The 139,703-nt window shown below is 37.8% G+C and overlaps 6 protein-coding genes across 7 annotated transcripts; 3 read left to right on the top strand and 3 right to left on the bottom strand.

The window, feature by feature from the left end:
• Positions 1-460: 460 nt before the first annotated feature.
• Positions 461-6,582, bottom strand: LOC134799499 (uncharacterized). Of its 2 annotated transcripts, XM_063771912.1 has the most exons (5): positions 6,324-6,582; positions 4,761-6,100; positions 4,402-4,579; positions 3,697-3,804; positions 461-2,819 (listed from the first exon to the last, which is right to left on the bottom strand). In XM_063771912.1, exons 1-5 carry the CDS (start codon positions 6,415-6,417, stop codon positions 1,255-1,257), a joined length of 3,285 nt encoding a protein of 1,094 aa, XP_063627982.1. In that variant the 5' UTR covers positions 6,418-6,582; the 3' UTR covers positions 461-1,254. The 2 variants fall into 2 exon arrangements, with proteins under 2 accessions (XP_063627982.1, XP_063627983.1); XM_063771913.1 differs by lacking the exon at positions 3,697-3,804 and having other exon boundaries at positions 6,324-6,579.
• Positions 6,583-6,938: 356 nt separating this feature from the next.
• On the top strand, positions 6,939-40,719 carry LOC134799554 (ribosome-binding protein 1). The gene is made up of 22 exons (XM_063771988.1): positions 6,939-7,118; positions 10,051-10,269; positions 11,187-11,363; positions 11,663-11,842; positions 13,607-13,757; positions 15,737-15,970; positions 16,725-16,873; positions 18,463-18,575; positions 25,747-25,900; positions 26,573-26,653; positions 27,083-27,280; positions 27,663-27,735; positions 28,705-28,802; positions 32,487-32,612; positions 33,551-33,691; positions 34,394-34,495; positions 35,730-35,876; positions 36,252-36,392; positions 36,845-36,961; positions 38,855-38,950; positions 39,122-39,187; positions 40,208-40,719. Exons 2-22 carry the CDS (start codon positions 10,069-10,071, stop codon positions 40,226-40,228), a joined length of 2,766 nt encoding a protein of 921 aa, XP_063628058.1. The 5' UTR covers positions 6,939-7,118; positions 10,051-10,068; the 3' UTR covers positions 40,229-40,719.
• Positions 40,720-51,025: 10,306 nt separating this feature from the next.
• On the top strand, positions 51,026-51,645 carry LOC134799224 (NTF2-related export protein). The gene has a single exon (XM_063771608.1). It carries the CDS (start codon positions 51,090-51,092, stop codon positions 51,501-51,503), a length of 414 nt encoding a protein of 137 aa, XP_063627678.1. The 5' UTR covers positions 51,026-51,089; the 3' UTR covers positions 51,504-51,645.
• Positions 51,646-52,164: 519 nt separating this feature from the next.
• Positions 52,165-56,152, bottom strand: LOC134799498 (uncharacterized). Its single transcript, XM_063771911.1, has 2 exons — positions 53,109-56,152; positions 52,165-52,553 (listed from the first exon to the last, which is right to left on the bottom strand). The coding sequence occupies exons 1-2, from the start codon at positions 53,444-53,446 to the stop codon at positions 52,439-52,441; spliced, it is 453 nt and encodes a 150-aa protein (XP_063627981.1). The 5' UTR covers positions 53,447-56,152; the 3' UTR covers positions 52,165-52,438.
• Positions 56,153-56,293: 141 nt separating this feature from the next.
• On the bottom strand, positions 56,294-58,375 carry LOC134799497 (lipopolysaccharide-induced tumor necrosis factor-alpha factor homolog). Its single transcript, XM_063771910.1, has 2 exons — positions 57,783-58,375; positions 56,294-56,467 (listed from the first exon to the last, which is right to left on the bottom strand). Exons 1-2 carry the CDS (start codon positions 58,154-58,156, stop codon positions 56,353-56,355), a joined length of 489 nt encoding a protein of 162 aa, XP_063627980.1. The 5' UTR covers positions 58,157-58,375; the 3' UTR covers positions 56,294-56,352.
• Positions 58,376-79,816: 21,441 nt separating this feature from the next.
• On the top strand, positions 79,817-126,711 carry LOC134799530 (venom carboxylesterase-6). The gene is made up of 11 exons (XM_063771958.1): positions 79,817-80,040; positions 93,742-93,980; positions 94,444-94,638; positions 96,137-96,332; positions 97,880-98,014; positions 99,413-99,548; positions 99,833-99,960; positions 100,461-100,566; positions 123,061-123,233; positions 125,550-125,833; positions 126,178-126,711. The coding sequence occupies exons 1-11, from the start codon at positions 79,912-79,914 to the stop codon at positions 126,359-126,361; spliced, it is 1,905 nt and encodes a 634-aa protein (XP_063628028.1). The 5' UTR covers positions 79,817-79,911; the 3' UTR covers positions 126,362-126,711.
• The last annotated feature ends 12,992 nt before the right edge of the window (positions 126,712-139,703 follow it).

The raw sequence follows: 139,703 nt of genomic DNA, 5'->3' as shown, positions 1-139,703 counted from the left end.
TATTGCTATCTCATTCTACCGCTTGGCTGCGTCCCTTGGAGTGGCCGGCGTTGGGCCATCGTGTAGATAAGCCATTACAGCAGTGCATTGCATCTACCTAAAGTTTGCAAGTGGGAAGTAGGTACTTCCTTTGACCATCCATATCATAAAATATTACTTACATTATACATTGCTAAAGTCAACGGCTTTTATTTATAACATATATTTGAAAGTAGGACAATTCAGAGTAATTTTTAGCGTATAAATTTGAAACATTGAACGTACATAGGTATTAGGAACCTACTCCAAGTCATTAAATTGGCATTAAATAAATCATATTTAGATTTACTTATTACAAAGGGAATTACTTATTTGTTGTGATACTTTACGAACGAATAACTACCAATTTACATTATTCACAATAAGTGCACTAATGAAATTTTAATTATTGCTGCGCACAATGAAATTAAACAAGAATTGATCAATAAATATAATCTACTTAATAAACTACAATAGGCTAAAATTCACAAATCACGTATTTACATATTAATATAATCACAATTTTATTAATTTGCGATATAAATTAATTCACATCGCTTCCAAATTGGACGGGAACATATGACTATAATAAAATAAATAAAGTATATCAAGTTATATAACACCTCATTAATTTCTAATTAAGTGATGCTTGCAGGGTTGCGTAAGCCGAACAAACTCTTATTTATTTGGCCATGTCAGTAAAAGAATAGAATGAAACTGCCGTTTCGAAAAGATTAGAACCTTAAAATGACTAGCGCTTTCCTCACGAAGTGTATTGGAGCATTGTAATGACGTAAGTGCCAACCGTTTTAAGTTTCCTTTTTATACGGAACAACACACGAACTAGATTATATACCTATAACTTTTCGTAAGCCCGCATATGTATTTCAATCTGGTTCACGAGTTTGAACAGGCCGATATGAGGCCAAAACGTAAAACGGCTCAAACGTCTTCACGACATTTGACTTGACCTAAACAGGCAATGAAGCTGAACCCTCCTTTGCGCTTGATTGGTCACGCCCTTGCTCACTTTGTTTGCGCTTGCCTTTTTTTTAAACTGTTTAGAATAAAATTACAATATGAAGAGCATAATTAAAAAACACTTACACGTATAGCGCCCTTTTTTCAACCAGGCGTTGGGTAAAAGGAATTATATATACTGTATGAAACACCACCACCCTATTTACAAATATTTAAGTACAGTTAAGTAAGTGATGTACAGTTGATTCTGTGTCGTTATAAGTTTTGAAAGTGTCTGTCGTTATACGAACTGTGGTTGCTCGATTTAGGTGTTATGTAATGCGTAATTGGTATCTCAAGTGATTGGTTATTCTGTTTGGTTGGTTTCGTAGATTTCTGAATACTCAAGTTTGTGTGAACGTTTAAACTTATCGTGTTTAATCCGTTCTGGGGTTTAACCGAAGGGCTGGACACAAAATCGGTCCATTCGTCGTCATCGGCGAACGTAGCGGTTTTCTTTGGAAATGACTGTTGTGGTTTAGGTTTGCTGGATACGAATTCGCCCCATATGTCATCTTCGGGTGGCTGGGTTTGTACTGGCGCCTTGTGACTGTGCACGGGCGAGGCGCCTTTGCTGTTGCCACTGACGCTCAAGTCACTTTTCAGCGAATTCAGTGTTTCTACGGGGTTAAATCTTGATAGATCTTGTAAGTTAATTCCAGGATTCGGCCAGTTGATTTGTGAGAAACTCTCTAAAGATAAAGGTTGCAGAATTTGTGCAGAGTTCTGTGGAGTCTGTGACGAATTCATTGTCGGTTGCAACACCGCGCTCAGAGGCGGCGCGAGGGAAGGCGCCGGGGCTTTTGCAACTGTTTCTTTCACTTTCGGCATACTTATTGCTACATTATTCTGATGCATAAAAGGTTCGCTATAATTTAAAATATCGTTTGATTTGGTAAATGATATGGGGTCAGACTTAGTTTCAATTTTTGGAAATACATAATCTAATTCTGGCTCTTGATTTGATGCAACCTGTGTAATATTTTGAATGAAGTCCGCTGCTACAAAATTACTAAAGTTGCTAACAGGTGGTGCCAGAGTTGGCTCATTGGATGGAAGAGCCGACTGGAATGTATCAAAATCATCGTCAAACGAATCGTTAATCTTACTAGGTGGCTCAATGCTTTTAATACTATTATCGTTCACAATACTAGCGCCGTCTTTTGGAGGAGTCTTCTCGGAGTCTATACTGGGAGTTTTAGTTTCTTGGGCATCATTATTCCAAGTGGTGCTGGAAGCGAATTCGGTAAAATCATCAAAAGTTTCTTTCACTTCTCTAGGCGAAGGCCAGTTTAAAGTAGGCATGATGGGTTCTAATTTTATAGGTTGCAGTAAGCCAATGGAATATGGACTTGGTTGGAGCTGGTTCGCATTTGTTGGCGGTTCAACACCATCCAAAGCTGGTCCTGTAGTCGCTGGTTTCACTTCTAATGCATCAACTTTAAAAGAACCTTTAAAATCTTGGAAATCTGAGTAATCTGCGTCATCTAAAACTTTAGCATCAGTTGGAGCTTCAGATTTTTCCTCGGTGGGGTTTTTATCAGTCTCCATAGAAGATTGCGACAAAAATGAGGGTCCGCTGTAGTGAATTGTTTTTGATCGAGGAGTCTCGGAGTCGGTGGGAGTGAAGATGTGAGTATCGGGCAGGTTGATTTGACGTATTGGTTGAACGTCGATAGTGCTCGAGTATATTTTGTCGGATTTCGTTGATAGATCCGTGTCGAATACGTCTAAGTCTGTCGGCCTCTTTGGCGCAGCGACGTTAGTCTCCTTGTTGCAAGCTGAAAAACATAATAAAATAATTAGAAAGACGCCTGTACGGTAGGCCACGAGATACAATAGTCTACTAAGATTAAGGTTCATGTTCGGCGTAATCCGTTTATAGTGACAATGAACAGCATAAGAATGTCAAAGTTCAAACTTGCTTGACGTCACAATACCGATTCTTATGATGAAACCACGCTCAGAAGTTCTAATACTATTAAGTCACTTGTGTGTTTTATGAATTTTATTATGGGTTATTAAATCATAATTATACTCCAACAAACTTTTATTTCTAATGCACCTATTTAGGAATGCTGAGAAGGATTCAGTTAAGGTGCATTTAAGTAATTCCTAATCAAGTTTGAACATCGGGTAATTCCGAAAGTCGCTCATAATTAAATCATATCGTATCGAGTCTGCTCAACAACTGCAGGAAATACTCTTATGATTAGAGCCCGCACTAGTGGATTGCTTTGATACACGAGCATACCAGTTTCTTACTATTATATTCCTAGAACGGAACTCAAATCATGTATAGTCTTACGATTGGTAACTGGCCCCGAGCCGCTAATCCTTTGTCTATACCTGTAAAAAAAGGGTCGGGTAATTCTCTACGGTTACTGACTGATGGCGAGTCGAACCAGTCTAAAATGTGTCATCCTGATGCGTAGCAAATGCGCGTTATCGGAGAGCGCACCTACACTGGTTTTTTGAGGGTTGGACTAGCCCGCGCTCAGGTGCCAATTAGAATAATTAAGACCCCATTTTGGAGGTAAGTAACACGTGCGGTTTTACTTAACAATAGACAAAGGATTAGCAGTTCGGGGCCAGTTACAAATCTACAGACTATATGACTAGTTTAGCCTTTCTTAGCTACAGTTCTGTGTCACTTACCGTGGGATAGCAACTCTGATATCTTGAGGGTGGAATGGTTGTGGGCCATTTGGTCTAGGGTGGCCATGAGGTGTTCTAAATCTAGGAGTAGGGCTTCGGCATAGGTGACTAGGATAAAGGGCAAGCAGAGTACCAGGTGATTGTTAATCCATGTGCAAGACATGCAAAAGAATTTACAGTGATTTAAATAAGCTTATTGTATTAGCAGTCTAGTACATAGCGGTTGTTATTATTTGTTCATTTGTAGGTATTAAAGAGAATTTAGATATCACTGTGTGTTTTTGTGCAATATTTATGATTGTAGCATTTATAGAGCTTACACTTCAAGGTAAAAATATGTGTTGTATACCTTTTTTACAGGTTTTGATCTCATGAAATTGTTAGAATGTTATCAACTAGTACAAACTCTTAACTAGTATATTACTCTAACTTAGTAATTTTGCCAAAATGAATAAAAGGCAAAGCAACACATGTGAATCAAAACAACTAATATTTTTAGTATTAATTTAATCTTAATAACAGCATAATTGGTAATGCTTTAGAAACAACTGCATCATATTTGTGCCCTGAAGTTTCCATGTTTCTGCCTTTCTTGAGTCACACACTCACACATTTTATATTGTAATCGTTGTTAGTTGGACTAGTGAGTTAATGTACATTGTTATTGCAAGTGGTCATGTGACACTATGTGTAGTATGTACTCACATTCTTGGCCATCAGCCGTGAAAGGGTCAGACCAGGTTCCTGATGGCTTGAGATGCTTCTCTGTTGCTTCTGAGGTGGTCTGGCCTGACAGTGTGGCTTGCTTCTGGGGTTGTAGTGGGGCAACACTCAAGTTAGCCGCATATTTAGGCATGTTGTAGCTCCACTTCGGCCCAAATAACTGGAATGTATGCAATTCTTTTTAACTGTTTGTGAAATAACATTTAATATATTTAGCTTATTGATTAAAATTGCTAGTAAATTGTACTTGGGCGGCTATCACATTAACTCTGCAACTAAATGCGGCGAGGGATGAATACATTCATGTTTAACAATATTGTAATAAATTAAAGAAAACTTACAATGTTTCTTGAATCTATACATAAAGCCTTCAAAAGAGTTTTCTGTCCTATTGAACTATTCCAGTTGACTATATATGGCTGCCGCACATCAGTCTCCAGCAGGTGGCCCCAAGTCTCGCACAGCATCCCTTCAAGTTTACCATCGAACACTGTCTCAGGCTCTGGTATTTCCTCTTCAAATATAGAATTCAATATCTTACTTATGTTCTCAAGTAATTGACTTTCACTTTCTGTTGATTGGAAATCTAATACCCTTGTTAGTGGATCCTGTATGTCATTTTCATTGTCCTTGGTTTCCTGTACAGATGATTTAAAATCATCAAAGTCTCCAAAGTCATCATCATCCTCAACAATATTTCGCTGTAATGATTGTCCAACAGGAGCATTTCTTGGTTCCGTTTTTTCTGTATCATCAAAATGAGCTTCGAATGCCCCAAAATCGGAACTTTGAGGCATTTGACTCTGGTCTGTTGGATCAGTTTGATTGGTTTCCCATGGATTTTCACAAGCATCTACAATAGATGTGATTGTTGATGGTTTGATATTTGATGCAGTGTGGAAGTCATTGAAATCTCCAAATTCATCATCAGTTTCATTGTTTACTTCTGTTAATACTTCTTGAAATGTTTCAGGAGCTTGTAGAGGTTCAACCTGATCATTCATATTAAAGCTAGGATCAGTTTCTGTTTCATTTTTAACTTCTATATAATCAGTAACATTTTCATTGTCCATTTTCAGGTCATCTATTGAATTAGGAGGATCATCAATATCATCTAAGCTTGGAGGGGTACTTGTAATCTCGTCTAAAGGTAAAGTCTCATGGAGATCGCTAGTAATAATACTGGTAACATCTGGAATGTGGGGCGATTTCTCTTTATCAGAGCTCTCACTCTTGTCAATATCTGCATTACTATCATACAGTTCATTTTTGACAACTGAATTTAAAGACTCTTCTTCAACAGTTAAATTTAAGTCCTCTATATTTAGTTCTTCCTCATTGTTTGGCTTTTTGTTGGTCTGTGTGTCTTCATAACTTAAATTGTCTACTGTTTTTAGCTCTGCCTCATGGTTTTCATTGTTCATACTATCAATTTCAGTTTCATTATGTAATTTTACTTCAATTTCCTGTTTCTGTTCATGATTTAGTTTGTTTTCTATGTTAGTATTTGTCCAGTTTAATGTGTCATCGTCACAAGCATTTTTAACCGTTTCAGTGTTGTCTCCATTACTTGCATTATTTATATGCACAGGTTCACTCAATGGTTTATTTACTGATATGGCAGATTGGAAATGATTATAGGTAGAAAAACTACCATAATCATAGTCATCCTCTTGAGATACTGAAAATAAAAACATACTCCTTACATAAATAGGAAACAGAGTTAAATAAATTGACTTGCACTGTTTGATAGTCATATTTATATGATTTCTGACAGAATATGAGGAAATAAGACACGTAACAATGAACTCGACCTGTCTGTACGATATACCTAACTAGGTGGAGCTTTATTACATTGGGTTTTGTTTAAGCGTGGTATTTTCAGAGAACTGGAAAGAACTTACGATTATATTGTAAATCAAAGTCCTCGGGGTCTTTGTCGTCCTCACACTGATCAGGTGGAGGAGGAGTACTGCAAACAAGTGGAGGAATCGACATTGTCTTGTATTCTAACGTCGCTGTGTCACTGTACCAACGGGTTCTTCATGCAACCGAGTTCAATTTTAGTAAATGCATTAATAATTTGATAGTCACTACATAACACAATTAACTATATTTAACGTAACGAGGCCAGCTGTTGTTAATTGACAAAATTTTGCTACGACGATTCACGATTGTAGTATTGAACTGACAGAATTACTGTCAAATTAAATACCTATATAGAATGCGTTCAGAACAACTTTTATAGATTTTTAAAACTGAATTATAAATTCCCTTAACTTTGTACAGGAAAGAAACAATTTAAAGCGAGAATTGCATTAATTAATTAATTGTTTTTACAAAGTGTAGAAAAGCGGTGATAAAATTCGTCCAGTACGTGGCAAGTTGGTGGCAAGCAAGTGGCAAGAGTGAGTATTATATTCTTTGGTGGCAAGTCCGTGTTACAAAATTTTCCGAACGAAATACAAGTTTAGAAGAAAAAAAAACTACATAGGTAGTCACAATTTCTGAACGAGTATCTTGCTGTTTGCTGTTGGCTGCTGTTGGCCCGGTCCGGACGGATTGCTTTGCTTGGGCTGCCTATTTTCGTTTTATCTCGGCTTTATAATTATCATCATAAATGACTATTTCTACTTGACACTTAAATATCAGTAATTCGGAGGAGATAATCATCGTTCAGTCAGGACTTCGATTTTTAGGTACGTATTTAACAGTTTCACCTAAGGTTTTTTGTTGGATGAAAGATGATTGTCATAAGATATTTATGGAAATTTATGTAGTACTTGAACTTTAGAAGTAGAGTAGACAGTCAAGACAGTGCAATGCTTTTGGAGTAAATAGCAGCAAGGACTGTTCTTGGAAATAATTGTCCTGGGCGAAAGTACTGTCAATAACCTTTGACATGTGTCATTCCATTCATTGCTTACGTGTCAGCTCATACCTTCATTTTGTGGAGTTGTGTTCGTGATTTTTTAAATTACGCACACAGTTTCTTGTTCGTGTTGGAGCTCATCTTATAAGAAACCTATTGCGTCTAAAATAGGATTGAATAGGTCCGTGCATAATGTTTTAGTTATCGTTAGTCGAATCATTGAATTGTGCGGTAATTGCGATATTAACTAGCAAGCCGTATATTTTGCATATATCAAGAATACTCAGCCCTTTTGCCTAGCTTTGAGTAACTCTCTCTATATGTAACAACCTAGTCCTGCTGTTATAACATGTCACTTATGATAAGTGTGAAATATCTTTACAATAATGTCCTCGTCATCAGTTTTACAAGTGTCGATTCGTCGCGTGCCGGTTATTATCAAATACCTCTATAAAAATTGTAAAACAAGATAACATATAGTATTACTAAAGAAGTACATTCAATTTTTTTTACTTGCATGTTTTTCTATTATTTATAATATTGTAAATATGCTCTTAAATAATCAGAATCTATTTACAAAATTTGTTTAGAATAACTCCTTTTAGCCTATGCATTTTGTAGGACAAATACCAGAAAAAAATGTTTATTTCAATTTAAGGGTAGCAGCACTTTAGCCTGGACCCCGTTACAATCTCTATGTGTATTCCCATTTGTCCTCACCCCATGTGACCCTCGCCATACACAAGGCGGGGACAAATAAGAATGATTCATATGAAAAGTCCTATTCCCATCTGCGCCAGGTGGGGACAAATGGGAATACACCCTAACTAGGGATTGCAATCCGGTCCGGCGGATCCGGTAATCCGGCCGGATCCGGCACATTTTTCACGATACCGGATCCGGCCAAAATTCACCGGATCCGGTCTCGGATCCGGTAAAGTGAATCAAAGCGCTAAAATATAAAATAACAGCTTAAAACACTGCTAAAATTTAAAAGTTCTCGCCAATATTCGAATTTTCTCGCTCGCAAACAGCAAAACAACCACTTGTTTGTTAGTTGACGCCATTCTTCTAGCCGACGAAATATGCGTCGTCGTAGCGTTGAGATTTCCGTGCACCGTAAGTGGGCTTTTTCAGAAATAAATATTGAAAACCTGATTCTTTCACATCTGGACGTTATTGGGCTCATTCTACTCAGAATCGACAGCATTCTCCATCCCACCATTAAAAAAAGATGTCCCAAAATGTCCATTCCATTACGTCACGTTTTAGTATGAAAAAATTTTTCACTTGTATGTGCGTGACGTAGTGGAATGTACTTACAAATTTTTGGGACATTTTATTTTATCATCAGAATTGAATATGCTAGTGATTCTGAGTTGAAAGAACCCAAAACACCGGGATCTGTGAGAATCGGGGTTTCTTTCGTTTTATTTTGTACAAACCATTATAGCCCAGTTATAATAAGTGTTACCTGCATTTAAAATATAATGAATAAATATTTATAAAACTTCATTCAGCATTTCAGCAGTTAAGTTAAATGTTTTGTCGAATTAAAAGTAATTATAGGGAATATATGTTGACTTTTGACGACCGGTCTGGCCTAGTGGGTAGTGACCCTGCCTGTGAAACCGCGATCTTAGGTTCGAATCCCGGTAAGGACATTTATTTGTGTGATGAGCCCATGCATGTATTTGTTCCTGAGTCATGGTTGTTTTCTATGTATTTATGTATTTGTATATTATATATATCGTTGTCTGAGTACCAACAACACAAGCTTTCTTGGGCTTACCGTGGGGCTTAGTCAATTTGTGTAAAATCGTCCTATAATATTAATTTATTATTATTATTATTTGTATGTTATTTTGTTATTATTATGCTACTAAATAAAGCGGGAAAATGTAGTAGTAGTAGTAGTAGTAGTAGTAAACACTTTATTGCACAAATAAGTACATAACACAGAGAGAATACCATAAATGTGTACAAAGGCGAACTTATCCCGTTAAAAATGTGATTTTTTTTGTGTGAATAAATGTTTTAATGTATACTTGTATAGGTATGCACGTTCATTTATTTTGTTTGTTCAAACTAAAATGGTTGAATTGAAAGCACCTTTTTGTGGGAAATGTGGGTTGGGCTATAAATATTTTAAGAGAAAAAGAAGATTTCATTTGTGAGACTGATTATTGTAATAAGACTTATTAAATAAATATTATAAGACATGTACATTTTACACAGATTGACTAAGTCCCACAGTAAGCTCAAGAAGGCTTGTGTTGTGGGTACTTAGACAACGATATATATAATATACAAATACTTAAATAAATAGAAAACAACCAAGACTCGGGAACAAATATCTGATTCATCAGCATCACACAAATAAATGCACTTAGTGGGATTCGAACCCAGGACCATCGGCTTCACAGGCAGGGTCACCCACTAGGCCAGACCGGTCGTAAAAACTTAGTGGTAAAGTAACAAAAACGTTGATTTTGGAAACCTAATACAGCCGTTTTATTAATCCATTAAAAAATATCCTTAACTTCGCATAATATAACGCTAAAAAACATAATAAAATACGTGACTTGATGAATTTTTTATCCGCAATACCAATCCGGCCGGATCCGGCCGGATCCGCCGGATTGAGGCCAAAATCCGTCCGGATCCGGCCGGATTAAAAACCAGACCGGATTGCAATCCCTAACCCTAACACAAGCATTGATCAAATATGTCAGAGATAACATTTTGTTTTGTTGTAGGTGCATGCAGCAGATCCGATGGAGCTGCAGGCATTGCTAGTGCTATGTGGTGTGGGGGTGGTAGTAGTGGCTGTGCTGCTGCTGATGGGGCTGTTCTCAGCCTCGGGCACCAGCTATGAGGAGGCCATTGCTCAGCAGCGCCGGGCCACCACTGAGCTGCTGGCTCTAGCTGAAAACAAAAACAAACCTAAGAAAAGCAACAAGAAAGCCATTAAAAAGGTAATATTTTTTATTTTAACTTTTCATATTGAATTAATTTTAATGCTATACCTAAATACATTCCATTGCATGCATATATGATTGGGCCTTATTATCTTATTGGAAACCTATTATTATTAAAAATCACATTAGTGTTTTGCTTCAATGGTATTTAGTTGTTTTCCTTCTGCTATTAGCAGGATAATTTAACTTAATTGAACAGATAAGTCTGCAATAATATTGGAATAAAATAACAATATTATTTAGTGGAGATTTATATGTATAGAAAAATCTTTGATACATAAATTTAATAGTTTAAAAATGTAAATAAAACTACCAAATTAATGAAAAAGCTCATGGAAATCTGTTCAGACTGAGAAAGCAGCAATATGACAATAAATATATCACAATATTAGAATTTCAATGAATTATTCTAACTCTGAATTAGAATCTTATTAGACATGTTAAATTGCATGCATTAAATTTTCTGTCTTAGGGGTTGTGCACAAATCACGCGAGGTGTTTTCGGCTACTTTTTGACCCCCTCCTCCCCCCTGGTGATATTTGGTGAGGTTTTTGGCTACCCCACACAACCTCACGTGTATTATTTTGAAATTTTTTCATTCGACCTAATTTTAAGAAAAATTGTACTGTATATAGAAAATCTTGTTTATTTTTCTATTTTCGTTAAATAGAGTCGCTATTTTGAAGTGCAGAGTGAAGATTTATGTTTAACGAAACCGAGAAAAAGTATTTACTCATGTGGTAGGTGTTTTTTTCATAGTTTCGTTCACTGTAGAAAAATACACGTGAGGTTTCCTTATACCCCCCCTCCCCCAACGTGATGTATCGTGATTTTTTCGTGACCCCCCCGCCCCCTATCGAACCTCGCGTGATTTGTGCACAAGCCCTTATTTTAAATGTAAATATCCCTGCAGCTAGCACGGAAGGAGAAGAATAAGGATAATGCTGTGACTACTGGCAGTGAGGTGGAGAGTGAGGCTCCGGCAGAGAGTGGTGTAGATGAAGACACTGTGCCTCCGGCTAAGCCTCATGTTGAGTTCTGTCCCCCTGTTGTTGTAGATGTTCCTAGGGATACTCCACCCAATGTGAAGGTATGTTTCACTCTAAATACTTAGGTACTATATAGATCACATTTGGTTATCACCACAGTATTCTGGGGCTGGATGCTTTATAGAGTGATTTATAAAAGTATTTTATTAACATCCTCAATTTTTTGACACTTCAAATATTTTAGCTAGTTTCACTTTTGCGTTCTGGAAAAAATCTATACTACATGTTTTGTCTTCCAACTATTGACTCTACTAAGTGGGAAATATAGCAAATTAGTAAGACTTCCAATTTTGACAACAATGCCAATGGGTATTATACAATTAGCGCTACCTTTATGCAGATTCGCAAACGCGGCAAAGATCCTAAAGTAAAGCCGATACTGATAAACAAAGAGGATCCGAGCTGCATTAGTGATCCGAGCACGCCGCCCTCCCCTACTGGCTCCGTCTCCAACCACTTTGAGGAGATCCATCCCAAGGATGAGTTTGAGCTATTGCAATCCTCTCTAGCCGCCGAAAAAGTGAGTGCGCGATCTCAATCCGCCCTAGTCCCGTGTGTGTCCTACATAACATAGCACATTTTATTAGCTTTTTGGTGATGGTTTTAATTAGTGCTGTAGAGTAGACAATTAACTTCTTTGTTTAGAGCCTGGCAAATGAAAGTTGAAACTATTAATAACGCTATTAATGCTATTAATTTTCGTTAGCTAGACTATGACAAGCCGACTTTAACACATGCAGAATTCAATGAAACAATTTTTATATGTTGTTTTTAACTTCTAAGTGATTGAAGTCGGATGTTATAATTTTGTTATCATTATCAATTTTATGCTTTTATGATACTAATGTTTGGTAAAATGGTGGCTTATTTTTCATTCTTGTATCTTAATCTCCTGTTTGTTAATAAATGAGAAGTTTGTTGTACGAAATGTTAACACAGTATATTTTGTTAGCGTTACTTTATTCTCCACTTGAATGGAGTGGTCGCGTTGCACAAATTTACTGTCGTCTTTGTGCGCGATTGTGGCCATTGTACAAATATGAGCATGATTTAGTTACATCCCTATATGTAGGTATGTTCATATACATAAGAGGGCAAGGATGGCTAAATTACATTTTAAGCAGTTGCATGATGTCACTGCAGGTGTTGTGTATCTATTATTTGTACAGGTTGTATTGGAGGTAGTAAATTAAATATTCGTTCAAGTTGTCATGGTCATGGCAATTAAATTTTCATGTCTTGAAATGAGCAATTGCAAAAAAGTTTTAAGGTGGAAATTGCAACTATTGTTAAAGATATGTCACCTGACACGAAATTGGAATTTAATATTTACATTATTTTAGTTATACATCATGTACAACATTTCTTATAACTAAATTTCGTATCATCTGTCATGATTACCTTAACGAATTTAACAAATGAAAATTTCCATGGCTAATATTGTAAGGATTTGTATATTTTAAATACATAAATCTAACTGTTTGTACAGTAATCACCAACATTTGGTGATTATTTGTCAACATTTACTGTGCATTTCAGACGATGCAGACATCAATTGATAAAATTATAGATATGTTTGACCTTTAGATAACATATTTGTCACACATTAAATACATTTCATATTATATTTAGTTGCATCTTATTGTATTGTGAGTAGAGGTATTGTTACTCTGTAGTTGCAGTTAGCATATATGTAGTATAATTATAACACAATTAACTATTGTAGTAAAATACCTAGTTGACATTTCATAGCCAATAACAGTTTTCACATAGTGTGGTGAAAATTGATAGATTTTGTTTTGAAAATGGGTATCAAGACTAGTAATTTTAAAAGCAGGCAGTTAATAGACCTTTATTATTGCCCCTTTAAAATAGAGTCCTTATATTTAAATTTAATCTAAATGTTTCCTTTCTTCCTTGTTCTTGTAATTTATATGTTTAACAAGTTCTGGATAGTTATGTAAGTATTTATTCCCTACAGGCCCCCATTATTTATATAACAATGGTCTATTATAAGCAGTTACTTTAAGATATTGCTTAGAAAATATATTATATTTAATCTGCTCTCCAATCACTGCATCTTATTACTAAATCAGCGACAATAATTATCACTTACACACACATGACACACAACACACATACAACATCATGGTAATGTCAAATGGATCACACAATAATGCATGAAAATAGAAAACGAGATGCACTCTGACAATAAATAGTTGGAGCCTTTGACTCCATTTGTATGGTTTCGTTTAGCATTCTTAATTATAAAATAAACTTTTAGACTCCCGAGAAGAGAGAAGAAGTGGTTGAGAAGAAGGAGAAGCCCGCGAAGGCAGCAAAGGCCGGTAAAGGCAAGCAGCCGGCGCCCGAGCCCGCCAAGGAGGAGCGCGAGCGCCACAACAGCGGCGAGGCGCCCAAGGAACAACGCAAGGGTATGTCTGTCTAGTCTAGTCCGTAAACGGCAGCGAACCCTGCTAAACGCAGGAACTCATCAAACAATAGCAGCGACACGCTCAAGGAGCAACGCAAAGGATTTGTCTATCTACTCTAGTCTAGTCATTGTAGGCGAAGATGTGGTACGGAAACTCCACGCTCAAGGAGCAACGGAAAGGGTTTGTCTATCTACTCTAGTCACTGTAGGAACTGTGGTACAGAAACTCAGAAGTCTGTATTATTAGAGATAGGTAAGTCTGCTAAGAAACAACGCAACCATAGGGTATGCTTGTCTAATGTAATCTCTAGAAAGATGTGGTTTAGGAAAAGTTCGCCAAGGCAGTGAAGCAGCCATCGTCCGAATCGTTGGTTAATTCGTTATTTTAGAAATGCGTGAGTGCAATTTTATGGATATTCTGCGCCTTACTCTTTGTTTTTTCTTCTACATTAATTGTTATAAATCGCCATGTGTTTAAATTTAGTGAGGTCGCAATGATAAATGAGCCTTAATTGATCATGGACTCATCATAAGTTTTCTCGGGTATTCAGCTCCTTTTTAAATGGCATATTTGATCGTTATAAACAACCGAAATCTTTATATTGTATTTGTATATAAAATACAACACTTAAATAGTGTGTATTAAAGCACGAACTGTAGTAATATTACAAAATGTCTCGTACAATTAGTACATAGTAGTACTTAGCATGTGTAAAAAAACTAGGTACACATGTATATAGTTTCGAATGATATACCTACGTTTGAATGTGATGACATTCTCAGAAAAAGGTGTCACCTTATTGATTGTCAATAAGGACGACTTTCATTTTCATCTTTAAGCACTAGCACTATTGGCGACCGACGAAGTGGGACCTTTTGTCTGAGATGGACACGGGAAACGTATTGACACAAGTGCAAGCTATCTTTTGTTTCAGTTATGACCTAAACTACCTAAAGTAAACATACGTCAATAATGACTACACATATAACACACGATTCCATACTTTGTAAGTAGATAGGTACCTACAATGTTCGTATCGGTTTTATAGTGTAAACATTAAATGGCTCTAATCTAGCAAGCAAATGACACCATACCACTATAAGGATGCGTCTCAATAATTCGATTTATAGTAGAACTATCTATTAACATCAACGAATTTTTATCACAAAATGTTGAACATACACTAGGTATATTTGCAACTTATTAATAAATAATCTTAGTTTCTGATCGAAATAATTAATTGCAGGGACTTAGACTTTCGCTAGAATTAGTATATTTTTAGTTTTTTATACTGATAGTTTTACAAGTGCAGCAACGGCTAATAACATTGTTCAATATTTTTACTAAGTTGTTACTGGATTCAATACATCCTACAATATAATTCAAAGATAGCAAAATACCCAACGTTATTAACCAGGTTAGTTACTATAACAACCTAAAAATAGTTATTTGTTTTACAAGGGGGCAAAGTTGTTTAACCGCTCATGCTAATATTGATACCCGAGCAAGCGAAAGATGCCAAAATTTAACCACAAACATAGCGAGTGGTTCGAAAAATGGAATCTTGAGCGTTGCGAGTGTTTCAAAGCACGAGGGTTAAACAAAATTTGCCCCCTAGTGAAACACAAAATTTTTCACCACACCAACCCGAGAAATCAGAAATCAGAAATATTTATTGTGCATCCGAAGCAAATATTAAATGTAAAATATCGAACAAAATCAAACCAAATCAAATTCAAATGAATATTATTAAATATTTAGCATCCAAAATCATAATTTAAAAGTCAACCAGCCAACATAAGAAAACAACTCAAAATTTGCATTTGATTACTTTGCCTCACATGTGAATTACTGTTAGCAAAGTGCAACTTTGCTATCCGTTTTTGAAGTGCAAAGTAAGCCTTTCCGAGCTGGTGTGGTGAAAATATAATTTACTCCTTACATTCTGTCCATTTCTAAAAAATGTATCAAATTCACAGGTAAAAAGGCGGACAAAAAACAAGTGGAAGATGAGGCTCGAGCGGAGGTGATCCCCCCGCTGAACGTGCCGCAGCCCAGCGAGCTCACCACCGACAAGCTGCTCAAGCAGGCGCTGGGCGCCGCGCCCGCCTCCACCCCCGCCTCCACCACCGCGCCCGCCCCGGCCGCCGCCACCGCTCCCACCGGCAAGAACAAGAAGAAGAAGCCCGAGCCTAATGTGCTTTCGCTTATGGGTAATTTACATTTACATGGACTTATCATTTATTCAAAGGTTTTTAGGGTTCCGTCCCTATTACTAAGACTCCGCTGTCCGTCTGACTGTCTGTCTGTCACCAGGCTGTATCTCATGAACCGTGATAGATGATGTATTTCTGTTGCCGCGATAACTAAGCTACGCTATATATAGTGGGGTTTCCATACAACAAACGTGTTTTTTTTGCTGTTTATTGTAATAGTACGGAACCCTTCGTGCGCGAGTCCGACTCGCACTTGGCCGGTTTTTTGTTAATGCCACAAATATGTACCAAGTTACGTGGAGGTTATTTCACCTGAAAATTCGATTTAGGTACTCGTTAATAGTACAGTCTCGGCCGCGATCATGATACGGCATTTGGTTATATAATTACGCGTGATCGACACGTCGAAATATGCCGTGTTATATTAAATTGGGAATTCATTACTTTTATTGTTCAGTTTTGTTAAGGGAATTTTATGAAAACACTATTGTATAAATAAATGTGATATGTGACCACCGCTCTGGCCTAGTGTCGTGTGTAGTGTCCCTGCCTGTGAAGCCGATGGTCCTGGGTTCGAATTCGGGTAAGGGCATTATTTGTGTGATGTGCACAGATATTTGTTCCTAAGTCATGGGTGTTTTCTATGTATATGTGTTCGTCGCCTAGCACCCATAGTGCAAGATTTGCTTAGTTTGGGGCTAGGTTGATCTGTGTAATATGTCCCCTAACATTTATTTTATTTATGTGACAGCAGCCGGTGACGGCGGCGGCGTGAACGTCGGCGAGCTCGTCCGCGTAGTGCGCGACGCGGCTCTCTCCCGCACCGAGATACAGATCCTCACCGACGCGCTGCTCAACAAGCACCACGACCCGCTGCCGCAGCACTCCGAGTGGACCGAGGTAGGTGTTATAGATAAAAAATTTTGAACTGATCTTGTTCACTTACCTGTACTAACAATGGCATTGTTCTATTACAATCCTATTATCTGCTTTTGTTCTCGTAGGCGCCAACCAATTTACTTACAAAATAAGTTAGAAGTACATTGCATGTATATTGAATTCTAAACCTTATTTCTTGTTGAATGGGGTTAAAATGGTCTAAAAAGATAATATCATATTCAATCTTTTGGAAAGTCACATGCACCTTAGCCACTACAGGGACGTATTCTGGTGTTAAATAAAATATGTAGAAAGATAAAAATGTATAATTATTATACATATTAGTTAATGTCCACTTGCACTCGCATTGACCCACGGTCGCCACATAATTATTATCAAGTCCAGTAAAACGTAGCCAGGGTCGTTAAAATCACAAGTTACAAAATCCAATCGAAAGCAGGGAATGTCCGGTAAAACTTAGACAAGTTGCGTAAAAGATCAGTAGGAATTGAATAAGAACACATGTACTGAACGAGCGAAAGCCAGTTAGACACTAAGATTTAAAACTACAATCATATCATAAAGTGTCCCACAATTTGATAACGGGCAAGTTATTTTTTTTTATTGGTGTCTCGCTCGCTCTTTTATTACAATTGTAGTTAGGTATAGGTCAGAAAAAATTACCACTAAATAACATTCCGACATAAACAGATAAACCACGTGCTTATCAATTGCAACAATGCGAGTACGACCCTGGCGGCACATCTGTTATCTCTAAATGCAAAACGTGTGAAGTGTTATTCTTACCTTCAAAGCATTTTTATCCTTATGATAAGACTATAGAGCCGATAATATAATGAAATTTTATGGAATCTCATAGCTGTTTTTCTACTGGGTGCATTCTTTTTGAGTGTCGATGGTTGTTAAATGCAAAAAAAGTTAGGTTAGCCATTATTTAGTTAGTGTATTTTGTAGTCTATTGTTTAAAGAAATAGAGTCGTTAATATATACTAACATTTTAAGGCGGTTATAATCTGCTTTTACTACGAGGTGATTATCCTAATTTGTGGTTTACCACTCAATGGTATTGTATTCTTGAGACTCTTTGAGTAAACTAGATCAGATCGTTTGATTCACACTATACCCTTAACAGGATGGTGGCAGACAAGCGTTATTGCACTTAAAGGAACGCGCTCACCGTAAGCTCTATGCGTCTTTGTCGCCATTTTAGGGGGATGTTCGGGCTGCCCCATAAGAGATTGAAGTATGTATCATAATCGACTTCGACATAATTGAAGTTACACTCTCATTTTAAAACAAAATTCTGAAAGATCATAAAACTTGGCATGAACATTCAAGTAATACATGTCTAAGTTTGGTATTAGGTAGTTTTCTTTGCTAAAAGTTGTAATACCGTAGACTCGTAGAGTGTAGACAATAAAGCGAGTAGAGGTTAGAGAGTAGAAGTCGTTTTAAAATGTGAGAGTGAATTCGATTTAATGGGGGCGGCTTTTTGGCGGCGGGTTCTCGTGACATAACCAAGAATACTTCCTGACATCTCATTGGTCTCAATGTAATGGGACTGGTGTTCATTATTTATATATTTTTAGGGACCTAACGACCCAATGCAGAAGCTGAAGAAACAACTCGCCGACAAGGAGAAAGCTCTGGCCGACGAAGTCGAGGCTTCGCAAGCTCTGCACGCCAAACTGAAGGAATTGAGGTGAGCGAGATGAACATTATATTAAACTTGATCAACATAAGTGGTATGGATATTTAAATCTCAAAAAATATACCTACAAAGGTACGTGTCTACGTACGTCTACTCATTAAGCAAAATGTGAGACGCAAATACACATTGGACCATGAAATTGGACAGCTGGAATACCACCCGTAAAGGGCCCACTGGTTAACAGTCCGCCGGACGGAATCGGCCTGTCAGTTAGAACAAAAATTTGACAGCTCCGAATAACTGACAGGCCGATATCGTCGGGCGGACTGGTAATCAGTGGGCCCCTTTATATAAATGTGTAAAAATGATTATTCTGTATTAGCGAATAAAAATATTTTTTCTCAAAAATGGACGGCAAAGTCGACTTTGCCGTTTAAAAAATAGGTTGCGAAGCGCGTAGTTTATGGTCAGTCAAAAATTAAAAAGTTAAAAACATTGCAGTCTCGATTTTGGGACTGCAATGTTGCATACAAATTCCATTATTTGTCGAGTTCCAAACTTTTTAAAAGTTGAAATGGCCATATCAAATGAAGGCACAGGCCCATTAAACAGCCAAACAGATGATTAGTACCGCGACTATTTAGCTGTCTCAAATAGGTTGGCGTATTTTCGGCAGAAAAATACACTTCTATTTTTTTATTAAAAAAATAAAAAGGCGGCAAAGCTAATTTTTTCAATTGTTTCTACTTTTTTCTGTGAAAATATATACGTAAGAAAGTTGCTTTTGTAAAATATTTCTATGATATTTATATTTCTTGCACCATTTTTGAGAAAAGCACTATATATGACTCGGCTGGAAGGCTACTTGCTGGCTTCGGATTCAATTAAACGGACTCCCAAGGTCGTCCGTTTAAAACGAATCCTCAGCCTGCAAGTAGCTACTTCCGAGCCTCGACAATAATGTACTATTAAGGTCCTCTTGCCTTTAGAGTCTACTTCACAGTCATAACCCTCCCAATGACTGCTGCGCAGTAGACGTGCGCGCCGGTCGAAAAAAATCGGGCGGCGGCGCGCCACGAAAAAATCCACGGCGGCGGCGTGGGATTTCCAACTTTTCAATATACGTATAATGAGAAACCAAGATTAACTCTTAAATCAACAAGGGAAAAAATCTCAAAAAAACTGTGTTACATCGTTTTTTGGTTTATTGTAGAAAAATCATGAAAAATCTTATAATAATTTTGAAAAAAAAAACATAAGTATGTCAGTATGTTGGACGTTGCCAGGATCGGTGTAAATAACCGAGTAATGAAAAGACGTTGCCGAGTATAGACCACCTACTTTATGTGCATAAGGTTTTTTAGTCCAATTCATGTTTTTTAAAATAAATATAGAATAATTGCATTTTTTTATTAGAAATACACTTACTGATATTGAACTATACTTGAACTTACTGATAATGTCAACTTATGTAATGAGTTAAAGTAAAACCTATTATTTTTATATTTGTGGAATAACTTTATAGCTCGTAGGTGGTAAAATTTTACCAGTCATTGACGTCTTTTATTTAAAATTAAATCAAACTTAGCGGGGTATTCTAGTACGGCTACCACCAGTTTTGACATTGACATAACGCTCACGTTTACGTAACTTACTTTCTATGCATCTCGTTCGTACTCGCATATGCGAGCAATAGTGGAAGCGAGATGTACAGAAAGTAAATTACGTAGACGTGAGCGTTATGTCAATGTTAAAACTGATGGTAGAGGCTTAGGAAGCAGTAACATTTAAGCAATGGTTTTTACAATAATGCATGCACTTTTATCAAAATTTTCCTAACATATTTCTCTAAAAAATGAAATCTGGTCTATCTCTTGATGAAAACAAATCCACACACAAACAGGAAACAAACACACACACACACACACCACATCCACAGGAATAAAATCCATAAAAATATTTTTATATCTATTTGGTTCATTACGTTGTAATACGGCAAGTAATGACTTTTTAAAATGTTTTGAAACACCTAACATCCCTCTATTTAATTTATTTACCACAAAAACTACCAGAAAATTTAATAATTTTACTCTTCGCATACTTGGCAACGTCTAACATATTGGACTTAGCAAAAGTGCCGTGTAATCGACAACGGGCAAAATACTGGACATTACACTTTTTACACTTGTTTTACCCATAAACACAAAACATTTTTATGTAAATCATATTGCCACGTAATAAACAGACCAGTTAGTAACTTATTGCACGTTTTATTTTAACGCTGCTTAATACTGTCATAAAAAAAAAAATGAAATATGGGTAAAATGTCAGTCTGTCGGATGCTTCCTTGCAAGTTCTGCGGTCTGTAGGACTTTGACAAAAATATTATGTTCAGACTGGTTCCCAATATTTTGTTTATTTTTATTTATTTATTTATTACTATTCGGAGATCCAACAGCTGTTAACATGTTATAAATAACATATCATTCAAGTAGTATTAGTAGTAGTAGTAGTAGTTATCTGGTAGTGTAAGTACGCTACCAGGGGAAAATAACGCTATGCTTAAATCAAAGACATATGTAACTTCGTATAAGACGAATAAAGTCTAAGGAAAAAATGTGCCTCGGGATCAAAGAATATAATACTCACTAGGAGAAGAACGATAACTCCATACAAAAAAATGTCCCTTTCAAAAGTTCGTTTATACTACTAGCGCTGTGGTAGGATACCATTGTAATTAGAATCAGGGTTGGGCAGTATTTCAATTACATGTATTTGAAATACGTATTTGAAATACATTTTTGTATTTTGTATTTGTATTTCAAATACTACCTGGAAAAGTATTTTGTATTTGGTATTTCAAATACTGAACTCACATGTATTTTGTATTTTGTATTTCAAATACTTCAAGCATCAAAATACATTTCTACAAAATACATTTAATTAAATTCTATAATCCTAAAATGGAACGTTTATTTAAATATAATGTACGACTTGTACGGCAAATACAATGCGCGAGCTATTCTGCGCGGAACTTTTCGTCAACAGCCAGGGTATAGGGTCATTGCAGTAGTTTCCGTCCATGCTCTAGTTTTAGACTACTTGACGGATTAGCAAATAATATATTTCATTTTTAATTTACTACTTGCGAAATATAATTTTGATATCATCATCATCGTAGTCATGGCAAAGTCGATGGAGGAACTCAGCATGATGCTCGATGACCTCAACCGAGTTTCACAACGGGTGGGCTTGAAAATGAACATGGACAAGACGAAACTTATGTCAAATGCCAATGTTGTGCCCATCCCAGTCTCTGTACTCGAAGTTGTTGACTCGTACATCTACCTAGGACAAGTAGTCCAATTAGGTAGGTCCAACTTAGAGAAAGAGGTCAACCGCCGAATCCAACTCGGTTGGGCAGCGTTCGGGAAACTACGTAATGTCTTTTCGTCCGACATACCTCAGTGCCTCAAGACGAAAGTCTTTAATCAATGTGTGTTACCAGTGATGACTTACGGCTCCGAAACGTGGTCTTTCACTATCGGCCTCATCTCAAAACTCAAAGTCGCTCAACGAGCTATGGAGAGGGCTATGCTCGGAGTTTCTCTACGTGATCGAATCAGAAATGAGGAGATCCGTAGACGAACTAAAGTAACCGACATAGCCCACCGGATTAGCAAGCTGAAGTGGCAATGGGCAGGCCACATTGCACGCAGAGAAGATGGCCGATGGGGTCGAAAAGTGCTCGAGTGGAGACCACGGACTAGCAAGCGCAGCGTAGGACGTCCACCCACAAGATGGACAGACGATCTTGTTAAGGTCGCCGGAAGACGCTGGATGCGGGTCGCTTCCAACCGGCACGTATGGAGGTCCAAGGGGAAAGGCCTATGTTCAGCAGTGGACGTCTTATGGCTGAGATGATGATGATGATGATGATCATCATCATCATCATCATCAGCCTGCTCTCGTCCACTGCTGGACATAGGCCTCTCCTATTGCACGCCATTGAGCACGATTTGCGGCAACTCTGAACCAGCTCTTGCCAGCCGCCTTGCGAAGGTCATCGCTCCATCTAGTCTTAGGGCGTCCTACGCTACGTTTGCCGATGCGCGGTCTCCACTCGAGAACTCGTCTACCCCAACGGTTATCGGTTCTACGGCTAATATGACCGGCCCACTGCCACTTCAGCTTGCTAATCCGGTGGGCTATATCGACGACTTTAGTTCTCTGACGGATAACTTCATTTCGAATACGATCCCTCAGAGAGACTCCGAGCATAGCCCTTTCCATAGCTCGCTGAGCGACTTTGAATTTATGGACCAGTCCTGGTCTATCCATAATTTTGATATGTAGACAGATATATATATTGTTTCGACATTAAGGATTGAAATCAGTCCAAATTTGTGCAGCAATGTAGGTTTATATTCAAATTTCGTCAAGTGGACGAAAACTAGCGAAATGACCCTATAAGTTTTTAGGAAAGGATATTCGTTAAAAAAAACTAAATGATTAAACAAAAAAATTGAAAGGTATTTTGTATTTTGTATTTGAAATACATTATTTTAAACACTGTAATTTGTATTTTGTATTTCAAATACCCGTCACCAAAGTAATTTGTATTTGGTATTTCAAATACTTTTAAAAATGTATTTTGTATTTGAAATACGTGGAAGCCAGTATTTTGCCCAACCCTGATTAGAATTGACAACCCGTTTAGCCTAGCGGGTATTGGCAGTAATCCAGTTCAGGAAGCTAATGGTCCTGGGTTCGAATCCCAGAGAGGGAATTTCTTTTTGTATTTTTTTCTTTTTTGTTGGGATCAGGTTTTTAAGAGCCCATCAACGTGCACACTAGCGCCACTGCTGAATACATTGAACTAGTTTTTATGTTATTGGATTCGTCAATCTACCCGTCCAAAGTTAAAACGGCCGTTTTTGTTTTGAGCTCATAGATCGACGAATCCAGCAACATAAAATCTAGTTTGATGTATTCAAAAGGTACCTAAATACACAATACAGTCCGTAGCGGCCCCTTTTTTAAATACATGTCGTTAAATTTAAATAATCACGATTATTTAGCAGTGGCGCTAGTGTGCACGTTGTTGGGCTCTTAAATTAGCATTTCACAAATAAGTAAAAAAATACGTTAAAAGATAATGATTAGGTATTATATTCAGAAATTCGTGAAATATAAAAGGTAACAAAAAGTTACGTATTATTAAGATATAAATATTTTCATAATACATATGAATACATACACTGATATGGCAAATGGTTACAAGTTGTTATTACATCTATCCGGTTATCGGACATTTTCTGCTTCACAGCTCCGCGCAGCGTTCTTGGTCACCGGGAAACTAGCTTGGATATGCGGCAGATACGTGCCCTTCTGAGCTTTTTCCAAGAAATCATATGACGGCCCAGGATTATATTATTATCTCACGCTCAAGCCATCTGCTGATTCACTTTCTAAAACAAAATAGTCAAAAAATTAAACAATATAATCTATCTTCCTAATTACTAACGTCGCTAATTCCTAGGGTTACCAGCTTAAACAATGCGGGGTTTTACATCTATGTTGAATTTTGATTATAATTTCGGACTCGATATAGCGTCCGCGGGACTTACGGGGATAGTAAGATTAAATTATTATATTTGAATTTGGTAATTAGCACGCTCATTTTTATTTAAAGATTAATATATATCTTACCTTGAAATTAACGCTGTTTCTGATTTACTACAACGGTTTTCACACACACATTAGGGCTTTCCATAATCCGGATAAGAATTGTTGATAAAGTCGCCATTGCCGGATACATACAGCAAGGAAGGAAGAGAGACAACGGTTTAAATTTAACTAAGTCTGTGCGAAGACGCATTTAGATATGTTGCTCGTACATATGAATAGTTTTTATTTTTAAAATTAATAGGTAAATAAATATATTTCAAGTGAATAAATCGTTTTATATGAAAATTGATATTTTTGCATTAAATGACTTAAATGACAGCATTGACATTACAGACTTTTATCATTGTCTATGTTCTTACCGGCCAGACCCAAATCAAGGCCTATCAAAGAGGCCAATTGACAAAGATTTTTTTTTTATTTTATCAAGGAGAGTAGAGGCACGTCTACCCTTCGTAGATTTTATGAACATAGACAAAGACAAACTGAAATATAATAGATAATAATATACATATATCAAAAAATAAATAATAATTTACATATGACTACTTCATAAAATACAAGTCAAAATATATTTGATAAAATAATTTGATTTGTTCCTAGAAATCGTATCTATAGACAAAGCCAGTTCTAGCAATGTTGCTGTAGTAAAATATTTTGATGTTAATTACTGGCAATCTCGTCTGGGAACGGACAACACATGTACAATTTTGAAGGGTCACATCGTTTCAAGGAAGTCAATAGGCCTTGCTCGGGATTCAAGTAAAAGTCATTCTCGAATAGGTGGCGCACACACCTTTAGCCTATCCTCGGCTAGATGGCGTGACGACACCGTTTCATATTTAACAATTTTAACACATAGATATCAGTGAATGAACATGGATCAAAGTGATATAAAAATTATAAAATCATTTATCCATATATATACATTTTTTGATAACTTTATACGTTTTCATTTTGAGTTTTAGTCGTGTGTCGATAGATGGCAGTAAATTTACAGTGACTACAAAATTTACAATGACAGGACCCCTCTATACTATCTATTCTTTTTGGCTTAAATATTTGGTGCAGAATTTTTTTCTTGGGATGTCCAGTATAGTGGACGTTATCGATTTAAGGGTTAAAATAAATCAAGCAATGGATTAAAAAAAACGGGACAGTCGGAACGTTAAAGCTAGGCACGTCGCACGCGCTTTATGTCCATTGACTTTAAATGTGTACTCTCTTGCGGGTTTTGTCTCGGCGCGAATTTTAAACTACCGGCGGCGGCGGCGGCGCGCTGACTCCTTATGGCGGCGGCGCGCCGCGGCGGCGCGCACGTCTACTGCGCAGCACTGTCGCCGAGCAGAATTCTGGATCAGAGTCGAATTAAAATACAATAAACCTTTTTCGGCTTAGTTTCCGCGCAGTCGAAGTGAAAAACGAAGTGTATAACTTGAGGATAATTATAAATTAAAAATCATCAACTTACTTTTTAAAATAAAACCCCGGGTAAAATAGTAGTATCTTTGTACAATCTACGATTCCGATGCAGGGCAACACTGAACGCCGAGCGCGGCCGCGTAACCGCGACGGCGCGCGCGCACGAGCAGGCGGCCGAGGCGGCGCGCGCCGAGATACACACGCACCAGACGCGCGTCAAGCGCCTCGCCGAGGACAACCACCAGCTGCAGCAGGAGAACAGGCTCGTGAGTAACTACACTTGACTCCGTACAGGGCCACACTGAACGCCGAGCGCGGCCGTGTGACGGCGGCGACGCGCCCGCACGAGCAGGCGGCCGAGGCGGCGCGCGCCGAGATACACACGCACCAGACGCGCGTCAAGCGCCTCGCCGAGGGCAACCACCAGCTGCAGCAGGAGAACAGGCTCGTGAGTAACTACTGACTTAACTAACCATCGGTGGATCTTGTGTCTTTGCTATAAGGTTTCTCTATCTGTTGACTTTAATGGTTTAAATTAAGACTTCGTATACCAAACTGTAATCGCATACTATTCACTACGGGCTCTCGACTCAACTACGTATAAAATGACTTCTTTCGAAATGCTTTAGTTCGGCCAATCACGTGTCGCCGCGGTCAAGTGGAAAAGACATCAACGCGCTACTATTTCATGAATGAGAAGAGCGTTGATGTCTTTTGTACTATCTTTTTGTTTAATTATTATAGGAAATGTATTACGTAATTTAGTTGACTCTTAGAAAAATTATTGTATAAAATAGTTATATAATCAAGCTTTAAAGCTAATCAAGCCATGTAAACGCGGTGCTCGACTGAAAAGCTCTCTAATATATCACGATTGTATACAATAATATAGCTTGTCGCTGATAATTAAAAGTTTAAATTTGTAATTATATTTGCAGCTTCAATCTAAACTCGCCGCGGAGGGTGAATTCCAACAACAGAGAGCACAGATGGAGATGCACATACAGCAACTTTCTGAGGTGAGTTCTCAAATAGGAATATTAAGATTTACCACCCTTTCGATCCCAATTTCATTGTTAAACCGTTACCCCTTATTCATACAATTTTACAAGCCTCAATTAATTTTATGTTTTAGCCCTTTCATACAATTACAATACATAAGTCAAATCGACGGATTAAGGTCCAGTTGCACCAACCACACCTAACAGACTGATTAACATCACTCAACAGAGTATTATGAAAATTCCAATCCAATAAAATTTAGCGACCGCTTTAACGGTGACAGACGGTTTGGTGCAACCGACCCTAAGACAAACGATGAATAGCTAATTGAGGCTCGTAACGGGTTTTTAAATATTTGCGATAAGTCATTCGGTGTGTAGCCGTAGTGTTGATCCGATCAAACAATTTTTGAATATTTCGGGCTAACGTATGTGTTGTGTGTGGAGGCGGAGGCGGCGCTGGTGGCGCAGCTGCAGACGCTGCAGTCGGAGCTGGCGGCGCGCGCGCTGGAGGTGGCGGGCGCGCGCTGCGAGGCGGGCGCGGCGCGCGACGCCGCCATCATGGCGCAGCAGCACGCCGCCGAGCTCGCGCAGCAGCTCGACCAGCTCTCCCGGGACCACGCCCGAGCCATGCAGGAGCGACAAGCCGGTATGTGTTGTGTGTGGAGGCGGAGGCGGCGCTGGTGGCGCAGCTGCAGACGCTGCAGTCGGAGCTGGCGGCGCGCGCGCTGGAGGTGGCGGGCGCGCGCTGCGAGGCGGGCGCGGCGCGCGACGCCGCCATCATGGCGCAGCAGCACGCCGCCGAGCTCGCGCAGCAGCTCGACCAGCTCTCCCGGGACCACGCCCGAGCCATGCAGGAGCAACAAGCAGGTATGTGTTGTGTGTGGAGGCGGAGGCGGCGCTGGTGGCGCTGCTGCAGACGCTGCAGTCGGAGCTGGCGGCGCGCGCGCTGGAGGTGGCGGGCGCGCGCTGCGAGGCGGGCGCGGCGCGCTACGGCGCCATCATGGCGCAGCAGCACGCCGCCGAGCTCGCGCAGCAGCTCGACCAGCTCTCCCGGGACCACGCCCGAGCCATGCAGGAGCGACAAGCCGGTATGTGTTGTGTGTGGAGGCGGAGGCGGCGCTGGTGGCGCAGCTGCAGACGCTGCAGTCGGAGCTGGCGGCGCGCGCGCTGGAGGTGGCGGGCGCGCGCTGCGAGGCGGGCGCGGCGCGCGACGCCGCCATCATGGCGCAGCAGCACGCCGCCGAGCTCGCGCAGCAGCTCGACCAGCTCTCCCGGGACCACGCCCGAGCCATGCAGGAGCGACAAGCCGGTATGTGTTGTGTGTGGAGGCGGAGGCGGCGCTGGTGGCGCAGCTGCAGACGCTGCAGTCGGAGCTGGCGGCGCGCGCGCTGGAGGTGGCGGGCGCGCGCTGCGAGGCGGGCGCGGCGCGCGACGCCGCCATCATGGCGCAGCAGCACGCCGCCGAGCTCGCGCAGCAGCTCGACCAGCTCTCCCGGGACCACGCCCGAGCCATGCAGGAGCGACAAGCCGGTATGTGTTGTGTGTGGAGGCGGAGGCGGCGCTGGTGGCGCTGCTGCAGACGCTGCAGTCGGAGCTGGCGGCGCGCGACGCCGCCATCATGGCGCAGCAGCACGCCGCCGAGCTCGCGCAGCAGCTCGACCAGCTCTCCCGGGACCACGCCCGAGCCATGCAGGAGCGACAAGCCGGTAACACATGCAACACAGACCTAAATATCTCAATTCGCTCGAACAATGTCAAATTGCATTTGGTTCATGCTCCTTCAGCTATAGTTAATAGAGTCGTACATACTTACTTGGTCGTCATAAGACTATTTTCGGGGTTATAATAGGTATTTCAAGAGAAAGTGATGTATATGGGGTTTTTTTAAAAGTACTCACGCAGTCATGACTTTCTCATCTTGCGCCTAAAACCCTGGATGCCACTATTATATTTAATTTGTTTTCTACCTGGACCACCACTGTTTTTAACGGGTGATCACACGACACGACACGAAGGGTGACCTAAGACGTAATACATCACAATCACGTTTGTTACAGCCATCGTAGATCTCCAGAACAACGTGCAAAGGGTCATGAGTCGCGCACAGTTCGCCGAGGGCAACTTGGACAAGCAGAAGGAGGAGACAGACGCACAAATCAAACAGGTTATAAGTCTACCATAAATCTTTGTTTCTCATATTCTGCAGGCCATGTGCTAATGTGCTAGGTAGGGCAATTACATTGTAATGGTCGATTTAGAAGGAGACTATTTTGAGACGCCTAAATTACGGGGCCAGTTCTACCTAAAGCACATTCAGACCGTGTAGACAATGACTATTTACAGCCGCCTAAATCTCGCCGCCAGTGACCAGCAAACCGACACTAGTCGTTTACACGGTGCCTTTTCAGTACGAGTCATTAGCACGCCGCCACAGCCGACGGTTCTAGTTTTTGCGCATCTCCTAGATCTCCTGAGTTATCTCCGATCCAGGATCTCAGGATATCAGGAGATCTGTAGTCTATCTCAGGGTTCCATCATTTAAAATTAGCTCCTGAGCTCTGAAGTTGAAAAAGCAAAGCAAAAGCAAGAGGCGTGCTAGCGACTGGCAGCGACGCGTTTAAAGAGTCCGAAAAATAGGCGCGGGGGCAGCGAGAGACGCGGGCGGGGGTCACTGGCGCCAAAAAATAGACGCGTGTTCTATTCCGTGCCAGCGCTGGCATGCCGCGAAAAAACGGCACCGAAAGTGTTTATACGGTGCCTTTTTTAGGCGCCTTAATTTAGGCGTCTATAAATAGTCTCCATCTAAATCGACCTCGCAGTAGGCGGAGATAGAAAGAGGAAAGCTGAAGATGAAACACAAGTCAATATCATATCTCTTCGAGAAGTTGTCATGAACCAGGACCACCCGTAAGTCACTTGGGGGCACGTAATTGCAGTGTATACTTAGTGACACCTCGACATGTTTCCGGTTCCGGTAAATGACAACCAGGCTCCAATTTCACCACGGTGACAGGTGCGACAATTGTAAAACATCACTGTTGCTGACGTCACAGGCATCCATGGGCTACGGTTACCGCTTACCATCGGGCGGGCCGTATTCCTGTTTGCCACCATCATTGTTTTATTAAAAAAAACTTTATTATATCGGAAAAAAACAGATATTTCTCTTGCTAAGTTTATGACAATTGTCACAAGAAACACTACAATTGTCACGAAATTCCGACATATAACTCATTACCTGTCAAGAATTACCTACAATTCTTCTAAATCTTGACAATTGTCAGGAACTTCGCAAAAGAAATATCTGTTTTTTTCCGATATAATAAAGTTTTTTTGAAATAATACAATGATGGTGGCGAACAGGAATACGGCCCGCCCGATGGTAAGTGGTAACCGTAGCCCATGGATGCCTGTGACGTCAGCAACAGTGATTTTACAATTGTCGCACCTGTCACCGTGGTGAAATTGGGGCCAGGTGCTGGAATGGAATGGAATAACATCCCACCACCCCTCGGGAACCTACAAAGCATAATAAGTTTTAACGGCAAACTTGAACTAGGTACATTATAACACCAGCGGCAACAGGAGGGAGACATGACACTAGTTTCTTTTAATTCATACAGTCTGATATGTACGTAAGAATCAAATATCTCTTGATTTAGATTATCTATAGTTTTAGGAAAACTTAACTATTTCCTATTTTATATTGCGTATGCTAACTGTAAGATATCTAAAATGTCGGCAAATATTGAAACCCAAAGTAGGCATGGCTCACTCCGCGATTTTGTCGCGTCGCTACAAGTACACGCGGCCCACACCAATTTTCGTGTTTAGCAGTAGAAGTTGCCGCGCATCGCTAAGGAACGGACGCCTGCTCGCGCTTGCGCCACCTTGCGGTCATATCTGTCGTAATAGACGCGTTTTGTTAAAGAGTGAACCTTCTGTACCTAGTACAGTGGAACCTGGATAATTGCAATCTCAAGGGACCGGCCATTTTTTGTCAATTAACCAGGTTTTTCATTTATGCAGGTCGTGTCAATTATCGAGGTTAAAAAAATCGTTGTGTCAATTATAGAGGTTTTCATTAATAGAGGTTGCGTTCTGACAAATTTCTTTTATAGAGGTGCAAATAACCATTGAAAGTAGATTTACACGCTTACGTTCTGGGTTTCTAGTCTATATATATATAGCTTCTGTCAATACTTGCACTTTTACACTACATTAATTACTACTTTATTTTCTGATTAATAATTTGGGTTTAAAAAATTCCATTGAATTGTAGAAGAAAGTTTTATTAGAATGTAAAAAACATACTTTGTTTTTAACAATAAAACTATTTCACTTACTACAGGCTGTGATAGATACCCAATAAATAAATTGAATTGTGGATGAAGATATAAATAAAATGATAATTGCTATTAAAATATTGTTTCTGCTGTCTACAACTACATTTCAATTACAGAGGTAATAAGTAAGACTCGTTTCAATAATAGAGGTAAAAAAAAGAGCAAAAATAACGGATTTTTTTAACACAGTGTCAATTATAGAGGTCTTACTTGCGATGTGGTCAATTACAGAGGCAAAATTACGAAAAGCACTAAAATCTAAATTGCAGTTATAGAGGCCTTTTGGTCTCAAGGGACCGGGACCGGACTTGGTTGCAATTATTGAGGTTTTCCATTTATCCAGATGCCAATAGGCATGTTGACAATTTTTTAGAACTGTATTCATTTTATAGATAGACACGTAATTATTACAAAAAATCGTATTTAAAATTTTTATTCATTAATTTTAAACACTAAATAGAGCTTAATTAGTTTAGTGTTTAAAGTTTGAGCCTAAACGCTCCAAGATGGCACGTGACGTCACGAACAGATAAATAAACAAACTGCTGCCAAAATGTCAGTCCTAGCGTAGACCAAAAACTGTAGTATTTAATTTATCTCTCTTTCTAAAAGATAAGTATTACGTAAATATATAAGCTAAACTAATGAATAACAAATTTTACATGTCTTATGCAGTGCCTATGTGTAAAAGAACAACAATCAAGACCCTAGAGTATAAAACAAATATTTGTTACATGATACTTACGTTGCAGTTACGAATTTTGACTTGAATGATATTGTTAATTGCGCACTATATGTATACATATTACGTTCAGCGATGATAAAACATTTCAAAAATGAATCACAATAACTGATTACACAAACAAAAACACTTACAGTTACAATTTAAGATGAATTATTATGATACAACTAAAATTTTTAATGCAAATGTAGCGGGCGCAGATATAACTTTTTTAAATTTTATTTTTTTTTGTTTCCGACAGCCAACGTGACAATGATAGTTCCATTCAGCCAAATTATTAAAAAGATTTTGGTGAAATATCGTATTATATAACATTTTATTTATTTAATAACAAATAAATATATACTTTATATCATGTAATAATATTTTTTGTACGTAATAAAAGTCAATTGTCGAAATAATAAATACATACAGTTTCTGAACATCCAAACTCTTTGGTGGTGTCGTATGGATTACGGTCAGGTTTGACGTCTTGTCTGTGGTGTTTCTTATGTCATGACGTCACGCGCTCAGATTGGCGTTTACAGTCACGTGATACTGGGCATTATTTTAAATACTTTTGATTATTTATAATTAATTTATTACGCATATTTACACTGGCAAAATATGATTTTCAGCATTCTAATATTCCCTGCTATTGTAAAAACATAACATGTTATATATTCGCGATTCATGTCAACATGCCTATTAACCAGGTTTCACTGTACTATTATTTTATTCTGTGCCCAAAGTCAGCGCTATAATGTTAATTTGTTGTCAGCTCTCAAGCGAACTGGTGTCGCTGAGAGAGCAGCTGGCGGCGCGCGAGGCCGAGCTGGCCGAGGCCAAGCAGATGAAGGCCGCGCCCGCGCCCGCGCAGAACGGGCTGCCCAACGACCAGCACAAGGCAAGTGTATATGTTACTTCGTCACACATTACGCTACAGGTATGTCCAGATTTGGCGATTTGGTAAGTCCACACAGGAAGTGTCATCTCGCGAAGAAGTTTTCGCGGTAGAGCTCGGTTTAAGGAGATGTGTTTTGCTCGACGCATGGTGATCAGTCTGATCACTTTCAAACATAGAGGCACAAGGGACGTTCCAACAGACAGAGTTGCTCCCACGGCAGTTGCCTCGTGAACCACTTATGAAAGGATCGCTAAACTGCTGGCGTGCATTCCATAATACGATTTTCAACGTACGTATAATAGTTCGCAAATGTCACGCGAGCGGTGGCATAATTTAATTACATTGCCCATCAGCACTCGTTAACTTTCCTTTCTAGGGCTGGTTGCACCAAACTGTCAGTCACCTTTAAAACATCTACAAATTTTCGTAACGTTTCATATACGGTTTTACCATCTGTCAAATGTCGTTGGTGCAACTGTCTCTTAGGCCCACTTGCACCATTCCACTAACCCGAGGTTAAGCGGTTAAACCGTTAACCTAGTGTCAAATTGTAATGGTAACCATGGTAACGCCAGGTTTAACCGGCTAACCCCGGGTTACTGGAATGGTGCAAGTGTCCTTTAGTGAAATAGTGAGGTTTAGCCTCAACCATAGACTAGGAATCCTCTAGACGGAGTTTAGAGCAATTATTTCATGCAACCGATGCGGGGGTGCGGGGGACGAGGTGAGCGAAATCCCGTACCGTGATTGGTCCGTTCAAACGACGAACGAGTTCACGGACGTCACACAAAGACACTTTCGACTCGACTATGGAGTAAAATTACCGTATGCGTGGCAGAGGGGGTAGCGCGTCTATGCTCAGTCTAGAGGATGTTTTGTCTGTGGCCTCAACATTTTTTCTTAAGGAATAATATATCTTAATATGTGTTTTCCTGCAGTCTGCGGAGCTGGCGAAGGTGGAGAGCATAGTGGAAGCGCTGCGCAGCTCGCTCAACGCGGAGCAGCGTGCCAACAAGGAGCAGAAGGAGGCGCTCATGCAGCTGCAGGAACAGCTGCACACATATCAGGAGAAGAACAATGTGAGCCCTAACTACTACTCTCATGTACGGTTCTCATCAAATAATGGGATCCAACTACAGTTCACATTCCTTAAACTAAAGTCTGTATCTTTATGTATATAAAAGTAAACAAATTGTTTAATTTGTAAATTTTCAGGTAGTTATAAAAATTATTGGTTAACTGATCAAATACCAAACCGCCTGGGTCAGTCACTGAACGACCTGACTTTAACCTACATTATTTGATCGTGTAATGTTTTCATCTACCCTCAACTGGCTTAAGGAGCCATTTGACGGTAGATTTTGTTTACTTTTATTTAAATACCTAAAAATACAGACTATAGTATGCGCCTTGAGCCTAACCATTTGATGTGAATCGTACATTAGTGAAGCTCCTAGTAGCGTAAGAGCGTGACCACACGATTCTAGTCTGATGAGAGATAAATATTTATAATGACCTAACGCCAAACTACAAACGCTCCACCATGTGTCATGTAATGTTGTAACTTCTTTAGGATCTAACTTCTATTCTAACTGATATTCAAGTCAGAAAGAGCTAATGTATGATTAATGCAGCGTGTGTAATCTATTACAGTATACTTTCTTTGTATTAATAATGGCATGTAATATATAATTGAAAAATGCATGTCGTTTGACACGTTTTTCCACTTTTCTTTTAACAAAAGCTAACATTTTGCTTTGTTATTTTGACCGGGCGTATAGGAGTTGCGAACTAAAAACTGGAAAGTAATGGAGGCTTTACAAACTGCCGAAAAGGCTCTACAGGCGAAGTCGGGCAGCGCGTTGCCGGCCCCAGACCCTCGCGTAAGTTTCTCGCTTTATCCGCCATATTCCCTGACCCATCAAATCCGCTTTTCTACGCCCTGTCACTTGATTGATACCAAAACTGATGAACAGGTGTTTTTTTTTACATTTGATTTTCTAACTTATGTCAGTGCGTCTCACTCTCTCATTAAGCAAAATGTGAGACGTAAAGACGTAATACACATTGGACAATGAAATTGGACAGGTGGAATACTACCCTTAAACACGAACAGAATAAACCGGATATTTATATATGAAGTCGTCCAATCATGCGAAGAAATAATGCTGGTGACATTCACGGTATCATGGCACAGGGGATGTTTTAATTTGGATGGATTTCTTAGATCCATCTGAAATATAAATTTCTTTTTGGTTAATGTATCTAAATTATCATATTTGTACGGTTATCATTATAATGTAGCAAATAAATTGTATATAAATCTCCTTTCAATAACAAACTACAGGTAACCAAGTTGTAAAGAATAATGTACGAGTACTATCTTAGAGCCCGTTCCCACTAGCCGGATGTCGGCCGCGGATTTTAATCGGATGTCCCTGTGGCAGAACATTTTATATGAAGCTGTTCAACACTTGCCCGACACCGATTTTCTTTGCCACTGGGACATCCGGTCAAAATCCGGGCCCGATATCCGACAAATGGGAACGGGGTCTTAATTGGCCGGCTTCGCTTGTTATCTAACACTTTTACTGCCTGCGTTGTGCTTATCTTTCATTGTCGTTTGCAATTAACCGATGGCTGGCTCGAGGGGAAAACTAACAAAAAGGATTAAGATATTGATTTAGTTCGGCTATAGGGACCGTGCGCGTTGGAGGGTCTGCCATCTTGTGGCCTGAATCGGAAACATATGTACACATGTACATTACCAAAGAAGTACTACAATCTGCCGTTCTCGTCGGTACGTTTTCTTGTGCATAGTAGGTTCTGCCATCTTGTGGGCTAGATCGGAAGCATAAACGACACATTTACGCCTCGCGCCAAAAATCTGACGGATCCTATGCAGCCCCATATAGTTCATGCACGGGGCCTATAAGGTGGCACACTCCAATCCGGGAGCGAGTGCGAAATGTAGGGGGCAGAACCTGCTTATTAGCTCGAAGTCAATGTCAAGTTTAAGTTTCCGATTTATACAATGAGGTGGAAGAACATCCAACGCTCATGTGTAGGGCAATCGTCTGTGTGTGTATCATTACTGAAAGCGGTGTCCCCCTGCAGGAGGCGACGGTGGCGGCGACGGCGGCGGCCTACGCGGAGGCGGCGAGCGTGCTGCGCGGCGCGCTGCCGGCCGCGGCGCCGTCGGGGCCCGCGGGCAAGGCCTGGGTGCTGCAGTTCACCGATAACCTTAAAAAGGAGCTGCAGAAGGTAATTTTACTCGGCACATTTCTTTATATTCTTATTAATCGTGCCGTATTCCACCGTAGCGACGAAACCGGTATCTATGGAAATTTGAATGAGGTGTTAATAGATTTCTTATTTTAACCCTGATTTCTAAAGGGAAGGACGTTCCACACGTTCCTATAGAAATAGGTTCTGATGACTGTTACTTTTCAGAGTCAATCGGTAGGCAATTTTCCATGGTGTATATTAGGTATAATTATTGTGCCTAATTCACCGTTTCAGTGTGCTACATAATGTTTTTCTGAAACCATGAATTGCATCCATAAAAGTAGTTTAATAATTTCATAGTTGTAACACTTGTAACAAAATTGAAGTCGGTTAAAAATGTGGTTTTGTCAGGCGGCGTCCGCTCCCGCTCCCTCCCCCTTGCCCGCGCCCGCTCCTGCGCCCGCGCCGGACGCGCGCGTGGCCGAGCTGCGCGCGCAGAATGACCAGCTGCAAGGGCTCGTAGACAAATACAAGAAGATCATTGATGACACGGTCAGTATCTTATTATCTATATTCATACTTTCTTTACTTTAAACATAGCACTTTATAAACTCTCCTTCAGTGTTAACCATGAATCACTTCAGATCAGAAACATTACAATTGAATAAAACTATTAGTATAAGTCATTTGTTCGAGAAGAAAAATGCCATATAATCCCTCTCCGTGCCTAGATGCTTGCCCTAACTATAATTTTGCAACACATTCTGGCACACGAAACATAGGCATGTGAGATTGGTTTGGGGCTTTTTTAACTTCGCCATGTCATCAGCCGATAGACGCCCACTATGCGACATGCGCCATTCCCAAGCATCTCTAAAACAACCGGTCGTACGCTGCCCTCACCCAAAGGGTCCCTGCGATCCTAAACCGCAGATTAGCAATCGTCACTCAAGAACCTTTCTACAAATTTTACAATGGGGACTTAAAAAGTAGTTTGTCTACAGGAGGGTGTGCTGAGCCAGCTCCAAGCTAACGTGACGCGAGAGGAAGCGCGCTGGGCGCGTCAGCTCGCCGACAAGCAGCACGAGCTGGACTCGCTGCGGCAGCACACGCTCACCCAGGTACACACACACACACACACACACACGAGACATATCCAGGCCAGCCTGACGCGGGAGGTGGCACTTCCCCAACAAGCAGCACCGGCTACGTCAGGTTTAGGTATAAAATTATACCTATACTCGCCGCCTGCAACAAAATTGAAACATAACCGCGCACGAACCGTGAATCTTCTTTGCGCGCCACAGTTTTATGACCGAGCTGTGAGTTATCACTTGCCAAGTTTTAGTTTAGTTTAAATATGTAGGAATTACTAACGTTGATTCTGTAAAAATATTTTTTTTATCCGGAGATACTATGTCTGATTCTCACGGAAGTAGGTATGCCACAGATGTATTGTATGTCGTTTAGTTCCTAATATTGTTTCTGGGCAACCAATATTCAATAAATTAAGATGTTTATTTTAATTATTACTAAGTAAGTACTTAGATGGAGGTTTCGAAGCCATTGTGTATTTTAAATTTTGCGCGAGCGCCACGTGACACGACTATCGTGCGGTCGAGCGGCAGCCCACTGCCATACGCCGGCCCGGGCGGCGCGCCGGCCAAATGTACCTAAACTGCGTAGTGACACCCTGACTAATAGCGCGGGATGCTCGCGACATGCTGAAACTTCTGGTCCGGCTAAATATGGATGTCGTAGTATTTGTATGGAGCCGGCCGCTATATGACGGCACCGCTATCCTAGGAAACTAGAGCATAAGCGCCATTGCTATTAGCCACGCCATTGTTATATTTAATTTTTAAAGTTTTTTTACACCCCCCCCCCCCCCCCCCCCTTTCTGCCCCATGCTTCGAATGACCCCGTTTCCTCCTACGTCATGCTACCATCATCCGATGTCCAGACCCCTCCCCCCTAATTTGAAATGACTTAATGTATGAATAGCCCCTATGCCGCGTAACACGTTACGTATATTTGACTTATTGACACGGTAAATATATTTGAAATAGTACGAAAAATTAAGCCCAAGACTATTATACATATGTGCCACTCTGATCGTGAATGTTGTTAAATATTTAGTTTCACCTAAGTAATGTTAATGTTAAGTCATATAGTCAGAGAACTTTCTGTATGCATGGTTCACAAATGTTCGATCAACGCTCATTTATTTTTAAACTTAAAATATTATTAGTTTTTGGTAACTGATGGAGTATATAATTTATTTTGAAAATTACACAACATGCATAGAAAATACGATTAACCTAAGGTACAAAACTATAAACTACCTATTTAACACAAGGTAAGACGGGGTAATAAGGTAATTGATGCAAGAACTTTAGATACAAATATGCGTAAATGATTAAATTATTGCATGGAATACGCGCATGAAACTCACTAGTTTATTTTTGTCTTAAACAGATACCCGTAGGAGTTCGTGGTACTGAATGGTATCTTAGAATCAAAACGATCTCCAGACAAATTTGTTTATTATGTTTTTCCACGTAGGAACCATTGGCGTTCGCATATTCCTGTATTGAGAAAACGTTGCCAAGCATCATCGAGGAGGTACCAACCTTGGCGTACGCTCTGTGAACGTCCGTGCCACGCACTACATTATTGTTATTTGTATTGTTTGTTTACTGGCCTACCTACACGGAAATATTTCGCACTTGTTTTATACGTGCTTATTCGTATCAGCCTTTATCTATAACGACAATCTTTCTTAAGCATTTGCTCTATTTTCTTTATAAAAACTACTTCGTATTGCAACTCGTACACTATCGTGTTCCTATACTTTTATACTTTCCATTCGGGTATTCGATGTTATTCGTGTCGGTGGTGGTCTTTTAGCGACCAAAAGTATTTATAACTAGAACAAAATGAGGAGGCTCATAATATTTTTGGTCATAAAGCAAGTGGATTGGTAATTGCAAATTTTGCATTAATGTAAACAGATGCAGAAGAAGATAGACAGCCTACAGGCTGAGCTGCAGCAGAAGCAAGCTGCCAACCACAACCACAGTTTCGCGGACTCGGAGCGGCTCACAGAGGTACGTTTACAGTTTCACATCGGATATTATTTTATCGTTCGACTGACAACTATACGCTGTAATTATTTCAGTATGTTGCAAAGAATATTAGAGTGCCCTGTATAATGTCAATTCCTAGCTTATTTTCGCTATTGTTTTTCTAACAGTTAGTGATTGTTTTTTTCTTTGCAGGAGAGATTACTGACTGCTGGTTTGTCAGAAAAATACAAAACGGACGTGTGCAATGGCCCCTTGCAGGTGAGTGACCGTTCTTCTGTCTCTCTTTGTCACTTAAAAGTTTTTTCACGCCACTGTTCGGAAATGTGGCAATAGATGGTCTAAAACCAAGCTGGAAAGTAGGCAATAGCTGTAGCACCTGAACCACCACTACTACAATGTTTCATTGTTATCATCATCTGTCATTAGTGGCGGTTCGCTACAGCAATGAGTATCATTTAAAACATAAAAATCAATAAAAGGTCTTTTTTGGCGCAACTTTTTCCTTCAAAAATAAAATTAGGTTATTTATAGGACCAATTTCTTGTTAAAAAAAAAGAAATGTAAAAACCATTCATTCATTCAGTCAGTTCATTCGATTCACGCATAAGGCGTTTTTTAGGTACTTTTGTAGCTGTTTGTAGTTTTTTTTAGCAAAAACGCTTCTAAGTTTAGAGTCGGTTTGAAGCAAACAACAGAAAAACGCCTCTTAAAAGTGATAAAAAAAGTAAAAAAGGCGGGATCGGAAAATACTCACTGAATTGGATAGTGTAAATTGTGTTTGACTAAAAAATACAAGAAACACGTATCTACGCTCGCTATAAAAATGAGTTCTTCTAGTGAAGAAAATGATATTCTTACGGTGACGCCTATCGAAATTCAAGAGACAGCACATGCAGTGGCTAGTAATTTGCTACCAGAGAAATCACGGGTTAGTCCTTATAGTTATGCAAATGTTTTCTTATTTCCTCGCAGTAGTCGTGAAAAGCACTATGTAATGCCTCGGCCGGAAACGCTAAAGATGGACTCGTATTATTTGAGGCCCTCCACTGACGTGTCGGCCCTCAAACTCACTCGTCCATCTTTTAGCGGTTTTCCGTCCTCTCCTACAATGTACTATTTTTTTTTGATACCGGTATTTGAGTATGTTGAAATTTTATTACATACCTTAATGAGTAATGACGATAAGGTCTCTTAGATTTGTCCGTCCATTAGAATAGATTAATATCAGAGAAAAGTATGCAAAGAATGTCTCAAAAATGAAATTCGTTTATTCCACAGGTGGGCTTAGAAGAAAAATAACATTTAAAAAATACATATTTATATGGAGAAGTGTTGCGGTATCATTCCGGGCGGCGCCGTGCGCGGTAACGGCCCGCGCCTTACATGTTGCGACCGCTGCTGCTGCTGGCGGCCACGGCCCACGGCTGCCGGCTCACACTCCGCGCCCGACCTCAAACTTGCTAGTTGTCCTAGCAATCTCCAAGTACACACCTGGAGACTCATTCATTCATACTTCGAACAATGTCAAATTATTATATGAATGCATCTGTCTTTCGGTTTATCGGTTGCTACGAATCGTTAGTTCGAGCGGAGGACCGACTCGCCAAGTGTACACACTTCCCAGTAAACGCAAGCATGCTCAATTTAGATCATAGGATTGTTTTTCTTTAATCATTCGTAATCGTCCCGAACGGCACAATTGCTTAGGTTTTATTTATTGTAGACAACTCTATGGTCGATGAAGTGTAAAACGATATACTGGCGTTGGGAAGCGGGCGATGAGAATCTGTGTACTATGAAATTGTATAGCGAAAACTCGAGTCCTAATTGTGTTAGTGGGTCGCCTGTTCGGGTTTACAGATCAATATTAAAGTTATTGCAAGGAGTTTGTTTTTAGTAATTCTATGAGCTCTGCTGTCCCGGCTGTTCTATTAAGTTTAAACACTTATTTATCTAGTAATGCGATCGATAAAATTAGTTAACGTGATCTTGCAATTTTAAATTCAAGGTATGATACATATATTTAGCTAGATATTTTTAATTTTTATCTTAATCAATTCTTGAGACAATTATCTATTGATACAAAAGATGATACGTGTATTTTTATGATTGTATAAGAAAAAAATATTATAAACCAGTGTAACATCAATAAATTAATTTCTGTTATTTTTGATATGATTTGCAGCTACCGAATTTAACTTGAGTGGTATTCTTATGATTTTTAAGGAATGTTATCTACTCTTTAGAAATATATTATTTATAAATAACTTTTGTATCTAGAGCATAATCATTTTGTCAGTGCCTTAGTGTAAGGTTTGAATTAGACAAGCTGACCGTAAAATTTTAGTTAATATCTGGCGGAAGAAAGGCAAACATTTGAACTGCGTCGTCACGCGCCCTATCGGCCGAAGCCATGGTACAATTCAAATTGATAAGCCGGAGTTTAGCATACATAGCTTAAACCTGGATAATTTTAGTTTAGTGGAACTTAGAAATGTGATAAAATCTTCGGAATACTCCCGCCTTCTCGGAAACAGTTCAATCTTTTCTTCCGTCCACCGCCTGTAAGTGCTTAGTAGCGTTTTTGATAAGCATATTGTATGTCTGAGGCCCTTCTGAGATGCGAATCTGTGAGCCTCCTCTACTACATTAAGTTACGGAATATTTTGAATACAGATCATATTCTTTGCACTGTCCTAAAAAATAACTCTGTAATAGGAACCTCTTTCTTTATCGAATTTAAACTGTCGTGAGTCATACTAACATTGAACTCCAACCAAGGTTCTCCGAAACGTCGCGCGAGTGACCAAAAATACTCTAAACCGAAAACTAGTTTAATCTATCTCGGTAATGAAAAAAACTCTATAAATCTGTTGCACCTCCATAAGTCGGAATATTGAGTATTGAAATATAAATGAGATCATATAAATAAGTTGATGTGCAATATTTTTGATTAAACTTTTTTATACTCTACTGGTTCTACAGTGCAGAGAAATGATCCTTGAAATTCGTGAACGACGCTTGTTTTTAGACAATTTTAAATTGAAAAGTATGATATTATATTTAATTTTATGAGTTTGTTACAGTCCAATATTTTAATTATAATCAGCGTGTCAAATGTCCTGAATATTGAAATAGCATTATATTATAATGTATTATGGAATCTAATTTGTAAAATAGATAAGCCACTTTGTATAATAATTAATATATTAGTTAAAGACATTACGAAATAAAAAAAATCTTAATCATAATTTGTTTCTTATTTTATACGTTATTATCAGCGGCAGGCTCCTTAATCAACACTCAAGTCTAGTTACGGGCTTTAATGGTGGACTACACGGACCCTGTTGATCGTATAGTCTGCAGCAGAAGTTGACAAAGGGAAAAGGTGTTCAAAATTATATGAGGACATTTTTATTGTTGTAGAGCGTTTGTATGTAATTTCAGAGACCTCGCCCGCTTAGCGACTTCTGGCGGTGACTAAGTACCAGTGCGGGCAGTCACACTGATCACGCGAGTAGTCTGCGTAGGTTCTGAAGTCAGTGGACTCAGCACTGCATTATACCTTGATGTGCCTCATAAGTTATATTCTAGTCTGTTCGGAAAGAGAAGACTCGTGGAATGTATTGGGCCCCATACATTCCACGACTCTTCTCTTTCCGCACAAACTCTAGTGGGTATTGTATTCTTTGCTTATGAAGTCATGAGCACATGAGCAGGGGTGCGAACTGCGATCATATATAACCATCTGCGATCATATATAACCATGGATACCGCCTTTAGGAACATTACCGTTCAAATTCTCGGGCCAAATTAGCACACATACACAATTACGCCTACATTCAAATAAGACGACGCGTTTACAGAGCCTGTAATCAAAGCTCGTAAACAAAATAAGAGTCATCTTTATTACACTAATGGTACATAGCTAAGTGTAGATGAAATGCATATAATGTCAATAACTACCAATCAGCGACATTAATCCGCCAATAACCTTCTTGCTGTACGTACTGGCCGCTGAGAGTTCGCGGTTCATATTTGATTAGAATATGACTTGGACAGGGATAGGTTTATGCCATACAGTGAAGAACCAGTCAAATAATTCACGTATAATAATTTAATGCAGATTAAAAGATAACTAGTTAAAATGTTGTTATGACATGACAGACTAACTCAACATAAGTAAATATATCATTGTTGTATAAATGTATTCCGCTATAATAAGTATTTTGTATATTTTATTATCAATCTGCATGGCAGTGCGAAGTCACGTTCAGGTATAGTCTGTCCGTTTTTCTAAGATCAAGTACGCCATAGTAAATGTATGGCGAACTTGATCTTAGAAATCGGACTGGCTATACAGTCTGCAAAATTTACATGGGTACACGAATCGGGTCAAAAATATTTGAACAGGCGGAGTCACAATAAATCCCCACTTTCAGTTCAGAATATTTTATATGTATATAGCCGGTCAAGCAAGTTTGTCAGTAGAAAAAGGTGCAAAATTAAAATTTTGTATAGGACCACAGCCGTTCGCGCGCTTACATTTTCTAAATTTGCCGCTCTTATAATATTTTAAACTTTCGCTTTTTGAACACATATTAACTCACATTATACGAAACGAAACTGATTTACGTCGGTAAATCAAGGTAATTGAATATAATTCGACCCGTCTATAATGTGAGTTAATATGTTTGCCGCTCTTTTCTACTGAAGGAAATGGCTTGAGAGAGAAAGAGAACCTACATATATGTGACAGTAGAGGGTGGATTCAAATGATCAATATTTTCAGATAATGTGTGTATTTGTTAAATTAATTCAGTGAAAGCATGATAGGAAAAATGTATCTACATATAGGAGACCGGGTATGATTATCTCACGGGTTATATCTCATGAATAGAACATATTCTAGATATCTTGCCAGGCATTCACTCAATTTCATGTCTCTCTAATTGGACAGCTTTTTTCCATAGTTCTCTGCGAATAGCATCTTGTGGGAATCTGAATGGAAAGTAATGTAAAATGACAATACCAAATTTGATTATTAATTTGAAATAACTAGGATAACTAGGATGGAGATGGAGCTATTTTTATAGCTCCATCTCATGAAATAAAAAAGGAAAATACAAATCTGTAAGAAGGAATTTATTACTACATTTATAATTATATAGAAAATGCGTCGACCTGAACAAAGGAGAACTGATAGGGACATTAAGTCTGTCTTTGTCAGGCTTGCGAAAACATCCAACTCGTTGGGGGTAGTTGGAATTAAAATCTTTAACAGCCTGAGCCGTGAGATTAAAGAGGCGGCTTCTTATGACCTGTTTGTTGAGAAGTTGAAAGCATATTTAATTGATAAGGCATTTTTTACGGTTAAGGAATTCTACAGTAAATTTAACATTAAATAATTTCGTAAATAATGACATTTGTGATGTATTTGTTATGTTTAAGCTATTTTCTTCTTCTTTCCTTGATCTGGTTATGTGTTTTTAATTTAGTGTTAGTGTTTTGTAGTTGAGTATTTAGTGTTAGTTGTATATTTCGTAGTTCTATTGTGATTTTGTTGACATGTGTTATTTTGACATTAAAGAAATTGAATTTGAATTTGAATTTGAAATACCTAAACCAAACACAAGTTAATAAAATAGTCTACTTCATTTAGCATAACACCATCCCTATTATCCTCGCAATTTAAAAAGTCGTATGTTGTTATGAAAGTCGTATGCAGTTGTTACGTTTTAGCTTAGCACGGTAGTATTGAAAACAAATCGTCATGTTTTTTCCAAATTCTACTGAAGTTATCTGTTTACTACAAGTGAAAAGTGATTCCACTGTCCTTGGTATGAACTAAAATAACTTCTGCACCACTTCACGACACATGAATATATTTTTAATTACAAAAAAACGTTGTTTTTATAAATCAATTTAGCCATTTGTCACTGACTGTCATCTCGGTGGTACTGAGATTGCCAATCGAGCAGTTTGTAAGTACCGCCTATCGCGGGGTAGTTTGCGTTGGGTCATAATTGAGCGGACAGAATACTTCCATGTATAGCATTTCGCTGATAACCATGGATACCGCCTTTAGGAACATTACCGTTCAAATTCTCGGGCCAAATTAGCACACATACACAATTACGCCCACATTCAAATAAGACGACGCGTTTACAGAGCCTGTAATCAAAGCTCGTAAACAAAATAAGAGTCATCTTTATTACACCAATGGTACATAGCTAAGTGTAGATGAAATGCATATAATGTCAATAACTACCAATCAGCGACATTAATCCGCTAATAACCTTCTTGCTGTACGTACTGGCCGCTGAGAGTTCGCGGTTCATATTTGATTAGAATGTGACTTGGACAGGGATAGGTTTATGCCATACAGTGAAGAACCAGTCAAATAATTCACGTATAATAATTTAATGCAGATTAAAAGATAACTAGTTAAAATGTTGTTATGACATGACAGACTAACTCAACATAAGTAAATATATCATTGTTGTATAAATGTATTCCGCTATAATAAGTATTTTGTATATTTTATTATCAATCTGCATGGCAGTGCGAAGTCACGTTCAGGTATAGTCTGTCCGTTTTTCTAAGATCAAGTACGCCATAGTAAATGTATGGCGAACTTGATCTTAGAAATCGGACTGGCTATACAGTCTGCAAAATTTACATGGGTACACGAATCGGGTCAAAAATATTTGAACAGGCGGAGTCACAATAAATCCCCATTTTCAGTTCAGAATATTTTATATGTATATAGCCGGTCAAGCAAGTTTGTCAGTAGAAAAAGGTGCAAAATTAAAATTTTTGTATAGGACCACAGCCGTTCGCGCGCTTACATTTTCTAAATTTGCCGCTCTTATAATATTTTAAACTTTCGCGTTTTGAACACATATTAACTCACATTATACGAAACGAAACTGATTTACGTCGGTAAATCAAGGTAATTGAATATAATTCGCGTTAGACCCGTCTATAATGTGAGTTAATATGTTTGCCGCTCTTTTCTACTGACGGAAATGGCTTGAGAGAGAACCTACATATATGTGACAGTAGAGGGTGGATTCAAATGATCAATATTTTCAGATAATGTGTGTATTTGTTAAATTAATTCAGTGAAAGCATGATAGGAAAAATGTATCTACATATAGGAGACCGGGTATGATTATCTCACGGGTTATATCTCATGAATAGAACATATTCTAGATATCTTGCCAGGCATCCACTCAATTGGACAGCTTTTTTCCATAGTTCTCTGCGAATAGCATCTTGTGGGAATCTGAATGGAAAGTAATGTAAAATGACTTTACCAAATTTGATTATTAATTTGAAATAACTAGGTAGTTTTTTTATAGCTCCATCTCATGAAATAAAAAAGGAAAATACAAATCTGTAAGAAGGAATTTATTACTATATTTATAATTATATAGAAAATACCTAAACCAAACACAAGTTAATAAAATAGTCTACTTCATTTAGCATAACACCATCCCTATTATCCTCGCAATTTAAAAAGTCGTATGTTGTTATGAAAGTCGTATGCAGTTGTTACGTTTTAGCTTAGCACGGTAGTATTGAAAACAAATCGTCATGTTTTTTCCAAATTCTACTGAAGTTATCTGTTTACTACAAGTGAAAAGTGATTCCACTGTCCTTGGTATGAACTAAAATAACTTCTGCACCACTTCACGATACATGAATATATTTTTAATTACAAAAAAACGTTGTTTTTATAAATCAATTTAGCCATTTGTCACCGACTGTCATCTCGGTGGTACTGAGATTGCCAATCGAGCAGTTTGTAAGTACCGCCTATCGCGGGGTAGTTTGCGTTGGGTCATAATTGAGCGGACAGAATACTTCCATGTATAGCATTTCGCTGGGTGCGAAACTCCTGACTTCGGTCAAACTCGGCTCCGCTCGGCTCAGCATTGCTCCGAGCAATTATTAGGTTTGGCACACTGAAATATGAAACATATGGAAGTGAAACGTCAACGAATAAGGGGCTATTCATAAATTACGTCATTTCAAATTAGGGGGGGGGGGGGTCTGGACATCGGATGATGGTAGCATGACGTAGGAGGAAACGGGGTCATTCGAAGCATGATTTTTGGATGATGTTAGGGGGGGTCGAAAATCGTCAAAAATCGATGACGTAATTTATGGACAGCCCCTAATGCGTGCCACTGTGACGTCATCTTGGAACTAAACATGGCGGTTTTAGTGCTGCCCAGAAGATTTTTACTGTTACTAGGTTTTATCGATACATTGATAACTTTTTAATGTTCTCGGCTCATTTTATTTAAAATACTAAGTATGTATTATTTGTGGAGTTTATGTTTTAATAGGAAGTAAGTAAATAAATAAAAAATCTTTATTAGTATATTGTTATGTGACAAGATACTTTGATTGAGTAAGATGTGTGGAGTCTGGGACAATTTCGTGCTTCAAATTTGACAGGTAAACGAGATGACGCTGTACTACTCAATACATTTGCGATTTTTGCGGTAACTCTGATTTTCAAAAGTTGACGTTTGACAACTTAGTGACCGCAAAACACATGGCGCAGTACAGCGCCATCTGTTTTGGATGTCAGAATAAGTGTACGTGTTTTTCTTGGACTTTACCTCTCTATTACAATCAATTTTGTTGTGTTGCTAACCCTAAAGTCTGTAACACACTACCGCACTGCTCCTCGACCTTGGTGCGCCGTATCTATAAGTGAGAGCGATACAAAATTCAAGCTTATTAAGCGACGGGTGAAAAAAAAACAAAACACCTTCAGAACATTTTTTTTATTACAAAAATAAGGAATGACTTCCGCTCTTCAACTTCTTCAACATTTATTCAGCAAATAGGCCACAAGGGCATTTTTATACGTCAACATTGAATTTACATACAAGCAAAAATAATAACAATAGATTAACCATTTTATAAATTACAACTATGTATATGTAAGTATATGGTCTCTTAATGTCGAATTATATAAAAAAATATAATAATGATATAAAAAAGCCCGCAGGGCAGCTTGTGGAGTAACGACCCCACGGCCCCGAGTTACCCTAGTGCTCCCGAGAGTCGGTCAGGATCTCCATCTCCAGGCACTCTTTCTTTTTATGTTCATTTCTTGGTAACCTATAAAAAATGATTTAATTATTAAATTAAGATAATTTAGTTGGTTTGAAGCGGGGTAGCATGATAAAATAAGAAAATATAAATAGGCAATCATAATATATCGATATCAAAGTCGATAAATAAAGTACAACCCTAGCTGAAATGTTTACATTATTTAAACGTAAAAATATAGTTAAATAAATCCAATCACTTCATGATCTATAACTGCACAGAAGAACCTTGCTATTTATAATGTGAAACATCCTTACATTTCCCAGGAACATTAACAATAACCAATATTTTTCATGTAAATGATAGCGTACCTGTGTAAGGTTAAAGATGACTGATTTGGTGGTTTCCTTATGCCGCACCCTAATACACTACACACTGGCATATTCGCGACATAATTATTCACATTTGGCTTCAATTATTTTCAATCAAAAGCAAAATATTGAAAGATAATTAATAATTTTAATTTTCACCACGACTTTTTGACAGGACAAGTAGCGGCTGAACTGACAGACAATGACATTTGGGGAACTAAACATGGCGGATTTTCGGCCGCATTAGGCCCCGTTCGCACGGCAGCTTTTTCAACGCGCGTTAAAAAAGCGTTTGAATGACGCAAATGGATAACCATGTATGTATTCACACGAAGGCGGTTTTTAAGCGCGGCGCTTTTTTATCGAGCACTGTTCGATTTTCGGCGTTGAGCGTTGGCCTCAAATTGAATAGAGCATACGGAACTCCGTGTATCTGTTCTCACAAGCGTTAAAAAAGCGCCGGCGCTGCTGTCAGTTGGCTGTCAAGTGTCAATTTTTGGTGTCAATCGTCAAGATTATTATTAGTTTCACCTTAAAAATGTCAACTTATGCTTACAAATTCCTGAAATATTCAAGCTATATTCAAATAATACGTCGTAATAGCAAATAAAGTATGGCTTTGCTGAGATGCGTACGTGGCAGTACGACTCACAAGTGATTTTTAAGCGTTCATATGAACACAAATATTGGAAACGGTAAAAAAGCGCCAACGTCGGGTTTTAACGCAACGCTTTTTAAGCTGTCGTGGGAATGGGGCCTTAGGCCCCGTTCGCACGGCAGCTTTTTCAACGCGCGTTAAAAAAGCGTTTGAATGACACAAATGGATAACCATGTATGTATTCACACGAAGGCGGTTTTTAAGCGCGGCGCTTTTTTATCGAGCACTGTTCGATTTTCGGCGTTGAGCGTTGGCGTCAAATTGAATAGACCATACGGAACTCCGTGTATCTGTTCTCACAAGCGTTAAAAAAGCGCCGGCGCTGCTGTCAGTTGGCTGTCAAGTGTCAATTTTTGGTGTCAATCGTCAAGATTATTATTAGTTTCACCTTAAAAATGTCAACTTATGCTTACAAATTCCTGAAATATTCAAGCTATATTCAAATAATACGTCGTAATAGCAAATAAAGTATGGCTTTGCTGAGATGCGTACGTGGCAGTACGACTCACAAGTGATTTTTAAGCGTTCATATGAACACAAATATTGGAAACGGTAAAAAAGCGCCAACGTCGGGTTTTAACGCAACGCTTTTTAAGCTGTCGTGCGAATGGGGCCTTAGGTATTTACCATAGAAGGTAGGATTGTATAGAAGTGGTATATGCGTGCCTCCGTGAGGGACAAAACATACGCAAATGCGACACTGTGATTGGTCGAATTCATTTGTTGCCCACCATTATCCATACTAAAAAAAAGGTGGGGAACAAATAAAATGTGAGACTGTGACAAGGACAAACAATAATAGCTCTTTCGCTGCTACTCCTACTGAAATATACATAAGACTATCCCGTTCTGTCAGTTACCCCCACCACTCTTGCCAGATCCAGGTATATCCTAGATTCATGGTATTTACGTATTTTCATGGAACACTTTATGTACGTACTGAAATACTGTCATCTTTTTTTGCTATGGGTTACAGTGCTGAGTAAAAACGAGACAGATATATATTTATGTGTGTGCCGTCAAAATGGGTGCTATTTCTATAAGCAATGGTACGTATAGAACAATATGTTTTGTCCCTATTATATAGGTCCATGGGTTGGCACCACTTGACTTCGTTTTGCGTGCACGACCACAGATAAGATAATCACTTGATTTTTGACAACCCTAAATAGCCGAAAGGGATAGTGCCATATATTAGAAAGGGACAGCATGATTCGACCCTGAACCGCTGTCAAACTTTGTTTTTGTAGGAAGTTTCCTGTCTGTACCGTAGTACTATTAATTATTCTGTGACATGAGCGAGTTACATGCACCCTGTGCAAGACTTTTGATGTTCTATAGTCCGCTCCACACTCGAGATCGCAGATCTGCGAAATCCACACTTCACACTCGCGTTCGCGGCTTCGCGCCGCGATTGCGCACGAGCACAGAAGAAATAATAGTACTACCGTACAGAAAGGTCACTTCCTACAAACCCGAAGTTTGACAGCGATTCAGGGTCGAATCATGCTATCTCGTTCTAATATATAGCACTATCCCTTTTGGCTATTTAGGGTAGTCAAAATTCAAGTGATTATCTTATCTGTGATCGTGCACGCACAAGCAAGTCAAGTGGTGCCAACCCTAATAATTGGTCGGAGCAATGCTGAGCCGAACGGAGCCGAGTTTGACCGAAGTCAGGAGTGTCTCCCCACTGGCACGAGTGTGGAGTGGGCTTAAGATATATTGATTGAGATAGAGAGAATCATACTGTCTTCGTCTTACGCTAGTATTAATTAGCACCAAAGAATACAATACTCGCTAATTAGCACCCAAACAAATGGGATGAGTAGTTTGTTTTCTTATTTACTGACACATTGGGTTTGCCAGAGTTTCGATATATCGATTCCATATCGACTCACGTTCGATAGCCCGTTGTGAACACACCATTATAATCTGTGGTACTAATTTACTTTTTTGACAGTGACAGAACTGACCGACTTCAGATTCTGTTGGCTTGTTTGTACTTATTTATACCAGATCAATTTACACTGCGAAGTATTTTGAGTTTGAAATGGCTGAAATCTCAGTCAAGAATGTGGAAAATGCTTGCGAAACTGCAGAAGAATTCACCAAAGTATTCTATAAGCAAGTGGACAACAGCAGACACTTAACCTCAAAACTGTACCTGGACACCGGACTTTTAGTTTGGAATGGTAACGGCATAACTGGCAGTGACAGAATTCAGCAGTTTTTGTTAGACTTGCCAGCCAGCAACCATGTGCTGAAAACTCTGGACGCCCAACCGATAGCGGAAGCTCTAGTGAACAATAAGCTGACGTACCTGATCCAAGCGTGTGGAGACGTGACCTACCAGAATGACGAAGTAAAGAAGCCTTTCCAGCAGACTTTCCTGATTGTGGCGGTCGATGGCAAGTGGAAGATTGCGTCAGACTGCTTTAGATTGCAAGTACCATACTCTACATAACATGGTGCAATTGGTAGACAGGAAAATGAATTGTGTGTTAATGTTACGGAATAAAGGATATAAGTGGACAAGTGTTTGATTTGTATGATTGTAGGACTTAATATTTTTAAGAAGAATAAAGCCACCATTGTAAAGAGTCATTTATAATGTTTTGATATAAAATGTTAAAATATATTGTGGGCTTTTCATTTGACTTCTTTGGCCCTTGGTCAAATTGCAGTTTTTATATGCTTAGTAAGTAAGTAAGTAAATACACTTTATTGCACCACAAAGAAAAAAAAAATACAAAAACAGATGCTTAGGATAATTAGGGGTTTTTGCTAGTTTATAAACTGGCTTTTCTTGACATATCAGTGATTAGCAAATAGCAATTTGTGAGAGAACTGTTGCATTTGAGTTGTGACTGGTTCACTAGTTGAACTTCCAGTTTCTTTTTAATTTGTATAATGCTAATGAAAGGGTCCATAAAGGGGTAATGGATGGAGAGGGCAGTAAAAACTACTAAGTAGGTTTAAGGAAAACAAGAAATAAATTAAAAAATAATATTGTTTATTTACAGCTTAAATTTACACAAAGTTATGACAAAGATAATTTATATCTTTTATCTTTGTATTTATTGTATCATACCCGCAGATCACTTTCCTACTAAACAGAGCATTATAAGCTGGCTCTTGGTATTACACATTACTATTTTCATGCAAATTTAGTACTCAAGTGTGTCCATTCATTAAAATTGCATCCTTGTATTCTATCTGTAGGCATGTTAATTACAAATTTCCAGAAAAACATTTCTTCACATAACATCATGGGCTGTGTAGTGTTACAGCATACAACTAGGTGGTGCAGCTTGTGGCGTAATATCTGACAAGTATAACAGCTTCTCATGGTGTTGATAAGCTTTATTAAGAAAAAGTCTTTGGAAGGAAGTGTATACCTTATACCTTAGAATAATCACCTAGGTATGTGTCACACTCGGGACAATAGTGCTTGACCCTTTTAAATGTTGGAATTAAATAAGGTAAACCCGCAAAGCAACACAAACAGCACCAACTGAAAATTAATTATAAATATTTGTCATAAAGAATTTAAGCACAAACCTAACTGAGCTCTGTGGGACTAGGTAGATTTGTGATAATATGTATTATTTGTAAAAAAAAACTTCTGAGGAAAATCCAAGTGAGGATGAGGTGAATGAACCCTATTAAAATGCAAGCAATTTTTCTTCCTGATTGTGAACTATTTCTCTTCATATGACCACATTTCGTCAGGTGACAACCAAAACTCACTAATTACTAAAAAAATACTAAACAGAAATCATCCTTATCTTAGTACTAATATGGTTCACTATGGGTATGAACTTGTGTTGGCAATTAGTGAGTTTAGGTTGTCACCTGAAGAATTTGTTCTTCCAGATACATACGTATTTATTTATTATTGAAAATGGATGTCATTTATCCTAATTACTGTAATGTGTGGTTTCAAATCCCTTTACTGGTTTTCAACCGATTAGGTGGTGAAAATGGCTTACAATATTTCAAGACAATTCTCAAAATAGATGAGTGATTAGAACTATGAATTGTAACCTTTCCATATATCAGTACTTACCATGTAAATCCGAAGATAAAACCAGCCATCATGTGAGTTTTCCTTGTATTTACGTATTTCACTTTAGTCAATACTCTTTTATAGCATTTGCTGCAAGGGAAAAACATAGGAGCATCTTTTAGTGGAGGTTGTATGATTATAGTTTCCCTGATCACTGTGTGAGGCTGCACATCCTGAACAGTGTAAGGCGGAGGTAGGTCTCTATGGTATCCCACTGTTTCCATGTGTACATTGATCTCTGCCCTCGAGGAGTCACTTATTTGTTCACAATTGCCGCTACTGGTAGTATCCATATTCATTTTTGTTGTCTGATGCATAATATTTTCCACATAAGTCATACCTGCTTTTGGATATCATTTATCTACTTATCTTGCCCTGCTATGTTTCTTATCAGTGTTATTACTTATTAGTGTGCGTACTTATCTTGTCAGTTCAGATAACAATAGATATGTAAATCCATTGGTATTTAAGGAATAAAATAGATTCGAAGAAAAACAATGTATTCTTATTTATCTAAACTTTTATTAATATGTATAATTTTCACATGCATTATATAGGTATGTAAAGAAGGATATTTAACATGGTCTACTTAACTCTTTTAACGCCACCCTAATACGCAATAGACCAGGAGCCTGCCGCCAATTAACCTAACGTCTTCGTTGGTTCGTTCACTTATTTGCCTCTATCGCTCTAGCATATTCAAGACGAAAGAAGTGGTTTGCGATTATAGCCCAGACGCCTTACGAGGAAGTAGTGCCAAATTGAACCTTATTTGAGTAAATATAAGTCATTTTTGCGTTTGTCAAGCTGCCGGTCATACATTTTTCGCGACGGTCTACTTATTGCTAGATAAACTTCAAACCACTGTCTACTACAATTGCATTTATTACTTACCCCGGCTACACACGTAACTATAAATCGTAGCGATAATCGACAACGATTTGTCATACACACGGTAGATAAAACTGCGCAGTTCGGACTGCACAGTTTAATCGCTACGATTTATCGTTACGTATGTAGCCGGCATTATAAACAGTGTATCACATGCGAAACTCGTACTTGATTTGTTAGTTAAATAATAATTTAGGTAGGTATTGTATTGCAGTTTTTGCTTTGACATGGTGTACTGAGAATTACTATTATTGATGGCACTCAAAAGGTAAACCAAGGAATAATATTATTTTATAAACAGAAAAATTAGGTACAGTCAAGTTCATAAATTACAATACATTTCTTCACCTTAATCCATTGCAATAATGTGAATAAATGTATACATATTTATGAACTCAACTGTACCTATACTAAATTATAAATTTAATGTACCTAATATGAATTTAAATGTTGTCGTGCCACTATGTACCTGAACACAAAGAGTAGTATGAGATGAGATCACTCACATTTAGGTATACAGGTGATTTGTTATGCCCGTCTCTGAGACGTGAATATGTACGTCATATATTTAACAACATTCCCTACGTACGAAACTGCTTTTACCTCTCAGAGTATGGATACACATTATCAAAATCATCCTGTATATGTAGTAGTCGTGGTAATCTTATGGCCCAGAATCTAAATTGGTTGAGTAAGTATATATCTAATACTAATAACAAAAATTCACCAACAATTTTGGACTTATTTTTGAATCATAAAAACGTTTACGATTGGCACCTCACACCTAATATACATAGGTCATAGGTATATAATAAAAAATAAAGCAACATCTTTTGTAGTCTGTACTCCGTAGTAAAGTGGATTTAAATTTAACATTGGACAAAAATTATATTGTACTAAAATAACTCTTGTGACAAATAATTGCCAGTTAGTATTGGAATGTTTCAAAAAGTAAGTTGCCTTTGATGTACTTATAAGTTTATTTATAAGTTTATTTATAAGTTCATTTATAAGTCTATTTATATGATTATTTTAAGTTTTATATTCCATGTAGTTTAGTTTTATTATTGTTTAGTTTGTATTTTTTGTCTCACTTATCAATGTAACTTATAGAGGTGAGATATCAGGGTTTATAGCATGTCAACCAGGCTTGAAAATAATATTAGCACAATGATATATGAAAAGTAACCACAACAGCAAAATAAACACGTATATATAGTAAACCATATTAATGGTGCTTATTTGGTAATACTACATGGTAAAAAAGCTACTCAGTCGAAAAATGAAAGGTACTTCATTTAACTTATTCATAAGCAGCATTCTACACCCCTCATTCTCAGCCTCAGCCAAAGCTTTTGGAAATTCGTTAAATTTACTAGGATGTTATATTCTATACCTAGGCCATAAAATGCGAATATCATAATTATTTTAATTGAATTCTAATTTATCATCAGTAAAATATGACACATAAACCATTATCACTGGCAAATACTAACAGTTCTGCAAATCTTTAGTGCAACAAAAATAATTATTAATCACAATCAGTAGGTACCTAGGTATGGTTATATTTGTTTTATAATGTATGAAACATTTATGTAGGTATCTGCGTAGTTTCTCAAGATATTGACACAAACATTTCTTTTGCCCTGGGTTGTGCTTAGCACAGTATTTCGCGCGCGAGAAAGACTACCCGTTCTTTCCTAACTGTATTTTTAATTAGAGGGATGGGTAATCTCGCGGGCGAGATACTGTAGTGGCGCTCTTGTGTTAAGCCCGCTAGCAGTACAAAGTATGGTACTTATGGTTGATAACTATATTTAAATCTATCAAATGTAAAAGTTTATTAAATCTACTATATCTAAATTCTGTGGCCCTAGTGAACAAGGGTACAAGTCTCGCGCGGCGCAGATGTAAAAGGAAGTAAGTTCCACATACCACTTATGACCTTATCTTATAAGTACATCTAAGCTGCGCGAGACTTCTACCCTTTTTCACTAGAACCACAGAATTAATATTTCAGCTAATTCATGTCTTACAATGTTCATGAGGCTTAGACTGAATAATATAATAAAATAGTGCTTGATTTCATTATAAAAATAGTACATACTTTACAACATTTGTATATGCGCTAAATGTAAAAAGAATATGAGGCAAAAGTATATAAAATAGATAGGCCATGATATAACTCAAGCAGCACTAGGATGGATGTGGTACTAGTACAATAGTTAAAAACTAATTTGGAAATGTAATTATCTTAATCAAGGGCTTATTGAAGGGCACAATAAGATAGATAATTAGTTAATGAGTCATTGCTATTGTCAACTCGTAAGAGGGTAAAAATTCATAAGAATGTTTAGCATTTGTTGCTCTTTCCGACAAATGTGTTGCAGTTGGGGCAGTAGTGTTCCGCGTCCTTGAATGTGTCGAAGCAATATGGCACCAGCCCGAGGCAGCACAGAGAGCACACCCTGTAAAAATAATTTGAATATTTGTAATATAATAATATTACTAAGAATCAATACCTGTAAATGTCAGTCTGACAATATTTCTACTGTATATATGGCTCTGTGTACATATTGCCCATATTGAAACTATATTATGTCATTCAAACACTTATGTTAAGAGATTGCACAAACATTGCAAAATTATACTCATCAAAGTGAGTCAAGTGAAATCCAAGCTAAGGGGCTGTCCATAAATTACGTCATCGATTTTTGACGATTTTGGACCCCCCCCCCCTATAATCATCCAAAAATCATGCATAAAATGACCCCATTTCCTCCTACTTCATGCTACCGTCATCCGATGTCCAGACCCCCCCCCCCCCTAATTTGAAATGACGTAATTTATGAATAGCCCCTAAGTGCAAAAATAGTTAGGACTTAAAGTAATAATAAATAAAGTAGTGATATTTGATACAAAAGATGGTTATGAGAGACTAAAACATAAGAAACATTTAAGGCTCTGTCACACAGGCGTGTTTTCCGGGCGGGACGTGAGCGTTTTATATGTTAAAGGGGCGCGCCCCGCTCCGCCCGCAAAACGCGCCTGTGTGACGGAGCCTTAATGGTTAAGGGCAAGAACAATTTGTAGCAAACAACTTTAATACTGCTGTAATTATTTTTTCTATATAAATTTACTAATATCTTGTTCTGCATTAATTTAAAATATTAAGAACAAGGTAAAGTAATAAAGGAAAACAGGTTACATCACAAGGAAAATTGCAATAATATGTCTTGAGGTAGTTCAAGATTTCTTGCTTTGTTTGTTTTACCACTAGTCATTGCCCTCAATCTTCAGACATTAGAATTCAAATTATATATGTAGGTATAGGTATAGGTATAGGGTGTAGGTGTAGGTATAGGTATATAGATAGGTTTTACTGCCCATAGTAAATTGGAAGCATCTTCATAGGCAGGGTTACTACCAAATGGGCTAAAGTGGCAGTAAAGTACAGTGAATTAAAGGAAGCTAAACAAACCCATTGGGTCGCCATCCATTAATTCCTTGATACCTATTTCCAAGCTTAATTGATTGAATCTTAACTCTCTAGATTTTGAATTCAAGGTTTAATAATTGGTGGTAGTTAACTGCTATATGTAATTATAGCAAACTTTAGTTTAGTCTGTGATTATAGACATACAAATACATATTTCGCATTTGGTTGTTTGTTATTGTAAGTAATGATGAACAATGAAAAACTTTTTTTATACAAAATATAATGCTTATTAGTTGTATAGAATTTGTATCTATTGTTGCTAATAAACTGATAAGCACACTTACATTGTGATAACACACACTGAACCAGCTACTAAATGGGTATGCCAGGCTGTTGTGTATGTAACTCTGGTGGTGACTACTTTGCCACAGTTGAAGCAGGTGATGGTCGTTGGCTCGCTGCCCACCGCCTGCGGCAGTACGATCCCCACGGGAACGGCGCCCGGCGGTGGCGGCGGCACGCCCGGCTGGGGTTGTGCCGTCGTGGCCCCGCTGGGCGGGTGCGGGTACACCCCCGCTGGGGTAAACGACGGCTTGTACGCAGCGTGAGGATCTGCGAACGAACCCTCTGGAGCCACGAACCCGTACTGCGGATTACCGACGACCTCTGAATACGCGGGTGGAAGGTCGCTTGGAGCGGACGGAGTATTACTAGCCATTGTGACGAACTATAAACACTTCTAATAGACAGCAATAAAATCACAACCCAAGAAACAGTTAATCAATAACAGAACGTAGTGTTTTCTCCGTATTAAAACAAAGACTGTTAGTCACACTGAACTTTGAATTTAAAAACGTATTTAGTCTAAAAGTACAAAATGATAATAAAATATGATTAGGATTTCCCCAATGAGTGAATGAATGAGAACAATGACGTAAAAACATACAACCATACTATGATAAATTAGGAACGTACTTGTTACCAACATTGAGGCATAGAAATAATCTTATCGAATTAAAATGACCGCTGTTGCATTTTGGTAGCACATACCATACTTGCTTTCAACATAGACGTATTATACTTACTTTTCTTTAGGTTGGTATGATCGGTAAAACGTCAACCGTCATTTTAAATTTTCGTGAAAGCGGTAATGTTAAATGATTATTTCTGTGTTTAAGACAATACTTTATCTTTTACTTAAATGGGGGGCAAATCATTAAGAAAATGTGAAGTTTGTGGGGTCAGGCGTGTAAGAAGAGTAACTTCTGATATATTTTTGGCCAGATTTCCGCTTGACCCGAACAGGTCGGTAAACTGATGTTTTATGCGATATTTTCATTTTGAGTGGTTACCAGATACTAATTTAATTAGTTTGGAGTAGTTTTTAGGGTTCCGTACCCAAAGGATAAAACTTCTGATATATTTTTGGACAGATTTCCGCTTGACCCGAACAGGTCGGTAAACTGATGTTTTATGCGATATTTTCATTTTGAGTGGTTACCAGATACTAATTTAATTAGTTTGGAGTAGTTTTTAGGGTTCCGTACCCAAAGGGTAAAACGGGACCCTATTACTAAGACTTCGCTGTCCGTCCGTCCGTCCATCCGTCCGTCCGTCCGTCCGTCCGTCTGTCTGTCACCAGGCTGTATCTCACGAACCGTGATAGCTAGACAGTTGAAATTTTCACAGATGATGTATTTCTGTTGCCGCTATAACAACAAATACTAAAAACAGAATAAAATAAAGATTTAAATGGGGCTCCCATACAACAAACGTGATTTTTGACCAAAGTTAAGCAACGTCGGGAGTGGTCAGTACTTGGATGGGTGACCGTTTTTTTTTTTGCCTTTTTTTTATATATATGGTACGGAACCCTTCATCGCGAGTCCGACTCGCACTTGCCCGATTTTATCGTTTACAATCCTTGATTAAAACGAAAACATTCTGTGAATAGGTTCTTCTTGTAAAAAACTTGGTAAGGGGCTGTCCATAAATTACGTCATCGATTTTTGACGATTTTGGACCCCCCCCCCCCCCTATAATCATCCAAAAATCATGCATCAAATGACCCCATTTCCTCCTACTTCATGCTACCGTCATCCGATGTCCAGACCCCCCCCCCCCTAATTTGAAATGACGTAATTTATGAATAGCCCCTAACACGAATAGTGTGCGAACAACTTATCGATAATCCCTTTATTTCAGATGTCGATTATGGGTAAAATTAACAGGCAATGAAGATTTGGCTTATTTACCAATACAAAGGCTAAACGAAAATAAATTTATTTGTGGAAATCATTTTCCTCCTACTGATTTCAACAAAAATGGAAACAGGCTGAAAAGAAATGCTATACCAAGCCTAAATCTTAATGCGCCCCTCTCGGACGAAACTCTATCGTTATTTCCTATTGTTCCAGAGTTTGAAAATTCAGAAAAAGGTAGGTATTTATTTATTGGTATTTATATTTGTTACTGATTTTTAGGGTTCCGTAGCCAAATGGCAAAAAAACGGAACCCTTATGAATTCGCCATGCCTTTCTGCCTGTCTGTCTGTCTGTCTGTCTGTCTGTCCGACCGTATGTCACAGCCACTTTTCCCCGAAACTATAAGAACTATACTGTTGAAACTTGGTAAGTTGATATATTCTGTGGACCGCATTAAGATTTTCACAAAAAAAAAACAATAAATTTTGGGGGTTCCCCATACTTAGAACTGAAACTCAATTTTTTTTTTCATCAATCCCATACGTGTGGGGTGTCTATGGATAAGTCTTCAAAATTGATATTGAGGTTTCCAATATCATTTTTTTCTAAACTGTATAGTTTGCGCGAGAGACACTTCCAAAGTAGTAAAATGTGCCCCCCCCCCCCCCCCCCCTGTAACTTCTAAAATAAGAGAATGATACATCTAAAAAAATATATGATGTACATTACCATGCAAACTTCCACCGAAAATTGGTTTGAACGAGATCTGGTAAGTAGTTTTTTTAAATACGTTATAAATAGTAAACCGCAATTTTATTATGTTACTACTTACTTGCTGCTACGGAACCCTTCATGGGCGAGTCCGACTCGCACATGGCCGCTTTTCTTTAACTAAATTCAGCCAAGTAAATTAAAATGTTTGATTATGTTACAGTGGTTTCTGCTGGAGGACAAAAACGCAAACTAGAAGGTAAAAGATTAAGATAATACTTTAATTGTTATATCACCTTCATACTGCTACGCGGCCCGGCACGTTGATCAACGACACCTTCTCGTAACTCATGAGGCCCTGGTACTTGCTCCGCGCTAAATTAAATTTTTAGACAGGGATCGGGAACGGTTCCCAAAAACCATTTGATATCGCTCTTAAACCGTTATTAATTTCGTTCGTACGAATACCGGTTTATTACGCGGTAACGTTTTTGTAAAAGAACAAAATCATTTCGGTTATCGTTATTCAAGAAGAACAAAATTATTTGTTCTTTGAAATAACGGTTTATTACAATAACCCATGGTATAATAATATACTCCGCCTGGTACTCCATTCCCGTCTTTTCTAGGTCACCTAACTGACACGGGCCTACGTCATCATGCGACAGCGCTATATGATAATATGCGATAACGCTATATATAGCGGCCATGTTGCTGTGACGTAGGCCCGTGTCACTCTGGGAATGGAAGACCATGTTTTATTAGACTACGCAATAACCTTACAGCTTGGCAAAAAAGAGTAGAAATTAAAAAGTGGCAACACTGTAGTGTCGTCCCTTTCAAACCAATATATATAAGAAAACGGGACGCCACTACAGTGCTGCCACTTTTTAATTTCTACTCTTTTTTGCCAAGCTGTATATGAAGGAACAGAATTATTTCGGTAACCGATATTCCCGAAGAACGGAATTATAACGTTCTTCCCTAAGAACGGAATTATTTCGTTCTCAAAACCATTATTATTCTGTTCTGAGCCGCGCGCCTAAAGTAGCAAGGCATGCTCCGCCGTTTTCCTTTGTAGACGCCGACACAGAGCTGCCGCCTTGTGCTCTCTCTTTCCCACACGAAGATAATTCGTATTTTTGTTTCGTTCGGTTAGCCATTTGACATTGCCACGTGCCACGTGGTCTAGGTGCCGGCCGGCACGGCACTGAGGATTGTTTTGATTACTTGAGTTGCAACTTTCGGGTCGTGTTTAGGCTCGTTTGATTCGTCTCAACAAGATCTTTGACACTAGGTGATAGTCGGGGTCTGATGATGGAGCTGGAAGTTGGTCACCAGTACCAATCACCCATACAACTAAACCACTTCGTGTTTAGGCTCGTTTGATTAGTCACGACAAGATCTTTGACATTAGGTGATACTCAGGGTCTGATGATGAAGCCGGAAGGTGGTCACCGGTACCAGTCAACCATGCAACTAACCACTTCGTGTTTAGGCTCGTTTGATTCGTCTCGACAAGATCTTTGACACAAGATAGTACTCAGGGTCTGATGATGGAGCTGAAAGGTGATCACCAGTACCAATCAACCATGCAACGAAACCACTTTGTGTTTAGGCTCGTTTGATTCGTATCGACAAGATCTTTGACACTAGGTGATACTCAGGGTCTGATGATGAAGCCGGAAGGCGGCCACGGGTACCAGTCAATCATGCAACTAACCACTTCGTGTTTAGGCTCGTTAGATTCGTATCGATAAGATCTTTGACACTAGGTGATACTCAGGTCTGATGATGAAGCCGGAAGGTGGTCACCGGTACCAGTCAACCATGCAACTAACCACTTCGTGTTTAGTTTAGTTTATTTATTTCATAATGATAAATTACAGTATAAATTATTCAATTATAGATGATGAATCAGTCAGTCAGTCAGTCAGTGATACAGTGATACTTGCATTAATCTTATTTAAAGCTGCAACACGATTGACATGATTGTTCTCCCAGAAGGGGGTTCGTGGGGTATTCGACTTTGGTACGGTCGTATAGAGGTCGGTCTCGTGACCTCCAGAAAATTCCGACTTTTGGTCTACCGCTTCCGGTCAGAAAAATGTTCGACGGCCCGGCCAAACGGTGGGAGGTCAGTGGGGGGTGCTCGACCAAATGTCATAGAGGGACCCTGGCAGTTTTTGACGCCGCCATTATTTTTTCAAAATGGCCGACTTTTTTTTTTAATTTTTTCAAGTTTGTCCTAGCGCGCTGAAATTTTAGTCACGGAATCTCGGGGTCTTCTAGATTCGTATGGGGAAAAAAAATTTCGAAAAAATCCAAGATGGCGGAAAAAATGGCCACTTTTATTTTGTATGGCAACTTTTAAACGGTGCGAGATAGGTGGGGGGTGCTCGACCAAATGTCATAGAGGGTCCCGATACAAAACAAACTGCATTTAAAAATTTTCAAAATGGCCGACTTTTTTTTTTTTATTTTTTCTAGTTGGTCCGAGCGCGCTGAGATTTGGCACGGCGAGAGATAGCGGCCTCTAGATTCCTATGAAAAAAATTGTTTTTGGAAAAAACCCAAGATGGCGGAAATAATGGTCATTTTTATTTTGTATGGCAACTTTTAAACGGTGCGAGGTAGGTGGGGGGTGCTCGACCAAATGTCATAGAGGGCCCCGAGACAAATCAAACTGCATTTAAAAATTTTCAAAATGAAATTTCACTTGCACTGCGTGTGTTATCAAAATCGTTGCAGAATTATCTTGGTCTAACTCTAGTAATGTTCTTAAAAAACTGCTTAAGTAACATCAATTTCAAGGACATTGGGTGTTGACAGCCCCATAATATGTGTGTAAAAGCGGTTTTATGAAATTTTTTCAACGATTTTAACAAATCTACAAAAGGTTCGGTTTCGGTTTCGGCCGAAACTAGAGCCAATGCCGAACATTCGGTTTCGGTTTCGGTTTCGGCAAAAAAACATGTTTCGGTCGGACACTAGTTTATATATATATATAGATGAAGATGAAAATCATTTCAAAAGAAAATATGAGATGCAGCGTGGCATCACACGCGGCGACGCACGCCGCTCGGCGGCACCGCGCGCGTTGCCGCGCACCGCTTTGCGGTACCGCCGGGCCGCACCGCTAAATTTTGCGGTACGGCGGGCGTTGCCGCAGATTTCTGCGGTGCCGCGCCGCGCGGCGGCGGCGGCGACGCACCGCTGACATGTGGCCGGGCCCGTTGAAAAAGCTGTCGTGCGAATGGGGGCTTACGTAATTTTAGAGATTTAAGCATACATACAGACAGACAGCGGGAAGCGACTTTGTTTTATACTATGTAGTGATGAACAATTTGTTACTAATCATAATTATTATTAACAAATCATTTTGTTTTAGATGCTGCTTCGACTTCAAGGGTAAAAACGAATAAAACCACAGATTGTATACGAGGAACACCGCCAAAATACGGCTACAGCAACATAGAAATGACTCCACGAGAAAAACAACTTGTAAAAAAGTTGCAGCGAACACAGTGTTTGTTATCATCACTCTCAAAAACATCCGTCGATTTGGACAAATTAGATTCCGATTTTCTGAAAAATGTTGTATCCGACTCTCTGAAAAATCAAGCCCGGAAACCTAGAGGCAAGCGATGGAATTTAAAGAACAAAATTTCTGCTTTACAAATTTTTAAGAGGTCACCCAAGACATACCGTTTTCTGCAGCATATAATGCCTTTGCCCAGTGTTCGAACAATTCAACGCTTACTTAAAGCTGTAGAAATTAATCCTGGTATTAATACCTCAACTCTGAAAATGTTAAAAGAGAAAGCTTCAACTATGTTACCAAATGACAAAATCTGCGCGTTATTGTTTGATGAGATATCATTAAAAAAGCGGCTAATTTACAATGAATGTTCGGATAAAGTTGAGGGATATATTGACTATGGATCTGGAGAATACCGCGGAAGGAAAAACCAGATAGCAGATAAAGCTCTAGTCTTTATGCTTCAAGGAATTCGCAACAAATATAAACAGCCATTGGCGTTTTATTTCGTTAAAGGCACTATTTCCTCAGAAAACTTATTGAGTATTATCAAGGAAATTATTGCCACTGTTGAAGATATTGGTTTCACAGTCATCAGTACGGTTTGTGATCAAGGACCGACAAACTGCGGAGCATTAACATTGCTCAAAAAGTTATCACATTTACCGTCTACTGCTAACTATTTTCTAGTGAATCAGAGAAAAATATATACAGTTTTTGACGTTCCCCACTTATTCAAGTCCATTCGAAATAACTTTTATGAAGCTGGGTCTATGAAATTTGACGGTAAAGTGGCTAAGTGGCAACACTTACGTGACGCAGAAGCCATAAATACTGGAATGTTGTACTTTCATAAAATATCTTCTGTAATACTAGATCCAAAACAAAAACATAAAATGAAAGTGAAATATGCCGCTCAAACTCTTAGTAATACTTTCGCAGCTATTCTAAAGATGATTGCAGAAAAATATAAAGACACAGAGTACGGAAAAGAAGTGGCACAAACATCCGAGGTAGTACGGGACCTTAATAATTTATTTGATTCTACTAATGGCCCATCAAATCCAAAAGATGTAATAAAGGGACGAAGACAAAATGTGTCTCGTAAAACCAATCACATAGAAATCTGGAATAGTTTTTTGAAAAAGCTGAAGTCAATGGAGTTCATGAAATCAGATAGCAGGTTAAGATTAAAAAGAGTCAGATGCGTGGAAGGTTATATTGTAACCATAAATTTGCTTAAAGATATCTGGTGTTATTGTAAGGATCAAGGATTTAACTATTTGAATTTACGCTCACTGAATCAAGACGCTCTTGAAAATCTATTCGGCCTTATACGACAGAATAGCCCTACAAATCGAAATCCGACCTGCACACATTTTGTAAGTGCATTGAAATCAATTCATATTTCTGGAATGAATGCACCACATAACCGAGGATCTAATTGCGAAGAAGATTTGAACAAGTTATTGCTTGTCAATCCATTATGCCAACATGATGCTGATGGTGATGAGAAGCTCCCATCAATGACTGCCAATGAAGAGGAAGAATATCCTGTTTTAATGATACCTGAAAATGAATTAGAGGAGCAAATTGAAACAGATTTAACAGACATAGAAAATCAACCTATTGTATATTTAAGTGGTTACATTGCTTATAGACTGTTAAAGAACATAAGCTGTCAAATGTGTTCTAATTTGCTAAAACTGGAAGATGTTACAGATCACCCAATGTATAAATTTATAAGCTTGCGGGAGTGGTGGCAAGAAAAGAAATCATTGACGTACCCATCTATCCAGCTGTGTCGTACAATTGAGGAAGCGAAAAACTATTTTGAAAAAAAATGTCATTTGTTATATGAAGAAAATGTCGGGCAAATGTTTTGCACACTATTTGCGGCAAACATTAACATAACCTGGTGGACATGTAAGGAACATGAGGATTTCATGAAAAAACAATTATTTTGGCTTGTGACCAAAATCTTAATTAGGAGACAGTGCCAAATATTAAATTCTGATATTATTAAAACAGAAGAAATTTCTGCGAACGCTGCAAAGATAGCTCAACTAAGAAGCGCTGCAAAGTAGGATATGTAATTATGTGTAATGTGACATGACTAATTTCCGTACAATATCAATACTTCCTGTACTAAGTAAAGTTTTTGAAAAGTTAATGTTAAATGATCTACTGGGTCACTTCAACAGACATACTTTACTTACAAGCAATCAGTTTGGTTTCACAAAGGGCCGTTCCACGACCGATGCTGCTTCGGTACTCATTAAACATATTTTATAAATATTTGAGAAAATTCTTGTGATGCAATTGGCACATTTTGTGATCTTTCTAAAGCATTTGATTGTGTGGATCATGGAACGCTCATATTGAAATTAGAACACAATGGTCTGTCAGAAAATGCCCTAAACCCCGACAATTTTGCCCGACATTTTCTTCACACCTCATACAGACTAGTATATTTGTCTTACAAAAGAGAGCCTTTCGTTCTACAGAGAAACCTGGTTCTTTGATCTGGTTAATTAGCACCTGGATAATAGCTCATAGGATCATAGCTCAATAATTGCAACTAAAGGTCCGGTTGAAGGTACCTTTTTTCATATTTTTGCTCATATCTCGAATATCTGTACGAATAGCATTATAATTACTTCGGACAAAAGTTTTAACATAAAATTTACTACAAATTTGGTTATGTTTATTTTTACTCTACAATCAATACTTTAGGAGCTACAGGCTGTTAAAGTTAAATAAGAGATAAAAAATAGACGATTTAAGAAAACGTCGTTTTTTTGTAATTGTTCATAATAAATAAAAATTTTAGTTTAGAGTAAGCAAGCTAAGTGACCTGCTGATAAAATATAAAAAAACAAGCCATGAGCATGTCGGGCCATGCTCAGTATAGGGTTCCGTAGTTACCCGTCAGTCAAAATAGACTATTTGCCAAAACTCAAAAACAGCTATACCGATTAGGTTCGCTATATTTTTCCTATGCTATGTTTTCACGATTTTTTTCATATTTTTTGACCTATGGTTCAAAAGTTAGGGGAACTAAATAGAAAATTACACAACTTTTTTTCTTTCAGTTCGATTATTTCCGAAAATATTAAGTTGATCATACAATGGTTCTTGAAGACACTTATTCATTTTAAAAGACCTATCCAACGACACCCCACACTATAGGGTGGAGGCGAAAAAAAATTGAATCCCCACTTTAATGTAGGACAGCCACCATGAAAAAATATTTTTTCTACTTTTTATGATTATCATACATAAAAAAAAATATACGCGTCGACTTGAGAACCTCCTCCGTTTTTTTCGTCGGTTGGTAATTGACACGAATATATAAATCAGTTACGCTGACAAAGTCGTAAAATATAAACTAGAAAAAATATTTTTTTAGGGTAACTCCCCTACATTAAAGTGGGGATGAAATTTTTTTTGGTTTAGCAGTTTTTGAGTTTTTACAAATAGTCTATTTTGACGGACGGGTAACTACGGAACCCTACACTGAGCATAGCCCGACGTGCTCTTGGCCGGTTTTTATATATTTTATCAGCAGGTCACTTAGCTTGCTTATCCTAAACTAAAATTTTTATTTATGATGAACAATTACGAAAAAACGACGTTTTCTTAAACCGTCTATTTTTTATCTCTTATTTAACATTAACAGTCTGTACCTCCTAAAGTATTGATCGCAGAGTAAAAATAAACATAACCAAATTTGTAGGAAATTTAATGATAAAACTTTTGTCGGAAGTAATTATAATGCTATTCGTACAGATATTCCATTTGTACATTTTTGTATATACTTTGTGCAATAAAGTTTAAATAAATAAATAAATATTCGAGATATGAGCAAAAATATAAAAAAGGTACCTTCATACCCCCCCCATACACCCCCTCAGCACACCCCCTACCCTCGAGGACTTTTAGTATGTTTATCTGAACACCACAAGGTATGCCTGTACCAATTTTCAAAACTACACGAATTATTTCCGCAGATTGCCCATATTCGGCTTAATTTGACGTGGCCTTTGGATTAAAGTGTCTTAAAGGGCCTGTGCGCTGTTGGCTTTGGCCCCACGTACGCCTTCCAAAAGACCGGGACCCCATGGTCCCGAGATGTGGAAAGGACAAACAAATAATAATAAAGTCTTTATTCTCACAAAATATTACACTAACATTTAGGTTTTACACATCATACATTATAGGTGATGTACCCATTTTTGGGCAAAGGCCTCCTCCAAGCCCTTCCAATGATCTCTGTCTTTTGCTTGTCGAAAGGGATAGTGCCATATATTAGAAAGGGACAGCATGATTCGACCCTGAACCACTGTCAACCTTAGGCCTTGTTGGAAGTTTCCTTTCTGTACGGCAGTACTATTATTTATTCTATGCCTGTGCTAAAGAAAACCGTGATTTTAGCTGTGTTCTTGGTCTAACCTATCAAGAAACAGTATAATTAATAAAATAAAATTTTATTCGAAATCTTCATCCAGAATTCAATTTATTTATTGGGTATCGCAGACTGTAGTAGCAGGTGAAATAGTTTTGATTAAATCAAAAACATAGTATTCTTTTTACATTCCAATAAGACAAAGCTATTTTAAATGTTTATTTGCACCTCCACAAAAGAAATTTGTTAGAAGTTTGAACGCAGCTTCTATAATTGACACAATATGTTTTTGAACCTCGTTAATTCGCACGACCTGGTTGAATGAAAAACCTGGTTAATTGACAAATGTATACCTAATATAGGATAAGTACTTACTTTTGCAAAGTCTGTTTGTAATGTGTTATCGCATTAAGTGCTATCTGTGTTTTCTTTGTTTTATTTATTGTTTCCTCTTTGAAACATGGTCTTTTGATCTATTACTGTTATTTAATTTATTGATTAATAATTATAATATAAAACTCCAACCTCTGAACATCTGATCTACAAATGAATGTAAATAAGCCTGACAGTAGTTTTTTCCCCTTTTTGGAAGTTGGAGTTCACAGCTTTCACAGGCAAGGCTCAGTGTTTGCAGGAGTGCTTTAAAAGTAGATTGTAGCTTTATTTACGTTCATAACATAAGCGTATTGTAATAACTAATATGCCTACGTAAATAATAAACTATCTGTATCGTATCTTTAATATGTTAAATAAAATTATTTTTATATTTTGCTTTTATTTTATTAATCCTAGTGATACTCAAAATTTACTGTTACAATAGTGCAGTACAGCAGCATGTATCGCACATTTATCGATATCGATAAATGTATTGCACATTTATCGATATCGATAAACAGTAGGTACGCCAGTAGTGGCAAGCCCTAGCGTTGTTTTTTTTTTGTGTTGGCAATATTGACATGTATTTGGTGTGTTGGCACAATGTACGTTCCTAATTCGGTTTAAGGCTTGTTCCAGAGTGCCGACTCTTAAAACGTAGTGATTATATGCTCTTTGCATACAACCATACGACAACTGTCAAAATGCTAAATGAAAACACCACAGGCAAGGAAAAAGGGACTTCTGGTTCGAGCGCCATCTTGATGGCACGCGTCGAGATCAATTACTTTGTTTTTTGCTCATTAATATTGTTTAAAGTGTAATATCGATAGCCCATTATACAGTAAACTAATGTGGTAGTGTGCAGTGAATGGAGAATTAATCTTGAAGCACGTTTAACCATCATTTTGGAGTCAACGGCCGGTTGTCCAAGTGTTTCTTGTAAAGTTCGCTATCGCTTTACAAGAGCTAAATCACCAATGAGAATGGATGTTTAATGGATATGACCAAGACTACTGAAGACATTACTATCGGAATTGACTTAATATGAATAGTATTTACTGAAGACGTTTACCGGATTGAACTTACTGAAAAGACAAAAAATCTACTTATGACTAGGCAGTATGGCTTAGGGCTTTAGCCTGTCCTGATGGACGAAAAAGAAAAAAAAAAAGCAAGGAAAAAGTACCTACCCAGAAAAAGGCTCAATGTTTATTTTTCTATCGAGTTATCAAACTTGATTACGAAGAATGATGAATAAATTTCTTCAGGAGACATTGTATAATAACTGTTATAAATTAAGAATAAATTGCTACTGCATTGTTATGCATTACTTTCAAACGATATGATGCAATGGTACAAATTGTTATGGTATCTGAACGCACCTCTTACGCAGTTGCAAGCATGAAGTTATAAGATGGAGTGAACTGTCACTTTTTTTGCCATACTAAGTTTAACCTTATCACCGAGTCAGAAAGACGTTCTTACCAGACTAGAGAAAACGGTCCACTTGAGATAGCAAAGGTGGGTCGCGGTGTCTCACTCGCACATGTTGCCAATGTTAAAAATATACCATTGTGGTAGTATTTATATCAATATACTACTGAAATGAAATACCTTTTTATATTATTTAAGTGCTATATTTAGAGTAAGGTTCTGATATCTTTTAAGAAATTTGTAAATAATTATGATGTCAATATTATTAACTGATTTAACCAAGCATGTGCACAACAAAAAAAAACATTAATTTTGATATGGTAGACATTGTAGTAACTTTGAATATTAATTGGTATCCCTAACGTGTGATGACATGTTATCAAAACACGTGAATGAAAAATTTCTTAAAAATGGTGAATAAATGTTGCGTTAAAGGTTGTAGGAGTGAAACAATTTCTAATTGTGGAATAGTGTTTCACAAGGAAGCCACAATTATTACATTTTGCGATAAAAATACAAGTCAACATTGTCAAACTCATTAGGGTGACCATGATGTCGGCACGATGAGAATCAGTGTTACATAATTCTTATTACGTACTTAAAAGTAAGTTTATGTGAATAGGTATGTATTTATTTCGGCATGTTTAAATTGGTGAAATGAGAGCTAATACAGGATACATAATTGCAACGCACCTACTGCCAGAGCTATTGCACTGGTGAATGAGTTTCTTGCACAGATCCAGGACGCTGATGTATTTGCCGATAACATGGCACTATTAAGAACAAAAATAGTCCATTTTGCAAACCTTTTAGTCCGATAATTATGTACTTGCGTTGTTCTATTGACATTTATTTTAATTTAATTATATAATTCAGTTTAATTTGACGTAATTCAATATTTATTCTTCTGTAATTTGACATAATTTAATTCAATTGTAATTTGGTGTAACTTAATTTAATTTAATTTTATATAATTGTGTTATTCAATTTATTTATTAGTTAAGTTGACATTGTTTGTATGGTAATTTTATGTTGTATTATCTTGTGAGCGTTTTGGGGTCACCTGTTAAAGCCCGCAAGAGTTGAACACCAATAAAATAAAATAAAATAAAAAAATAATTGCCAAAATTGAAATCCAAAGTCCTTAAACATTACAGACACATTTATACATTGTTATAATAATAAAAAAACACATTGATAATAAAAGAAAAATAGAACTTTTTGGTAATTTCCTGACTTTTGGGACGATACCAGAAACGTTACTGGGAATTTACCCTTTTGGAAAATTTACTGGGAACGGCACATCACTAGTTTCTTTACATTTCACGACTCTTCTCTTTTCGCACAGATGGCCTACCACCGTGAACACCGAGGTTCGCAAATTGCGGGCATCTTTCTCTTTTACTCCTATAAAGGAGTAATTACAGAGACAGAGAAAGATGCTCGTCAAACGATGCAAACTTCGGTGTCTATGCTCCAGTGACAAGCGTCGTCCTAGTTAAAAACTATAGCAAACGGGCGTAGCGGTCCCACGCGACCCTGTGGCAGTGGCGGATTTGCCCTAAGGCCGAGTAGGCCCGGGCCTAGGGTGGCCAGATATTTTAAGCGGCAGTCTATATGATGGGTGCTGAGAAAGGGGCGGCTAGTGCTTGCTATGAAGGGCCTGGGACCTAACGCGGCAAAGACTGTAAAAAGCTCTCAGGACAGTGGGGGTGTCCTGAGAGCCTACCCCGAGCCGCTTTCGACGTGTTGCCTCTTTGTAGCGCTTTCGTACGTAAGTGTGACAGAGGGGCGACACGTCGAACGCGGTTCGCGGTAGACCCTCTGGTTCTGTCAGCATATCTGTCTCTCTATCTCTCTCACTCATACCTGTATTCTTGACAGACGTTACGGCGGACCACCTTCCTGAGGATCGACCATGTTCGTGGTCTAGCATCTACGCCTATTAATAACAGTTTTTAGAACAACTAAATTAAGTACCTAAGGTTGTGTGAAGCGTTGTACAGAAGAGTAAAAAAAACTGTATCCATCCCTTTTTAGGCCATAATACTAGTACAGCGAAAAGACAGTATGATTTTTTATAACTATGCACGAATAAGAAAAGATCCTGGCCAAACTATATATTCAATGTTATCCTAATATCCCACATACATATGACTTATGGTCACCCTAATTAGAAAGAGATGCAACGGCCCACCTTGACTTCTCATGTGGACACACTTTTTGGCTAATGTACACTATCCGGTTTACTCTCTAGGTCCGTGGTTGCAAGTGCATTATTGGTTGCAATACAGAAAAATCTGTCTACGAATGATGTGAGTGGTTTAATCCCATTGGTCAGAAAATAGATGGAAAGCAGTGCCAGCAGCGCAATGACCAATAAGATAACAATCATGTTATCAACATTGCCAATGACAAAATAAGAATTCGGGAAAGTCCCGATGAAGTTATAGGCTGTCAAGCAATTTCCGTCAGTAGAAAAGAGCGGCAAATTTAAAAAATGTAGGTTATCGTCCCCTAGAAAATTTAAATTTCGCGTCATTTTCTACTGACAAACTTGTTTGACCGGCTATAACTAAATTAAATTTCGTCCCACAGACGCAAGATCGCGCCCAAAATGCCAATCAAAATTCTAAATAATTATCGAACCTACTCACGAGTCGAGAAATGCGACCTGTAGAGCGTATAGTTGCCCAAGCTAAAACGGAGATGCTTCCGTCGCGCTACGCGTTTGCTCGGTCAATAAGTAAGTTATATTAGTTATGCATTTCATTAGTGCAATATAGCTAATAAGGGTGGTATTTCATCTGTCCAATGTCATTGCATCTAACTCTCTCATTAAGCAAAAACTGAGACAAAATGCACATTGGACAGGTGGAATACCACCCTAAGCTAGTTACACAATTGGGCGCCGGATGTTTAACTCGAGCAAAGTTATCTCCGATGCCTGTAGCTTGGCTGTAGGCATTGCTGCATGGTGTATAGTAGTAGGCGTCCGCTTCTGTTAAAGGCTTTTTTCTTTGAAATAATAAGTGGGCAAAGTTGATAAGTGGTAAGTAAGTGGATAATTAAGTTGAATTTAATTTAGGTTGTAAAGTATTTTAATGCATGATTTATTTTCTCTCGTTATTTGGTAGGATGAATAGTGATGGCTAATGACTATGGAATGATAAATATTTCGTCAATTTCGTGGCATTCATTTGCATTAGATTGGTAATGTTTCTTAAAGCTAAAATTCTCCTCAGCCTCACGTTGGTGTAGTGAAAAAATGTGTATTTCACTAGTTAGGAAAGTTTATCCTCTGGTGCCTTGAAACCCTTGCAACACCCAAGATTCCACTTTCAAACCACTTGTTACGCTCGTGTTTTAATTTTGGAATCTTTCACTTGCTTGCGTCTCAATATTAGTACGAGGAGTAAACAATAACTTTGCTCCCTTGACAAAACAAACAACTTGGTATTTTTTTCATACCAGCTCGTAAGAGCTTTCTTTATTCTCCAAAAACTGATTAGAAAGTTGCATTTTACCCACAAGAGTGGGAAAATAATTTGATGCAAATTTTGAGTTGTTTTCTCGTGTTGGCTGGAAGTCAATACTAATTTTATAGTGATGATTCTGATGATCACCGCTCAAGATTCCGCTTTTGGAACAACTATTAGCTACGATCGTGGTTCAATTTTGGAATCTTTCGCTTGTTCGGGTATCATCATTAGCACGAGAGGTTAAACTAACAACTTTGCCCCCTTGTAAAACAAAATAACTAGGTATTGTTTTAGATACAAATTTTCAAGTTTCAACCCAATTTAAAAAACCATTTAAGTAAAAAAAAAAAATATTGCTTTCACATCACCTAATCAGAAAATGGATTTTTCTTCCCTGCTAGGAGGGATCAAAGTGGCACTTTTCTGTTCAAGGACATTTCATTGCCAGTATAAAATATTAATATAATTAACTATGGACATCGTATGTACAGCCTGACATAAAAGAGTAGAAATTAAAAAGTGGCAACACTGTAGTCAACACTAAGATTTTTTTATTTTCCTCATAGTTGATGTGAAAAGCAGTATGTGTCACACGGTATCAAAATTATTTCGTCTTGGGCGTTAACACTTGAATCCCTCATTACGCTCAGGATTATACTTTAGAATCGATCGCTTCATTCAGGATTCAATGTACGCCCTTGACGGAAATATATCATTTTGATCCCTTGTAACACAAACTACTATTTCTAACATAGAGCGTCTTTCTGTGAACATTCAAGTCCGTTATAAAACTTGGATAAGTATCTACTTAATTTAGATACATACTTACAAGTTTTATATTAAGCTAGGAGCTTGTCGGTATCTAATACAAAAGTTCCATCCCCTATTTAATCTAATTTTTAATAATAATAATTTTTCAAAATCGATTCTTAATTTCTTGTACACATTAGGTATACCTAAATATAACTTGATGCGCAAATTTTCTAGCTTGTGTAGTTTCGGCATTGTGTTGATGAGTCACTCGGTCAGGACTTACGCATTTATATAGATATTATGCATTTTCATACAAAGACACAAGCATTGAATAACAGTCCGGTGGTGGTGGTGTATTGGGTAACCGGGCGGAGACGTCGCGCCGGCGCGCACGCGCGGCTAGTGGCGCGAACTGTACGACGCGGCGCGCGCGCTTGTATCCGTGTACACGACACCCGGCCGGTCAAGCATCTCATAACCCGTGAACACCTTTTCAATTACTGTAGGTCCATAAAGAACTTTTTAGTGAGTGTTGTGAAACTGAGAACAGATCATTTCAATTTTAACAGGCGGTTAATAGGTGAAATTATGTAATGTACTTAGTCGAATTCTTTTACTAATAAGGTGCATAATGCCGATGTTGTTCATGTTTCACTGCATCTATTATGAATGTATGTAAAAAATGCAATAGTTTTAGATACAGAATCGGCGTCGGTTTCTACTAGGCGTCGGTTGCCACCGTGCCAAACATAAAAAAGAGACCGTTTATTTTTTAGTTACAAAATAACAAACATATAAACTCGGTAGGTAGCGAGTTGGTAATTAAACTTATTACAGGAATTCCAAATACTTAAGCGCAAGCTGTAGGTACTTAAATATGGAAATTCAACACTATCATTGTACATGAGTGATGTAAATGTTAACCCTTGAACGCGGAAAACCCCGCGTGAGTGTAGTCAGTCGCGCCTTTGACACTTAAAGTAAAGTCTTCCAACTAAACTAACATTGCACCGCTTTGAGCAGAAGAAAGTGAGGGAATAATAAATGGCATATTTTCATAGAAATTTGACATTCATAAATGACACTGTTACACTTTATCATTGCAAATGCCATGCAGAGCTAACTTTTATACCACATCGGTTGCAAACAAGCATACTGCCCGCCTGATGGTAAGCAGTCACCGTAGCCTATGGATGCCTGCAACTCCAGAGGTGTTACATGCGCGTTGCTGACCTCTTAAAATACTGTACACTCCTTTTTTGAAGAACCCCATACTGTAGACCCTCGGGGAAACCTTGGAAGTGGAAACTTGATCTGACTCTAGTTAAAATGAGAACGTACCTATTGGTATAATTCTTAGACGCTGTCAAAGTAACGATCATGGTTTCAAGTGGGTACGAGTAAGTTTATTATATTTGCTAGCTGAATACAAGAACCTATACTAGTTAGGTACTAAGTAAATGTAGGTGCTAGCGTATTGACTGGTATTTTTAATACATTGATATATTAGGGAGTTACGATCATCTAGATTCTAGGTAGATCCCTATAATCTTCCAAAAGTCTCGCGCCTTTATATTCTTTATTTTGCGACTTGATATATGGAGTTGCGCTAGTCGTGGCAAGATGTGCTAGACGTGCTTATATATATAGGTATATCTAGATTTAAACCCAGGGCCGCTAGATTCGTAAGTAGGGTCACTGGGTCATTACCAGCTAAGCAAAGCGCGTCATCTTATCGAAATCTTTTCCAGATCTTTCCAAAACAAATATCACAACACATGCTAAATGTGTATCGTTTATTTATGTAATCGGTATACCTATTTGCATACGGATTACAGCCGCAGTAGGTGAGTCATTGTACCCTTATTATAGGCCTTGTATATGTAACAGAGGTCAAGAGTTACTGTTGACCGAATTTAGAGGAATAGCGATTACCGTACCAACAACATTTTTAGGAGTAGGTACCTTTTTACCTTTAACTATAGGTAAGCTATTTTATTAATTCCGCATTTTTTTTTTAATTTATACATGTGCGTTATTTAAGGCTCCTTATATCTAAGGCAGGCGTGGCTCACTCCGCGATTTCGTCGCTTTGCTACAGGTAGCTAAAAGTACATCCGTTCGGCCCCAATTTTGGGGTTTGCCATAAGCCGCGCGTGGCGCTGTCGCCACCTAGCGGCCATATCTGTGCTGATCGTAACAGACGCGTTTTGTTAGAGAGTGAGTCTTCTGTACCTAGTACTACCTACCTACCTAGTGTACCTAGTATTATTTATTCTGTGTCTACGGTCCGAGGAAGAGCAGTGGGTCATGTATAATTATAAGTACAATGGGGTATCGTGAGTTTACATACTGTATACGGTGTATACCTAAGTATCTGAATATCCTAGCTTAAAAATAAGGGATAGGTAAATCAACTAGAAATCATCGAAGTAAATCTTAATCCTATTTATCGATCGAATCTTATTGTCTTTACGTAACTCTGTTTAGTAATCATGCTATTATTTTAGGCACGTATACACGTAGGAGTTTGAACTTTAGATTATGTAAGTTTTCCAGAAGTTCCGAACCCGGCAGTACCGATAACTATCGCTCTCCACTGCCAGGCGTTCGACCAAGCAATCTCAACCGCCTCTCTTTTGTTTACAAACAATGTTGTATTCAACTGTAGAATCATTCCCAGTATAACTTGATCCCCGGATTTATAACACTTTTGCGTTAGAGGAGTATAGACGAATATTGGTCGTCCTTGCGTCTGTGGTTACAACTACAACACGAACAACTACCAAAGCAACTACTAAGAGTAGGTACCTACTCTCGTAACTAGTCGAGTTCCTTCTTCCGCGCCGGCTACCGACCGACAGCGGTTTCCCGCTAGGTACCTAGATCTGCCTAGATCATCGTCTTTTATTATAGACTAGGTATATTTATAACATAATAGAGTCCGCATTATAAAATGTTTACGAAGCTTGCAGTCACTACACTAGTGCACTCATAAAGTTGTTGAGCCCCCAAACTCTTAAACTCCCTTGTCTACCGGAATCTGCAAATCTTAAGACTTATTGTATTTACCGCAACTTTTTTCTTCAGTTATCGGCATCTATTTTTCTCCAGTCCTATCAATTAAAACTAATCTCAAGATATCGCAAAATACAAACAAAAACAAACTAGAAGTTCAGATAGTATTATCAGCCTAGCATCGATAAGAATTATGAAACTGCAAGTGTTAATGTATACTTACCCACTTACTAAAATTTTTGACTAACTTACCAGCTCAGATAGAACTTGTAGACGTAGAGGAACCCCTCAAGTTCGGGCTTGATAATTGAATTTGATTATTCATTACTGTTTTTTTTTTTTCGGAATTTAATAATAAGTACAAACAAGTAGGTAAATGGACTGCTAGGTATTATTATGGCGCGAACCGGGCACGGCATAACACATGCATTAATTGTGACCCAGCTTCGGATTAAATCGCGTGGAATTTAATCGATGAAATGACACGCGATTTGCCTTGGCTCACGAAATGGGCAAATAAATTCATCTAACTGTACATTAATGCTCTTTGTTCGTTACCTAATTACAACGTATTGATTAAGTAATCCGTCAATTAAATAGGTAGGTATGGTATAGTACCTAATAATGCTAATATATATCGCAAGTAAGGATGGTATAATTTATATATTAGTTACTCTAGAACTATGTTTTCTATTGTGGGCTTAGAGTAGTGTCACAAAAGGAAGGCCACGGGTGCACATCAGTTTATACTGCAGTCACATATATTTAACACTACGATGACTGGAGCTTTAATTGGAGAGTTCGTAGTAGGAACTTATTTTGTGACTCGTAATATATAGGTACGTTACGTGTGGGGTATAGGCCAGTGAAATGTTGTAAGTATACCTATCCACGCGTTTTTATAGCCATTTTAGGACCATATCAAAATTAAATGTGTTACTAGAACATTGTCCGATTCAATATCGGATTTCGGATGACCTTTGGAGAAATTCCGGTCCTAGAAAATGCCCTATGGCGTCAAGTCCTTTTAGTTTTGCTTTAACACTTTCTTTTGAACAAATTTAATGTATAAAAAAATATAAAAATCACTTTTTTATTTTTTGCTTCTTTGTAGTTGTGAAAACGATCTTACGGTGTTCGCCTAGGTTACGTCTAGGCAGGCGCATACATGCTTGTTCTGCCTGTTTGCGACCATATCGTAGTGATTATCGTTACGTGTGTGATTGTCAGAGTATTCATTCCATGAAAAAACCTGCAACACAAGAACCGCATTATACCTATATATTTTCCTTATAGAGTCCGTTAAAATCTAGAGTTTTTATTTAATTAATTTTGAGCCGATGGGAGACAGTAGTAGGAGTCCCGTGTCATCTATATTCTGACTTATTATCTTCGAGCAACACCGGCTTCCGACAAGTCGCTTATTATACTTACGTACGTACGTACTGTCGTAACGATAAATGAAAACGAGTCACTTTGTACGTAATATTCATAAATTAAATAGGTATTTCATATAAGGGTTTCATATTTGTAATAGGTATGGGCCTTGTTGCCTGATTTAAATTTCTAAATAAATAAATAAATAAAAAATATCCCTTTTCATTGTTGGTGAGTGTAGTTAAAGAGTCGTCTCATTTCGTTTAAAGCTTATGGGGACAGACTAATAGCGGGCTCGCAGACCCCTTTCCTAACGAAGGTGAAAGTGCAGTTTTAACAATATCGAGAGCGTTGAACACGGCCTACTGCGCACCCGCCGCAAAAACCGGGCGAACTCGAGTCGTCTGAATAAACAGCTCAATTTGTGTTGCTTGGGAAACAGTTATCGCTGTGTTCAACCACGGGGACAACCTCTGCCATCCGTGACAAGACAAATCTGTTCAAATGTGTCACTTAGCTTCAAACTCGGGTACTTAAATCCATTCGATCCTCTCAGCAAATATCTACCTTTTTTAAATACGTATACCAAAATCGCATAATCTGACAGATGGATTTAACCGAGTGTGAAGTTAAGCGACTCAAATGGTTTTACTTTTGATTGTACATAAGCAATTTATAATATTTAGTGGGTTTGTTACTGAAAAAAAAAACAGTAGACCTCAGGAGCGGCGTGATACACTACTACCAGTCTTTCTCTAAATAGTACCGTTACAAAAGGGTAGACTATCTCGCGGGCGTGACGCTCCTGTGCAACTCCTGTACGAGGATTAGCTTAGGCTTAGCTTAATAGGCATGGTATGGTATGGTATAACAAAAATTAATACATTAACCAATCCAATAAGTGTGAGTTGGCAGTTTTTTTTAAAGAGCATAATATTTAATTTAAGGCCTGTCAATGTCCATTTGCGGTCTACCTGTAAACCGCAAATGTAAAATTGATTCTCAGTTTTGCAACAACAGTGCGTCTAACGAGTTTCATATGCAGGTATAATTTGTGGCATAGAAACTGAGCAAAGTCAGAAAGTGAAAGAGAACATTAAGTTATTAGCTTAAATTTGGGACACCAGAAGTAAAACACAGTTGAGCAGTTGGTGCGGCTAAAGAAAGATGCGCGTGTTTTCGCGCGCGGTACTGTGCGCGTGCGCGCTGGCGCTGGGCGGCGCAGTGGCAGCGCTGCCGCCCGCAACACTTGGCGACGTGGTTGCCAACGCCGCGACCAGCCTCAACAGTATGAAGGTAATATTACAGTAGAGGCGTGAAGCTCAAGATGCGCAAGAGAGCAGAAGATAAGACAGGTTCCTTTTCTCACAGCACACGTTTGTCAATATGTCATTACGAAAAAGCTAGAGATAAATGGGGCATTATCTATGAATTATCGTCGATGGCGCTTACGCCGCACAGCGTCGCGCGGCATTGTATTTATATCGGAGCATCGTTAATCCTGGCTCGTACCAATGAGTTTTTCGGAACTTATGTACGAAATATTATTTGATATTTACCACTAGCTTTTCGGTGAAGGAAAACATCGTGAGGAAACCTGCATACATCTGCGAAGAAATTCAAAGGTGTATGTGAAGCCCCCAATCCGCATTGGGCTAGCGTGGGGACTATAGCCCAAGCCCTCTCGCGCATGAGAGGAGGCCTGTGCCCAGCAGTGGGACGTATATAGGCTGAAATGATGATGATGATGATGATGATGATGATCGTTAATAATGGCGTAAGCGCCATCGACAATAAGGTCCCTTTTCATAGATAACGTCACAAATATATTAAATGGTATTCCTGACATAAAAGGCATCATACAAGTTAAGTTTGGAGTGCGAGAAAGACTAAAGTATAAAGTAGAGTTTACGCTATATTTTACTCTATATACCTTGCACTTCATTGTTTCAGATGTTCTTGGGATTATAATAGCAAAATCAAAATAATAAAGTGCACGCTAAATATGTAGGTACTCAATATTGTTCCATCTTCCATCATTTACTGTCAGATTGTATTAGTATGTCAAATCATTTGTGTGCCCTAAAGAAACGAAATTGAAAACGGTTGGATCGCATTATTCTTTAATTATGTTGCCTTAATGACGTAATTATCGTTAAACAGATAAAACTTCAATAAGTTTGCAAACATAAGAACTACAATACTATTGCAATTAAAAGCTGAAAGACCTCTTTCAATTAAAATAGGACATACGAAAGTGTGACTTGAGTTCAAGACTAATTTCCATAAATAACAAAACTACTAACATAAGACAATGTAGTCGTTACAAAGAAAACTTCACTGCTTAGAAATTGAATAAGCATTTTCGGAGCAAGTAACGTCGCGTATTATTGCGCTATTCCCCTGACAAATATGTTCCAAACAGCAATATCCATTATTACATTATTAGGCAACGAGAACTGTCCCGCATTCTTACCGACCATATTACACTCCCTTACGTAACGGTATTTGTTATAAAGCGAGTGCTTCTTCAAACGATGATCACCATTAATTCTGTTGAATTATTTCATCCAATGACAGGCGAAGTATACTGTGTAACTGTTGTATTGTATTACCTGCTTTGTATTTTGCATTGCGTCTTCAGTGGATTGTGCACCTGCACACGCAGTAGCTATCATGAGGCTGAGTAAATTCTACTGTTAATAGAAAGGAATTAAAAGGAATGAATAAGGAATTATTATTTTCTAATCAAAGCGGTTTTTGGGAGTCTGTCAAAATAAAATCTTATCAACCACTTAAGTATATGTATGTCACCTATTTTTCGAAGTTCAATTAGAGTGCAATATGGTAAAAATAAGTAATTCGCATTATCGTTATACGTGCAGTGCATGAAGATGTATGTGCTGGCCAAAGATAATCACTACATTGTATGTACCATGCACTCGGTTGCTGCCGTTGCTGGGATACTGGGTTGCTGAGGATTTTTAATTTTATTTTATGGCCAGTCCATCTCCACTTTTTATTGGTTTATTCGGGATAGAAGTAGAACATAGGTACCTAACCGAATCAGTACCTACATTTATGTCAATATGCTGAAACCCTGTTATAAGGCAATTTGGGCTCATTCGAATTGGTTCAGTTACGATTTCGATTCCGGTCACAGAAACATTTTTTGCAGAAACTTGTCATCGAATAAGAAAATACCTACGTTAATTGAGCAGTAAAGTCTGGATCCGGTCTTTACTGTGACGGAAACGGTGATCTACTGACAACCTTGTGGCTATATATACTTAGGTAGTAGGTACTTTATTGCGGTATTGCTCGGCGGTCGACTGATGCAACATCTGCTTAGATTAATAGTTATAACCATTGTCAAAAAACGTATTTAACCACTCAAGGTTGTGATGGGCTTGAAATGAAAGAAGTGGGCACTTCTTAGGGCAGTAGCTTGCTGTCGTGTTATTGAAAGGATTATGCAAAGTCTTGCTTAATTGAAATTTACCTCTGCATCCATTAAGATCCACAAAAAGCACCATTGGGTTAACCCTAAGCGTAATTGCAGCCCGCAATAATAGATCCAAATCAAAACTACAAGCTAAGTATATCTTATAAATAAAGGTAGGTACGTATATAAGCGTGCCATGTACATAACATACATATAAGCTTTTTCAGCTCGTCGGTACGTAGGTACATTATTCATTCCCCGTCCCTTGTCAGTTATTTCCCACCAAAGAGTGAACACCCAAGGACATTATTTATTCTTCCTTCGATACTGATCTGCCTACCGTGGGTACCGCTCACTCGCTGAATAGGTGCACATGTTTCACCATAAATTCCCATATTCAACATCTAGGCTAAGTACGTCATTTTAGTCGCAGTATTTTTCGCAAGTCCCATTGGTCCACATCCTACGTGTCTAATCGATTTGGTGATCTCGTTCGATGGACATTTGCAATAACAATAATAACAGGTGTTTCGCGCAACTTCGTCTTGCCTGTACTTAGGGTTGCCAGATGGTCGGGATTTGGCGGGATTCTCCCGATTTTTAGCAGGTGTTCCCGATTCCCGACAAAGTGTAAACTGTCCCGAAAAACAGCTTCACGTTATAAAACAATAATTTCAAGTTCCGAACTGTCGTCGAGCGAGCGAGCTGACGTAGTGCCAATAATGTAAAATATCGTTGTTTTTAATACAAATTACTTTAATTAGAATGTATTTTTTTTAGAGATGCCCCGAATAGTGAATTTGGCCGAATACCGAATATTCGGCATGACATGCGAACATTTTGAGTCACAATTATTATGCAAACTGTTCGCCATCAAATAAAGCACTACGTTTGCTAAGATATATTTTTATGTTGAACAGAATTAATTAATGTAACATATTAGAGTCAATCAAATCAGACCCATGATAAAAATAAAATAGTTTGTAATCTATAAATGCTCAAAAACGTGCCCTCGTATTTAACTACTTTCCAAGAATACATTTTAAATATTAAATATACCTAGTTTTTGGTAATATTTTTTGTAATTTTTCTTTTTAGGTAGATGCAACAGATATTCGGTATTCGGCCGAATAGTAGGCAACATTCGGCCGAATACCGAATATTGGGCAAAGTGTCCCAATAGGCCGAATACCGAATAGTTGCCGAATCATGGCATCGTGGCAATCGTGGCATCTCTAATTTTTTTTTCCCGACTTAAGTCCCAAAATCCCGAAAAATTGATATTGTTTCCCGATAATAGCGCCTTTCGATCTGGCAACCCTACCTGTACTGTAATTATTGTAATAACATATATGATGTGATTTTAGCACATTCATAATCTTTTATGAGAATAACCTAATGAAGTAACAGGGGCTGTTAAAATTACAATGAAAACCTTCACCCTACAGTGTTTTTTGACTATCGAGGAACATAGTCAATATATATGACACCGTAAGATTGTGAACCCGTTAGTTTATAATCTAACGTAGGTTAGGTTAGGTTAGTTTATAATCTCCCTACCGTCAGTTTATAATTTAACTAGCGAGATTATAATCTGACGAGTGTTTACAATTTTACGGTGACATCTATAATAAAAGAAAGTGTACAATGTGCGTGCCGCTAAAACTCGGAAATGAGTCCCGATACGATCAAGGAAGCTATATGGGGTGGTAGCCCTCTATCTCCCGTCCATGAAGAAGTTTTCCGTTTTTACCTTAAGGGTGTGCTTTTGAAGATGTAAGGGCTTAAAGTTTCGCCCTCTGAGACCCAGAAGGAGTTGTTTTTGTTTTTCAATTTTGAACCTTAACTTAATAAAGGAAAGTTCAGAATAGATCGTGAAATATATACCTACAAAAAAATGTACCTGGTGAGGTGTCTCGGGTCTCGAAGGCTAGATATTTCTAGAACAGTCCAGAACATTCGAGAGTATTCGAGAGCACTCCACAGCATATCAGAATATTCTGGAATGTTGGCGAATATTCGAGAACATTCTAGATCATTGTGAACATTCCAGAACACTTTCGAATGTTGTGGAATATTCTGGGACATTCGATCGATGTCGTCTCGGAGGCTAGGCATTTCTGGAACAGTCCAGACCATTCGAGAGTATTCGAGAGCATTCCACAGCATATCAGAACATTCTGGAATGTTGGCGAATATTCGAGAACATTCTAGATCAATGTGAACATTCCAGAACACTTTCGAATGTTGTGAAATATTCTGGAACATTCGAAGCCGTCTCGAGTATCGGAGGCTAGACATTTCTCGAACAGTCCAGACCATTCGAGAATATTAGAAGCATTCGAGAGCATTCCACAGCATTTTAGAACATTCTGGAATGTTGTCGAATATTCGAGAACATTCTAGATCATTGTGGAACATTCCAGGACACTTTCGAATGTTGTGGAATATTCTGGAACATTCGAAGCCGTCTCGGGTATCGGAGGCTAGACTAGACATTTCTAGAACATTCCATACCATTCGAGAGCATTCCACAGCATTTCAGAACATTCTAGAATGTTGTCGAATATTCGAGAACATTCCAGATCATTGTGGAATATTCTGGACCATTCGAAGGTTTTTTGTAGGATTATAGCTACCTATTGTGGTAACGTCGTGAGTTTCAAATGTTAAAGAACATTCAGATACTGGAATGTTGTAGATGGAATGGATGAGATGGATATTCGAGATCATGCTACAACATTTCAGAACTTTCTGAAATTATATCGAATGTTTGAGAACATTCCAGATCATTGTGGAATATTCCAGAACACTCTCGAATGTTGTGGAATATTCTGGAACATTGTGACCCATTCGAAGCCTTTTTGTGTGGGTGAAGCTACAGAACATTCTGGAATGTTGGCGAATATTCGAGAACATTCTAGATCATTGTGAAATATTCCGGAACACTTTCTGGACCATTCGAAGCCTTTTGTATAAGGTTGAAGCTACCTATTGGTAGGGGTAAATATTTAAAGCAAGACAGTTGTGAGGTTCGAATGTTCGAGAACATTCCGGAATATTTTGGAATGTTGTCAAATATTCGTAAATAGCCTAGAATCCAGGATCCTAGATCATTGTGGAGTGTTCCAGAACATTCTCAAATGTTGTGAAATAGTCTAGAACATTGTGGACTATCCCTATTGACTATGCTGGAAATAAATAAGAATGTATATACATAGGTATTGTAGTTAGAAAAGAAAAACCTAAATATATTTTAAAGTTTATCCTTTTATTACAACCACCACACAATTCTCATGTCAGCTCCCTGAGCGAAGCCGGGTACCTCAGCTAGTTAAAACATAAATCAACAACATAAACTTTTTGGGTCTCGGTGAATCATAAGATTCATAAGATACCTATATAACTGCTGGGGACTTGATTGGACATTCTTAGTTGTAATTCTGTATATCTAGAAAGTGGGGCTTTTTAACAAATAATAAGTGCTTAAACCATCGCGCAACGAAGACGCAAACCATACAATAAAGCGGGATGGGCAAGAAATTCGGCTCTCGAGAGCCTTGGCACAAGGCGAATTTGGGACAACCCTGTGCATGTTAATGTGTAACTCGACAAACTGTGACCCTGTTACGGCTATTACAGTGAACACTTGCATTATGAGATAGTGAAAACAAAAGGTCAACGTACACTAGAAACGTAATGGTTTTAAGGCTGTGCATCGCAAAATAACAGGATCTTAGAAAGGTGGCAGTGGCTAGCCCCGGAAATAAACAGATGTGATTTTCGGATATATGTTTTTTGACTATATGATAAGAGATTTCATGCTAGTCGAAACACGAATGCTTAAAATTTTCTCGATAGAAAATAAATCCAAAGTTACCTCTTCATTTTCCTTAAGTACCTCAGTGCAACTAGAAAACACATCCATATCCAGCATAATCCACTTTAAAGTAAAGGTTTTCATCTCGTATTAATATAGCAAAGAATATTTACTTATTATCATTATACCGACGGATTTATCATCGTTTTTGATTTTATGAATTCAACTGAAAACGCCCATTTTACGCAATTCGGCTTCTCATTCTGTCATGCGTCAAAGTCATAAGTGCATCCTTTATGCCAGTAATGTTAGATGGCCGTCGGGCCTCAAAGAGGTAAGACCTATGTCAAATCGCGCAGCGCTCCGGATTACGTAAAATGTACATATCCAATAAACGATGAGTCGTAGCTCCATTGAGTAGTAACGGAATCGGAGGTCTACTACAGGTGGTGACATCTTTACAGGCCTATACGTTACGCATGTGTGCGTGTTTGCTTAGCTAAGTCAAAATATATACTCTTTGAACAATTACAACGGGTTAGGAAATTTCGACAGTTGTTGTAATGTATTGGTGGCTGTGTGATATTAGGCATCAGTGAAAATTGCGGCGCCTATGAGTGACCGATCTTCGGTTCTAACCTGAACCATCCTCAACTTTTTGTATTTTTTTTTCGAAAATATCTATAAAAATATTATTTTTGCTTATCTTATTGTAATATAAAAATAAATCGTAAAATAAAATTTTAAAATAAATCTTGTCTGTTTCATACGCAAATAAATTAAAATTATTGAAATATGTGTATTAATAAAATAATTACTTATGATATTTTAATATTACGAAAAGTTTTATTCGTAAGTATTTATTCATACCTATTTGTTGTATCTTCTAGGACTCTAGGTCACATTATAATTATTTAAGTACCACTAAAAAAAGATCCCTACTTACAAAAACTCACACGGTTCGGGGTTCGAACCCGCGACCATAGGTTCGAAAGCCGCACGCCAGTACAATTTCACATACGTAATTTATAATTTATAATGAATAATGACAGGATACTGTGGAAAAAGTGAAATATGTAATACACTGTACTCTGTTACTATCATTATACAGTTTGTTTTAGCTTGACTAGGAGGAATGAGAAAAACGTGCCGAGCGAGAGGCTTAAATCTATCTGTCCCTTTCTTAAAGTTGCCAATTAAAGAAATGATGATTGGTTTATGACATTTGTTTTGAAATTCATTGTTTCAACATAATTTGTCGGTATTTTTGGCATACATTTAATTACTTTGACAAATTTTGCTTTTTAGTATGTTGCGATGACTCAAAACGTGTCGCCTGGGTTACCAGCGATTTTTATAATAAAACTTTATTGAGTCGAAAGAAATGGTTGTCTACTATACTGGGTGGAAAAAAATAATAGGCTCTGGAGGGAAAGTGCCTTAAAACCTTAAGTTGGCTCATTTTACTTAAATTAAAAACTTATACCTAAACACACTCGATCAATTAATAAATTAACTCTCAAATTAAACATTCTTTTATTTTTTTTAAGAAACATCTATAGTTGGTCAAGCAGATCTTGTCAGTAGAAAAAGGCGGCAAAGGATGATGTTTCGCTCCCATACAAGTTTGGCCCAACACTCGCTAAAACATGGGAGGTATATTATCAGGCTCTAAACATGAAATGGAAGTCCCGACAGTAATTAGAAATTCACGGACACTTCACAGAACATTATAAAAGCGGGATTTCTCTACGATTTTGAGGTTAGAAATTCTGCCGTAATGGGTATCAATAAGGTATCATCGTACGGATATGTTAAATATTATTATGCCTTATTACAAGGAAATAAGGTGCCGTAAATAGTGTAAACATATCCATGATATTAGGCATTTAAAGGCTGTCAAGGAACAAAAATCGAATGAGTTGATATTACGTTAATAGATTTTTTTAAATACCTATGATAATACATACATTCAATACGCGTTCCATAAATTAATAAGCCATAACATGCGAACCGGAATAGAGTATAACAGTTAGAGCTATTTTATAGTAAAAATTGTTATAGCATCAAATGTAAAACCAATCACTTAAGTAATAGTTATTTGTTTTACAAGGGGGCAAAGTTGTTGTTTAACCGCTCGTGCTAATATTGATACCCGAGCAAACGAAAGATCCCAAAGTTGAACCACGAGCGTAGCGAGTGGTTCGAAAATTGAATCTTGAGCGTTGCGAGGGTTTCAAAGCACGAGAGTTAAACAAAATTTGCCTCCGAGTGAAACACAACATTTTTCACCACACCAACCCGAAGCAAATGTTTAATGTAAAATATCAAACAAAATCAAACCAAATAAATCCAAATAAATGTTTTTAAATATTTATCATCCAAAATCATCATTTAAAAGTCAATTCTACCAGCAAACATAAGAAAACAACTCAAAATTTGCATTTGATTACTTTGCCTCACATGTGAATAAAATGCAACTTTGCTATCAGTTTTTGAAGTGCAAAGTAAGCCTTTCCGAGCTGGTGTGGTGAAAACATATTTACTTCAGTTCCAGAGAGAGAAGGGAATATAGTAACCATCACAGGATTGTTATAATAAATTCAATAACTTTTCCAAAAAAGAAAGTTTGTTTATGTTTGCCTAAAAGGCAGTTAATAATAAACTTAAATTATTTCAAATAAATTAGGATTCTTAAGTTGTAGGTTTTTATCATATACGCAATTTATAAATAAGTTAGATATACATTTTCCCTTTACTTTTAGTTTAAGTATTTTAATGTATTTTTAAGTCTATATAGTATAAATATTCGTGTTTTAGTTTAGTTACTTTAAACCTATTTTTGTGTTATTCATACCCTGATATCAAATAACGTTTTATAAAAAAAACAATAATCAATTTTAAAGAAGAAATAAACGACTCCAATGGGGAAAGCCGGTGAAAGTTAATTGTAAATTGGTGCTCAACTAGATTTCATACCATCAAATAAATATGTAATAATTAATATGAAAACACAATCCATAGCGACTCTATTCGTTCTATATTCGTTCGCTATTCACACACTATTCACTTTTGACGTAAGTCATTTGGGCATGTTACAATTAAAGTCATTGGAAAAAAAAGTTTTTACTGTATCGCAGTTCTGTTTGCAATTTTGATACTTAGTGCTTAAAACAGTATGTCGTTAGTGGTATGAATGTTTTTCTTTGAAGAACATTATAAGTAAGCGTTATTAGCATCAACCATCAGGAACATCGTAGAAATGTATTCTGCTGCCATACATTTTTGTTTAGCTCTAGACGTCCATTTATAAACTGTCATTGATTCTATGTAATGGCGCAGGATGTGTTGATTTGGTTTAATTACTCTTTTACTTATTTTTGTTACTAAGAAGTGTCCGTTGGAATCTAATATATGTATGAGATTGTAAGAAATATGATTAAATTTATCATATATATGTCGGCGGCCGATCGTAAGATCAGGCATATCGTGAAATTCCTAGGCATATCGTGAAACGTGAAAATCTTTGACTCGTTCCCTGAGTCGACGGAGCCCCGCGGGCTCCTATTTCTGGGCAGTTCGGGCATCTGAAGCAACCTAACGAACCTATCCTACCTATGTATTGGTTTAATGTGACTATCGTCAAAACATTACACAGGAACATTACGATCTGCCTGATCTTACGATCGGCCTACGACATATGTATGCTTATCGAATGGTAGGCTAAATTCGGCGTGATCCTTTGAAAAATGTAGGCGCGAATAGAAGGATATCGTCTCATAGACCAAAGTATTTAACTATCTATCGGTGTATATACCTATGTACTCAGAAGTCTAAAATATCGTTTATAATAATAATAATAATAATGAGTTGGTGGCAAATAAGCATACGGACCTCCTGATGGTAAGCTTTCGCCGTAGCCTATGGACACCCGCAACCCCAGGGTTGTAGCAATCGCGTTACCGACATACCTTTCTTGAAGAACCCCACACCCACACTGATGGAGCTCCAGGAGAAAACCTCGGCAGGGAGCGTCCGCGGGAGGGGCCTCACACTGCGCGATAATGTGAGGATGAACACCCTACCGACGGCGAGCGGTACGGTGATAGAAAGCGGCCGTTGGCATCATGTCAAACAATTTTTCAAAGCACAGCCCATCATTGTACAAGCGGTAGAACACACATATGGAGATACGATATATTTATACTACGTACATGAATAAAATGTAATTCCATATCAATAAGGTTGTAATTTGCATTTAGTGACCGTAAATCCCAAGTAAATCTATTTTCATCATATTTTAATATTTTACCAAAAATAATCTTCTCTCTTTTCTTGTGTTATTTTCTTATTATCAATACTCTTATAATACTTACAATTAACTATGCTGTTAGCATCTTCCAAAAATCAACAATAAAAACTGGCTACGTAGTCTTAAGTTTATTACAACAATATATGTAATTATTTTATTATTTGCCATTAGTAACAACGCCATCTATTTCTTTTCTGTCCGAATTTAAGTTCCTGGCGGACCGCGTTACGCGTTATGGTAGTTAACTGTTTTGAAGTTAGATGGAGTTCAAGTGCACCGCGAAGCGCTTCCATGTGTGCGTGCTAGCGGGGGGGACGAAGCTAGCGGGTGTGGCTTACGAAACGCTATTCGCGGCTTTGGTAGGGCCTTAACAGCCAAAACAAGTGTAGCAATCCAATCTGTATGGTAGTAGTCTAGGTAGGTAAGGTACTAAAAAAATATTAAACCGAAACACACAGCAATACGGGTGGGCCCTGTAACTGTAGCTCTACCAAATAATTAAAACATATTTTGTATCTACTCGTCCTCAATTTAAAACGATAAAAACTTTTAAGAATTATGAAGGCTTTAGAGTTCCTATTTTTCATACAAATTAATTAGAACTTTCCATAATAAATTCCATATACATTACATTACTATTGAAAATTCCTGGACTGGCCACTTAGAAAAAACAAGTCGTCTCATATATCAGTATCCAGAAACTCTCAGTATGGCCCACGTATCATCATTATAATTGACGTTGCTTGTCACGCTTTTAGCATAATTATATAGGTACTAAAAATCAAAAACAAGATTTTTTAAAAGTCGCTGAACAAACAAATAATATTTATTTGGCGTACCATAAAAAAATCACAGGGGTAGGTCGGTACTTACCCCTGTGATTTATTGTGAATTTGAGAAACGGTTTTCTATGTGGTTACATATGACAATGGCAGACTGTACTTAACATTTTGCACCTTGTTAATTTATTGGTTAATTTAATCAAGTGATAGTTAGGTACCTACAAATGCGCAAATACAATAGGGAAATTCACCTTGACATTTAGAAGTTCAATGAATGGAGTTTTGAAACATTATGTAACTTTTGGAACGGCGCTGATGTTACAATACAAGCGAAAGACCAATAAATTCGATTATCAAATCTCTACATGGCGTATTGAGAAAGTGCAGTATGCTGGCACTTGTTATGTATGCAAGTAGGTAGATAGGTATCTGCGTATTATGAAAAAGCAAGGTTAGGTTAGCATGGAATGGAACCGACGGTAATAGTTATTTTAGACCCTTGGCTCCAAAGCAGCAGCAGAAGATGCAACCGGGATAAACGCTAAGATTCGAGAGAGTTTGTTAAGATGCTTAATACCTAATAATTGTTTGAGCTAAAGGGGAGTTCTAAATCGGCAGCCCATAGGTACATGTACATGCACAGGAACGCCGTTCGTGCCGTTTCTTATGGTTGAACTCCCCAATATTTTTTTTCGAATAATTCGTGTAGATTGCAGATTGCTGGGTTTTTGCGAAAATCGCTATCGTCTAACCTTTCAGATGAGAAACTAGCCCTCATTTGGCATTAGACTGGTCATGTTATCCTACCATACGATATTTTCGGGGTTCGAACCCACCAATTACGTTGAAAGCCTTATCGTTAGACTCCTCTATAGTTCGTTTTTTTTAGCATTAGAAAGAACTTGAAAGAAGGTACGCGATCTTGACACGTCTTTTAATTGAAAAACGCTTTTTAAAAATAAGTAACTATTACTTATGAAAGCAGAAAAATATAAATGATCGTATTAGATTCATAATTGTTACATATTTGCCGTAACTAATTTTTAATATGTGTTTTTCACTTAAAAGACACATCAAGATTGTTTACCTTATTTCTAATGCTAAAAAAACGAACTATAGCGCTTTAAAACATGGGACTTTATAACTAACTAGTTTAAATCATGTAACTTTAAATCAGATTGCCTTTACCTAATTGGTAAGGCGGGGAAGCGACTTAACTTAGACATGGTAGGTACGATGTAAGATCGGCACCTACGATGCAGTGTGAATCATCTTACACTGATTAGTGTAACTGCAAAAATTTACGAAGTGAACATCAAATCCCTGTTTTGGTCGTTAACGAGAGCTCTTCCTCCAGAAAAACGATAATGTTTATTTAGGCAACACAACGCAACCAGCCATCGCATTGCTATCATAGTTTGAACGTTTTGATTCTCACGAACCCTTTATTATATGAATATCTGGCGGCTTAGCACGGTCGCGTTTTTATCCCTTGTCACCGTGCCTGTCACGTTCTAACAAGTATGTAAGTGCGAAAGGGACGCGCATAGTGATAGTCGATAAAAATGGAACCGTGCTGAGTCCGCTGGAGCGTTGCGGTCATGCGGTGGGCCACAACTTCTTGGCTGTGAGATAGGGCCATTTATCTGACCAATACACTTTCGTCACGGTTTTAAGCCTTGCTAATACTTTAATAAATACTTGGGAAATGGATATCAAACTAGATACACCACACCGAAAGCAAGCCATGCCCTCAGTAGGTATGCTATACCGAGCAACCAACACTTTTGCAATTTCACACTGCTTTTGAAAAGTGTGAAAATTTTACTTAAGTGGGTAATAATAATATAAGTGTAAGCGGGTCTGAGTCTGAATGTATGTATATAATTATCTCATCAGCATATGCCAGGTTACACCTAGCGTGTGGGAGGGAAGCTGTTAAAATCGATTTAATGGTGATAAAGACAGTGATTTAAAGATTTTTGACTCGCAAATTACTCCGAATTATTGTACTTAATTCCAAAATAAAATTTACAGTGAAATAAAATTACCTGCAAATGAAATGAATAAGTGTAAACTTGTAATTTACATGGTCCGCGTAACGTAATATTGGTATCAGGTAATAGTTGTGTTACATAATGGACGTGTTTCGAATATATTTTGTTTTGAAGGTTAACCTAAGAAACTAGGTCTACGCCACAACGTGAACGCAACTCAAAAAGGCGTCGGCCCCATCAGCTAAGTTTATGCGTCCACTGTCACATAACCAATATAACCATACATCGGGGTTTTCGGCGCGGGAATGTTTTACACTAGCCAAATAACAGGTAAAAAACGATACTAATTTAACATTTCTAAGCACATTTGGACCTTACTACCTACGTTTAATTCATAGTTTGGTAATTATTTTACAATAAACAAAGTTATAAATACACGAAATCATTCCCGCACCGAAAACCCCGATGTATGCACATAACTGACATAACTTTACTACGTTCGGTAGGCTACGTCAAGTGTTTTAGCTCTTCTAAGCGCCACTTGCACCATCCCACTAACCCGCGGGGCTAACCGTTAACCTAGTGTCAAATTGTACTGGTACTGGTGAAATAGAGAAACTCACAATATAATTTGTTGTCAGGTGACGGGAGCATGGCGTCGCCTGTCGAGCACGGTGAGCGAGTCCGTGGGGCTGAAGCACGCGCTGCGGCGACTGCAGGCGGTGCCGGCGCGCGCGGCGCGGCTGGTGCACGCGCTGGTGGACCGCATGCGCGTGGGCGGCGGCCCGCTCGTGTTCACCCAGCACGGTGCGCTGCGCGGCCGCCGTGTCGTGGCTAGGACCGCGCAGCAGACGCCGTATTATAGCTTCAAAGGCATTAGGTTTGTCCAAGATTGAAGATACCTATTTACTACTTAAGTACCTTTTTTTGAGGCACTGTTACTGAAATCCCTCGTTTTGTACCTAATTCAAACTATAGCACATCCTCCAAATGTGGAATTTACTTTTAAGTGGTGTATTCCCAGTCAGGTCAGGGGTCGTATTTCCATTCTCGGTCAGCCGGTCAGGGGGCGGGCACAGATAGGAATACACCTCTTAAATTTGATTTGTAATGTTTACAGTTACGCGAGTAGTATTTTCCTCGTGTCGGTGTGGTGAAAAGTTTTGTTTTTCACTCGGTGACAAAGTTTGTTAAACCCTCACTACGCTCAAGATTCCTTTTTTCGAACCACTCGCTACGATCGTTCAATTTTGGAGTCTTTCGCTTGTTCGGGTATCAATATAGAACGACAGCTACAACTTTGCCCCCTCGTAAAACAAATAACTATTGTATTGCCCCACCAGATACGCGCAGCCGCCGCAAGGCTCCCTGCGGTTCCGGCCGCCGGCCCCGCTGGAGCCCTGGTCCGGCGTGCGAGACGCCCTGGAGGAGGGCGCCGTCTGCCCGCACCGCTTCATGCTCTTCGACACCTACAAGGGCGAAGAGGACTGCCTGTTCCTTAACGTGTACACGCCTGCTCTGCCGGATAAGCTCACTGGGTAACTACCTAACATTATAATTAAATTTTCACTAGGTACCTACATATTCATTGATAATTTTATGACGCGCTGGATTAAGACGTCATTACGCCGCTTCGATTCTTGCGATTTCAACACCTACAAGGGCGAAGAGAACCGCCTGTTCCTTAATGCCTACTCGCCGGCTCTGCCGCCTCTGCCGGATAAGCTCACTGGGTAACTATCATTAATTTATTTAAGTGTTACTGAGAATGTTTGAGTAGATTTTTGATAAATGCGACCATCACATTGACCATGTTATAGTTGTATAATTGTATCTCGCTTTGTTTAGATTTTAGATGACCGTGTTGATTTGAAGTCTCATTTAGCGGTTTTGTGAAGTGGATCGTAGATTTAACTTCCTTTTCCATAACAGTTTTCCTGCAAAATCATATTAAATATTCATTACATTTACATTTTAGGTAATTTTATCAAATCAAAGATCACTTCCCTTAAGTTTATGTAGCTAGTACGTAAGTATGTAGTGTAGTTGCTTGCTCAACTTATGTCATATGACTGATATGACCTGACAACAATGTAAACTATAAAAACTTTATACCTATTCATTATCCTACTGTACGGGAACTAGGCATTTCATAATGGAAGTGGTAAACCACGAATGTACCTGAATCATAATTACCACAGAGCCTTATCAACATGAGTCATATACCAACATAGGCCTCATACCGGGTCAGTGTTTCATAGCAAATATTTCGAAAGATCCTATTTCTAAAACACATGTGTTTGCGGACTCAAACGTAAATCGAAGACTTTCTAGAAGAGAGATTCGACTTTACCTATGAATTTCAACTATGAGAGTTTTCACATTGTCCGATCCGATATCGGATAGAAGTAAAATGTACGCATAACGTATATATTTTCTGTAATTGTGACGTTCTCAATCAAAAGGTACCACATTGTCACTTGCCATAAGGACGCTGTCATAGGTTATTCGTATAAAGATACAAGCAAATTTGGTCTTTATGGTAAGCGCCAAAAAAAGGTACCTTTTGATTGAGAACGTCACAATTATTTAATAATTTACTGCATGGCAACAAAAATGTTAACCTAAAAAAAGCGAACTTTATGCCAACTTAACAGCTGACATCCTCAGCGGTCATCCGACATCCGATATCGTATTGGAACTTCCGATCATTTCAGCCATGTCGGACCCCTCGTCGTACTGATAATTTTTATTTGTGTGCGTATACCTAATAATACCTATAAATATTACCTATGTGTAAACAAATGTTTCCAGTGAATTATCAAATCCGAAGCGCTGTGGTGGCCTAGCGGTAAGAGCGTGCGACTTTCAATCGGGATGTCGCGGGTTCAAACCCCGGCTCGTACTAATGAGTTTTTCGGGATTTATGTACAAAATATTATTTGATATTTACCAGTCGCTTTTCGGTGAATCTTGGGATTAGTTTTCAAGTGAATTATCAAATCCAGTGTTATTAATGGTTGGATTTTACCAAAGGTACAATCCAAAACTGGCGGTGATGGTGTGGATCCACGGAGGCGCGTTCGCGGTGGGCTCGGGCAACTCGTTCCTGTACGGGCCTGACCACCTCGTGGGCGGCGGTGTGGTTCTCGTCACCTTGAACTACAGGCTTGGAGCGCTAGGCTTCCTGAGCCTGGGGAATGAAGAGGTATCTGGAAACATGGGCCTTAAGGTGAGTTTACTTGTGAGTACTTTACTCGCAGACAACATGTAAAACCTCAGGTTGTAGTTTAGCAAGCGCGGTGCCTAGTTAAGTTTCTGTTTACATTTTGATGCAACCACATTCTGCGGGGTGCACGTATATTCATTTAGTTACTGTAATCACTGTAATCAGACTAGGGTTTCTGGTTTCTCGACCTTTTTTATTTCTCGAGGCACGGGAATTCTCGACCAGGATTTCTCGAGTTTCTCGAGTATCTCGAGAAATTTTGAAAGTTTTCAACAAACACCTTGTTATTTTCAATATTTTGCTTTATTACAAATCAGACTCATATGAGTCGTAGGTGAGATCAATAATCAAACAAATGGAAAGTTTTTAAATTTTTAGTTCCCATAAATTGCACTTAATAATCGAAATTCAACAACAAAAAAACTAATGGTGCATGCTTGAACGCCGGCGTTGTGATGTGCTATAGTGTATTTCTTTAGGTATTTCACAAAATGTAAACAAACCACAATAAGGTATTTTATAAGCCAAGATTATTCAAGTTTTTCTAAGTAATATGAATACTTAGCTACTCAACGTAACAATGAAGCTGCTAATATTGTGCTATTTTGCTAATAGGGATATATCGGGATGATATGATTTATCAATAGTAACTTAGTTTTGTAAAAAAAGATAATCGATCTTGACGTATCTTTTTGATGAAAACTTTTGAAAAATAAGTCACGGCAAATATTTAACAATTATAAATCATATACGATTATTTATGTTATTTTGATTTCATAAGTAACAGTTACTATTTTATTAAGGGTTTTTTTAATAAAAAGACTCGTCAAGATTGTAAACTTTTTTCTAATGCTAAAAAAACTAATCATAGTAATATTAGTAATGAACCTAAAAGGAGACGAATTATTTAGACATTTGAGGGTACCTTAGTTTAAAAGTTTAAAAACATGAAAATCGGTTGAAGATACTCGTAGATCGGCAGATCGATAGGGGACGGATCAAGGCAGTTTTTTATTTGATTGGTTAACTAATACATGTTTTAAGATTATTTAACTACATTTATTTGACAGCTTAAAGAAATACACTATAGTATAGACACATCACGTCTTTATACGTGTGTTTTCTTATTTCTTATCACACGAAATTTATTTCTCGAGTTCTCGAGGCATTGAGATTTTTTTTCCCGTCTCGACGAAGGACAAATTTCTCGAGAATTCTCGAGCAGAAACCCTAAATAAGACTCTAAAAGTTTAGTTACAATAGTTACCTACTGTCTCATTACTCATTAATATCTGGTAGACCGAGCTTTGCTCGGAAAACATATAAAAACTCAAAAATGCTCGTTTTTCCAGAGACAAGACCTAGCTAAATCGATTTATCGCCCCCGAAAACCCCCATATAGCAAATTTCATCGAAATCGTTAGAGCCGTTTCCGAGATCCCCGAAATATATATATAAATAAACAAGAATTGCTCGTTTAAAGGTATTAGATTAGATGTGACTTAGTAAATGTTTGCCGATAGATAAGTAAATTTATGGTTTTTGTTCAGGATCAAGTGATGGCATTGAAGTGGGTGCGCGATAACATCGAGCACTTTGGTGGGGACCCCAATAAGGTTACCATCTTCGGGGAATCCGCTGGCGCCGCCTCCGTGCATCTCCATATGCTGTCGCCAGCGTCAAAGGTAGAATCTTCTGAATGTTCCATGTAAATATAGGTCTCGAAATTTGAAGACACGAATGAAACTACTGATGAAATAATGAAATCACTCACTCAGGTAATAAGTATGAAGATAAGAAATGCAATTTTTAAAAGACGCTGAGAGTTTCATGTCTATTGTTGTGTGTTGGTGTGTGCAGCGTTCCTAGTACAATGTACGAAATTATTAAGTGGCCAACCTTCAGCATCTGAAAGTTCTGTAACAATAAGTTTAGGTAATACTTAGTAAAAATTCAATACAATACTTTGGTGGACATATTAAAAATAAGCTAATGAAACCTTAACTATAGTCTGTTCGGAAAGAGAAAAGTCGTAGAATGTATTGGATCCCATACATTTCACGACTCTTCTCTTTCCGCACAGACTAATATAACAAACCAACTGTTGCAACAGGGATCCATAAAATATAAATATAGTGCAGCAGAAGTATCAATTGTATTTAAATACAGTAGGTATCTATAGATTATATACGCGTGTCGACATGGATTATTTAGCAATAATATAATGCGAAAAAGCCTACAGTGAGTGTACAATTTTCAGTCTTATTCCCTTGGCATTAGTTCCAAATTATTAACTGTAATTGTACTTAAATTAGGCACGTACCTATATTACTAGCGGCGTCACGTCTCATATCAATATAGGTATGAAAAGGTTAATTACTAGGTACTTACTATTGTGGATTGATCACGTAATTGATAGACCAGCTACAGGTACCAAACAGCTGTCAATGTTTAAGGACGTAATAATTAATGAGCTATATAATTAAAGCTAGCTATATTTTATTAGCCAGACGTCTGGGTTTATATCTCTTAGCCCAGTATTTAGTCCATCGCATTCACCCAATAAAATCAAATATTAACAAATAAAATATGATTGCGAATACGTATAATTGCAAATTTGATTAACGACATTATCTAATTGATCCGTCACTTAACAGTTGTTGATATAAGTTGTTGATTTAATGCATTCGTCACAATTAATGATTAAACTAATTAATTTTAAAGCATGTCAGTACCGAAACGAAATACGTCACTGTTGGATTCAAGGCTGATAGGTATAATATGCAATAATTTTAGTTATTGACCTAAACTTAAAAATTACAGATTATTCGTAATTATTACAGAACATATTTATTTTTATTAACCATTTTCTAAATCAAACCGAACTGAGGTATCCTAATCGTATGTTTTAGTAACTACTTATGTACTTACTGACTATTTAGTATAAGATGTGTCTAGCAACTTACTCAAACTGATAAACTAACTCATCGTTTTTGTTCAATGTATGAGCGTATATATTATATTAAAATACTAATTCCTTTAATAAAATAATGTGATGGTAACTTCGTCGTCGTTGGTCGCAGGGTTTATTCCATGGAGCGATAGCGCAAAGCGGGCTGGCGACATCGCCGTGGGCGCTCGCGCACGATCCGCTGGAGCGGGCCTTCGAGCTCGGCCGGGAGCTCGGCATCGTCACCAACAGCACGGCTGAACTGCTCGGTGAGTGAGGATGTTACGCCGGGTCACTCACTAATCGGTATACCTATAGACTAGATAGGACATAAACAGTTTTATAACTTCACGACTAACTTTATTACAGACGCATTTACATATATAGAACTTGGTAATAGAGGCATCTAAGCTTTTGCGAGTGTCCGGTATGCGCACTAAATATTACGGGTAATAATAGTCCCAGCAAAAGTGCGATTCGTTTAGCTTCAGCTTTAAAGACATTTTCAACGGCTGAAAAGAGTTTTATACTTATTTTGTTTATTTACATCCAGGTTACCTCCGAGCGACTCCAAGCGAGCTGCTGGTAAAGGCTGGTGCGCGACTGGCGGGCGCGCCGGGCAAGTCCGCCGACCTGGAAAACACTGTGGCGCTGCCTTTCTTGCCCGCCGTAGAGCCACAGGTAAGAATACTCTTCTTGAGAGGTAATGCTAATGTTACCTTTGTTAGAGCGAGGTGCTGGTGATGACAGACGCGCCTTGCAAGGCCGCTGGGCAAGACTGCCGACCTGGAACACACCGTAGTACTGCCTGTCTTGCCCGTAGTAGAGCCGCAGTTTAGACTTTCGTCCAATCGACACGGTTGCCTCATTATCATCTAGGTCTCCGCTTGAAATAAGTGATTTAATTTCTGTTTGTAGCCCCTTGTACATCAGGGATCCACAAATGTAGACACAGGTACGCGCATGATGTTCATTGTGATATTGTGAAGTTGTGAACTGCTATTTTCCGTTACCTACCTCATGGATTTTAGTAATAACAATCAGTTGTTAGACGGACGTCACGGACGTAATTTAGGGAAAACCAAGGACCCACGAAAATCTGTCAAAGAAAGTTCTTATCTTAAATGCCAAATGTTTTCGGATGTATCCTCTTTAAACTGCGTCCAAACGTTCTCGTGCAGGTGGCCGACGCGTTCCTGACGGAACACCCGCGGACGCTGCTGCCGGGCGCCGACGTGCCCTTCCTCACCGGCTATAACGCGCAGGAGGGCATCATACTTTTCAGGCGTAAGTTGTACTTGCATAACTTAGTAAACAAAGTTGAACCGGTAATACGCTCCGAACAGAGGCCTCGCACAATCAAAATGAATTGATAGTGACATAACAAGTATGTAATATCTTGAAACATTTATGTTTTCGAAGTAAAAGAAGATATATATTAAGTACATATCAACTGCAATTAGAATCGGCTATATTTCCGAAAGTTATACTGTAGATAGACGAAAAGCACTGGTGTCAAAAGATTAGCTTAAGATTAGGAAAGAGCTTAAGAGGCAACGTATGATACCTACCAAATTTTACAAAATCGATATGTATTTAGAAAATAAAAAAATGGTGGGAAAAAACGCTGGGACAAAAAGTTAAGTTGAGTCGTGTCGAGTTGAGTCGTAACATTACAAGTTCGTAACAATTACATTAATTTACAACAATTGCAAAATATAATTGAAAAATAGCTCAATATCTTTCAAGGTAAGAACGATGCAAGGAAAAAAGCTGATAACTAATAATCAAATAATATTATAAAATTCACTCAATCACTTGTTTGTCTGACCTTAGGCGATTTGAAGCACCTTGATATATATGACCTTTAAGCTTTTATTTGCGCACTAAATATGTTGTGAAATCCAAAATTACCACTAAATGACTAAATATAGAATCGTGATTGTCACACAATCACTATTAGTTCAGTGAAATTAGCTAAAATTACGGCATAATTAATAGAAGACTTTTTTTAATTGGGATATGTACGTTGTCGACCGAGGTTATTTTTCATCAACCCTCCCCTCCCCTCCCCCCTCTGCGTCACCCCCCCACACCCCCGCAAAGGGTCCAAAACATAGTTTTTCTCCATTTTTAAGAAAACCGTTCAAGATACAGAAAAAGGGTGTAGGAACGAAGTGATCCTTATTAAATTTTCTATTTATCTCTTATACACACTATATTGCTATCACTTATAGTTTTTGCGCAATACGTCACGGAAGATGCTTGTTTTAGCATTTTCAGTGTATTTTTCTTCTAATGACTTTTCTCAAATAACACTTACGATATCTTTCACGCTTTTAGGGTTCCGTACCTCAAAAGGAAAAACCGGAACCCTTATAAGATCACTCGTGCGTCTGTCTGTCTGTCCGACCCCCCCCCCCCCCCCCCCCCTTTATCTCTGAAACTACTGGGCCAAATATTTTGAAAAAATACACAAAATAGTACTTTACCTATAGATAATAGGAAAACCTATTAGAAATGTGCAGTCAAGCGTGAGTCGGACTTATGTACGGAACCCTTGGAACGCGAGTTCGACTCGCACTTGACCGGTTTTTTTTATTTAAGTAAATAGTTAATATGTTATTTAAAATGGGTATTATTTATTGAAAGAGTTTGTGTATCTGGGAACCTTGTTCACTAAGGACGGTAAGCATGATAAAGACATTGAAAGGAGAGTGAATGCTGGAAAACGTGTGAATGGGGCACTTAACGCTTTTATGAGCAGCCAGAAGGTGTCGCAAAAAGCACGGTTGGCTGTTCATAGAGGAGTGTTGGTGCCTACACATGTATGGTAGCGAAAGTTGGGTATGGCAGAAGAGGCATCAGAGCCAAGTGAATGCAGTGGAAATGAGAGCGTTGAGAAGTGTGTGTGGTGTGAGATTGCAAGATAGAATTAGGAACAGTGTGATAAGGGAAAAGTGTGGACTGAATGTTGATGTAGTGACTAAAATTGAGAAAGGTATTTTGAGATGATATGGACATGTGGAAAGAATGAGTGAAAGAAGGCTAACAAAGAGAGTGTATAAGGGAGAAGTGCAAGTTGGAAGGGGTCGACCTCGGCGGATTTTCTCTGATCAGATCGGGGAAATCCTGAAGAAAGGGTAGGTCAAGAGCACCCTAAACCGGCGAGCGTGTATGAGGAATGTAATGAAAATGAAGGAAGCGAAAGAGGTATGTCAGGATCGTAGCAAGTGGAAAACCGTGGTCTCTGCTTACTCCTCCGGGAAATAGGCGTGATTATATGTATGTATGGATCCGTAGACGAACTAAAGTCACCGACATAGCCCACCGGATTAGCAAGCTGAAGTGGCAATGGGCAGGCCACATTGCACGCAGAGAAGATGGCCGATGGGGTCGAAAAGTGCTCGAGTAGAGACCACGGACTAGCAAGCGCAGCGTGGGACGTCCACCCACAAGATGGACAGACGATCTTGTTAAGGTCGCCGGAAGACGCTGGATGCGGGTCGCTTCCAACCGGCACGTATGGAGGTCCAAGGGGGAGGCCTATGTTCAGCAGTGGACGTCTTATGGCTGCGATGATGATGATGATGATGATATGTATGTATGTGTTATTTATTATTAAACTACTTCATTTGACGATCCTATGCCATTTTTAAAATACATCGCCTTCAAATATTTTCAATGTCAGCTAATATCGTTATTAACCACTTGTCTGTATATGTAACGGATCCTGACCGAAATTTATAGGTACAGCACAACCGAGGGTGAACCCACGATTTTTGATCACCACACACTTTTTGTTTGTTCCCCACCATAAATTTAGTATGGGTTATGGTGGGCAACAAATAAAAATGTTCATTTCATTTCAATAACCCGACCGAATAACGTAGATTATTGTTTTTGGTATATTGTCAGGAATGTTAAAACGTGTTTTTAATATTGTCGCATTGCGTATATTTTGTCCCTCACGGAGGCACGCGCACACCACTTCTATAGGCTACCTTCTATGTGAGGCAAGCTATAAAAACGCGACTGTGCGATCTTGCGATTCACAGTCAAGTGGTTAATAGTAACGATCTTCGGTGAGCTTAAAAATGTTTGAAGACGATGTATGTTCAAAATGGCATAGCATCGTCAAATGAAGGAGTTTAATAATAAATAATACACCATTTTAAAGAACATATTAACTATTTATTTAAATTAAACAACATTTGGCGATATCGTAAGTATATTTTGAGAAAAGTTATCTTACAAAAGAAAAAAAACGTAAATTCTAAAAAAATTGCATACATGGTGACAGAATTCACAAAAACTATAAGTGATAGCACTATAGTGTGTATAAGAGATAAATAGCAAATTTACTAAGGATCACTTCGTTCCTACACACTTTTTCTATATCTTAAACGGTTTTCTTAAAAATTTAGAAAAACCGCGTTTCGGGCCCTTTGCGGGGGTGTGGGGGGGTGACGCAGAGGGGGGAGGGTTGGGGAGGGTTGATGAAAAATAACTTCGGTCCATAACGTACATATCCCAATTGAAAAAAGTCTTCTATTAATTATGCCAAGTTTTCCATATATTTTTTTCCAGAAGCAACGTACTATATACAATCAATGTAAAATTGAATATAAGTATACAATACAACCACATTAAGGTTGGCAATTGGCATTCAATATTAAAGCTACCTAAGTACTTACGTTTAAAGATATAAAATGATCTAGTTACTATTTAAGTACTTATACAAATTGTGTTTAAAAATGTATTTTAACTATACTAACCTTATCGCACGGTGGATGTGTAGGGCTGTCCTGCCGACTAGCCACCAAAAGATGGCGTGATTGTGCACAAATTGCGGATTATCACTATTTCTTTCAAAACCCAAACAATTTTCTAAGATGTGTTAATATTGGCGCAAACAATAAAAAATATTACGTCTAAATCGAAATATATTCCACTCAACAGTGTCTCATTTCATCAAAATCTGACAAAACTGCAAAATATTGCAATTTCATGCATTCACGCACACTACCATATCCCCCAGTGTCAGTCTTGTGACCATTAAGCCAAAACAGACTAGAGGTCGCTAGTACAGAAGATGGCTTTTCTGATTACTCTCATTAGCTAACTAGGGACAAAAGTGTAAATTAGATGGCGCGGTGTAAGAGATGAATTTTTTTGCAAGATTAATTTAAGGTAAAGGCGCATCCAGACGAACTGAATTTAGCACCAGAATGGGCGGATTGTCTATGGTCACGGACGGTATATTCTGTAAGGCCTCGACAGACCTTGCTACAAATACCGGAATGGAACGGAAATCACATGCAATTATCGGTGAGGTATATAGAGGTCCATACAATAAATTCGTGACCGTATGCAGACCTTTATTATTCTTTTTTGCTCGACGCTGCCTTCGACTGCCATACATTTGTTATACTACCTACATAAGCAATACCCACATTATATGCACGTAGCGTACGTTTCGTGGCTCCTGGCCGAGGCGTTAGCTTGGTCCGATTTTAAGCTACCTACATTCCAAATTGTAAATTTCAAAGGTCACGATTACATACTTTCTACAATGTTTGTTTTCACACCGCAATGAATGATGAGTGTTTCCAAATGGTCCAAAAGAGCTTTTTCCAAAAAAAAATAGACCTGAGTCTCACAGACCCTATATATTATAATAATTTGTTTATCTAGTTCTTCCAGCTCAAAATCACTGGCATATTCAATCCTGATAGTAAAAAAATCCTCTAAATATTTGTGGCTTTCCATTACAAATGGGTCCTTATACTTCAAGTGCAATAAGGTCCTTTCCAACTGAAATTCTTATAAAAAGGTTCTTATTGCACATGAAACATAAGGACCATTGCATTGTCTGAATGGAAAGCCACATTTGTATGGAAATTGTAGATTCCACTAAGTAGGTACGTCAAACCATGAAGTTATATTGTTTAAACTGGAGCGAGTTGTCAGTTTTTTTGCCATACTAATTTGAACCTTATCACCGAGACAGAATGTTGTTCGTACCAGACTAGAGAAAACGGTCCACATGAGATAGAAAAACCTGAGCCCTGTGTCTCACTCGCACATGTTGCCAATGTTAAAAAGATACCATTGTGATAGAAATTATATCAATATACTACTGAAATTCATTACCTTCTTATACTATTTTAGTGCTATATTCTAATTACAGTTCTGATATCTTTTAAGTAATTTGTTAATTATTATGATGTTAATATTATTAACTGATTAAGCCAAGCATGTGCGCAACAAAAAAAACAGTAAATTGAATATGGTAGAAATTGTAGTAACTTTGAATATTAATTGGTATCCCCAACTTGATGACGATTAGGGTCACCATGATGTCGGTACGATTTGGATCGGTCTTACAAAATTGTTATTTCCTACTTAATGTAAAAATAACTTTACCTAAATAGTATACTAATAAATAAATAAAGATATACTTATTTTGGCATGTTTAATTATTCGGTTCACGTAATGAGAGCTACATAATTGCCAAAAATTAAATCCGAAGTCCTTACATTACAGATTGGACATTACAGACTCATATTTTTATACATAGTATTTAATTACTGGAACGTTAATTCTAACTATTTATATATATGTAATCGATTCTATATAGGTTGGGCCGACATTTCCGTCAGTATACAAAAGCGGCAAATTTGAAAATGTTGTTTCAATTACAGATCTACGATGACGCTAACGCTTAAAGAATAGCTAAAGTATGCAAAAGGGAAGTCATCACGTATATGAACACACCATGAGTATGATATTGATAGTGATAGGTATTTTGTTAAATTATGAATTATGAAGAGCATAAATAGTGTAGAATGCCGGTTTACACAGTTAAATGTAAGTTTTTATTTCGTCGTGTGCTAATATTTTATCATTTTAGTCAATAATCAAGATAATTTCGTGTAAAAACATAAATTGTTACGCTACGCTAGGGCTTCACAAAATGACTAGTATCGATAACCAGTGGGCATAGTAATAATATAAATTTATTTGCGTTGCAAGTGTTGAAAGTAGGAATTAAATTCGCAACGAGTGGTGATAAATTAAAACACGACCGAAGGCAGCGTTTTTAATCGATACGATTTGCGAATTACCAAGTACAACTACAACGTTTTACCCGACCCTGGATATTTGTCTCGCTCTCTCTTATAGCTGTCTTTGATAGAAATAGAAAATATTTATTTGGCGTACAAAAACATACCTACATTACGGTAAGTACACCATAAAGTTAACAATACAGTAAACATACACCAAATAGGATGCCGCTCAGCATAAGCAGTGTCTGTAAGACACTACGCTGGTTTTCACCCAATACGTACGATGGACGTACGGCGGACCACCTTCCTCACAATAAACCACGATCGCATTGATCGCGATCCAATACGCCCATCCCATCTGTAACAGCTTTTATAACGACTAAAAGCTTTATAACGACTAAATTAAGTAAGGTTGTGTGAAGCGTTTTACAGAAGAGAAAAAAACTATATCCATCTCTTTTCTGGGGCAATTATACTAGCATAGGGTAAATACAGTATGATTCTCTCTGATTATGCACGAATGAGAAAAGATCCTGGCCAAACTATACATTCCATCTTATGCTAATATCCCACATTCATATGACTTATGGTCACCCTAATTAGAAAGAGATGGAGGGCTCAGGTTTGACCTCTCATGTGGACACACTTTTTGGCCAGTGTACACTATCCAGTTTACTCTCTACGTCCGTGCGTCAAACACGTACAAGTGAAGTACTAAAACGTGACGTAATGGAACGGACATCTCGGGACATTTTTTTAAGTGGTAGTACGGAATGCTGACGGTGTAGAATGAGCCCAAAAATGTGCATGGACACAAAGTTAAATTTCAATGCAGAACTGAAATATTCATGTTTTAGTTTAGGGGAAAGTACGTACCTAACCTAATGCAAGCTTTAAAGCTACTACTCGTATTCCATCCGCTTACCGAGCGCGTCGAATGGGATGACCGCTTGGGCTAACCAGTATGGTCGTATTTTCCGATTATTCACAGTTCTTAGATCTCTAGAGGGTTCAGCCAAGATGCCAATCATTTGCGACAGAGAGACGTCAGAGTTTCGTTCGCTATGGCGCAAACGATTGATATCTTGGCTAGGCACTCAGTTCACACTACGTTGGACAGCGGTGAGAGAAACTCAATTCCCTAGTACTCGCCCGATATTTGTTTTACTCTGCCTGCTTATTAATTAACGATTGATCCGACTTTCCTTCTTCAAAGAATAAGTATTTCAAGTTAATTACTAAAGTGATACAAAAAGCTTAATATCACTAATAGATATTAGAAGTACTTATACATGCAGAGTGTAGTCTAGTCGACAAGTTCAAAATGGTGAAAAATAGAGATACTACTAAAAATACGTGTGATACCTGGATTCGGATGATGTATAGAAAAATGTATTCGAAGCGTTTATTAGAAAACAAAAAAAAACAAAAGTTATAGACATAAAAGGCGGAAAAGAGAAGATACCGTCAACCGGGATGAATAGGGATGATAGGGGTGATAGGGAAGGTCTTCTATTAAGACCGCGTTTTCGCGTAGCAGCACGGGATATGGTAGCTGCTCTCACTGACCCAAGAAGAAAATCCACCCTGTATGTATACCTTTTCGTTGCCTGACCTAATATTAAGTAAGTTTCAATAATTGGTCAATGCACAAATTTATAATTCTTACGTGCTATTTAGTAGCTACTTCATAATACCGCATGAGTTTGTGCCGCACCATAACGATAGTACCTTGTAGTCGACCGGGGTACCACATTACGATATTATATAATAATAGTAGACAGTATTAACAGATTCTGCCCCATGTTCCGGCCCTGCCCAACCTTACGTGTAGCAGAGGAAGAAAGTTGGAAAGGGGCAGAATCTGTGAATACTGTCTACTATAATATAATAATGTGATACTCCGCTCGACCGCAATGGTATAATGGTTATATATTTTTTGATTCATATATATTTTATATAATTGTCACAAGATTTAAAAGAATTTTGGGTAATTCTTAACAGGAAATGAGTTCTGTGTCGAAACTTCGTAACAATTGTCATGTTTCTTGTGACAATTGTCATTAGCTTCGCCAAATAAGTACCTACCTACTTATTTATTGTATAATAGTATGCTGACTAGGTATTTTTTTACACTTAAATTTCATAGTTTTTTTAAATATTTACTTATCTTGAAAAAATTAAAAACTTCGTAATGTTGATTGATCAAGTGCGGGCTAAGCGTATTCAGTGCACTCCGCGAGCTCTTGAGATTTGCCTCAAAAATGGCGTGAATGGCCGCTAAGACCGAAATACTTGTTTTTAAATAATTATGTCATGCGTCGCCTGTTTGGGTTTGGATATGTATATGTAGGGCACATACTGACTGATACCATGGACAATATTGTATGTATGGCCATGGGACAAAACGGAAACGTACACATGCATTAGGGTATTTAGAGCCAGTAGACAGTATCATAACAACCGGTGTAGTGGTAGTGGTTACGAAGAAATTAACTAATTACGATTTTTTACTTTGGAGCAGCCTGTATGTGTTAGTAGCTCCTGAGGTAACCTTCTTCGACCTTTCTGATTATCTTTCTTATTTATGACACTAATAAGATTCTGACTTTTAATAAACGTCATTATTGCCGCACATTTTCGAACAAATTGTTAAAAGCACTGCCAAGGATTAATACGATACAGGGTATATTGTTTCAAATAAATAAATCATTCATTATACATACCACATGCTACAAAGTATATTTCAGAGTTTTTCAGGGCGAAACATTATTCCATACTTTATTCATTTTAGGCCCTGGGTAATGTTTAAGTAATCATAACTATTACAACACAGTAAACTAAAGAAAATAAAAGTATTTTCTTATTGTACTATTAAATTAAAAAAAAAACAACATATGATTTTACCAAATTTGAGTATATTTACAAATAGGTACTTATTTTTTTCATTTTCACTGGTTCTGTTGTGGCCAGGTGATATTTAGGAGTTCACTCCCGTAGGCAGGATATCGGTAGCGGATGTTTGTGTTTGATGATCAGCTAAAAATGATCAAAATAGATAATATTAACTAATAAGGAATGAGGATAATAAATTTTAAGAAAATCTAGTTGAGACTGGAATAGTTTTAAAGTTACTTAAAATGAAATTACTATACTTAAGTTTTTATATTATTTACAATTAATAAGCTTATTTATTTATTTAATAACATTTATACAACTTTATAACAAAACACTAAAACTTATATAAAAAAAAAACAATTAATTAAATTTGCCCTGTTACTATGTATGTTAGTTAGTGTATCTAGGTCAAATCTTGAAAGCTAAATTTAGGCTTACGGCTCGATTCGGAAAATGAATTAGATTTCTACTAGACTTCAACAAGTTACAATACGGATAATTTAAAGATATTTGTAAGGTAGATATGTCAAAGGTCATTGGGCGTTTTGTTCGGACATATGACCCACAGCGTACACAAACGAAATAGGGCTAGGTATGTAGGTAAATGTATCTGCTACCCACTGGTATGAGTCGCATTCTTGCAAGACATGGGAGAATTGAGAAAAAAATAAAAATCATTTCTCATCATTATAGCATTTTTGCAATGAATTAAGTCATTGGAATTATTTCAAATATACTTTGAATAGCTGCTGTTAGATTACGTTGCTGTTGTTATATTGTTTAATATCAATAGGAACAAAAATAAAATCCAGTTCTAAAAAAACAATATTTTTATTCTGCTTGATCAAAATCAATTGTTAATTCGTCTAAAAAGGCAGCAGCAGGCGCGTCAATCACTTCTTGATGCCTGGCCCATGATAAAAAATAGACTACGCTTGCAGCATGTGCACAGCTTCCGACGGTTTAGGCGGAGTATGTCACTTTCTTAAGAGGGCACTTTCGAGTTAGGTCACGTTCTAAGGACGTCACTTTCTGAGGACGTCACATTCTGAGTTCGTCACTTTCTGAGGTCGTCACATTCTGAGCACGTCACTTTCTGAGAACGCCACTTTTCGTGGGCGTTACTTTCTGAGTACGTCACTTTTTTATACTAAGATTTAAGCGTATACTTACACGAACAATGGATACCAGCAATCAGCTGTACGGCATACGGCCGCTTTTATGTATGACATATACAGGTTGTTTTTTCAGTCGCCATTGAAGGAAAATATGAATCTATAGAGGATAACGGGCGTCTGAATCCAAACGGCAACGACAGTTTCCTGTTATCGTCTATAGATTCGTATTTCCCTTCAATGGTCACTGAAAAAACATTCTGTATGTCATACATAAAAGTGGCCTTATACCGTACCGCTAATATAATTTCTGGTATCCATTGTTCGTGCAGGCGCACGGTGCACGTGCATGCTAAAAAAGTGACGTACTCAGAAAGTGACGAACTCCGAATGTGACGTCTTCAGAAAGTGGCGTTCTCAGAAAGTGACGTACTCAGAATGTGACGACCACAGAAAGTGACAAACCCAGAATGTGACGTCCTCAGACAGTGACGTCCTCAGAAAGTGACCTAGCTCGAAAGTGACCTCGTAAGAAAGTGACATACTCCGCCTAAACCCTTCCGACGGTAGTGCGATGGCCTTGTATACACGAGCAGTAATAGTTTTGAATACTATTTCTTCCAATAACAACACACAACACTAAGGGCCAGTTGCACCAACCACATTTGACAGACTGATCAACGTCAGCCGGCGCGCCCCGGCGCCTTACTATGAAACTTTCCATACATCAAAAATTAGCGAACTCTTTAACGGTACGAACAGTTTGGTGCAACTGACCCTAACACTATCTCGTACACATACTGTTGAATAACTTTTTTCTGCCGGTTGATACATAAAAAAAATTACATATTTAAAAAAGTGAGATTTAATTCTCTATTTTAAAACTAGTTTGGTCTCTGTACGGGAAAGTTCATAAAGCGGGTCAAAAACGCCCAATGACCTTTGACGTTTCCGCGATTCTGGAGGTCCTCTTGAACGATTTCGACAAGTTATGACTTAGATATCCAAGTCACATCTAGTCGATATCTAATGTAGATCTAGTTGATCTCTAAATCGTTGCAAGATCTTGTGATTATCTCGAAATCCGAATAGGCCTGTTACTTCCCGATTTCCGATTGAGCTGAAATTTTACATTCATATGTAACTTGGAGGTTATTCCCACTAGTTACCACCATGTTGTTACCACCATCGAACTTTCCGTTTTGGTTTCTTGTGAACAATATGATAAATAATTATTAAAGCGGCAGCTGCACGACGACGTACGTCCATGGTCCCTGAGTACAAACTGGTCGATCGTCGGATTGCTTGCCGCGCGCGGCTGCCGCGCTATAATTCAAGATGGTGCCAAAAATGGCTCGCGAGCCAAAATACAGATTTGCCGCGGTCGAACAATGCTTGCGCGGCCGCCGCGCGATATCGAGACGCGGCTTAAGAAAAAGTGACCAAGGCCTCCAGTGCAACGGGGTGGAATCGAACCAGCGTCCTCTGCTAGGTCACGGCGGCAAGGGCGAATTTTTCTATGTACAGTCGACGTCTTTGATATGTTTACATTTTTCGGTTTATTACAAGGGAGTAAGGTGCAAACATGTAAACATATCTTTGACGTCGACTGTATGTACATATTATTATATATTTTAATGTTTGTTATTACCTATTTTAATTTGTTTGACATGCCTAGAATTAATTTGTTATTTTAGAATAAGAATTGCTGTGCCCTTACAGGGTCCATGTCACTGTACTCGAAATTGTATTGTAACACCTTTATGTAGCAACATGGAAATGCAATACACAATAAACAATGATGATCGGCCTAGCCTAGTCAAAAAGAATCTGAAGTAGATATGCATGATGCAGTTTGCAGGACAGGACCAGGTGCAAAAAAATATAAAGAATTAAATACGAATGTCACACATCGTGACAAACCATAAACGTTTATCGATTATATTATATATTCCTATACATATTTATACTCGCGCACGAAGGGTTCCGTACCATTAGGCCGCCGCCCCACTGCTGCGCACGCTATGTACACGACCCACGTTCCTATTAGTAGGAGATCCCACATATATGGTCGACCTTCACCAACCTGTCTGACGGATGAAACTATGAAAATATGAAAGAAAATATGTTCCAGAACATAAATAAGGGGTCATCCATTAATTACATCACACGTTTAGGAGGAGGGAGTGGGTCAAGAAAATGTGACATGTTGTGACAAGGGGGAGGAGTCACAAACTTTGTGACGTCACTTTAACTTCATCAGTAACCGAAAATTTATTTAAATTATTTTATACGCCAATATACATTTAAATAACAAGTCTTAGAAACGATAATCGTTTTTATTCGTTTAATTTTATTTCTTAATCAGTTTTGGGTTATAAAATTACTAATATTTCTTTTGTCAAAAATATTTTGATAAAATATTAAATAAATATTTGCCGATTTCGTTGATGTGACGTCACACCAGGGGGGAGGGGTTTGCCAAATGTGACCAAGTGTGACAAGGAGGGGGGGAGGGGTAAAAAAACCTAGAAATTCGTGTGACGTAATTAATGGATGACCCGTAAATAGGGTTGCCTAAAGAAATATGGTCAAGGCTATTTTTAATAAACTTTTGAAAAAAAATTTTTTTTCGTCAAATTTCACCGATTTGTCTGACGAACGAAATAAGTTTCAATGGAAAGTATACAACTTGTACAACATAAATAAACTAGGTTGCCTATCTTTTTCCGGTCACTATTATGTGGTTGCCGTGTTTAAAGAGGTGATTTTATATCGATAATTGCACTCATCTATCTGACGCTTGAATTATACATCAAAATGATGGCAATTTTATTGCAAATACAATGGTATAGGGTTGCCTGCGAAAATCCGGTCACAAATAAGGGTTGCCAGGATTTTAAATAAAATAAGAAGGGAAGACTTTATCGATAACTCATAAACGGCTTAACTGATCAAGTTTGTTTTAATTTTATTTGAATGAGTTTTTTAGGCACTATTTTCATGATTTTTTTCATATTTTTTGTTTATATATATTATATTGTTTGCATATTTATCCAACGACATGTCACACTATGGGATTGAAGCGAAAAAAATGGATACATACATTTTTTTATTTTTCTTCGGTTGATACCTATGTTGTGATATGTCATTTGATATGAATTTTAAAATGAATAAGGTTCTTCAAAAATTTTTTTTTGCTAAAGTGAATATTTTTGGAAATAATCGCTTCGAAAGAAACAAAATGTATGTAAGGATATTTTTTTTTCGTTTCAACCCTATGGTGTGGGGTGTCGTTGGATAGGTCTTCCAAAATTAATATGGGTTTTGGAAGAACATTTTTTGATTAAGTGAATATTTTCGGAAATAATCGCTTTGAAAGAAACAAAATGTGTGTGACAATTTTTTTATCGTTTCAAACTTATAGTGTGGGGTGTCGTTGGATAGACCATTCAAAATAAATAGGGGTATATAAACAACATTTTTTGATAAAGTGAATCATTTCGGAAACAATCGTTTAGAAAGAAAAAAAATGGCTTTTCCTTCTAACTTTTGAACCATTGGTCCAAAAAATATGAAAAAAATCATGAAAATAGTGCCTAAAGAACTCATTCAAATAAAATTAAAACAAACTTGCTTAGTTAAGCCGTTTATGAGTTATCGCTAAAAGTCCTTCCTTCTTATTTTATTTAAAAGCCTGGCAACCCTTATTTTTGACCGGATTTTTGCAGGCAACCCTATACCATTCTATTTGCAATAAAATTACCATCATTTTGATGTATAATTCAAGCTTCAGACAGATGAGTGCAATTATCGATATAAAATCACCTCTTTAAACACGGCAACCACATAATAGTGATCGGAAAAAGATAGGCAACCTAGTTGATTTATGTTGTACAAGTTGTATACTTTCCATTGAAACTTATCTCGATCGTCAGACAAATCGGTGAAATTTGACGAAAAAATGTTTTTTCAAAAATTTATTAAAAATAGCCATGACCATATTTCTTTAGGCAACCCTATTTATTTATGTTCTGGAACATATTTTCTTTCATAAAATATAAGTTTCATCCATCAGACGTATTGGTGAAGGTCGACCATATATGTGGGATCTTAGACCATATACAAAATTTCGTGGGCGGTTTGTATTAAAACGTGGGCCGTGGATGTAGCGTGCGCAGAAGTGGGGCGCCGGCCTTAAGCAAAAAACGGAAAAAGAATCACGTTTGTTGTATGGGACCCACTTAAGTATTTATTATATTCTGTTTTTAGTATTTGTTGTTATAACGGCAACAGAAATACCCGGAATGGTGGTGTGGTCTGGCCTAGTGGGTAGTGACCCTGCCTATGAAGCCGATGGTCCCGGGTTCGAATCCTGGTAAGGGCATTTATTTGTATGATGATACAGATATTTGTTCCTGAGTCATGGTTGTTTTCTACGTATTTAAGTATTTATATATTATATATATCGTTGTCTGAGTAGGTACCCACAACACAAGCCTTCTTGAGCTTACCGTGGGGCTTAGTCAATTTGTGTAAAAATGTCCTATAAATGTCCTATAATATTAAATACATAATTTGTATGAAAATTTCAACTGTCGGACGACAACGGAAGACGGACGGACGATCAAACGGACAGCGGAGTCTTAGTCTTCGCCGTATTCCTTGAAAGGGGTTATTCTATGGGTCATTTGCAATGATTTAAGTCCAGTCAACCAGGGGTCAAAACTCATTGGTTTTCAAGTTATATGAGTTTTTAGTTTTTTGTTTACAAAACCCGCCTTTCGACTAAAAAGTGGTAATTGTGAAAAAACTACTCAAATTTGGACGTAAAAAAACATTCACCTAATAGCCAATAAACTACTGATTACGTGAAATAAAAAAAAGATTGCCAAAACTTTCCAAAATTTTCAAAAAAAAAGGATTTGAAGTCACAATGTTTTTGTAATTTTCCCCAAACTTTGTAACATTTTAAGGCATTACTTTAAAAAAAAGTATGACACTTTGCGTACAAAATACGAAATGAGTTCCTCAGCTTTCCAAAAAAGTACGAATGTCGACATGTTCTCTTAAACTTTTTAAAATAATAATAATAATAGCAGAGCAGGTAGGTACCGAAGACAAAAAATGCTTACGTAGAAACTAATTACCGTAATGACTTGACATGTATTAGGTACTTACCGAAAATGTAAAATAAGTTTATGGCAAAAATTTCATTTTTGGTACAAGCTTTTATCGCTGACTATACTTTTCTTACGACAGACAACTAATACTCATTATAAATTCAAAAAACCCCTAAAACAATTAGGTTGCGTTGTTTCATCACAGAGTTCCTATGGCCACCTCCTGTCTCCATCATCAGATCAGTTCGACAGTACCATATTATTGTATTGTCATCAGGCGGCTTAGCACGGTCGTGTTTTTATCCCTTGTCACCATGCCTGTCACGTTCTAACAAGTATGTAAGTGCGAAAGGGACGCGCATAGTGATAGTCGATAAAAATGGAACCGTGCTGAGCCCGCAGAACTACATACAGCTGTAAATTTTCATGACGCTACGATCCTTGGAAGATGGTTAAATTAGTTACCTTAGATTCCATTACATAGTTAGTTACATACAGGTCGAGAGTTCCTATGGCCACCTCCTGTCTCCATCATCAGATCAGTTCGACAGTACCATATTATTGTATTGTCATCAGAACTACATACAGCTGCCAATTTTCATGACGCTACAATCCTTGGAAGATGGTTAAATTAGTTACCTTAGATTCCATTAAGTACATAGTTAGTTACATACAGGTCGACCTAATAAAAGCCTGTTAATGAGTTTTAGTTTAGGCGTCCGTATAAATAAATCCAGCGAGTAAACCACAACCACAATACTCTTGCGTACAATAGTCTAATTTACGGTGAACGGGAAAAAAATAGAGCGGTAGGTAGGTAGTTTAAAAAAACGTATGCAGAAAAACGCACAGCTTATCTATGGAATAAGTACCCTTCACACTCTCGCGGACTTAATAATAATTTATTATAAATGTTATGATCTTATAAATTTGTAAAATCAATGAAAATTCATTTATAATTTATGAATATATAATTTTTATTTAAAATCATTGAAAAATGATCACCTTACTACCAATCCCAGTTTTGAACTGATAATTGATTAACGAAAATTCCTAGAAACCCTTAGAAAGCAAATCTGGCCTGACCTCCGATTAGGTAGTTACATGTACTAATGTAGGGATCAAATTTTAACGGAAATGGTTTGTAAGCTAAACTATTACAACATATTTTGTGAATTATATACCCTTACGTTATTACCATCTATTGAGTAAATTAGACACTACTTAGTTAGGTCACCTGTGTTAAAGTGACATCTATGTTGGTTATTATTAAACTGAATCTCGCCATCTTGTTTTACATGGATAGTGTAAAGATCACTCACACAAACAAGCGCTTAACTAAAATCTTCGCATTTTTCAAATAGTTTTTAATTAAAAATATTGAATAATTGGTCATTATTTTTAACTTGGCGACGACAGACGATTATGCACTACCTAAACATCAAGGTTGTAAGTGCTGTAAATCTACGTATTAAGAGAAAATTGACCAATAAAATTGTATGAAATTCGCATAAGGAGAACCACCTTAATAAGGCAATCTTCACTAGGTAACTGTTTCACTGCACGAGTCCTTCACGGGTGTACTATCTAAATGTGTACCTATAAGTATCTACATATATACGATCGGTGACACACCCCTTGGTGAATTTGCCATTAGGCCGAACCTGTTTACTAACGGATCATGGAATCTACATAAATCTTCTCCATCAATGTAACTATGAAGGTAGAACCAATATGAACATATAATTGTTAAAATGTTGTAGAGCTCTACTAAAAACTCCGACATTTTTTTAAAATGTGCAACAGCTCTTTTAAATGATACACCACTTGACCTAGTATAGTAACTAGACTTTGAAATTTTACATTAACAATTTTAAAGCGTCCGGGCTAGCCTTATTCATATTTCATAAGTATTCCAAATTTCAAATCGATAGCGTAAGTAGTTCTTGAGATATTTAGCGATGTGACAGACAGACGGACGGACAGAGTCGTACCATAGTGTTCCTTTTTAACCTTTTTCCTAAAAACAATGCAATATTTTTCTAAAAAATACGTACTTACACGTTCCACTCAGTAATTTCTGTATTATGGCAATTTGTTGTGCCAAGGAAGTCCACCAATAAGTAGGTTGATAGCATACCCGTATTGGCGGGAAATCCTTGGCGACGTTTCGCAAGTGAACGGAACTGGCGCTGCGGTCCTTCCGCAGCCCGCCTGTCCGCTCTCCTATACATAAACATTGCTTGTATTACCTTGGAAATGCCTTGTGTTTGAGCTGGACTCTTCGAGCAACACCGGCTTCCGAAGGCTAGACTAGACGTGACTAGACTATCAATTAAGTGACCAGTCAATTAAATTTTCTACATTCTGATATTTCGTCCGCATGTACCTACCTACAAAAGAAGATCACCAAGATATCACACGAAACGTCGCGTCTAATGCACCATCCTATTTGATTGGGCACAAATTCCGCACAATCCAATCAAGAGGTATCGGCAAACCACCGAGTTTCAAGCCGGTCCCATATTGGGATACCCTCCTTCAATTGAGGAGGGTTTTTTTTTTTTCAAGCAATGGTGTAGGCTTAGAGCCGGCGTAGCTTTAGGTAACTATTCGTTTGACGTGCATAGGCAAAGCGCATTGTAATATGCCTACCTGGAAAATAAACTATCTTTATCAATGTCACCCACACTACAAAACCTAGTCAAATTGTAGAAAAAAATATCGCTTATATCGTATTAGGTACCCTGCCAACCAGGTGAAGCTTTTGGCTTGGGTTGGTGGAGTGAAAAAAGTTCACGTGATATGAGCTCAACACAATAACACGTAATAAAATAGGCGCAAGTCGTCGAGTTGCGGAAAATCGCCCGAACTACATACAATGAGCTCAACATTCATGAGGCCGATTCCGTGTTAACAATCTGGGATGGGTTTAAACATTACGAATTCTGTCTCATCAAATTCAGTCTCATATGTTACTCGCGTTTTATTGCGCAGCCAAATTGTGTTACGCTTTGAACATCATGGGTAGATACGATTATTACTAGTGTAGCACCGGCACCGGCAGGAATAGCGTAAGCAGGAAAATACCATTTTACGTAACCTCTTATCCAACTCACCACAAACAGAACAAACAGTGCACCGTAAGGCGTAATGGGAAGGCCGCTTTACGGATGTTATGTCGTTCGTGAGTCCGTGACCACGCGCAGTGGGGCGCGTTAATACGACTAATATACACTTCAGAAACCACTGATTACTTACATTATGTCATTCTGAATAACTGAAATGATGGCACACCATATTTCTTATCCAATTTACCGTGAAGTGAAAGTATTAAACACCATACAATCACTATCATACTATCGTTATGCTACCAGTATCTTCAATAAAAGCTTCAATTGTAAAAATATTGCATTCAAAACCGGCCAAGTGCGTGACGGCCCACGCATAACGGAGGGTTCCGTACCTTCATACGATATGAAGATGCTATACAAGCAAAAGGGCGTATACTCAGGGCACTCGGCAATTCTAATAAAAACGCATTAAAATAATGGCTCAAAGCTGATCATGTTCAAAACAGTTTTCATGAAAGTATATATATATACATATTATTAAGCTATTATATTTTCTGTATTTTTTTTTGTACGTTGGGTTCAAAAGTTACTGGGCAAACATTTTTTTTTTAATTTAGAAACGATTATTTTTCAAAAGTATTCATTTATTAAAAAACTTTTTTAGAAACCTCGAAGTTGTTTTTATATAACTATCGAATGATGTTCCACAAATTGATTTATATAAAAATTCGGGCAAGTGCGAGTCGGACTCGCGCACGAAGGGTTCCGTACCATATAAAAAAAAAAACAAAAAAAAAAGCAAAAAAAAAACGGTCACCCATCCAAGTACTGACCACTCCCGACGTTGCTTAACTTTGGTCAAAAATCACGTTTGTTGTATGGGAGCCCCATTTAAATCTTTATTTTATTCTGTTTTTAGTATTTGTTGTTATAGCGGCAACAGAAATACATCATCTGTGAAAATTTCAACTGTCTAGCTATCACGGTTCGTGAGATACAGCCTGGTGACAGACGGACGGACGGACGGACGGACGGACGGACAGCGAAGTCTTAGTAATAGGGTCCCGTTTTACCCTTTGGGTACGGAACCCTAAAAATTTCACATTTAGATACATAAGGTACATGGAGTTGGAGTGTCCCCTTTCCCCTAAAATACATTCTTTAAATTTTATCTTCCAAATGAAGTAGCGGCTCAAAATAAGTGCCACCTCGATTTTCACAATACTTAGTGCCACCTCGATTCTCACAAAATAAGTGCCTCTTCGATTCTCACGAAATAAGTGCCACCTCGATTCTCGTGAAATGATGCTGACATTAAAATGTTCGCCACTAAATCCCCGCAGTAGCGGCTCCCAAAATACATCTAACTATATTCCAAATTTCATTAAAATATAACCTTAGTTTCTGAGCAAAATGGCTGTGACATACAGACATATGGACCGACGGACAGACGGACATTAGAAAACTATAAGGGTTCAGTTCCTAAAAATGTAAAATTTCGTTCATAATAAATGTAAGTAATAAATTGGTAAAAACAAATTGTCCCAGTGTAAATAAAAACAAATTTATTTATGTCAGTCAGCATTTAGCAAGAAGCATTACAAAAATTAAATGCCAAACAAAAATAGGTGATTGCAGATGTATTAATTCAGATATTTATCATTGAGCCGAAACATTTTACATTAGCCAGACGGTGTCGCAATGTGTCGAACAACAATTATGAAGCTAGTGTTAGGTTGCTCAACGTTTAGTGACCCTAGAAATTTAAAGGTGGACTTGTGTGGAGTTGTGACGCACGCTGCTCACGACATTTATGCTGCCCAACCACGCAAAACAGCCGTAACAGCAGACATCGTGAATTAAATTCCGAATTTACAATGTTTTTTTTTGCTTCATAACATATTTCACCCATTTTCTCTTTGCAATTTTTTTTTTTTAACTAATTGCAATACCAAATAACGATTTTTTTTCTAGTTGGTGACTACCTACTACCTACCTGAGGTCACTGAGCTAATTAGTGGAGAGACAAACATACGTACATACGCTAGTGGCAAATCTAAACATAGGATTATTGACTTCAAAACACTAAAAATAGACGTAGCGGTTGCGATGATTATAGGTCTTTCATGTTCATTGTCGTGAACTAATTAAGAAATATGGAAAGTCGGTGCAATGGCCGACCGCCGCAATAGGCAATTGGAGGCTAAGCTAACTTTTTTTATTTTTTACTTTAGTACAGTCAACTGTAAAAATATGGGTGTAGCCAATTTATTCAAAAATATGTCCCATAGTTCTTAATTCGCTGACATAAGAGCTATGGGACATATTTTTGAGATGATTTGTGCACCCATATTTTTACAGTTGACTGTACCTTACACTGAAATTCCTTATAATATTAATACATAGGTATTTGAAATAAAACTATTTTAAAGCTAAAGCAATATTGAAGTTTTTATATTGACATAGATTTATATTGGATTGTTATACGTTTTTGCAAAGGCAAATACTATGAAAAATTTCACACAAAAGTAGGTACTTTTGTGTGAATTTTTTCATACTCATAATTCACACAATAGTAGAGTTTTGGCTGGAGACTGGTCTTACAAATATATATCATTTGTAAGATCAGTCTCCAGCCAAAACTCTACTATTAGGTTAAAGTTTGCTCGAATAAAAAAATATATACAAAAACAGGTCTTATATTTTTTTACTTAATATTCAGTTTAGTAATAATAGTAAAATATAAAGTTAATAATAACTCATCCTTCCAACACGGGCGCCGGGCACAGGCTTCCTTTCATGCGCGAGAAGGCTTAGTCCCCACGCTGGCCCAATACAGTTATTAATACATTTAGAATAAAGAATACACCTTTGAATTTCATCGTGGATTGATTTTGATGATGTAGGAAAACATTGCGACAGTACCTATGTCGCAATGTTTTCCTACATCATCAAAATGGGGTATCTACCTAACCTAATTAAAGTTAGACCAAGCTAAGTTGGCAGCGATTTTGATACCCAGAATGTGCAAGTGTTATTTTAAACGTCAAACTTCTATGAAGTTATGACGTTTATAATTAATAACACTTGCAAAGTGTGGGCTATCAAAATCACTGCGAACTTAGCTTGCTCTTGGTACAACTCTACCTACGAAAGGAACGTTAGAAAATTTAACTAGGTACCTTCTACCTATTATTTCTGCCTTGAGAATCTTGAAGATCTCACCGCAATTTTGTTGCAATAGTAATTTTATATAAATATCTGTCTAGTAATTAAGTACCTATAGATTCGCTAGGCTCTCGAATGAATGCACGTTTGATTTCCACATTTGATCAGCCTATGATTTTGACACTAATGATGAATATATACGACATACGCTTGTCAAATTATTAATACTATTGTCTAAAGGTCAAAGTTTAATAACTTGTATTATGTTGAATGACTCAATGGCAAGCTGCTGTCAGGTCAATATGAAACGTTGCTAACTGCGTTATGTTCATAATTAATTTGTTTTTTTTTGCCGACTAGAGCGATTAATGGCATGTTTTAGTCAAGATCATGCAAACGAGTTGTCGGTTATGCAAACAGTTATGTGTGTTATGTCACACAACACAAGACCTCCGAGTGTGGGCCGCGCAAACAAGAAGTTCACGAAAAATTTCGACTAGTTTAACTTGACCTCTAGATACGTGACAAACATGCGTATTCGATGAACAGTTAATGCTGGTTTAGCCTGAGGTGATGCAGTCGGTGAGCGTTGTTAAAAATAACCCAGCGGTATTGCTCATACCGAACAGTATTTACATAATAACAATATGTCTTCATTTGTATCGCAGCTAAGTACAATCAGTGTACCACTTTCACGTTCTAGTCTTAATGAATTACCGATTTATAAATAGTAGTTAATCGTAGTGACCTAAGATTTCTTATTGTCATAAAAAACGCGAAATATGAAAATAAATGGAAACTGTGATTTAAGAAATTCAATTGAAAATACATAATATGCCTAAGAAATATTTTGATATTGAGAGCTAGTCTTGTTCAGCTTGTACTGAGTATTAATTAGGTACTGTAAATACTTAAACAATTTCAAATGAAATGATTGTAGGAACATTACATAAAGCCTACCTACTAAATATGTAACTTTAATATTGTGAACGCAACATTAGCTATACAATCTATACATTCGTTACATAAGTACCTACTTAGATTAATAAGATTCGAGCGAGCGTGATCTAAGCTGTGTTTTATATCAGAGATACTAGAATGACAGATCGGTTTGAATCGATAAAAAATCATCTCTTGATTTTTAAAAGCTTATTAAAATGGATATCCTATTAAACTTATTTCCATTTATATATTGTAACTGTAAACTTTATGCTTTATTGGGCCCATAACCTACCACTACTAAATTATAAGAAAAATCTGTCTATCCAAAAGTTATATAAAAAAATAAGGAAGGAAGTTTAAAGATTGAAGAAAGGCTTGTTTATTCCAGGTCTCCAGCGCTACCCGAAATTGCTGGGCGAGCTGGACCGCGAGTTCCGACGGGTGGTGCCGCCCGAGCTGCTGCGCGACCCGGCGCGCGCGCTCAGCGTCGTCGACGGCATTCGCGCCTTCTACTTCCAGCAGCGGCCTGTTGACGTGCGCAACATCGACAGCCTGATAGATGTGAGTATAGCGATCTCTAGTCGAACGAGCGAGCGAAGCGAACGAAGTTCTTACATTCGACTTGGGACACGCGGCTGGCTAGGGGCACGTCCCGGCATTTCGATGTTTTTAAGCTGAACTATCAGAGGATAGTTTGATACTCAAGAACTTAAGTAAATTTGTTCTAATTTAAATGCAATTGGGTAAACGTGTAGTTGAGGGCATTATATTTTAGTCATTAAATTATGATCAATGGGTTATTGGGCTAAAAGAGCTTAGAAGGCTAAAAAGCTATTTGTGAGGGGTCTTGCTATTCTGGTCAACTTTTTGCAAGAAAATATGGTCGAGTTTGGTATCAAATGAAAGTGCTCGGCTAGCACTTTCATAACATCGTTTTTAAATTTACCATTTTGAAATAATTAGCAAGATAAAAAATAAACATAATATAGGTAAAGTATTTGACATTTGACAGGAAATATTTCGGCTTTCCACAGATACAGTATCAGTTAAGGGCTCCACAGACCTTGTAATATATCCACGCGATTTTTGATCCATTGCCGCCTATAGTGGGAAATAAAATAGTAGGAATAAAATAAAATGGAACTCTAAAATTTCCATACTATAGTCAGTCAAACAAGTTTGTCAGTAGAAAAAGGCGCGATATTCAAATTTTCTATGGGACGATAACCCTTCGCGCCTACATTTTTAGCCGCTTTTTTCTACTGATGGAAATGGCTTGACAGACTATAAATTGTTGCCATGTGTAAGCATTTTACGTCAAAAATGTGACAGCTACGTAGAAAGTGGCGCCCTCATTTATTAACCGACTTCCAAATCTCAAAAGGAGGAGATTCGATTGTGATTTTTTTTATCTTTATTACTCCATATCTCCGTCATTACTGGACCGATTTTGAAAATTATTTTTTTGATTGTATGTATATGCATATAGATTGGTCCCGTTTTTGTCAAAACTCAGTTCTGATGATGGGATCCATGAAGAATCGAGAGAACTCCTCAAATATTAAAGGCATGCGTATAGAGATTTTTGTATTTTCATCAGAAAATCAAGCATTTTCATTAAAAACTGTCGCATTTGATGAAGTGGAACTGCTGATGATGATCAGAACGGAACTCTTCAATGACGCATAGTTCACGTTTGGCGATTTGTCTTCTTCGTTATGTTTGTTAAGCAAATTAACTTTTTAAGCCACTTTTTTGTCAAGCTCGAGTTCTGATGATGGGATCCACGAGGAATCGAGGGAACTCCTCAAATCTTAAAGGCATGCGTATAGAGATTTGTGTATTTTCATCAGAAAATCAAGAATTTACATTAAACACTGTCGCATTTGATGAAGTGGAACTGCTGATGATGATCAGAACAGAACTCTTCAATGACTACACGTTTGGCGATTTCGAATTTCGATTTTGACGGAGCTGGCCTTGGAGCCAGACCTGACCCGGATCCGGGCTCTTATCTGGACCTGAACCCGGACCTGGACCCGGAACTGTACCGGGACCCGTACTCGGACCTTGACCTGGAAAACCACTGATACCTAAGCTAAATAAACCACTATGATTACTTACCTACAATAAAGTATAATGATGCCAAACTTACTAGCCCCTCCCGCTCAAACCCCCGTACACCGCCCCGCACGCGCCGTTAAGTGGGTTAGGTTAGGTTTGAACTGCGATCCTCACAGAACCGAAAAAAAGTGGGTTAGGTTAGGTTAGAACTTCGAGCCTTACAGGAAACGAAATGCTACTAGAAAAGTGGTTTTGGTTAGGTTCGAACTGCAATCCTCACAGAACCGAACTGCTATCAGAGAAGTGGGTTCGTGAGGCTAAAACTGCGACCCTTACAGAAACGAAATGCTACCTACTAGAAAAGTGGGTGGTTTTACCTCCTTTTCTACATAGTGCACCATCTATGTACAATAATCTTCCACCGGCCCCCACAGAAATCGGTTTTTTTTCTTGAAATTTATTTTCTACTATTTTATGTCGAACTTTACGAGTACGTAGGTGCAACAAAGTCAATCGCTCTATATAATTTTTGGCAAACCGCGAGTTCTCAGTTCGGGGCGAACTACTAGTATTAAGTAAATAGTTAAGTTGTTTGGGGTAATTCGCAAAACACACGCGACACAACAGAAGTTATGTTTGGAGCCCCCGAAGAAGTAATATGGGCATTCCACACAATAAGTGAATACCTACTATTATTTGAAATAAATACGAGGCGATACTGTTGCTTGTACCAACTGCATGCCTATCACTATAAAATCTTGCGTTTAGTCCCCCCGCGCACATTTCTAATAACGCATGTACTTTCTTTCACAGCTGTTCACCGACGTGATGTTCCTCCGCCCGCTGTTAGACACGGTCCGCCTCTACGCCAACAGCACCCGGTCGAGCCCCACCTACATGTACCGGTTCGCGTTCGACGGAGCCCTGGGGCTCTTCAAGCGCATGCTGGGCATCAGCCACCCTGGCGCCTGCCACGGTGATGAGATGGGCTACTTGTTCTACTTCTCGAGGCTCAACTACAGGCTGGACGATGATTCTCCAGAGCTAGCAGTGTCTAGACGAATGGTTCAATTGTGGACGAATTTCGCTAAAACGGGGTTAGTTCCTTTCAATAGTTTCAATAAAACTTCTTATGAGCTAATAAGTAACCCCTCGTATGCCGCCTGTCAAATTTGATCATTAAATATATAAATTCCCACGCATGGATACGAATTTTACAGAAAATCCAGGGCTTATTTTAATTTTGAAACATATAGTTGAACAAGGGATAAACATTAAGATATGACACATTCGAAAAATATTGCGCTAATTGTGACTTAACTGTAGTATTCCTCAACCCAAGTGGTTATAAAGGTTACATAGTAGGTATGTGAGTCCCTACATTTTGTGCTATTTACCAAAAGAATCGTATAACACTAAGAAATGATCGCTGATGTTTCAGGAACCCGACTCCTCCCGTGGACTACGAGTCAGTCGTGGACTTCACGTGGCTTCCGGTGAACGAGACAGCTCACATCAACTACCTGGACATCAACGGCAACTTCACAGTGCTGGAGGACCCCGAGGAGAAACGCGTTCGCTTCTGGGACTGGCTGTACGAGAACAACTCTTCGGCCAAGTCTTGAAGACCGGAAGACCGTTGACTTTAGTGTTCAGTGTTTAGTGCGGACGCTAATAGTACCGTGGCGCACGACAAGGACGTGAAAGACCAGTGATCTCAATTCGTGATGAAAGTGACACGTTAACAAAATTTCCTATCATCATCGAATGATCATGAGGAACTTTTGACAGAGCTCCATCCCATTTTCGGACGGAAGTGGGGTATCGAGCTTTTGAGTCTTGTAAATATTGTTGTATGTACCGATTTTACTTAATTTATGCCTTCGTAACTACCTTGTTGTTTATGTTAATGTTTGCTACATACAAATTACAATTAGCTAATCATGAATTGTAGATATAAAATAAACGTAAACAATATTTGATGATTTAGATAACTTAATCACCTCGATCTAATTCCAATCAAACCAATTTTGTTAAATACGAGTAGGATTTCATGATTTTAGATGGCTACCGCCAGCATTGAAAAATCTAAAATTGTCATATCTAGGGACTGGCTTTACGGGCAATAATAATGAGGCATGACAGGGGCCAGTACAGCGGTGTGAAACCGCTACAACGCGATTGGTTGATGAGTTCGCATCACGCACGCGATTGGTTGACGAGTTCGCATTACGCGCGCTATTGGTCGTAACTAGTTGCGTTAGACTGCACGATTGGCTGGAATTCGTGAGTAACACCGCTGAACTAGTACCATTTTTAGTGCCCTATTAGCCCGTCCTTAGATATTATACGTCAATGAAAATTGTTTAATATAACTCTTGCATATTCGAGCGATAGAGAGCTACAAAATTGCATGGATCCATAATATTATGAAAGGAACTAATTCCTAAAGTGGCCATGCACTATAGCAGCTGGCGTACCTAAACTCACTGCCTAAAACCTAACTTATTAAAACCGAAAGTCCTGATTTTGCTTCATATTTCTTATCGGTTTAATTCAGCATAGGTAGGTAGTTGACAAATGAAAACTGATTTTTATCCATTTCTCCTTTATGTCTACACTAAAATATTGCCTATAGGTATACTTATTACAGGATTTTTGCTAATACATATTTAACCTATTATTAGTTTCTCGTCCATTATGTCCATTACTGGTGTGTTTACCTTACTCCGCTTTATTATTGGAAATTTCTCGTACATTTGCGTAAATGTACCTACCTACTCGTGTTACATATTTAATTACTCTTCTTGATCAATATTTTCCTAGAAATTCATAAGTAGTTGCATCATTAACAAGAACTGATGTCGCCTGTTCTCAGGTAAGTATCACGGCGTTCATATAACCGTTCTTCCGTGATGCGTTATGGAAATGAAATTGCATTACGACGTCAACAGTATCGATTAAAGATTATAGTATGATATGTAGGTACCACGAAAACGCCAGTCACGACTTCATTTTGCGTTTTTTTTTAACGCAAATTTTGCTTCAACAGATTTTTGGGTAATAAGGACATGAAATGATCGGAGACAGGTTAGTATCAATTTTAGAATGAAAGTATAACATGGATCCTGTTCAAAAAACTAAACTCTTAGCTCTGGCTCTTGTGTGCGTAATGAGACGTGTGAGGTACGCTGATTTCTATTCGTGAGGAGTCAATTATAGTTCTGCTGACGTGAAATCAACTTTAGCCGTTGTATTCGACGAGGCAACCGACGAGCATTGCTTAAGACGAAACGGGAGCTGAGCTAAAAGTCAATTTTGAGATTTCAAGCTGAATATACCCGTCGCTCTGACGGGGCGTGAGAGACTGTATTTGTGTGTGTAATGCACGCACACAGATGCGTACGCTTGCACCCGCGCGCGCCTCATTCCCGACAATTTGCAATGTTATTTTTCGTGCGTTACTGCCACGAGGCGTTCACTTATTACTTACTGTGTTGCGATTGAATTTTTTGACCCGGCTTACGTTTACGGAACTCGATAATCTTTCTACTACTGTGACTTGGCTTTGTTTACTTGACTTTGCTGATCAGCTTATTGTTTTGGACTCCGTGAGTTGTGGTTACCTATTGGACCGCACGCAATTCATCTACCTTTATTCAAGTAATTAAGCGTAATTAGCCGAAACCTTTAAGAGTGTAATTCATAAGAAGTACATAAGATATAATTTATGCACTGGTTTGCTGTTAGCTTTTAATTGTATCACTTTACATATATGTTACTCAAATAACTAACACGGTTACACTGTTGTAAGAACATTATTTTTCAGGTAGGCCTTATTATACCTACTATAGGCCTTATTACCTCCTAGTACCTTAGTAGTAGTAGTACTACTACGGAAATTGATTCAAAGACTCAAGACTGACTTAAGTGGCAGTAGGGTGTAGGGTTTTTTCTAGGCTTAATGAGTTCGCTGTAGCTTATTTTTATACTTAGCGCACAGAACCACTAGTTTAACAGTATCAGCTCTAACCACATGTCACCATTTTGTCCTTTACGTAACAAACTCAGGGGCCCAGAATATCCGATGTACCTATCAAATCAAGGTTCTGTACCAAATAAGGCCCGGTTATTATAGTTCGTTATTTTTTAGCATTAGAAAGAAGGTAAACAATCATGACGTGTCTTTTTATTAATAATTATTGAAAAACGCTTTCAAAAATTAGTTTATATTACTTATGAAAGCAAAAGAATATAAAAAAGTATATGATTAATACATACATACATACATACATATAATCACGCCTATTTCCCGGAGGGGTAGGCAGAGACCACGGATTTCCACTTGCTACGATCCTGACATACCACTTTCACTTCCTTCACATTCATAACATTCCTCATACACGCTCGCCGGTTTAGGGTGCTCTTGCTCATTAATATGATTTATAATTCTAACATATTTGCTATGACTTATTTTTCAATGGTAATTTTTAATAAGACATGTCAAAATCTGTTACCCTAATGCAAACAAAACGAACTTTAAGCGTGCTAACTTTCAAAATTTCATTTTTTATAAGATAGTATAAGTAGATGGGCAAAAATTTTGCGTCCATGTCCACCAGTGAGTAAGTGATTGAGATACCTAAACATTTAACTTTATAATGTAAAATGATATAATTTACTAACCTACTCGTTTAATTTCAGGTAGGTTGAATAAGGAACCAAGTAACCATGGGGAGGAGCAGTATTTACTAACATTTTCTTTTTGGGTCTTCAGAGTGTATCGTTTCCTTTTTTTTGCACATATTACACTTAAATATATATTCTCTGTGTAAACCCTTACGTCTTTCAATGACAAAGGCAAGATCAGCAAATGTACAATTTGTATGATCGTGCCTGATATTTGAGATCACAGAAAATAAATATTTTAAATCCACTATTCTGCGACCTTCTAATATTTTGTTTTATCATGATTCATAATCAAAAAGCTCGGATTCAATAGTCATATCAAACGTCGATTATGCAGTTGATGATGAGCTTGCATTTTCTACCATTGGTGCTGCAAATGCATCAACCGGTGGCGATAAACTTTGCCCTCTTGTAAAACAAATTACTATTGTGATTGTGTCCAGCAAAAGGCCAAAATTCGGTTTACTTTCCTGTTTAAAATATTACTAATTTATTCATATTTCAGATTAGGTACATAGGTAACTGTCTGAATGTTACAATGCCAGCTGGCAAATTCTATCACATTTGTTTGTTTGGTAGTCATGGTAACATTCACTTACATTGATATCCTTATTAAGATCTGTATCTTATTATCCAGACCTTAAAATATTGCCACCGTTGCCCTTTAAAAAAATACTGTTTAAATAATTGGCTACTCAAACAATGCTTCTATAGTATCAATAATGACTACACAAAAATGGGTAGTATTGTATATAATGCACGAAATAAGGCCCGATTCTTAAGCGGGTTTAAATTTTGAGGCCATGTCCGCTAATACTATAGACAAAATATCAAGTTTAATAAACACAAAAAAAAAACATTGATGGGCCTTATTTTATAATTTATGCCTTACTTTGTAATTTAAAGTAGAGTTAGGCCAAGAAAAATCTATAGCGATTTTGATAGAACACGCAGTGCAAGTATTATTTCAAACGTCGCTTCTATGAAATTATGACATATAAATAACACTTGCACTGCGTGTGCTATCAAAATTGCTGTAGACTTTTCTTGGTCTGACTCTAAAATATTCTTTATTACACCACAAACATAAAAACAAATTTAAAAAAAAAACCGGCGAAGTGCAAGTCGGACTCGCATACGAAGGGTTCCGTACCATTATTTATAAAAACGGTCACCCATCCAAGTACTGACCCCGCCCGACGTTGCTTAACTTCGGTCAAAAATCACGTTTGTTGTATGGGAGGCCCCACTAAAATTTTTATTTTATCCTGTTTTTAGTATTTGTTGCTATAGCGGCAACAGAAATAAATCATCTGTGAAAATTTCAACTGTCTAGCTATCACGGTTCGTGAGATACAGCCTGGTGACAGACGGACGGACGGACAGCGGAATCTTAGTAATAGGGTCCCGTGTTTTACCCTTTGGGTACGGAACCCTAAAACCGATTTACAATGTAGATAAAGGTAGCAACAGGCGGTCTTATCGCTGTTAGTTCTTATTCTTCGTTTGTTTAGCATTAGAGTGAAGGTGACGTGTCTTTTTTAAGCATGCAATCGTATAATTATTTAGCTTTTTTTGTAATAGTTATGTACTTAGTGGTTAATATTAGTATTTACTATTTTTTTTTTCAATAATGCTTAAAAACGAAGTATAGACATGACAACCAAATATTAACGCCATTGTAGGGCAGGATATACAGAACATGAATCATTAGTACTGTCACGCTCCGTGATTGTTGAGCCATTTAGGGTTCTAGCTAAATTGGACATTCCATAGAGCACGAGTAAGTATGGAACAACCAATTCAGCTAGGACCCTAAATTGCTCGACAATTACGAAGCGTGCCTGTAGGTACCTAAAAATTTTGTTAACCCATTTTAACCATGCAATAAAATATTTTTGATTTTGATTTCTAATTTGAAATATTAGAATCAAAAAGTTCATAATAGATTGTATATCATAACTACAAAAATGTGTTCCCTACTCTCAACCCAAAACCCCTTGTATCTTAGGATCTACACTGAGAGAAAAAACTAACAAAAACACACTTAGAATTACAAAAATAAAACTTAATCCGGGGACAAGGAGAGTCAACTAATAGGAACAAATTGACTTTTGCAATTTCCATTTAGTAGGAAATACAACTTCTATATTTGTAATTTGAAGTATGCTAGAGTAATTTCAGAAATTTGGTTTTGTTATTCCGAGAGGTGCTTTAGCAATATCGGAGGTGATGACGTCATGGGTGAAAACTAACCGTTTTGTAATTCTAAGCGTGCTTTAGCAATATCGGAGACGATGACGTCATAGGTTTTACTAAACTGTACTGCGATTCCAAGCCAGCTGTTGTTATTCTAGAGATAATGACGTCACAGGCAAAAACTAAACTGTTTGCAATTCCTCCGCCCCTAGCAAACGGGCGCCGCGAGAGCATGTCGCGCGCGTGGTAGCTACCCGTCTCTATTTCTGTCTGTATGAATAAAAAAGCATTTGGTAGTATATCTCTGTACTAAAGAGGCACTATAAAAGCCTGTCGAGATATTCTACCCATTCCTTTCTTATTCATACAGTCAGAAAGAGACTAGTAGTTATTACGCGCGCAACATGCTCTCGCGGCGCACCTGTGCTAGGGAGGTTGGAATTGCAAACAGTTTAGATTTACCTTTGATGTCATTATCACTAGAATAACAACAGCTAGCTCGAAGTTGCAGAACAATATATTCCTGTAGACCCCAACTACACAGTAGGTCGCGGGTTAATAATGTCCATGGCCCACAATATATCCTAAATTTATTATTTAACTTAAGTATGTTTTAAACAAAGAAGACACGAGACACGCCCGCCCGACATCCGACACAATACTAACTCTAACCAAATGAACGTAGCAAGTAGCTGTGTTGGTATTACAAAACTCGTTTAGTGATTGGTACAACAATGAACATAAACACAACAAGTCTATCTACTAAATACCAGTAAACTTTGTAATGTCGCTATAGTAACAACTGAATTGTTATTTTAAATGGGGTAATATTATTCCCGCGAACTCGTTTTTTAGATATTACAAAACTATGTACTATGTATTGACGACCGGTCTGGCCTAGTGAGTAGTGACCCTGCCTATGAAGCCGATGGTCCCGGGTTCGAATCCTGGTAAGGGCATTTATTTGTATGATGATACAGATATTTGTTCCTGAGTCATGGTTGTTTTCTATATATTTAAGTATTTATATATTATATATATCGTTGTCTGAGTACCCACAACACAAGCCTTCTTGAGCTTACCGTGGGGCTTAGTCAATTTGTGTATAAATGTCCTATAATATTTATTTATTATTTATTATTATTTATTTATGTAAGTGAGACATTTACTAAAATCATAACTTGAAATCACAGATGCTTTTTTCCAAAAATCACAAACTTTACTAGTAAAAATCGGAGAATTTTAGTAGTAATAAAAATGGATTGTAACAAATACTGAACTTTGTTTAATGCTCCATTTACTAAAGTCTGTTTGCTGAAATTAGATTTAGTATTACTGAGCTGTTTGTAGAAATAAATAAATTTTACAGAAATAGTGAAACTTCCATGATTACTACTAAAACTTCATTTTTTCCCCCAGTACAGAACTGTTTATTAATTCCTGGTGGTGATTTTTCTCTCAGTGTAGATATTTTCACACAAGACGGTTTATCGATAACTTCTTACATCACTAGATTATCGACATTAAATGTCGACTATTGCCCATCACTTTTCTGGCTGTGTACGTATTTAGAAACTTGACTCCGCCCCTAAAATTAGTGCGATAGGGACAACTGCAGCTGAGGCGAAAAATCCTGCGTAAAAATGACAAAAATCGAGGTTTCGTAGTCCTCTTTTTCCTCCCCCAAAACTTAACCAATCGTAACCAAATTTGGAAATCTAAATGATTATGAAATTATCTGTGTCGGACCGTTTTGCTTTTTTGGCTAATTGATATCAGTTTTGAATACCACGCCTCTCATTGCGGCATAGTCTATTAGGCCATTTTGGCCGTTTTTGAAGGGCTCTAGCGCCTTAAAAAACAAAAATATCAAAAAAAGCAAAACGGTCCGACACAGATATTGACAATATTAATCTGTGTTGAAAAAATCATTGCTCTAGCTTCAAAAACCACGGAGGAAAACGAGGACTACGTTTGTATGGAGGAATGACCACTCCTGTTGGCTCTTAACGTCACTATTTAACACGGATATTTGGCTTTTTTATTAGGTACCACTTGGGAAATTTAGTTTCGACCATAAAATAACGTACGACACTTAATCTAATACCTTTAAACGAGCAATTCTTGTATCTATATTTATTTATTTATTTATATACCGGAGTCTCGGAAACGGCTCTAACGATTTCAATGAAATTTGTTATATGGATCTAGCTAGGTCTTATCTCTGGGAAAACGCGCATTTTTAGTTTTTATATATTCTCCGAGCAAAGCTCGGTCTCCCAAATATTTTTATTTATATATATTACCCATATGCTGATGCTCATCGTCACGTCACGAAACCCATTGTGTAACAAAAATAACAAGCACCAGAAACGCTAGATGAGTAATTTGTAACTTTAAAAACTAGTTAGGGAAAACTGGATATGACGTATTTATTTAGGCTGTATTTTTTCTCTGCTTTACATAAAACTCTACCTATTTGCCTGTGTTGGGTTTGTTATCAAAGAGACATATTGAATACACTCGTTTAACCCCCAACTGCAATTAACTGCTAATTACCTAAGTAAGCTAAATAACAGAGGCTGCTTTCACCACCGATTCAGTAGAAAAAAACTAAAAACCGACCAAGAGCATGTCGGGCTATGCTCATTGTGGGTTCTAAAGGTACCCGTCTATCAGAATAGGCTGCCTTGAACGGAGTCCCCATTATTATAATCGTAATTATAATATAATCTATTAGTAAAAATCATGCACGGTCAGCCAAGAAAGTGGTAAACCACTTTCTTGGCTGACTGTACTAAAGTGTCATTCTATGGAACTTGCTAACTATGTAAACAAAAGTCCCTAGTAAATTCAACATTTTTGACAGTTTCAATATGGCGGTTTGTTTACATAGTTAGCAGGTTCCATAGAATGACACTTTACATAACAAGCAATAGGGATTAGGGAGGAGCACTTAATGCGTCTTTTTACTAAGAATGGAAGATTTTTTGCGATAACTCAATAACTGCTTTAATTGATCATGTTCGCTATAGTTTTCATTGAATTTCATCACGATTTCTCAAATATAATACTGACATTATCAAAAAAAATGGTGAGGATCCCTATTCGTTTTGAAAGACCTATCTAACGACACCCTACACCATAGGGTTGAAGTAAAAAAAATCATTTCATTTTTCATTTATTTATTTGTGTAACAATATGATATTGTGTTAGAAATATCTTACAAACTAATACATGCACATAATTACAATTATAAAATAACAGCGGGACCGGACATGTCAATAAATAAAATTCCAAAAATACACTTAAACCAAAGAAAAATGTACAGATAAAGTAATAAAAATGTCAACATTAAAAGTGTAAAGTTTACATGCATGATCATTTTGTAAAAATCAATTTAATCACCCCCACTTCGTTATATTAGTAACTTTCATTTCAGCTTTCTAGCACTAACTGCCACGGAACAAAGCCTCGGACGGACGGACTGACGGACGGCCATGGCGAAACTAATAAAAGGGTAGGAACCCTTGTAGAGAGGAGTTGATTACGAAACCCTAAAAATGCGGTGACTTAAATTTTAACAAATATTTACATCATAAAAAAGTACTTAATAATATAAAAACGGGTTGCACTCTGGGAGTGCCGACAGAAGTGAAAACACAATGACTCGTCCAAAATGTCTGCAGGGGCCGATTTTTGAAATTCGACCCCTCGATTTCGTGTATTTCGTTCAATAATATCTCCACTACTATGCATTTAAATTCTACTAATAGAATTGAAAACGAGTGGTCAATACAACTTTTTCCACCGATTTTCGAGTGACGAAATCGAGCGATCGAATTTCAAAAATCGGCCCCCTGCACTATGTACTCGTATAATTGACCCATCCTCCTTTCTATTGAAAAACTTTAGTTCCGAAATTGCTGGCCAGTGAGCTTAAATTTGTAGCGTTAAGGCGCGGTGTGTAGCAAAATGCGTTTATTTGTCACCATATTTACAAGGATTTCATGCATTATTTTCTAGTATGTATAACTTCAGTCCTTGAACTACGTTATTGCTTGTCAGAAACACGACGGCTCATTATTTTCTCGATAGAATCTTAAGTTGAAAACATGCCTAACACTGTATTTATTTCCTTATGTTAGAAGTACTACGACGAAAATGTATATGAAACTTACTTCAGTCGATAGCTTTTAAGTAAATCTTCATTATTGCTTGTCCTTTTATCGATACGTTAATTTTTCCATTCATCATTTGATGAATTCAACATTTTGCCTACTAAATTACACCCTACCTACGCGGCAATACCTTGCGCCCATTCCTCACGCCCATGGTATAATAATATACTCCGCCTGGTACTCCATTCCCGTCTTTTCTAGGTCACCTAACTGACACGGGCCTACGTCATCATGCGACAGCGCTATATGATAATATGCGATAGCGCTATATATAGCGGCCATGTTGTTGTGACGTAGGCCCGTGTCACACTGGGAATAGAAGACCATGTTTTATTAGACTATGCTCGTCACGCCAGTACGCCCGTGACCACTGTCAGCGTCGGACCTATGCTAGTTTAGCGAACGTTTCATAAAATGGGCACTCACAGTATAAATATGCAAATATGTTATACACACAATGTTTTTCAACATACTTACGAAGAAAAGCAAAATAATTCTTAAATACGGTAACATTTCAGACATTCGTCCGTCATATTGTCATTTTATAACAAGTTGGGCAGCAAAGGCACACACCCATCTAACCAATCCGGAATTCAGTCACGATTGATAAATTGTGTAAACATATTTTAAAAAGCTATTAAATTAATCAAATTGAATAATTTTAAACATAGATATACAGGATTCAAATATGTGGGAGTGTTTAGTGTATGGTGGTGTATGTTTAAAAGTCGAATAGAAATTGTAAAGTTACCTTGCAGACCTCGCATCTAATCTAAATATATTTGGTCATGATATTTTGAGTTTTATTCACCAGTACTAGAGTTCACTTTTATTAGAGATTTCATCAAGATATAGCTTTATTGAATTATATTTGAGTGATATAAAGTTAGAATGTAACTGTGAGATCCTCGTATTTCAGCCCGTACAAGATTAGAACATTGAGCTTTATTGCTTAATATAAAATTCCAGTTTTAAATAATTGACCTGATTATGATACGTTATGACTAAAGTTCTTTGGTGAATAACATTGTCCGTGACACAAGACGTCAGCGTTACGTTACGTTACGTTACGTTACGTTACGTTACGTTACGAATCGAGTTTATCATTTTTACCCCACCTCAAAAAGTGCTCAGCGCCGCTAAAGAAGTTTTCACTTCAATAATCTATGACGACTATGACTCATCTAATCGAACGAGCGAGCGAAGCGAAGCGAAGTTCTTACATTCGACTTGGATCACGCAGCTGGCTAGCGGCACGTCCCGGCATTTCGATGTTTTTAAGCTGAACTGTCAGAAGATAGTTTGATACTCAAGAACTTAAGTAAATTTGTTCTAATTTAAATGAAATTGGGTAAAAGTGTAGTTGAGGGCATTATATTTTAGTCATTAAATTATGAGCAGGCTCGATTAAGGGATTATTGAGGTAGAAGAGCTTAGAAGGCCAAAAAGCTGTTTGTGAGGGGCCTAGCTATTCTGGTAATTTTATTTGCAAAAAACATGGTCAAATTTAGTATCAAATGAAAGTGCTCGGTTTGCACTTTTATAATATCGTTTTTAAATTTACCTTTTTGAAATAATTAGCAAGATAAAAATAAAGTAATATAAACATAATATAGGTATTTGACATTTGACAGGAAATATTTCGGCTTAGCACAGATACAGTTTATTTTAATATCTATGATTTCTATGATGACTTAAATCTAGGGGAGGGACAGTCGTAAAAAATAGCGATATCTATATTACTTAACGCTAAACTTTTTTTTTTAATATGGCTTCACTTTATTTCGTCAAAACGTCTTAAAAGTCTTGTATCTAAGGCATGGATCAAACAAAAAAAAACATCTGTTAGAACTAGATATGAGCGCCGCGCCGGCGCGCCGCCGCCGCCGACAAAATTTTCGCGCCGCCGCCGCCGACGATGCGCTATCGGCGTGGCATCGGCGTGACCTTGTTAGATACTACTACTTGCAAAATCAAAAAATATATAAGTTATTGAGTTTAGATCTTTAACGGCGCCACTCCGAATAGTTTATAGACATTCAAAAGGCATTTTAGGTCCATATAATTCAAAAATATCGATGAGAAATGCAAACTTTTCTTGCTGGTAGCCGCGCTAGCGCTACTAGTCTTAGGGTAACGACACTAATATCAATAGATATGGGACTTTGTTTAAACTGAATACGATGGTCAGTTGTTGATGGATTCGGGAACTTATAGATTTAATTAATTGTAACATTTCAAATAATAATTTTTTTTTTAATTGTAATATGTATAAGAATAAGAAACATCTTCAATGTTGTGAGTCCGTCTTTTGTAATTTTTTTGATGTGCAATAAAGTTTAAAATAAATAATTAAATAAATGTTCATTATGGCGCTCAGCGGCGGCCTTTGGGAGTGGCGAAAGGAGCAATCGCCCGAGGCTTGCAAAATAAACCGAGCAATTTTTCTTAATATTTTTGATCTGGAATTAAGCATGGTTTAACGTTTTTAAAAGGTCTAAAAAGGAGTTAAATTTTTGCCTCGCCTTTTAAAACCCTTGGTAATTGGTTCTCGTCTAGAGATGGGTAGTGAGTAAATACTCAAGGGTAAATACCGAGTAAATACTCAGTATTTACTCAATATACCCGTATTTACTCGTTTATACCCAAATTGGTGGGTATAAACTATTTAGAGTGCTGAAAGGGGCATATAAATTTGAAATATAGGTGTATTATGGAAGCCGCTACTGGATTAAGTACTCAAAATTGTAAGAAATGTATTTTTAAGAGGGGCACTCCATACATGTAACTAATTGTCACGAAAAAAAAATCAGAAAGCACCAACGTGTTGCACATCATTAAATTGGTCTTTAAAAATAACTGGAATGTTTCTAAGAACATTTTTGGATAAAATGAATATTTTTGGAAAAAAACCGTTTCGAAAGGCCAAAATAATGTTTATCTCTCTATAACTTTAGAACCAAAGTTCAGAAAAAATATGAAAACATATCGGGAGATTAGCCGTATAATAAAGTACAAAAAACAATATTTTGAACATCATCGGTTGAGCCATTTTTGAGTTTTCTTTAAAAAACCCTTAATAAAAGGTCGTAAGTGCCGCGTAAACACGCACTTTTGCGCGACATGCAGTTATCTAGAACATCGATAGAATTGAAGTACAATATTTTTAAAGTAAATACCTTCTTATTTAAAACAAAATTGTTAACTATGCATTATCACAATTTGCCTCTAACTAATAATTACCTTTTTTTTCTAAATTAAGCGTCCTATATGCTTTTTATTTTATAGATATTGTTATTACACGTTAGCACTCTTCAATAAAAGACAATTTTGTTCTTAAATCTCACTTTTTGAATATTTTATCAGCAATCGTTTTTACCCACCTAAATGAGTAAATACGGGTATTTATCGGGTGCTTTGAGTAAATACCGAGTAAATACTCAGTATTTACTCACCCCTACCCATCTCTATTCTCGTCCGATCTTAGCTCCACTCCACCTCGGCCTTTGGCCTCGCACGAATGCGCCCGCAGGAAAGCTCCATTTCTTCAATATGGCCTCGGACTTTATCGGCCTTTGGCCTCGCTTACGCTGGACCCCTAGTTCAATTCCAAGCTCTGGTCTCTTGCAGCTTGGCCTTCGGCCTCACACAGAAGCGCGCCTCAATTGGCGCTCCAGGCTGACCCCATCTTTGCAGAGTTCAACCGTCACCCAAGCTCACACTTGGCATTCGATTCTAAGCTTTATGCCTGCAGCTGATGCAGCTCAACCTCTGGCCTCGCATGGGGAGGTGTCGGAATCAGGTCTTCCGAGCTAGGTGGTGCTCGGCTTTGTCCACGCTTTTAGACATAAATCGGTTTTGTTGGATCGATATTGGTTAATGACGGAGCTCGATTTTC

Source organism: Cydia splendana, chromosome 18 (genome assembly GCF_910591565.1).
Source record: "Cydia splendana chromosome 18, ilCydSple1.2, whole genome shotgun sequence".
Classification (NCBI taxonomy): Eukaryota; Metazoa; Arthropoda; class Insecta; order Lepidoptera; family Tortricidae; genus Cydia; species Cydia splendana.
The sequence above is the reverse complement of the archived record's forward strand: the minus strand, read 5'-3'. Positions and strand labels throughout refer to the sequence as shown.

What these genes read in the sequence shown, in the direction of transcription:
- LOC134799530 (XM_063771958.1), top strand. Translation starts at nt 79,912, where the DNA reads ATGCGCGTGTTTTCGCGCGCGGTACTGTGCGCGTGCGCGCTGGCGCTG. An exon ending in CAGCACGGCTGAACTGCTCG is followed by an intron (nt 99,549 to 99,832) that starts GTGAGTGAGGAT and finishes ATTTACATCCAG; the next exon opens with GTTACCTCCGAGCGACTCCA. An exon ending in ACATCGACAGCCTGATAGAT is followed by an intron (nt 123,234 to 125,549) that starts GTGAGTATAGCG and finishes TTTCTTTCACAG; the next exon opens with CTGTTCACCGACGTGATGTT.
- LOC134799498 (XM_063771911.1), bottom strand. Translation starts at nt 53,446, where the DNA reads ATGACTTATGTGGAAAATATTATGCATCAGACAACAAAAATGAATATG. An exon ending in TTTATCTTCGGATTTACATG is followed by an intron (nt 52,554 to 53,108) that starts GTAAGTACTGAT and finishes ATTAATTTTCAG; the next exon opens with TTGGTGCTGTTTGTGTTGCT.
- LOC134799497 (XM_063771910.1), bottom strand. Translation starts at nt 58,156, where the DNA reads ATGGCTAGTAATACTCCGTCCGCTCCAAGCGACCTTCCACCCGCGTAT. An exon ending in TCAGTGTGTGTTATCACAAT is followed by an intron (nt 56,468 to 57,782) that starts GTAAGTGTGCTT and finishes TTATTTTTACAG; the next exon opens with GGTGTGCTCTCTGTGCTGCC.
- LOC134799224 (XM_063771608.1), top strand. Translation starts at nt 51,090, where the DNA reads ATGGCTGAAATCTCAGTCAAGAATGTGGAAAATGCTTGCGAAACTGCA.
- LOC134799499 (XM_063771912.1), bottom strand. Translation starts at nt 6,417, where the DNA reads ATGTCGATTCCTCCACTTGTTTGCAGTACTCCTCCTCCACCTGATCAG. An exon ending in GTATAGATTCAAGAAACATT is followed by an intron (nt 4,580 to 4,760) that starts GTAAGTTTTCTT and finishes CATACATTCCAG; the next exon opens with TTATTTGGGCCGAAGTGGAG. An exon ending in CACGGCTGATGGCCAAGAAT is followed by an intron (nt 3,805 to 4,401) that starts GTGAGTACATAC and finishes CCTTTATCCTAG; the next exon opens with TCACCTATGCCGAAGCCCTA.
- LOC134799554 (XM_063771988.1), top strand. Translation starts at nt 10,069, where the DNA reads ATGGAGCTGCAGGCATTGCTAGTGCTATGTGGTGTGGGGGTGGTAGTA. An exon ending in AGCACTCCGAGTGGACCGAG is followed by an intron (nt 16,874 to 18,462) that starts GTAGGTGTTATA and finishes ATATATTTTTAG; the next exon opens with GGACCTAACGACCCAATGCA. An exon ending in GAGCCATGCAGGAGCGACAA is followed by an intron (nt 27,281 to 27,662) that starts GCCGGTATGTGT and finishes CACGCCGCCGAG; the next exon opens with CTCGCGCAGCAGCTCGACCA.